The sequence below is a fragment of the Callorhinchus milii genome, unplaced genomic scaffold, assembly GCF_018977255.1.
Source record: "Callorhinchus milii isolate IMCB2004 unplaced genomic scaffold, IMCB_Cmil_1.0 Scaffold4, whole genome shotgun sequence".
Taxonomy (NCBI): domain Eukaryota; kingdom Metazoa; phylum Chordata; class Chondrichthyes; order Chimaeriformes; family Callorhinchidae; genus Callorhinchus; species Callorhinchus milii.
The window spans coordinates 50,864,558-51,008,736 of NW_024704745.1; the positions used below are offsets into that span (position 1 = coordinate 50,864,558).

General features: G+C 39.5%; 2 protein-coding genes, 1 long non-coding RNA gene and 1 other non-coding gene across 6 annotated transcripts; 2 read left to right on the forward strand and 2 right to left on the reverse strand.

The window, feature by feature from the left end:
* Positions 1-28,681: 28,681 nt before the first annotated feature.
* Positions 28,682-80,943, forward strand: sytl5 (synaptotagmin-like 5). Of its 2 annotated transcripts, XM_007901404.2 has the most exons (16): positions 28,682-28,888; positions 49,166-49,381; positions 51,708-51,823; positions 52,678-52,783; positions 56,112-56,246; positions 63,383-63,539; positions 64,661-64,778; positions 66,750-66,850; positions 67,399-67,497; positions 70,005-70,183; positions 70,984-71,086; positions 71,484-71,645; positions 73,843-73,951; positions 74,909-75,044; positions 76,589-76,797; positions 78,812-80,943. In XM_007901404.2, the coding sequence occupies exons 1-16, from the start codon at positions 28,770-28,772 to the stop codon at positions 78,952-78,954; spliced, it is 2,208 nt and encodes a 735-aa protein (XP_007899595.1). In that variant the 5' UTR covers positions 28,682-28,769; the 3' UTR covers positions 78,955-80,943. The 2 variants fall into 2 exon arrangements, with proteins under 2 accessions (XP_007899595.1, XP_042190567.1); XM_042334633.1 differs by lacking the exon at positions 28,682-28,888 and having other exon boundaries at positions 49,249-49,334.
* Positions 47,305-47,374, forward strand: trnal-cag. Its single transcript has one exon. It is a non-coding gene; the product is annotated as a tRNA-Leu (tRNA).
* A 7,638-nt stretch (positions 80,944-88,581) lies between the features above and the next one.
* srpx (sushi-repeat containing protein X-linked) lies at positions 88,582-118,078 on the reverse strand. Of its 2 annotated transcripts, XM_007901406.2 has the most exons (10): positions 117,817-118,078; positions 105,003-105,074; positions 101,239-101,430; positions 100,430-100,606; positions 99,385-99,511; positions 97,805-97,926; positions 97,479-97,658; positions 95,479-95,612; positions 92,761-92,882; positions 88,582-90,322 (listed from the first exon to the last, which is right to left on the reverse strand). In XM_007901406.2, the coding sequence occupies exons 1-10, from the start codon at positions 117,881-117,883 to the stop codon at positions 90,142-90,144; spliced, it is 1,374 nt and encodes a 457-aa protein (XP_007899597.2). In that variant the 5' UTR covers positions 117,884-118,078; the 3' UTR covers positions 88,582-90,141. The 2 variants fall into 2 exon arrangements, with proteins under 2 accessions (XP_007899597.2, XP_042190453.1); XM_042334519.1 differs by lacking the exon at positions 105,003-105,074.
* Positions 118,079-122,833: 4,755 nt separating this feature from the next.
* LOC121848887 lies at positions 122,834-132,367 on the reverse strand. The gene is made up of 4 exons (XR_006085017.1): positions 132,338-132,367; positions 130,656-130,704; positions 127,524-127,618; positions 122,834-123,913 (listed from the first exon to the last, which is right to left on the reverse strand). It is a non-coding gene; the product is annotated as an uncharacterized LOC121848887 (long non-coding RNA).
* Positions 132,368-144,179: the final 11,812 nt, after the last annotated feature.

Below are 144,179 nucleotides of genomic sequence, written 5' to 3' on the forward strand. Positions count from 1 at the left end.
TTCCTTGAATCCAAAATCAAGGGAATCCGCTCCGCGGTCACTTCCCCTCCAACATCCACCCCCCCCCCCCCCTCCCTCCCACACTCCGACTCCTACCCATCCTCCCCTACACACTTTCGTACCCGTTTCCCCACCCTCTGTCACCAAACTCATCCTATCCCTGAAACCCACCACCTGCTCCCTTGACCCCATCCCCACTCCACTCCTTATCTCCCAGCTCCACCTCCTTGCCCCACATATCACAGACATCGTCAACCTGTCCCTCTCCTCTGGCTCTGTTCCCATTCCCTTAAAAACTGCCACCATCACTCCCACCTTGAAAAAACCCTCCCTTGATGCGTCGCAGCTATCAAGCTACCGGCCCATCTCCAACCTCCCCTTCCTGTCCAAGGTCCTTGAACGAGTTGTCGCCTCCCAGCTGCGCTCTTTCCTCTCCACCCATTCATTATTCGAACCCCTTCAGTCGGGTTTCCGTGCTGCCCATAGCACAGAAACTGCCCTGGTCAAGGTCACCAATGACATCCTGACCATCTGTGACCAGGGCTCCCTCTGCCTCCTCGTCCTCCTCGACCTATCGGCAGCATTCGATACGGTCGACCACGCTATCCTCCTCCACCGCTTGTCCTCCCACCTCAACCTTCAAGGCCCTGTCCTTGAGTGGTTTAGGTCGTACCTCTCCCACCGTCTTCACTTTGTTTCCACGAACGGCTTTTCCTCCAGCCCCCGCACTGTCTCGTGCGGTGTCCCTCAGGGCTCTGTCCTCGGTCCCCTCCTCTTCACCCTCTATATGCTCCCCCTTGGTGACATCATCCGCAGACATGGGGTTAACTTCCACATGTATGCGGATGACACCCAACTCTACCTTTCCTCCTCTACCCTCAACTCCACGACCACCGATGTCCTGACAGCCTGCCTGTCCGACATCGAGTCCTGGACGAGAGACAACTTTCTTCAGCTCAACGTGCGTAAAACTGAGGCCCTCCTGATTGGCTCACGTCAGCGCCTCCACACCTCTGGCGCTGACAGCATCAGCATCCAAGGCTGCACTCTCCACCTCTCAAAGCCAGTCAGGAACCTCGGTGTTCTGTTCGACCCTGAGCTGTCCTTTCTCCCTCATATCCGCGCCACAACTGGCACCGCCTTCCATCACCTCTGAAATATCGCCAGACTACGGCACTACCTCACCCCTCACGCTGCTGAAACTCTGGTCCACGCCTTTATCACCTCAAGGCTGGACTATGGGAACTCTCTCCTCGCCGGCCTTCCCGGCACCTCCCTCCACAAGCTGCAGGTCATTCAGAACTCTGCAGCTCGTGTACTGTCCCGCACCAGGCTTCGGGACCACATCACTCCCACCCTCGCTCGCCTCCACTGGCTCCCCATCCCCCAGAGGATCGAATTCAAGATCCTCATCCTCACCTACAAGGCCATTCACGGCCTTGCTCCCTCCTACCTCTCTGACCTACTATCCCCCTACCTACCTGCCCGTACCCTCCGTTCCTCTGGCTCCGGTCTGCTCCACATCCCCCGCCCCAACCGCCCTACCATCGGTGGCCGGGCCTTCAGCCTCTCAGCCCCTAGGCTCTGGAACTCTATCCCCCAGTGCCTTCGCCGCCTCCTCCCTTTCCTCCTTCAAGGCCGGTCTCAAGACCTTTCTCTTTGACCGTGCCTTCAGCTCCCCTCTCGACTCTCTACCCCCTCCTCGCTCTCTCCCTTCCCTCCCCTCACCCTGACCATTTCCCCCGTGCTCGGGTCCTAACCCAACTGTACAGCGCCTTGGGACGTCCTCCCGACGTGAAAGGCATTCTATAAATGGAATCTTGTTGTTGTTGTTGGTCCTAAATGCTGGATTCACTGCCAATGGAGTGCTAGAACATTGACATTTGACTTGGTTCTACCATAAATTTGATTGACAAATATTTGAGTGGAGGAGTGGAGATTGACATTGGGAGCTCAAAATACCATGCAAGAGAAGTCAGTAGCATCAGGTTAGGAGTGCTGGACTTAGTAAAATGAATATTCCCAATGGAGGCAGCTCAAGGATTAAATCTCTTTTGGCATAAATAACAAAAATAACATTATTAAAAATACAATTGCAATAATTATTCTAAAAACTTTGAAATGCATTCTGTACACCAATACAATATGGGATATTGTTTATAGAACAGTACTAATAAAAGAGTGATTAGATTTCTGAAATATCAAATATACTGAGTGAAGATTCATCACATTCAATATTTAGAAATCTGATAATTCTTCAGCACATTCAACATTTAAGAAACTCTTAACTTTACATATTTCGTATGTAATGAAGTATGAAATATTTCAAACTAGACCTTTCTGTCTTAGTTTAATATTTCTTGGGAGATGCCAATTAGGTGTCAAATATATTCATAATATAATGATCATTACATTTTGGTGTCGCATCTTTCACATTAGGAAGACATCTTAAAGTGCTTCACGGGATTTACTGCAAAGTATAATGATTGTGTATTTTTTGGCAAACCCAGCAGCCAACCATGCACAGCAAAGCCCACAGACAGCTATGAAACAAATGACCAACTTTATTTGGAGATTGTTGGCCAGGACACTGAGAGAAATTTCCTTTTCTTTTCGAATAATGTACGGGATCTTTAGTGTCCACCTGAAGAGCCAGACAGAAGCTCAGTTTCATGTCTCGTCTGAAAGACGGCACCTTTAACAATGCAAAACACCCCCAGGATTGCATTGGAATGTCATCTTAGATTATGTGACGTGGGACTTGAGCTCACAACCTTCTGAAGTGAGCCAGACTAATCCCCTCTTAAAAGGGCAGGTTAGTAGATAAGATTAGTGTAGGGTGTAATACTAGGAATATTTCAATATCTCTTCTGGTACCAGAACTAGATGAATTGTCAGGATAATCCAGCATTACTAAAGGTCAGCAATTACATTTTTTTCTTGGATTTGAGTCATAGTTTATTGTGACCTTTCAGATTTTTAAAGCATGGTTGAGCTGAGCGGCCAGTTTCTGTGTTCTACATTCTTTATAAATCTTTGTAAATTGTTAGATGTGAACCAGCTGAAGGAGAGAAACGTGGGCAGAATGGGAAGGATGTTGTGGTTCGAATGAAGATGGCCCATTTAATCACATCATTCCAAGATACCCACCCTACAGTCCTCTTATTACATCCACAATTATTGTTCTGAGTTCACCTTCTGACTCCCATTTAAGATATTATATACCTCTGAAGACTGAATAGCCCTAGTTTGTTTGATCATTGGTCATTCCTCTAACACTGAGAATCATTATCATTGCTCTCTCCTGCACAGTCTCTAGGGCCTGAACTATAGGCATTACTCCAGATGTCGCTTGACTAGAGCATTATACAGCTTGAGCATTACTTCTGGGATCAAACTCAACTAATTTAGCAATATGACCCAGCATCCTGCTTGCTTATTTCTTTACTCACACTGTTTTGACTCGGTGAGCAATGAGTCCACTTATGTCTCTGTTTTTCTTGTAGTTTCCCCCCATTTCTAGTTCTATCCCATCCGTGGAGTATATATGCCTCTTATTTTACTTCCTGTATGCAGTACCTTGTATTTATATGTATTGAACTTCATTTCCCAGTCACTTGCTATGTGTTATCTAGGGAAAAGTGCCTGGGAACACCAAGTCAGGAATCTATCAGGCTTCATTGACAAGCTGGGTTGGTCATTTCCAGTTTATGTGGGTACGATTAATGTTCCCCATCAGTATCACCTTCTTTTTCTCACACTCACTCCCAGTATTATCATAAAGTGGCAAGTCATCGAACCTCACAAAACTGTCACACAAAGTGACATCATGGAACAGAGGGTGGGGGCAGAGAGGCTGAAGGCCTGACTGCCGATGGTGGGGCAGGAAGGGCAGGGGACATAGAGCGGCCGAAGCATACTGAGCGGAGGGAGTGGACAGGTTTGTAAGGGGTTAGCAGGTAGGAGAGGGCAAGGCCATGGAGGGCCTTGTAGGTGAGGGCGAAAATTTTGAACTCGATCCTCTGAGGGATAAGGCGCTGCATTCAAATACAAGGAATATTATTATATTATTGTCTTTCCTGTTCCTGAATACCTGTACTCCTTGTAACATCACTTCCATCATCCTTATTTTGTCATGTCTCTGTGATTCGTATTACATTGTAATTATTTTAGTATTAGTTAACACCATGGTCTCTGGTTCCACCATTTTATTTTGAATGTTTTTAACATTTATGTATATGCATCTAATTTATTCTCTATTCTTTTATCCTTTGTCTCGTTACTTGGTCTTATTTTATGAAATGTTTTTGTTCTTGATTAGATATTTCCCCTCTTGTTTTCTTTTCAACATTTTCCATCTCATCTTGATAATCAACTGTCCCGAGCACTTTCTATCACAGCATTCCCCCTTCAAATCTAGTTTAAATGAAACGGAATTGATTTTTTTTGTACTTTGTTCCAGCAGTTTAGTTTCTCATTTAGCTGTGTGTAAATCACGCTTACCATATATATTTCATCTACTTGAAAAAGTTCCCATGTTTTCTACCTACTCAATTTCCCCCTTGTGCATACAATTTTGCTTACTGCTTGCTTACTATTGCAATTAATTGTACAATTCATTCTTTCTACACACACAGAAGAAAATCATTATAGCAAGGAGGAATGGAATAGCTCCAGACAGAATGAAGACCAGTTCTGCAGGTTTTCTTTTGCAAAAGAAGATTGTCAGTAGAGCCTGAGGCAGTAATAAATTGTTTTAAAATATTGCAAAAGAAGCAGTAACATATTAGTATCGCCTGATGCTATTATGATGATGTCCACAATGGTTTGACTCGTATTGGTTTTCTCAAACAAATGCTTACTGGTGGAAGATATAGTGGTGAAACCTGCAGCGTTTCAAAACTCATTTCATTCATTATTTTGGGAAAGTGATTAAATATGTTTTGAAATGCTCCTGACTTCTGAACAATGGCCACCTTGCTGAGTCTAAGGATGTTCAAAAGGCCTTTGTTGCAGTTTACGAGTCAAAAAACTGGTTCTTCAGGATTATTCCACAAGATAGAAAACTCAGTCTCCAGTTAGGCTAGTTTTCCCTGAATAAACTCGTAAATACCATTTAACTTGGACTGTACCATAAATCAGAAGTCAAGTTGAAATTATTTCAAAAAATGCTTTATGCTGTTTCTTAAATGTATTGAGAATATAGATCTCATTGGCCTTGAAATTGCACTTAATCTTAGCCTAAAGCCCATTTTGCCTTTTGTACAAAATTATGCCAAACTTCAGTCTTAATTTGGAAATCTGTATTCTACAGTAATTAAAAAGCACCACCTTCAAATTACGGTTGAATTTTCCACAAATCTGCTCAACTTTAATTTATAAAATAAAATGTTCTTACAGGCTAATGACCAGGAGAAATTTGGAGTCAATTATACATTGGTATTTTAACAAGATATCTAATTTAAAGGTATATCAACTCTGGAACACTCTCCCTCAATCCCTCCGCCTTGCCCCTTCTCTCCCCTTATTCAAGTCCCGCCTGAGAAGCTTCCTCTTCAACCATGTTTACGGTCATCCTCCACCCCACAGCTCGTAGTCAGGCTCTACCACTGATAAGTGCTCTGAGACACTACCCTGTGTGGAGGGCGCTATATAAGAGCAAGTTTTTGTTGTTGCTATTCATCTAAGGTTTTATTGACAATGGGATCCAATGCGAAACCAGAAATGCAGATTAATGGGTGTATCAAGGTAAAACAATACATAATTGCTCTGTTTATATATTCAAGTAGTGGTATTAATATTGTATTTTTCTGTAGTATTGCACCATTCTGCGTGCTAATTGGAAACTTGTTGTTTAAAAGTGCTCCAGTATGCATAATTTATACTTTATGTTATTTGTCGATTGTTTTCCAAAGGGGCCCAATTAGTAGTCCTATTATAAACAAGATACCATACAAGTGGTGTATTGGAGTACATGTGTACACCAGTGTTCTATATCGTAGAATGATGTGATATAGTTCCCCCACATGGTGAAAGCTGTATTCCAAACCATTGTGTTACACTATGGGAGAGGGAAAGTTGTAATGCATGTTCAACACTTTCTGCAGGTCACTTTGGCCATGAGTATTGGTAGAGATTTTGAATAATGAATCCTTGGCAAAGTCTCTGCCAATGATAGTGAATGGGACAAAGTGACAGGAAAATGAACAGCCGATATGTGGTTCCACATAGGAAGTGCAGTTGGTAGACAGAGAAAAAAAACATAGCTTCCCAAGAGTAGTTTATCTGGATCCTTGTTACTCTGATTTTGCTTACTGATTTGAGCATTGTACAAATTGGACTTAAATTCAGGAAATACTTATTGTGAGCAGGGTTTGTAAACTCAATATGCCACAGGCCCAAAATTTTACCTAATCAACTTCGAAGACTATTTTGGCTTAAAATAGCACAGATTTGTGAAACATTCTTAAATTCAGTATTAATTTGGAAGCAGGTTAATTTCAACGACTGCAATAAATTAAGGCTGAATTATAAGAATTTAGCACAGTTACAAACAATCATAAGATAAATTGGTTTTACAGACTAACGTTAATGACATTTTGAGCCTTACATTTGTAAATCATGATAATCAAAAGAAAAAATTAAACTTTAGGAACAGCAAGTCCATGTGCTATGTCTAAATTCCCCCATCATGGACTTTAAAATTAAATTCATTTCCAGAATATAATCATGGAGAAAACTAATGTAGGAAGAGACCTATAATCTGATAAAATCTCCTTTTTCAAGCAAGGATAATTGTTGTTCCCCAAAGCAAAGATAGGATTATTAATTGTTGTTATTCAGGCCTTATATGCACGTGTTCCTTTTATTACTATTTGCAGTACTGTATCTTAGCGGTTAGAGCACTCACCTCGCAAGCAAGAGGATCTGGATTAGTTTCCCGGCAGAGCAAAACATTGGACAAATTTCCTTACTCAGGAACCTAGCTGTCGTGTTCGACCCTCAACTGTCTTCTCTCCCCCACATTCAAGCCATGACCCATTCTGCCTTCCCTCACCTCCGTAACATCGCCCGACTCCGCCACTACCTCACCCCTCAAGCCGCTGAAACTTTTGTTCATGCCTTCATCACCTCCAGGCTTGACTATTCAAACACCCTGCTTGTCAGCCTTCCCAACTCCTCCCTCCACAGGCCTCAGATAATCCAGAACTTTGCAGCCTGTGTCCTGTCCCGCACCAAACTCCGTGACCCAATCTCCCCCCAATCTCGCCCGACTCCACTCTCTCCCTATCCTTCAGAGGATCCAGTTCAAGATCCTGGTCCTCGCATTCAAAGCCCTCCATGGCCTCGTCCCACCCTACCTCTGCGACCTCCTAACCCCCTACCAACCCGTCCGTTCCCTCCGCTCATCCGGCTCCGGCCTGCTCCACATCCCCCACCCCACATGCTCCACCATTGGCAGGAGAGCCTTCAGCCACTCTGCCCCCAACCTCTGGAATTCCATCCCCCAATCACTCCGCCTCGCCCCTTCCTTAGCCTCCTTCAAGTCCCGCCTCAAGACCCTACTCTTTGACCATGCCATCAGCCAGCCCCCTTCCCCTCGCCTCCCTTCCCCCCCCAACCCCAGCTCGGGTCTGAAATGCTGTACTCTGTCCAGCGCCTTGGGACGTCTTCCCGACGTGAAAGGCGCTATCCAAATGTAACCTTGTTGTTGTTGTACTCCACAAGCCTCTGTTTACCTAGTGGTAAGCAGGAACCTGGTTGTTAATGGATTGACAGATCACTTTTCCGGGGGCAGTGATTCCTTTAAAATAAAAATACTTTGGTCACTCAATCCACGACTATTTGCAGGACACTGCTGTGTACAATTGGCTGCCACATTTTGCCCACAAAATATACAGTCACTTAATTTTACAGTATATTCTGTGAAGTGCTTTGATACATCTTGAAGATGTGATAAGGCGCTATATCAAATGCAAGGATTATTATTATTACTATTTATTTTGAAGCATCCTTTCCCCCCATGAATTGCAAGTTGTATAATTTTGGGGTTAGGAAGTTCTATAATACAAAACGTTTTTTATTATAATTAAATCTTATAAAAATTAAAAATCTTTTTATTCATTTGTTTTCAAAAGAAAGAAGATGATTCAAGACTAACATTTTGCAGATAATAGGGTGTTAGTGCAAAAGGGGAGGGTCTACTACTCAAGCCTTCTTAATCAGGACCTCATGTCATGGTTGGACCCCACACTAGGAGTTGGCAACCCTAACGTTGATATTGTAACATAAGGAAATGGCTTCAGTTGTTATCCACCAGCTATCTGCTTTAGAGAATATTAGCTCAAATTACAAACCATACTAAACAATGAAAAAGTACAGAAATGTAATTGCAATCTTCACATTCCTATATATGTACAAAGTTTATTGGCTCTGAAAGAAATCTTCAATCATTAAGTCATAAAAGTACTTATACAATAGGAAACATGACTTGTATGCTTTCAAGTTTATGCTGATCATCATTCTTTTAACAATCATTTTTGTCCCAATTATCTAACATCTCTGCACTGTCATTGCTGTGTCTTAATACCTACATTTGACCTTTAATTGTCCTGAATAGGTCCAGTGAGACAAAATTGTGAAGGATTTTTTTGTCACAATATGAAATACTGACAAGAGTGTTTAACATTTACTGTGTGACTATGGTGTAAAAAACAGTTTTTCCTCCATTTTTTTAATTCTGTAATTTATCAGCACCAGAGAACAGGAAGGTATTATGTTCCATGAGAGCTGTTTGTGAGCTGCTGCTATGAGGAAGAGATACAAAATGAGATACAAAATGCTGGTGTGCTATTACAGCAGATTCATGACTAAAATAGGAGCATGTGGAATTGTGGGCGAGATAGCAGAATGGATTACGGAATGGCTAGGAAACCAAAAGCAAAGGGTAAGATTTAAGGGCATCTTCTTAAGTTGGAATGAAATAGATAGTGCTGTTCTGCAGTGATCTATGTTACGACTGCTATTGTTCACCATCTACATAAATAATTTGGATTCAGGTATAGAAAGTATGGTATCAAAATTTGGCGATGGCACCAAACTGGGAGGGGGGTTGCAGAATAATGCAGGAAGATATAAATAGGCTAGCAGAATGGACAGATAGATGTCAAATGAAGTTCACTGTAGGAAAATATAAAGTAATTCACCTTTGGTAGGAAAAATAAAGAAGCAGTCTATAGTCTAGATGGTAATAATAATAATAATCCTTGCATTTGATATAGCGCTTTTCATGTCTTCTAGACGTCTCAAAGCGCTTCACAGAATATACTGTTAAGTGAATTGACTGTATACCTGTGGGGGAAACACGGCAACCAATTGCGCACAGCAGTGTCCTCACAAAGAGTCATGGATTGAAGAGACCAATTTTATTATTGTTTTTTTCTTGAGGGATTATTATCAGGCGTGTGGAGTAAGGAAACTTGCCCAAGGTTTCGCCCTACCAGGAATCAAACCCAGGTCTCTCGCTTGCGAGTGACTGCTCTAACCACTGAGCTACAGGACTCCTGTAGCTCAGTAGGAACTTCAGTAGGATGGTAGGAAGCTAAGAGGAGTGAAAGAGCAAAGAGATCTGGGGATTCAGATCCACAAAAATCTACAAGTAGCTACATAAGGCCATCAAAAAAGGCAGATAGGGTCCTTGGCTTTATATCCAGAGGGATAGAATATAAAAGTTAGGAGATGATGTTGAATTTATACACTACATTTGGAGTATTGTGCCCAATTCTGGTCTCCACACTATTGGAAAGATATGGAAGTGATTGAAGGAATACAGAAAGGTTCATGAGGATGATACCAGGGCTGGCAGGTTGTTGCCATCAAGATAGATTTGATAGGTTGGGACTTTTTTTTTACGAGAGAAGAGACGTTTAAGGGGAGACCTAATAGAAGTGTTTAACATTGTAAAAGGTTTGATAAAGTTAACATAAATAGGCAACTTCCACAACAGAAGATACAAATATAAGATAGCGACTCGGGGATCAACAAGAGAATTTAGGAGGAACTACTTGACATAGAGGGTAGTGAAATTGTGGAACTCACTACCTGAAGCGTTAAATCAGATAATGCAGATGCATTCAAGAGGAACACTATTTAAATAAAAGTTTCTTTCTGCTCTTGGAGATGTCCCAGCCAGATGTCCTGTACATATCATGGGCAAACAGTTTGCACAGGTTCAGCTGTTTTTTTTTCATAGCACCAGATTCAGTCGTGAAAACTGTGGACTCTGAAAACTGAATTGGTCCAAAACCCAGACCTAGGTATGGGTCAGTTCCTTTTGGAGTTTTTTGGTTTACAGTGTTTCTAAGCCCTGAAATCTCTCATGGTCTTCCTCATCAGGTATTTCTCATAGAATCATATTCAGAATTTTAGAAAATTCTCAAAATCAGTCTTAATTTGTGGGCTGTTTTTTCACAATTTATCTCCTTCAAATAACAAAACAAGGCACATTTGGGGAAGCTTCATCCATACTGGCTTTCAATGATATTATACATGGGCTGCAACAGTATATGCATTTGCAAGGATTAGCAAAGAGCTCATTATCCCACTGGGATGGCAATTCTCTTGTGCTCTATACTGTAGCTGACATGCAAAATTATCCTTATTTAGCTTTCTGCTTTGCTAGGCCTTTAAGGGTGGCCTGGATGCAAGCAGGATCATTATATCAGCAGCGCTTATAACTTGAGTGTATAATTCAGTGTCTAAAGTACACTTTAGTATCAATATGCAGTTACTCTAGCCATGTATAGCTAACAGGACTGAAAGCACCAGGTGTGGTACGAAAGCAGGTTTTCATCTTAAAGCAACAAATACTTGAATTATTTATCAGGTAGTTATTAAATAGAATGCACAACAAATGGCTCTGTCATTTATATGGAGACATTTCCACAGTTAGTAGCCTTGCTCCAATTATTTCCCCCATCAATCGAATTTCAAGGCCCATTTGTTGGTTTAATAATTTGCACTAATTGTACACATTGCAATTTTGGGATTGATTTTGTACTGAAAAAAAACCTGGGGCTCCCAATCAGTTGTGTGATACTTTGACATGTCCTCTCAAATGTAAAAGGCACTAGCTATATAATATAGGTATTATATTAACATATATATTAAATAATATATATAATGTATTGTATAAGTAGATTATATATTATATTGAAATATATACACCTTATATATATTAATAATAATCCTTGCATTTTGATATAGCGCTTTTCACGTCGGGAGGACGTCCCAAAGCGCTTCACAGAACATACTGTAAAGTGAATTGACTGTATATTAGTGGACGAACGCGGCAGCCAATTGCGCACAGCAATGTCCCACAAACAGCCGTAGATTGAAAATGACCAATTTATTATTGTTTTGGTTTGGGAGGGATTATTATTATAAGTAGATTATATATTATATTGAAATATACACATCTTATATATAGTGCAGGTTTCACTCACAAAATATACAGTCAATCCACTTTACAATATATTCTGAGATGCCATTTAAGATGTCTCAATGGTATGATAAGGCACTATATCAAATGCAAGAATTATTATTATTATGAATAAAATGCCCATTCCCTTTTTTTCAGCCTGCCGGGTATCTAACACATGTGGAAATCCATCACCATGTTTAAGAGTATCCAAACCAAACTGAGTTCCATGCATCCCAAAAGTACAAGGAAATTCCTGAGATATTTATTGGAATCCCATTATTTTATTTGTATCTAAGGGATAGATCCATTGGTTTATGTTGCTGACAAATTACATTTTCATGTAAATGTTTTCCCAGATTCATTGCACTAACACAAATTTTTACATCAAAACATTTCTACTTTCAGTAGCAGAATGGGTCATTTTATAATACAAACTGTTGTATTCCAGTAAATAATGCAGTTCAGCTCAGGCTCCTTGTTTCTTTGTAAAGTCCTTTGAGACAGTCTTCATAAGTGAAAGGCGCATTATCAGTGCAATTTGTTGTTGATTATGATTTACACCATCTTTAATCCTGTGTGAACATTATTACATATGAGCTTGATGGGGCACTGGCTGCCTATGTTGATCATGATACCTAGAAAATACTCGAAATGGAAAATAAATGAGTCAGAAACAATTAATTGCAATATAATGGATACAAAATAGTACTGGAGTATAATACTGTTGCATACTCTCCTTGTACATATCTTGTCGATACAGTTGTGCAAATACTCCAAAATCAGAAATGTAGACTGCTTACGTACTTTCCTTTATAATTTCATTTCATGTGCACACTGGAATTTTCTAAAATCCAAGATAGCACAATATTTATGATATTTAGGTGTAAAAATTACTGGTTTATTCATATATTGCTTCTCTCTAAACCTTGACCACTTGCTAGCAATTCATTATCAAACTGAATCTGTTATGAAATAACAGCTTTGTCACTTGCAGTTTTTTTTCTTTCTCGGTATTTTCTCTTTTTTTTAGTGATGAGCATGTCTCTTGTGCAGTCAAAGAGGTACATGAGGAACATATTAATGAAAAAAACATAATCCCCAAACATGAACAAGGTAAGAAAAAGGTTCATAGTAAGTTAGTTTATGCCATATCATAAATAATGATGCCACTTCTGTGAAATATAACTAAAATGTTAATCACTTGCCTAATAGTTGGTAAAAACAGGATATGTGGCAAAGAGCTGGCTTTAAGTGTCTGGTTTCACTATTTTCGCACCGTTAGTTTTTTGTTTTCTATCAGGTAGATGCCTCTTTCCTGATGAATATTCAGAGTCTTGTATTTTTTCTGGAATCTGCAGTATTTTGAACTCTAAGTGGTAATCTGCTTTAACGCAGAATTCCAGCTGTGCAATATTTCCTAATACTCTGAAGAAATTGTTGAGAACTTCATTGGATTTGTTATGTCGTTCTGAATGCGAGTCTGAGTATGTCACATCCCCTTAACTGCAACAGTTCTCTGGAGCACTCAAACCATCAAACACCGAGAACACCGACTGTATCCATCACATTGATAATCTGACAGCATTCATGCTCTTTCTTCCTCAGAACCTAGAGTTTGAATTAATTAAATTAGAATTAAATTAAACATGCTGGGACATTACCAATTTATTGCATTCATAAACTGTAACACACTTCCTGTAATGAAAGATGTATTAAGACATTCTCTTTAAGGTGGGATTCATTTTTTTAAAAATCTCCCTGGTTTGTGGAATGCATTGAGCTCTGTGCACCTCTAAATAGCAATAATTAATCCTTGCGTCGAAATACTTCACTAGATTTACTGAAGTGTAGTGGCTGTATTTTGTAAGCAAACAAAAATCACTGCAAGTAAATTTAAAAACCCAGTGTTTTTCATCTTAATTTCATAGATAGATGAAATCCATGACTGTTTGTGGAACACTGTTGTGCACAATTGGCTGCCGCTTTTCACCTACAAATATGCAGTCAATTCACTTTACAGTATATTCTGTGAAGCACTTTGAGACATCTAGAGGACATGAAAAGTTCTATATCAAATGCAATGATTATTATTATTTTTTTTTATAGAGCTACACCTTATAACAATGTAAGCATGCCCTTTTATTTGTTTTCTATCTCCCTGCTACAAAACCTTTGAGGTTTTTTTTTCTTGTAGGTAAGGTTCAAAGGGCATTGATTGCACCCCGGTACCTAATCCATAGTGGACAATCAATAGCCATTTTCCATTGGTGCTTCAATGCTAGTTAGCTATGGAGCATGGAGTCATGTAACTCAGTAGTTAGAGCACTTGCCTCACAAGCGAGAGACCTGGGTTCGATTCCCGGCAGGGTGAAGCATTGGGCAAGTTTCCTTACTTCACACGCCTGATAATAATCCCTCAAGAAAAAAACAATAATAATTTGGTCACTTCAATCCACGATTGTTTGGGGATACTGCTGCGTGCAATTGGCTGCTGCGTTTTGCCCACAAAAATGCAGTCAATTCACTTTACAGCATATTCTGTGAAGCGCCTAGAAGATGTGAAAAGCACTATATCAAATGCAAGGATTATTATTGATTCAATGATCCTGAGCTTATCTGCTATCCACACAAATACTTTGCAGCAGGGGGTAATAACTAACTAGCTAGCAATTGGGAGTGAGTACTGTAACAGACACCCTTCCCTGGATTGGAGGCAGTTGAAACCAACTGTAGCTTCCCAACTGCTGCCCCTACCTGAGCTCAGCTAACCCACAGACCGTGATTCGAACCTGCAATTTTCTGACAGTGCTTTCATCTAATTGGCCATTTGTGGAGTTGTTTCTGCTAAGTGGAGAAGCACATTTATGTCATCAAGATGAATTCAGGAAATCAAGAGCTGTTCATTTCACATGTTATGAGTGGGAAGACTAAGAGCTTCATTTTGCTCATAGAATGATGGGAAAATAATCTCTTGTATTAATAGTTCAGATGTGCTGTGGGATTTGTTCAAACCTGTCAACTTTAATTTTGTGTAATTTGTTTAATTTTGTGTAATTTTACAGTCCTGTAATTTGTTGAAAATTTTCACAGTGTTTGGAGTAATTTCTATAAAAACACTATGCATCAATCCTGAAAATCTGACAGTCATTAAGTACTTCAGTCTTGCTGTGTCCTGCCATTTCCTTGTCCAGAGTTTAATGATTGACAGCTACAGATTTGCTCTGGGAATGAAAATTATGTCAATCCCCATTGTCAATGGAAGTGCTCACAGAGAGTGTCTGTGACTGACATCTACTAAGACAGTCTCTAACCGACATGAAATATTTCGGTCCCCCAGGTTTCTGATAGTGCTGATAGCAAGATAATGTTTAAAAGTGATGCCAGAGGAGAAGTATTATTCTTTGATGTACTTCCTTGTGCAGCATCATTCCATTAACAACTAAAATGTCATGTCTGTGAGGAATTTCCCAAATTAACTGGATGTAAAATAGATGAATTCAGTACGACAGAAAAACTTTGAAGCGAATGTCACAGACTGAGTACTTGCAGTTGACATTAAATCAATTCCTTATTTATTATTACATTAAACTGACACTGCAGTAAGAGCTAGTCTGTTTTTGTCGAATGGGCTTTTATGATCAATCAAGTTTAAAATGTGCCAAACCTACTAAATGAAACATCATCATGTGTAAAAGTATAATTTGAGGGCACGTATGCATTGTTTGATTGCACTTTGAAAGAAGGGATAGTTAGAAAAAAAATCATTTTTAAAATTGAATAGCCTTAAATGATGTCTGGATGGAGCTGGTTCAAGGCATTTAAACTACAGGATTGTGGTTCTAAACCTTTTACAGTACTCAATAAAGTGAGACCCACTGTGTGGTCGAGGTCAAGTGTTTCACAGGGTTAAAAATGCTTGATGTTTGCTCCCAAAGCTTACAATTGTTGGAGCCCATTGGTTCAATTACTGTCAGTTGTCGCATCACCCGTACTGGCATTGCATTAAAAACGTTTGGCCCATTTTAAACTCAATTGACAATACAAGGCCATTCGATAAAAACAGACCAGTTCTTACAGTTCTTATTGAAGTGTCAGTCCAATGTAATAATAAATAAGGAATTGATTTAATACCAGCTGCAAGTCCTCAGTTTGTGATATTCGCTTCAAAGTTTAAAACTTCCTGTTGTACTGAATGCATCCATTTCACATCCAGTTAATTCAGAAAATTCCCCTCACACTTGACATTTTAGTTGTTAATGGAATGATACTGGACAAGGAAGTACGTTCAAAGAATAATAGGACAGAAGGAAGTATAATTCAAAGAATAATACTTCTCCTTTGACATCACATTTAAAACACTATATTGCTACCAGTATAACCAGAAACCTGGGGGACCAAAACATTTCATGTCAGGTAGAGACTATCCCTTAGCAGATGTCAGGCACAGACACTCTCTGGGGCAAAAGAACCAGAGGGGAGATGAGGAGAATTTGTTTCACTCTGAGTTGTTACAATCTGGAATGCACTCCCTGAAAGGGTGGCAGAAGCAGATTCAGTAATAACTTTCAAAAGGGAATTGTATATATACTTTAAATGGAAAACATTTGCAATGCTCTGGGTAAAGAGTGGGGGAAATGGGACTAATTGGATAGCTCTTTCAAAGAGGCACAGGCCCAATAGGCCGAATGTCCTGCATCTATGCTGTCAGATTCCATTAATTGAAACTATCTATTTTTATATATATATATTTTCTATATGTTTCTCAGAAAACTTTACATTTCTGTGTGTGAATCTTTTACGATTGTAACATATTACAATTTTACTCTGTGACTGGTTATTGAACTTGTAGCTGATGTCGAGATAAGAATGAAAAGGACGTTAGTTTGCACTAACAAAAACAGTAACATAACATAAGGAGGTCCAACTGTCTGCAGTTTAAAACCCAAAGCTGTTCCCTTTCTTTCCACACAGTTTGTTGACAACAGCAACAAATTGCATTTATATAGTGCCTTGGGATATCCTTCAATGTGAAATGTACTATATAAATGCAATTTGTTGTTGTTGTTCCGCCTTTTGTTCAGGACCTGGACTCATTGATGTGTCCTGTTCAAGGTGACAACCAAACAGAGAGGGGATGATAAACATCTTGCTTGAGGGCATTGCAGAGAAGTGACACACAACACACATTCCTCCTGTGAAATATTCTGAGAATGATATCCTATTGAATTGGCATCAAGCTAAGAATGCTCAGGCAAGAGAACAGGAAAGGAAACTGCAAGGCGCAGATGAATGCCTGACATCTAATCAAAGTTTGTTTATAATGTAATTTTTTGAATTCCTCGCAATATAATGCAAAGTGACTGACTAGCAGGATTCAAATTGATGTTAGTACTGTACTATTATTATTAAGAGGAGACTTGATAGAAGTTTTCAAAATTATGAGGGGATTCATAGGGTGAACGAGGAGAAATTATTTCCACTGGCGAGAGAGTCGGTAACCCAAGGACACCGATTTAATATAGTTGTTAAAAGAAACGGAGGGGAGGAGAAATGTTTTCACACAGCGAGTTGTTCAGATCTAGAATGCATTGCCTGAAAGGGTGGTGGAAGCCGATTCAATAATAACTTTTAAGAGAGAAGTAGATAATTATTTGGGGAGAACAAGTTTGCAGGGCTATGGGGAGAGCGCAGGATGAGTGGGATTGAATTGGATAACTCTTTTCAAAGAGCTCGCACAGACACGATGGGCTGAATGGCCTCCTTCTGTGCTACATGATTCTATATTAGTGAGGAGCTGACTAATCCCCGGGCAGTGCTTTTACCCCCCTAGGCCACCAGGGAATCCTTTATGGAAATCCTAAACACCATTATAACTAATTCCCCCTCCCACAAACACACACACACACACATGCCATTTGCCAAAGTAAATGGAAAATACTTGATTTAAAAAAAACACAGATCTTACAGTTTAAAAGCTTTGAAGTTAGTTTTTGGTAGCTCTTGAAAAATAAAATGACCAATTTACATGGAAGACTCCATTTTCTTTTTCTCACCTGAACAAGCAGATGGGACCTGACTTGAAGGACGGTGTACCTTCATCAATGCCACTCTCCTCATTACTGCACTGAAGTGTCAGCTTCAAACCCTGGAACTTTCTAACTCACAAACAAGAATGCTACCAATTCTTACCACTAATATTCCTCATCTTAATTTTGCACATGATTTCATGTTACAAAACAAAAACTTAACCCATTAACTCCACGCCCTTCACCTACTGTCTGTGCTTTGTGAGCAACCCAACCCACTCAATCTCCCGAGGGAGGTAATATTCTACAGAAAATTTCAAATCCAATTCAAATGTCATTCCAGGACATCAATCCAACTTTTGAACCTATACTGTTTAATCCTGACCAATATTCCCGGATTGATAATCCCACTGTAACAAGTGTTCCAGAACATATTCAATAGTTTTTTCTACTTCCTTATACCTGCAACTTTAAATCCTGTTTTTAAACAGGCACATATCTCTGACTGTTATTAAAGGAATTGATAAACATAGTGTTGACTGTTTTACTGCAATATATTCCACATACAGTATTCACATGCAAGTTTATTTCACTAATAATCTTTCAAATAAGCAGAAACTTTAACTATTATAGTTTTCAGATCTGGAAAGTGCTGCAGAAGTACTTAAAGGGTTAAGATCAACAGCTGAGTTCTGGCTGCAAGCAGTTGAAAATAGTTTGTGGAGTTTATTACAACAGCATGATCCCAGTGTGTGCTCCACAACATGATCCTAGCTCAGCATTTCAGAGTTACAGCACAGTTATCATTTTACTAGTTTTAAAAAAAATTAATGTAAGAACGTGTTGCTGCGAAGGGTTTATTTAAGCTGTAATAAAATAAGCTATATGCAATAGCTATCCTGAGGTTCAACATGCCAGTATTTGTTTTGGATTGCAGCCAAGGCCTGAATTGTTGTTTTATTGGAACTTGTGAGAAATACCATTAAATTACAGATTTGGAAGCTTTCTGGGCATTTTTATAAGTTAAAAAGCAACATTCCTTGGATGACTGCCTAATTGTTTTTAAGCTTACAATGACCTACCATACTTCAGGTATTAGTTACAACCAATGGTAATTGTGAAGCCGCAGTTTTGTATTTTGATTATTATTCTTATCTGTATCGTCAATATTCTTAGATTTAGAATGGTTTATTTCAATCCATTCACTTCAGCAATTAGGGGGGCAAAAATATAAGTTTCTTTATAAAAAAATGTAACTCAAAGGAAAACATATTTATCAAGAAACAAATAAAATTGCTTGCTGTTAAATTACTTTAGCATTAATTGCCAAAGTACAGTATCTCCATTTTTGGTAAATTGGGTTATTGCTTTTGATTTGCGTTGTGTGTGTCCTTCATTTCCATTTATCATCGTAGTTGGGCAGCTCAGAATACAGATGAGAAGATGGGTGTTGTGTGGTTAAAGTGGCCCCAGACATTCGTTGGTACACCCCATTAGTAGGAGTGTAGTCCTGTAGCTCAGTGGTTAGAGCACTCGCTTTGCAAGTGAGAGACCTGAGTTCAATTCCAGGCAGAGGGTGAAACCTTGGGCAAGTTTCCTTACTCCACACGCCTAATAATAATCCCTCCAAAACCAAAAACAATAATAAATTGGTCATTTTCAATCTACGACTGTTTGTGGGACATTGCTGTGCGCAATTGACTGCCGCGTTCGCCCACAAATATACAGTCAATTCACTTTACAGTGTGCTCTGTGAAGCGCTTTGGGACGTTCTCCCGACGTGAAAAGCGCTATATCAAATGCAAGGATTATTATTATAGTATCCCTATCATTCCTACAAGGTCTGGAACCAAAACAGGGCAAAAGACAACATTTACTCAGCTACTACTGTGAGCTGTGGTAGGAAAGTGAATTTATTAGTCAATTTGACCCCATTCCATGTGCTTCCAAGATCTTTTCTCCATGGATTATAATGTAAGGGGGTAGGTGTATGAAACTAAAGACAAACAGGGACAGAGAGTGGTATTACAATGCATCTGTAATATATTCTCTACAGCAATGGAAATGTTTAATACACAGAAGAGAGCTGGAACAGCTGAACATCATTGTTATTTTGTGACCTTTGCACACACACTTCAACAAAAGCATTTCTTTGTGAAAAAAATCTTTTAAATGGTTCACTGCCAGTGTTTCCCACACAAGAACAAATAATGCTTTATCACCAGTGTTCTGTTAATTTTTAAATTTTTTTAGATTTGCATTCACATATTTATCATAAAGGGTCTATCATAAGCTGATTACTAAAAGTAACAATGTTTTTGATGCATCTTTAGATAGAAAATCCACTGTGTTTGATGCACAAGGTAAATGGATGTAGATTGTGGATATCCTCTATGTGCGATCTTACACTTAGTCCACATGATTCAGCTTCATCTGTAAAGGAAAACAAAAGAAGAGATAATAGCAGTGTAAATATAGTGCCATGTATGTACACCCATTACCTCTTTCATATACCCACCTATCTATGCAATGGGATCTAACGCAGCAGTTTCTAACCAGGGTTGTTAGTATAGATTCTATGTCACAAATGACGAATCTTGCTGGTAACCAGAACTGCATCCTATGTGAACCCCAATCTGATGGATCCAGAAGTAGATTGCATTCTCATGGGTTGACACAATGTCTTCTAGTTATATGCAGCATGGAGGCAATTAACAACTTGCATTACAAATTGCTGTAAACTAGACGCCATTATAATGGAAGCAACATTATATCCAGATATATGCAATCTACTAACTGTGCCCGTTGCAGCTACGCTTGCAACTAAAGGATCCAATGCAGGATGTAGATTGACACACAGACAGACATTTCATCTTCAGCAAGTTCTATGCTGCCAACTTGCCCTCAGTCATCCCCTCAAAACTCAGCTTCAAACAGTTGTTCTACAGCCTCCACTCAGCTGGGAGGACTTCTGTGAGAGGACTCCTGTGGGAGGACTCGGCGCTTTAAAAATGTAATTTTGTTGTTGTTGCCGCGGTGTTCTTTATTTTGTTTCCGTCGCTTGGCTATGTGCGTGTTCTATAATGCAGGATGCCACAGCACCACAGTCAGCCGGCGTGGCCACCAGATGTAACTGCAGTGTGTGCGTACATGCATAGGTGATCTGTGACATGCGATGCCACAGCACCATTTTGACTTGGCAACCACCAGGTGTAACTGCAGTAAAAAACGTAAAACTGAAAATAACTCATGAATGATAGGACATACCCAAAAACCAATATGCCCATGTCACTCCAAGGTGCAAGACCTTTCCGATGAGGTACAAATCATGTCTCTACGTCAATCGGATATTGAGATCCTTCTTGAAGCGCAGACAGACATTGGCATTTTATTAGTATGGAAGAAGGTAGATAGAAGATAAAAGAAGATTAAGGAAAAGGACTGTTCTATGCTGTCACCTTGCCCTCAGTCATCCCCTCGAAACTCAGCTTCAAACAGTTGTTCTACAGCCTCCACTGCAAGTCTTCTCATCATGAATAAATTGATAGCTTTGAACTCTGCAGCTTGTGTTCTCTCCTGTACCAGGCTCTGGGAACCTATCACCTCCATTCTTGCCTGGTTTCACTGGCTCTCCATTCCTCAGAGAATAGAGTACAAAACCCTTGTTCTTACCTTCACGGCCCTCCACGGTCTTGCTCCCCCCTACTTCTCTGACTTCATAACCCCATATTAGCCTGTCCGTTGATGCCCAATTGTAAAATTAAGACGAGGTGTATCAACCTGAGTAAAATTGCCTCATGGGTTTTGGGATTGAGCAATTTCAGCTTCAACTTCTATGAAGCCAGATTGTGACCATCAGGAAATAAACATCTGAGTGGAGTTGCAGAGGGTTGGCCTGAGACCTATCTAGGTACCGGGGATTTGCCCTTTACTATTCAGTTTGGGATCCTTGTAAATTAGACCCCAGTAAGTATAATTGAATAGGAGCATTGTTACTCCAGCTTGCAGTTAAGAGTATTACGAGAGTTTTCACTGTACCAAGCCCGTATTGCTTTGGCACAATGAGAAAGTGCTATGAGCAGTGGTCTAGGACAGTGTTGAAAGGAAGTATTTATCCTCTAGCTGAGATTAGGAGTTCCCTATGTAGGACACTACTGCTGGTACTACTATTGAATCCTTACGATTTTTATGATCTGATTATATTTCCTATAAAAGAACCATTTTGTTTTCCTTTCAAGTGACGCTTTGCATATCAAGAAAATAACTGAGAGAATCCATCTCATTCCCTGTCAACACTCCACTCCATCTAATTTGCTTTGTTCACAGTTCAACAAATTTATCTTGAGACACTAAATATTCCTAATCATACTGTGCTTGCACAAAATCTTCCAAAGGGCAAACTTTAATTTCGCATTATTTTTTGTATCTGCTAAGATTTGGCAAACTAACAACACCCCAGCTGTAGCTTAAAGACATATGTGAGCAATAAATGCTGTTTTGTTCTTGTGCACATGCTCAGCAGCCTGAGGGGCTTGTGAAGCTTCATTAATGACTGCGATGAGTTGCAGGAACAACACCAACTCCCAACAACATGTTTGTGGAGATATGACTGTTCTCAGGTGGACTGTGACAAATTACACTGAAGAATCCAAACATCCCACCTGGGGGAGGGGATCAAATGCTTAAAAAATACTGTTAACCATGAAGTACAGAGCAATTTCAGGGAATTATCACAATAGAAAATGTTCTGCAACATTACTGTACAAAATAAATTATTTTTAAAACTCAAACTCAGACCTGAATTTAAATGTTAAATTTGCCATTACATTTTGTATCTGCTATAATTTGGCAATAAGTCACCTCCCGCCTTGACTACTTGAATGCCCTCCTCGCCAGTCTTCCCTGCTCCATTATCACAAAATTCAACTAATTCAAAACTCTGCTGTCCACATTCTCATCCGCACTAAACTCCGGCCCTCCATTACCCCAGTGCTTGTCAAACTCCATTGGCTCTTTGTCATTTTGAGATCCTCACTCTTGTATTTAAATCCCTTCACGCCCTGGCATCCCCCACCTGTCCAACCTGCTCTCTCCCTACACTACTATCCAATGCCTCTGGTCGACTGACTCTGGCCTCCTCCTTGTACTCCTGACCTTCCCCAGCATTGGCAGCTGTGCTTTCAGTCACTACACCCCAAAGCTGTAGAACTCTCTCCCTCAATTCCTTTGCCTTGCCCCCTCCCGAGATTCAGGTCGCGCTTGAAGACCTTCCTCTTCGACTGTGCCTATCGTCACCTTCCCCCTCCTCCTTAGCTCGGTATCGGGCTCCGCCACTGTTAAGCTCTCTAAGATGCCATCTGGCGTGAAGGGCACTATATAAATGGAAGTTATTTTTGTTGTAAGTTTGTAGGAGTAGTTATTTATCTTTTCAACATATTTATTTCCTTTCTTTAACTACGTTCTTTCCTGTAAATTCAACAGTTAATATTACCTAAGACCAAACAGGATATTTACTTCAGCACAACGTTGCCAAATTTATAAATGGTGATTTTGAGGTTCCAAGCAAAATTATCACAACTATCATCAGCTGAGAAAATTGAACCAAGGTTTATTCCTATAAGTCTCAGAATTCCTAGTTGTGGCTTGAAATAGAAAGATGTAAAGATGCCTTTGAACAGGTAACATTGACTCCAAATTGGTACTTATTCAATAGTTTGTTATTTTGTACATATACCTGAGTTTTATTCTGTGTGTCAATAAACTAGAGGGTATAGTGTGAGCTTTGAGTAAAATTAAATGCATTTGAGAAGTGGGTACATCAATTAAATGACATGAAGTGCTATGTATAAAACATGATACAGATGTTTCATTAGACCTAACAAAATAATAATAAACAAAATAATAGAAGCCAACTAGCTGACACGTTTTACCCACAAAATATACAGTCGATTTACTTTACAGTATATCCTGCAAAGCCCTTTGAGACATCTCGATGACATGATAAGGAGCTAAATCAAATTCAAAGATTAATAATTATTATTAAGCCAATGTCAAGGAGGTTATCTGATAGGTTTACAGGCAGTTTTACTTTACACTTAAACCCCTGGTACCATCAACTTAATTACATTTAGCCAGAAATTCTGGCTCACCAGACCAGATCTTTTTGAAAATTACCAGTAAATGTTGGTACCAGCATTGTAATTGTTTGAATCCCACGAGCAGAAGACAGTGAATAAACCATCTTCTGCTTAAACAATGGGAGTCAAAATCAATATCCCTGGTTGTTGTGAAGGTCGGCAAGGATGGTAAGGTTTCTGAATGAGATAGGAGAGATGGTTCAGCGGGAATCTACATGCACACAGGCCCATGGAAATTTTTTTAATATATATTTTGAGTGTCGGATTCAATCCGGTTTCTGGAATCCAGTAAGGCAGGTGTTTACTCGATAGACAAGAATGTTCTGGCACACTTTATATGGATCAGTGAGCTTTTCATAGCATTGGATTCATTATCTTTTGCATTGTCTCATAGCCACCATAAACCTACTCCAGAAAATGAAACCAGAAAATATTGCCAGAAAATAAACAAGAAAAACTGCACACAATCACACAATGTTGAATGTACAGCCTCATAAAGGCAAAATTTATTGAGTTGTTTAAAATGAAGATGGAGGGGGTGAGAGAGAGATAATTAGGAAGAAAGGGCACTGAGAATAAATAGAGTGCAAGCAGAGAAATAAGATTGAAATTGTAAAAGTCTACAATGATCTATTCATGATGACAGACACACATTCCTCTCCTATGATTGAATTACAAAAAGTTGTTTTTTAGTGAATAGGAGTAAAATGCTACACGTTTGACATAAAACAGGCTCTTGTACATAATACAGTGCATACCAACCAATATATAGAAACTTCACATTTCCTAAAACAATGTATGATGTACATCTATCATGTTTTTATTTTATTTTACAGCTCTCAAAATGATAGTTCACAGTTTAGGCAACAGAAACAGAATTATTGTTTTAATCTACAAAATGTGACAGTTCTCAAGCTTTGTCCATCCACTACAACAACAACAACAACCAAATCACATTTATAGAGTGCTGTAGGGATGACATCCTAAAGCGCTGAGCAGTCAGGTGTCGGGGCCCGAGCATGGGGGAGGGGTGGTGTCTTGAGACCAGCCTTGAAGGAGGCAAGGGAGGAAGCGAGGCGAAGGGACCGTGGGATGGAGTTCCAGAGTGTGGGGGTAGAGAGGCTGAAAGCCCGGCCACCGATGGTAGGGCGGGTCGGGTGGGAGACATGGAGCAGGCCAGAGCCCGATGAACGGAGGGTGTCGGCAGGTTGGTAGGGAGTCAGCAGGTCAGAGAGGTAGGAAGGGGCAAGGCCATGGATGGCCTTAAAGGTGAGGCCGAGGATCTTGAACTCAATCTTCTGGAGAATTGGGAGCCAGTGGAGTCGTGCGAGGGTGGGAGTGATGGGGTCATGGAGCCTGGTGCGTGAGAGTACACGAGCTGCTGAATTTTGGATGATCTGCAGCTTGTGAAGAGAATAGTTGGGAAGGTCGATGAGGAGGGACTTCCCGTAACCAAGCCTTGATGTGACGAATGCATGGGTGAGGGTTTCGGCAGCCTGAGGGGTGAGGCAGTGGCGGAGTCTGGCAATATTGCGGAGGTGGCAGTAGGCAGTGGCAGTCATGGCGCGGATGTGGGGGAGAAAGGACAGTTCAGGGTCAAACAAGATACCCAGGTTCCTGACTGGCTTAGTGAGGTTGAGTGTGCAGCCGTGGAGGCTGATGCTGCCAGTGCCTGAGGTGTGGAGGCGCTGACGCAAGCCAATCAGGAGGGCCTCGGTCTTGCTGACGTTGAGTTGGAGAAAATTGGCCCTCATCCAGGACTTGATGTCAGACAGGCAATCGGTCAGGACGCCAGTAGTCCTGGAGTTCAGGGTGGAGGCAGAGAGGTAGAGTTGTGTGTCAACCGCATAAATGTGGAAATTTACCCCATGTCTGCGGATGACATCACCAAGGGGGAGCATGTAGATGGTATTGATGCACGGTGTTGCATCAATACTAAGCATCAATACAATACCTCTATGATACATGGTGGTCCTCTGTTGGCCAAACAAACTTTGCATTAAGCACTTTGTTTAATAGCTTCTCTTTTTAATGTTACAATTACTAAGCAACTATGTTATAATTTTCTATAAGAAAATCACAAAATACCGAGAAAACAAATATACAGCAAAAGTGACTCTAAATTACAAGAAAATGGACTAATTAGTGTATCTGGTCACTGACCACTCTTGGTGACAACACGTTAACAGCTTGCACTTGTATAGTGCCTTTTACTTATGAATGTCGTGAAATGCTTTACAAAGATTATGTGATTCATGGGCAGTGAAGAAAGGAGGGGAGAATTTGAGGGCGTTGACCAAAAGCCATGATCAAAGAGATCTTCTTGCTAAGGTTTTGAAGGCTGGAAGCGATGGTGCAAAACTGGAGTACAACCAGAGTAGCAACAGTGAAGCTGGAACAACAGTATTCAGTGTTAGCAGGATAAAGACTTTTTATTGCTTGGTATCTCATCAAGTGACAATCAAAGCCTGCAATCTGTAAGTCAGCAGTCTTTCACTTCGAACAACTCTTGATGGACTTCACCATTGAGAATGCTGTGTGGGTGGTTGGGGAGTGGGGGGTCAGGGCCCACTTCTGGCCCATTCAATTTGATAAATATCACAAGGCCTATAAATGTAACTCTTATTTGTTATTTATCAGACTTCTATTCAAATGATCCACACTGAAATTGAAAAGTAAATAAGGTGCACCTATTTGCATGTGATAGGCAGCAGGTGGATAAGGATGAGTCATAGCCTTAAGCTGCAGTATTTAGTTAGACAAATAGCAAACATCCACAGTTCACCTTTCTGCCAAGTGAGAAGATTACCATTAGTTGAAAATCAAGCAATTGGAGAGAGGATTAGTAAAAAGTTTATTTCATCCATGGCTCGATTGTAAAGTTGGTGACTTACAGTAACTTTTCCTAAAGGGTCAAATGTTGCAGGTAATTTTTAGTCATAATATTTATCTATATGAAATTTATGTAAATTTAATGTTTAAGATTTTTTTTAATCAGTCAAATTGATTTTGATTCTTATTTTGTCAGATATTTATTTTTTGTGAAATATATTCAAAATAAAAACCTAACTTGATTTTCATTTAAATTTATTAAATGGTACAATGTTTGGTTTGATCTGTTAAATGCTGTGTAAGCAGCATTGCTACAATTCGTAACCTCTCCTACTGGATATGTCAGCATAGAAATGTTTGCATTTACTGTAGTGAAAATTGTCCTCTTACCTATTTTGGATAAACCATATACTGAAAGTAATGGAATATTAGATTATTTTGATAATAGCAAATCAGCAAAAAATATTTTTAGACAGATGAATAAGAATGGTTAGCTCTCTTTGTAATAATAATAGTTACATTTAATATAGCACGTTTTGTGTCAGGAGAATGTCACAAAACCCTTCACAAGCTTTCCTGTAATGTGTAGTGACTGCATATTTTGTAGACACAAAGCAGCAGACAATTTAATGCACTAAAAACCATGAATTCAATTACCAATTTTATTTAGAGAATTGTTGGCTTTGACACTGGAAGAAATTCCCTTCTCTTTGGAGTGTCATGGAATCTTTAATCCAGATGAACAGATTGAAGGTTCCTCGGTTTAATCCGAAGGACAGCACCTCTAACAAGGTAGCACACCCCCAACACTGCATTGAAGTGTCACCCTATGAAATGTCAGGTGGAAGTTCTTTTTGAGAAAGTCCTTGTTCAGGAAATTATGGCTAGAAAATTAACAATAATTCAGTTATGAAGGGATAAGATGCTTTGTTTATTTGAGATTCTCGACGTAGCATCCTTACAGGCATTCTTAGTCATGAATTCTAAACACTATTTAGAGCTACATTTGCTTCTGTGATTATCGGAAATTTGCTCAGGCGCTTACTGGAATAAGCCTTGAGGTAGATCAGTACCTTGTTAGAAGGCTATAATCAGTTAAGGTCAGATTGATCACAACTAAAAGTAATTGTGCTGAGTTTACCTATGTATATCTGAGTTAGTTTCAGAAGTTATTAACCTGCTGGTTGGGTAGAGTGTTGACTTGCATCAAAATATGACAGAGGTTTACAATAGGCATCGACACCAACCTAATGCACATATCTTGCTTCACAGCACGCGTAAGAAGGTGAGAATTCTTGCTCAGAGCTTACATGAAATAAGTAAATACTGCAATCGAACAATTTACACTTGGGAAATAGGCTGCACAACAGTAGATGAATCACAAAGGTTTGTGTGTGTGTGTTGAGAAGGAATTACGAAGCACATCAATAATAGTAAGAAATTACGATGGCATAGCTTTGCATTCTTACCATTCGTAACAACAAAATGTTAAGATCATTTTTAGCAATTTAGTTTGTTTTTCCCACTAATTGTTTTTACATTTACTTTACCCACTTCATTAACCTCTCCCCTCCCCACACAGCAAGTCCAGGTGTTGCAAGGATGTAGGTAGGTGATTTGTTTCCATGGCATTCTTAACTATTAAGTCTGCAAAAATGACTTACTATAGTATCACTCATTCTTTGTACTTTCACTCGGTCCCCTACAGTCCCTTTTCCTAGCACCTCTTTTGGATAGATTCAGAACTTACGGTAACTTGAATCATATGGAGGAGCCAAATGCTGAACTATTTCTTGGCTATACTTTAGTGTACATATGCACATGTATTAATGAGTTAGTGTACATATGAACTGTATTCATGAGAATTCTCTTTTTGGTGACTTTTTTTCTTTTTCTTTCAGTAACAAAGATGAAAGCAGCTACAAAGACATGAATATGTTGTTCAGTGACACAGAAGGATAAACGGGCAGTGACCAAGCTCATAGGAATGAGGAGAGACTGATTAGGTTGCAAAATCTCAACAGCAGTTTCATAAAATCTTTCTTCAAAGATAGAATAGCAAAATCCATACATGCTTGAAAAGTAGAAAGAAAACACATTTCCCAGAATTGTTCTTTGGACAAAATCATGCAATTAGTCATGTTCATTCTTGGAGGACCTCCAACTTGAGTCAATGTTCAGTATATTTGGTATGCTACCTGGATTGCTCAAGCTGTAGTTTTTTCTTGAAACAATTTTGTTTATCAGAGACACTAAATCTCAGGAGTGCAACAGGCGTCAGCATTGAAGAAAATGTCCAAAAGTACTGAGATCATCAATTTGTCGTATTTGTTGGACAATGAGAAGCAAACGATATTGGAAGTTTTAAACCGAGATGAAGCATTGAGAAAGACTGAAGAAAAAAGGATTAGGTGAGTGACGCATGAAAAACAGGCTGTTTTATGGAAATTATTGTGAGTGGCAGTAAATGTGAATGTTATCTCACTAGCACGATACAAAGATGGTATGATAATACATCACATCACTAAGTCCATTTATTGCAGTATGGCAGTCTTGTCAGAATTGGTGCTGATAACTTTAAAGGCCAATTTTGCCTTCAGTGACCTTTTGTATGTTATGAAATGACTGGTACAACCTTTGGAAATGTAGACATATTTGAAGTTTGTTTAATCGAACATTCAATATTGACTGATTACATATTCTTCAGTTTTCAATCTTATTTTAATATTACAGTTATTGTCGTAATTTTCTGTATGCAAATTGCTGTCGTCTTCACCTGCATTTACACTACACTTTACAGTGTATCTTTTGAAGGGTTTTGAGACATCTTTCCAACGAGAAAGATGCTATATCCCATGTAAGGATCATTATTAGAATCATAGGTTGCCTAGCATTCATTCCAGATGCATATTTGTAATTCTTTAGCAATTGGAGAAATCATGTGGTTTAAATTTGTCTGCAAAAGCTCACTTTCAGTTTGGAAGATCAATCCCCAATGACATGGCGTGACACTGATTTGGAAGTCCACATTTCTCCTACAATTCTTAGTGAGAATTCTTAGCATGTAGCTGAATCTGCGAACGTAGCTACCAATAATCATTACATTTTACAAAAACTTTACGGTGCTTTGAGACATTTGATTTTCCAGGTGCTATACTAAATGCAAGTATTATTATGGTGGATTTATGGCTTGAATTCTTCCTCCTATATGTTGTCCAGCATATCTGATGTCACCATATAAGTGAGCAGTCATGTTCCCTGCTCTATGTTGACATCAGAAAGGAATTAGCTGTAATTTGATTGATGGCAGATTATGTATTGTATTCATATCATATTTAGGATGTGTCAAAGTATATTTTTGCTTGAATGGTTTAAAATTTCTTCATTTAAAGAAATACTGCATCATCATAATTGAAAGGCCATTAAGTGAACTTGCAGTGGTGCCTATTTGGCATTTGCAACCTAGATTGAAATGCCACAAAAAGTAATATCAAAGAAATTGAACATGACGTTTAAAGAAGTTTGGACATGTTTGTACCTTGACATGTCTGAAAAATTGACACAATTTCTGCTGGAAAATACAACCATTAAATGCAGAACTAACTGAATCATATTTACAAAGATTTACAAAAATTTACAAAGAATGTGCAGCATGGAAACAGATCACTTGGCCCAACCAATCCATGACAGTGTTTATATTCCACACAAGGCTCCAACCAGTCCTTACTCCTTCCCATAGCCTCTATTCTCCTCTCCCTCATATGAAGGTCTAGCTTCCTCTTGAATGCAGCTATACCATCTGATTTAACAACAACAAGATTACATTTGTATAGCACCTTTCACATCGGGAGGACGTCCCAAGGTGCTGGACAGTATACAGCATTTCAAACCTAAGGTGGGGTCAGGTGGGGAGAAGGGGGGGTGACCGATGGCATGGTCGAAAAGGCAGGACTTGAAGGAGGCTAAGGAGTGAGCGAGGAGGAGTGATTGGGAGATGGAATTTCAGAGGTTGGGGGCAGAGTGGCTGAAGGCTCTCCCGGCAATGGTGGGGCGGGTGGGTCAGGGGACGTGGAGCAGGCCAGAGCCGGCTGAGCGGAGGGAGCAGGTGGGTTGGTAGGGGGTTAGGAGGTTGCAGAGGTAGGATGGGGCGAGGCCATGGAAGGCTTTGTAGGTGAGGATCTGGATCTTGAACTGGATCCTCTGAAGGATATGGAGCCAATGGAGTCCGGCGAGAATGGGGGAGATGGGGTCACGGAGTTTGGTGCGGGAGTGGACACAGGCTGCAGAGTTCTGGATTATCTGCAGCTTGTGGAGGAGTTGGGAAGGCCGACAAGCAGGGGTTTGCATAGTCGAGCCTGGAGGTGATGAAGACATTAACCAACGCTTCAAGCAGCGAGTTCCACAATCTCATTACTCTCTGCGTGACGAAGTTCTTCCTAAATTCTCTTGTTGATCCCCTAGTTGCTAACTTATATTTGTGTCCCTTGTTATGGACTCCCCAACCAGTGGAACCAGCCTGTTTATGTTAATCTTATTGAACCCTTTTAGAATTCTTTCTATTAGGCCCACCTTAAACATCTCTTCTCTAGGCCCATCTATTCCTGATACCAGTAACCTGCCAGCCTTGGTATCATCTTCGTAAACCTGCGCTGTACTCTTTCCACCGTTCCATATCCTTTCTCTAGTATTGAGACCAGAATCGACACAATAATCTAAATGAGGTTTAACCAAGGTTTTGTATAAATTCAACTTCATTGCCTCACTTCCATATTATATCTCTCTGAATGTGAAGCCCAAGACTCCATTGGCCTTTTTATAGCCTTATCTACTTGTGTAACTAGCAGTTTTCCTGCCAAAGTGAATTACTTTGCATTTTCCTACATTGTACTTCATTTGCCATCTGTATGCCCAATCTGCTAGCCTTCTTGTATCTTCCTGCATTCTTCTGGATTACCTAATGATCAACCATGTTTGCCCACAAGTGATCTGTATACTTGACAGCAATTATCTGTGAAGTGCTTTTGAAACATTTAAATATTGTAGGCACTATATACAGTACAATGCAAGAAATATATTATAAATAATCAATATAATTTTCCAGTCTTATTAGAACATGCTTATTTCATCTCCAGAATACACTGCTTTGGACCCTAAATTTGAATTTGGTCTGTCTCGCTTCACTTCAGTGGATGATAATCACATGAATAAATTAAATTTCCTAAATAAATTTAATTGCATTAATAACTTACTGCTTTGGTAGAGCATATTAAATGGTAACGCTCTTTGTAATTGATCACATCAAAGGATTTAATAGATATCAAAATAACTGTACCAAACATGAGGCCTCTTCATACATGTAATAGTTTAATTTGCATAGTAAATAATTTTGTCACTTATCAATGTTTGAATAAATTATTCCCATTAAAAAAAATTCCCAAATAAAACATTACAGGAGTCCTGTAGCTTAGTGCTTAGAGCACTTGCCTCACAAGCGAGAGACCTGGGTTTGATTCCCGGCAGGGCAAAACCTTGGACAAGTTTCCTTACTCCACACACCTGGTGATAATCACTCAAGAAAAAAATCAATAATAAATTGGTCACTTCAATCCATGACTGCTTGTTGTGCACAATTGGCTGCCGCGTTTTGCCTACAAATATACAGTCAATTCATTTTAAAGTATATTCTGTGAAGCGCTTTGAGAAGTTTAGAAGATGTGAAAAGCGTTATATCAAAAGCAAGGATTATTATAATCACAGAATATTACAGCACAGAAGAATGTCATTTGGCCCATTGTGCATCCACTGTATTATTCATGGATGACCAGCCTATCTGGCTCATAAATGCGACTTTTGAGATACAGGCATGTCTTGAAGTCTGTAGAGCCAAAGCCGTAAAAAGATGGGGTGGGGTTCTAGGTGGACAATGACCAAACTGTGAGGTTACAATCTTTAGATGATGACAATTTACTAAGATAGTAACATTTTGTACTTATTGTTAATCTTTGCAGTAAACTTGTAAATGCCCCTCAAAACTGAGAAAAGTAATTGACTTCAGCTGCAAAGTAACCAATGAAAGAAACATTCAATTGAAAACCAGAAATTGGATAGTAATGCAAACATGTGCAGTACAGCACTTGCACAGTGAATCCCTGAAGATTACTGTAACATTCTGAATATTAGGGTGAGGGGTACATTTAGTACCTGCTGTAAAAGTTCTAGCTCTTGTTTCAAGTGTGCATGTTGCCCTTTTGAGAACGTTGTTCTGTAATACTCATTGAATTCTCATTAAATTGTGTGCTTTTAAGTTGTATCACATTCACAGAATTCAGTACCATATAAAATGTTATTGATTGGACAGTAATTCAAGTAGAGTACAGGTTAATGCTATTCAGTGTAATTCAATCTTAACTACATGTAGCATATTGCAGCCTCTTGGGAATAACCTAAATCACATATAACAAGAGGAATGTAGCCAAAACTGTAAAGCTTGAAACCTGAGATTGCCCATAATACAATAACAGTGCAGTAACTTGCAGTAATCTGTGTTCCAATCTACTGTACCACTTAGTGGTAGCATACAGTTTTGGACCACTGTTCTGAAACGCCATTCTTCCAATCTCAGTAGGACTGTGAGGTGTAGATGTAATGTGGATTATCCTTTATATGATCAAAGCACAAGGTTTGCTATAAGCTAGCGAACACCATTATTGAGGTGAATAATTTCAGACCTAAGAGTTCATAAATAAAGTGGTAATAAAGTATATTAGCCATGATGACTCAGTGGTAGCACTCTTGCCTCTGAATCACAAGGTTGTGGGTTCAAGACCTACTTTGGGTCTTGGAATCACATAGTCTAAAGTGATTGCAAACCAATAATTGACAGAAAATGTGTGTAATTTAGATAAGAGTCATGTCCCAGCATTGGTGCCTGTCATGTCAAAGTAACCTGCCATTCACAGTCCGCTTAACACATCATGAATAGTTAACAGCTACAAAAGAGCTGCTGACACCCATAGAACATACCTCAGCAAGACTCACAACTGGAAGAGAGGAGGCAATGAAGGGATAACAGTTTGACAGGCAAAGTGCATTTCACATGGTTTCGAAACTGGAAGTCGTTATAGTGTTCAGGCACTCACTACATTTACTGACTTAAAAGACCTCAAAACTCTCTGTTCACTGTAGCGTGATTGATGGGCAGTCACACTAGTGAGGCTGCTGTTCTCTCCATTGCTGGGATGTGCATGTAAAATACTATAAATGGCAATTTAAAATTAATTGATGTTTCACATTATGTAGATCAGAATTGTCACTCCTCTGCACTGAAGTCCTGTAGCCTCAGTGGTTAGAGGACTCGCCTCGCAAGCGAGAGACACTAAGGAAATATCTATAATGGGATGAGTGTTAGGTTTGAAAAATGGAGAAGTTGGAATGGATGAATATTTTGGAAACAGAAACAGCACTAAATGCATTCTATTCAAGAGAAACATCAGAAATTGTTGTAAAGAGGCCAAAGGGCTATTTTCACAGTGGTTATTCTCATTATTTAAACACACTTTCTTCCACCTTCAACGCATTGCCCATCGCCGCCAATATCTCACCCCAAAAGCCGCCGAAACCCTGGTCTATGCCTTTGTCACCTCTCGGCTGGACTATTCAAATGGCCTCCTACTTGTCCCCCGAATCCTCCGCTCCACCATCAGCGGCCATGCCTTCAGCCACTACGCCCGAGGCTCTGGAACACCCTTCCTCACTCCCTTCACCTCGCCCCCTCTCTTCCTACTTTCAGGTCTCAGCTAAAGACCTTCCTTTTCGACTGCGCCTTTGGTCACCTTCTTCCCCCTCCCCCTGGCTCGGCCCCAGGATCCGTTACTGTGAAGAGCTCTGGGACGCCATCCGGCGTGGAGGGTGCTATATAAATCCAAGTTGTTGTTGTATATGTGATGGTGCAAAATGGTGAGTCAGTCACTTGAAATTCTTGTAAATTAAATAATGTAATATTCCTTGCATTTGATATAACGCCTTATCACATCTTCAAGACGTTGCAAAGTGCTTCACAGAATATATTGTAAAGTGAATTTTCCAGATTTAATTCAGTTCAGAGAACTTGCCTTCAAATTAATACAAAACGTGCTCATTATTATGTTCCCAATGCTTCACATCAAAATAAGCCTGACTGAACAACAACAAGATTCCATTTATAGAGCGCCTTTCACGTCGGGAGGACGTCCCAAGGCGCTGTACAGTTGGGTCAGGACCCGAGCAGGGGGGAAATGGTCAGGGTGAGGGGAGGGAAGGGAGGGAGCGAGGAGGGGGTAGATAGTCGAGAGGGGAGCTGAAGGCACGGTCAAAGAGAAAGGTCTTGAGACCGGCCTTGAAGGAGGAAAGGGAGGAGGCAAGGCGAAGGCACTGGGGGATAGAGTTCCAGAGCCTAGGGGCTGAAAACAACAAGATTGCATTTGTATAGCGCCTTTCACGTCGGGAGGACGTCCCAAGGTGCTGGACAGATAAAGTCACGGAAGGACTGCAAGATGGAGTTCCAGAGGGTGGGTGCAGAGTGGTGGAAGGCCTGCCCGCCGCTAATGGGATGTGAAGCAGGCTGGAGTCCGCTGAGCAGAGGGAGCGAACAGGGTGGTAGGGGTTTAGAGGTCGGAGAGGTAGGGGGGAGCAAGACCATGGAGGGTTTTGAAGGTGAGAACCAGGATCTTGAACTGCATCCTCTGTGTGATGGGAAGCCAGTGGAGTCGGGCGAGGATGGGATTGATAGGGTCGTGGAGCCTAGTGCGGGAGAGGACACGGGCTGCAGAGTTCGGGATGATCTGTAGCCTGTGGAGGAATGAGTTGGGGAGGCCAACAAGCAGTGAGTTTGCATAGTGAAGATTGCAAACTGTCAGATTGAAGTTGTGGCACAGCAAGCTAACATACATTAATACTAAACATCAAGGGCTTATTATTGTATACATAAAGTGCATATACAATAATACAAGCTTGAGGAATGTCAAATTCCAATAATAGAAACAATGATTTTTGCTGAATTGTTTCCCATTATTCACTCTCAGTTTTCCACTGTCAATGTTTTCAGAGTGATTATCAGTGAGAGAGAATGAGAGATAGCTGAGAAAGGAATCTGTGCAGAGGTGGTAGGGAAAGTATTCTGATAGCTAAGTAGCTGGAAAATTATATAGAAAAAACAAACTCAGAATAAAAAAATTTATATACAAAATTTTTTCAAACATAACCCTTCAATCTCCCTCAATCCTTTGAGATATTGTTGACCACAAACTTCTTTTCCTGTAGTTATGGTTTGAAAGACTTTGAATGTTTCACATTATGTACCTCACTTTCGCTTCGCCAAATCCATTTTTACAGTAAGCTTTCAAGGGTAAACCTGCTGGGCGCTGGATGAAACAAAATTTCCAGTTGTAATTTGTAAGCAGGGCTAATGTGCATTTTTGCTATTGGATTTAACAAAAGTATAAATGTTGAACATTCAGGATGCAATACAAACCTGACATGCAATTGTATTACAGTGGAAGCTGCTTAAGACGGGTGCCGATTAACCTTAGACACTAAGTAAGTCGGACAAAACTCCTGGGCCTGATGTGTCCGGCTCAAGCGGCTTCCACTGTAAGATGTTCAGACCTGCCTACCTTCAAAGGACAGAAAATTTAGTTTTAAAGAAAAGGTTTGAAATCTTGCAAGAAAGTTTAAAAACTTGTGCCAAATTCCTTACATTTTCTTGATATGGGTGATTGGCAAGTTCTTCACTTTTATCAAGACCCAAACTGTGATAGATAATTTTTTTAAAAAGGCATTGTTGGCGTTCCCGCTAAAGCTACTTTATTTTAGTCAACTTTCTAATATTGCTATCCAAACTCCAATCCTCATACGTTGTTGTAATTGTGTTTAGTCTTTATTTCTGTTTGAAAACAGCATTATTGTACATTCAATCTTATTACATAAATTAATCACCTTCAGGCTTCATTACTACAATGTCATGCTCACCAGATGCCCCAGGGCCTCCCTACATAAGCTGCAGCCCATCCAGAAGTATGTAGCCTGTGTCATCTCCCATAGTGAGCTCATGAACCTTATCCTTGCTCAGCCCCACAGGCTCCCCACCCCCTTGGATTCAATTCAAGATTCTCATCCTCAATTTCAAATGTTTGTGGGTTATTTTCTGCTAGCATGGTATTTCAATATGCATATATTCACATATTATGTCCACTTTGTCTCTATAAACAAATTGAATTTCTGCCTTCATTGCTATCTAGAAATTCTCTAAGGAAATATTGACTCAGCCTTTCTCAGCTTCTATCTGCACCATAACACACGTGTCAAGTAGAGATCAGCATTTAAATATTTCTTCTTATGCATTGTCAGTTTCTACGTGTTCATTTTTGTGTCCCAAGATTCTCCAAAATCTTTTTAAATTGCATGACAGATAATTGTTCCTTGCATTTGTTATAATGCAAAAGCAGCTAGTTAACACCATTATTTTACTTCAGAAATGATCATGCGTCATATATTCAAAAAAACTGCAGAGCCAGCTACTCAAACCATCCGCCAAACTCTACATGTGGATGATTCAAAGGGTTTTTGGATTCATGACCCACTTTGAAGAGAATTATGTAATGTTCTCTTTTGATGCAGTTTTGTTATATAAAAACAGCTAGAATGGAATTTCTGCAAGTCATAGAATTGCTAAGAACAAAGAACAAGTGTGTTACTCCTAGAAATGTCCTTCAATTTGCCAAGCTATTCTTCACCATCCCTATCTTCATACATGAACAATAAGAAAATTACATTTGTATAGTGCCTTTCACGTCGCGAGGACGTCCAAAGTAGTGGACAATGAGGGATTTCAACCCGGTGGGGTGTTGGGATCAGGGAGGGTGGAGGGCAGGGTGGGTAGGCTGGTGGCCGAAGGCATGGTCGAAGAGGAGGGTCTTGATACGTGCCTTCAAGGAGGCAAGGGAGGGAGCAAAATAAAGGGAATATGGGATGGAGTTCCAGAGGGTGGGGGCAGAGATGCCGAAGGACTGACCGCCGATGGTGAGGCAAGCTAGGCGGGGATGTGAAGTTGGTCAGAGCCTGCTGAGTAGAGGGAGCGGACAGGTTAATAAGGAGTTAGCAGGTTGGAAAGGTAGGAGGGGGCAAGGCCATGGAGGGCCTTGAAGGTGAGGACAAGGATTTTAAACTCTATCATCTCAGGGATGGGGAGCCAATGGAGCTGGGCGAGGATGGGGGTGATGGGGTCATGGAGCCTGGTGCGGGAGAGGACACGAGCTGCAGAGTTCTGGAGGATCTGCAGTTTATGGAGGGAAGAGTTGGGAAGGCCGACAAGCAGGGAGTCGGGTTAGTCGAACCTAGATGTGCTGAACTTGTGAATGAGGGTTTCAATGGCCTGAGGGGTGAGGCAGTAGCGAAGCTGGCCGATGTTGCGGAGGTGGGGGGAGACATAGCAGGTCGTGGCATGGATGTGGATGAGAAAGGACAGTTGAGGGTCTAACAAGACAGCTAGGTTCTGGACTAGCTCAGTGAGGTGGAGTGTCACCATCCATGGCTGTCAGTGCCTGAGGTGTGGAGGCGCTGGCAGGAGCCAATCAGGAGGACCACGGTCTTGTTGATGTTCAACTGGAGAAAGATAGCTCTCATCCAGGACTTGATGTCTGACAGACATTCTGTCAGGACAGCAGTGGTCCTGGCGTCGAGGGTGGAGACAGAGTGATATAGTTGGGTATCATCGCATACATGTGGAAGTTAACCCCATGTCTGCAGATGATGTCCCCAAGAAGGAGTGAGTACAAGTTGAATAGGAGAGGACCAAGGACAGACCCCTGAGGAACACCACACAAGACAGTGCGGAGGCTGGAGGAGAAGCTGTTTGTGGAGACAAAGTGGACATAATGATGTGAATTATATGCATATTGAAATAAGGCCCATGCTAGCAGAAAATAACTATCAAAAAAGATTCTAATACATATGATATAATGCCTTAACACATTGTTGAGACAAGATTTTACTGGAAAACTTTAGTGACTTTGTATATTTGTAGGCAAACGAGGCAGTCACTTTGTACACAGCAATATCTGACAAACAGCCATGATTAAATGACCAAGTTAATCTGGGGCATTGCTGGCCAGGACCCCAGAAGAAAATCTCTTCTCTTTTCGAATAGTACCATGGGATCTGTAAAGTCCACCTGATAAATAGGCAAGACATTGGTTTAATGTTACATCTGACAATGGAACGCCTAGATTGTGAGCTCAAAGTCCTGACATGGGGCTTCAATCCACAATATTCTGAGAGATGAAAGTGCTACCAACTGAGCCAATTGCTACCAACTAATTGTGATACTACTTCAAACTAAAATGCCTCCACCCAAGGATAATAATATAATACTAATACTTGCATCTGAATATGATATTTTATCGCATTGTCAAGACGTCTCAAAGTGCTTCACAGGATTTTACTGTGAAGTGTAGGGACTGCTATTTGTAGGTGGTTCAGCTGACATACAAATAAAAAATCAGGCTATATTGAATCCGTCAGAATTCTGAAAGTAAATATTCTCAGATCAATAACAAGTTGACTTCCATTCCCATGCTGAGAAGCTTATGCCCCAGTTATACCACAATCAAATGCAGCCAGGGAGAGAGCTCAATAGCTCCTGAGTGCTACCAACATTTTCAATGATAGAAAGGAATTCTTTTGAGTTCTTTTACTATTATAAATCTAAACATGTTACAATAATGCAACTTGGTTCTTTTTGAAGAGCATTATACAAAAGAATAATTTTACGAGCTATAAAACTCTTTGATTCTCCATCCAACTGGCATCTCCAAATGTGTCCCTATTTATTTACCACAGGCAAGACAGCATTACAAACCGAGCGGCAATGAGAGTTTAATAGTTTTGACTCCCACATACACCATCTGTGCAATGCTGTGTTAAATGTGCTGAAGCACTGAAGGCAAAGAAAGCAAAATGACAATAACCAATTTTCAGAAAGACTCAAAATGATGCTTTCTGGCAGTGTAATTACTATCACAGCAACCATATTTCTTGCAAGACACTAACAATTTTTACATTTGATATAGTGCCTTTGATGTTTGATGATAGGAGCACATCTCAAAGCACTTCACAGAAAAGTGCAGTGACTGTGTACTTTGTAGATGAAACGCGATAGCTAATTTGTGCACACAAATAGTATTGAAGTCAATTAGCAATTTTATTTTGGAGGTTGTTGACCAGGACACTGGCAAAAACTCTCTTTTCGAATAGTGCCATGGGATCTTTAACAACCACTTAAATAGGCAGACGGGACCTTGGGTTAATGTCTCATCCGAATTATAGCACCTCCAACAACACAGCAGGCCTCCCTGTACTAGAGTGAACCCAGACTATATAAGTTCAAGCCCCACATCTTGAGTTAATAAGGATACTGTGTGGGAATATTTTGTAATCAATTTTTAAAAATGTAATCAGGCCATAGATAATGGGGATTCTGTGCTTCTTCTCAGATGGTTTCCAAAAATAATTATAAAAGAAAAAGATGTTAATTTAGTGTTAGTGGTTGATTTCTATATTAAAGATTAGGATGGCTTCAATTCAGTTCTTAAAGGACTGGAGGGGAAAAAATCATTTTCCTAAAGTCAGTGGGAGAAGGGGCATCTCCAAACCTCCTATCAACAGGCCTTAAGGGCATGTTTTGAATCATGTTTTCTATACTGTTAATGCAGGTGAATAATAGAATGTGTGTTTAGAAATATCACAATTATGACCCCATAATGCGAAAATCAATGGAAATTTGACATTTGATCCTTTGATTGTGCCATTTAGTAGCAACACAAATTGTATAAAAAATGATCTGTGGAACATTTTGGGAATGGGGAGAGCAGCATTGTTGGGAGGGCTGACACAGCCAGGTCTATATGTGTTGTGTATGAGTTATGCTGCGGTTGAAAGTTTTGATCGATCGCCCACCATTCAGCCATTCTGTTCTCGCCCCGCACTCTCTGGAACTCCATCCTCTCCGGAACTCCATACTCTCTGGAGTCTCTTTGCCTTGCCCCTCTTTCACTATCTCTTTCCCTTTAAAACTTTACTTAAAACTAATCTTTTCCCCCATTCCCCACCTCCCAGCTGGGGCTCCCAATCAGCTGTGTAAAGAAATTTGACATGCCCTCTCAATGTCAAAGGCACGATATAAATGTTGATCCTCTCTTCTGTGACCAGGGCTCCCTCTGCCTCCTTGACCTCCTGGACCACTCCACTGCATTCGACACAGTTGATCATGCCATCCTCCTCCACCGCCTTTCCTCCGTCATCCACCTCAGTGGGACCACACTCGCCTGGTTTGAGTGCTACCTCACAAACCGCCAGCAGTACATCTGCACAAATGGGGTACACTTCCACATGTATGCAGATGACACCCAATTCTATTTTTCCACCTCCCTTTGCGACCTCCAGTCCCCTGATGTTCTGTCAGCCTGCCTGTCAGATCTCAGGGGCTGGATGAGCGCAAAGTTTCTTCATCTGAAAGTTGACAAGACGGAAGCCATACTCTTTGGCTCTCGTCAACGTCTAAAATCTCACGGATCTCAACTCCTCCACCTACCCAACCTCCTCCTAAAACTCTCCGAACCCGTATGCAATCTAGGCATCAGGTTCGACCACCAATTATCCTTCCTCCCCCACAACCGGTCCCTTACCAGCTCCGCTTTTTTCCACCTCTGACGCATTGCCTGTCTCCACCAATACCTCTCCCCAAAAGCTGCTGAAACCCTGGTCCATGTCTTTGTCACCTCTCGGCTGGACTACTCCAACGTCCTCCTTTCCTCCCCCTCTCCTGGCTTGCTCCCGGGATCCGTTACTGTGAAGCGCTCCGAGACGCCGTCCGGCGTGGAGGGCGCTATATAAATCCAAGTTGTTGTTGTTGATATCATCAGCAATAATCAACAACAACAATTTACATTTATATTATCACATCCCACAAACGTCCCACTTGATGTGATAATTATCATTGGTGAAAATCATCACATCAGTGAAACAGGGGTTAAACCATTCAATAATTGTTGATTGCTCCACATTTGAACACATTTCTTTCCCCCTCCCAACTTCGGGCAATGGTTTGGCTGAAAGCGTTCAGCAGTCACCAAAGCCGCCAGTGACTGCCCAGTTTAATGCCACTTCAGGGGATACCAGCTTAACACTGATCGTATCATCATCATTTTATTTTCTGTGAAGGCATGCTGTTCTCTTGGAAACATTAAACTCCAACATTTGTTTTGCTCTTTAAGCTTCTCTCAGTAGTCCCTGAGACATTTTCCTGTTGATGCAATGACACATGGAAGATAGTCTATGCTCAACATCAGTACATTTGCCGATAAGCAGATATTCTTTAGAAAGATTGTGATATGGTTGCTTGACAAGCTCACTGATACTGCTGACTACATGGTCAGAATAGCCAATCTGTTAAGTATGGTCAATTCCATTTCGGATGAATGGTCCACTGCATTTATTTATAGACCGTCAGCCACTCTGACATTCATTATGCTATATCTGTCATGTTCAGGTTTTTGAAAATCATCTAAGTTTATCACCAGTGATAGCTACAGATACAACAACTTGCACTTATATAGTGCCCTCTATGCAGGGTAGTGTCTCCGAGCGCTTAACAGTGGCGGAGCCTGGCTCCGAGCAGGTAGGGGGAGGTGGCCATAAGCACGCTCGAAGAGGAAGGTTTTCAGACGGGATTTGGAAAAGGGGAGAGAGGGAGCAAGGCGGAGGGATTGAGAGAGAGCGCTCCAGAGTTTTGGGGAGTAGTGCTTGAAAGCGCAACCACTAATGGTGGGGTGGAGGGTGCGAAGGGATGAGCAGGAGACCAGTGCCAGTCGAGGGGAGGCGCCTGGTGGTAGACTGAGGAGCGAGGAGGTCGGAGAGGTAGGAAGATGCCAGAGAGTGAAGGGATTTGAACACATGTGTGAGGATCTTGAAGTCGATCTGTGCAGTGATTGGGGAGCCAGTGGAGCCTGGCCAGAACTGGTGAGATGTGGGTACGGAGTTCGGTCCGGGTCAGTATGCAGGCGCCAGAATTCTGAATGGTACACTGACAAACATTTTGTATTCTTAGCAATTCCCTCTGTTCTAGTGAAGCAAATACTGTTCCTCTCAGGAAGTGGTTAAGACATTTTGAGTTCGATATTTCTGTTTGCTACTGTTAACAAAAATGTGTGCAAACAGATTGGAGAAATATTAGATTATTAAGGAATTGATTTGCGCTATCCTGAAACATCCCCAAAAAATTAGTCAAACTGGTTGATCTAAAAGAAAGGCTTTTAAAAAGCAGCCAAGTTTTGTCATTAGTGATGGCAACTCGCAAACATTCTGTATTTGTAGCTGTCTCTGCTCTCTGGCAGCCAGTACTTCAAGCTATGGATGATGTGCAGTGAAACGTGTGCAGAATGATCATTGATGAGAAGCAAGGCATTGATTTTTTTTTCACGTCACATGTGATGAAGACAGCATAACTCAGACACTGCAGGCCGGCCTCAGTAAAGGTTTTTTTTCACGCTCAAAATAAGTTATGTCACATTTCATTATCCTTTATTCCAACGTGTGTGAACTTTAAGGAACAACACACTCTCTTTCCTGTTGTAATTTTGACATTCGACAAAAGAATAAAACAGAACTTATTCTACCAGGCTGTGACACATCAATGGTATTCTGCAACTTCCTATCAAGAGAAATCAATATTTTCAGTCAGTATTGTACCTGAAAAACAAGTTACTATTATGAATAATAGAAGTATAATGAAATCGAAACCATTGTTGTTACACAACCTGTACATTTTTTACATTCAGCTATGAGAATGCTGAAATCATTGCTTGGTTGTGCATTTTAATTGCAAAGTAAATATGAACCATACAAGTTTTATAATTTAATCTGAAGCTCCAATGTGGCTATGCATGGTTCATCTTACATCATAAGGGCGGATGACATTTCATTATGTTCTAAATTCAAGCAGTATAGTCACAGCATCAATTTTCAGAAGAGCACCAGACAGATTGATATTAGCTGGCAAATACATTGTCCATTCACCTTAGATTTTTTTCTCAACTACAAAACAATTTGCATTTAAAAAGCTCTCTTCATGGTGTAGTGACTCAGAGCCCTTCAACTAACATCCATTAACATATCAGGCACAGTCAATCCATTATGTGATCACACACTATTTCAAATGCTGACAGTTTACATATCAACTTAAAATAGGCAAAACTAGACTTGCTTGTGTAGTATTTTGCACGGGTGGGTTGGAGTGGAAAACCAGCTATAGTTCTGATAAAGGTTGAGAGCTTGCTTACCAATCAGAGGTTTTCAAATAGTATAAGTCCTGCAGATGCCTCATAATAATACTGCCTCAATTGGGAGAACCGTTTCTTAAATAGAGTGAGATGGAAACTGGATACATAAAAAGAATATAACAATAACTCGCACTATTATCGCAACCTCCATGCAGCGTAGCGTCTCAGAGCGCTTAACAGTGGCAGTATCCCACAAACAGTCATGGATTAAGTGACTAAATTATTTTTGAGGAATTATAACCTCAATCCACCCAATCAACGAACAACTGGGTTCCTACTTACTTGCCTAAGATTTCGCCAGGCAGAGAATCGAACTCTCGTCCTCTCACTTGTGAGGCGAGTGCGCTAACTACAATGCAACTGACTCCGGATTGAAGACATATACACAGAGAAAACACTGTTTGGTTTCATAGAATATTATTTTACTTCAATTCAATTACTAAGACGTACAGNAAAAAATATATATATGCGTTCACAAGAAACCAATGTGCTAATTTATGGTTACTCCTTTCTCCTTTCTGGCTATCCTCCCATTCAAATCTTCATCTTTTAGAATAAGTGCTTTTGGAGAGAAATTTTACTTGGATGTTGATTTCATCTATTTTCTTAGCATTTCAGAGCACCCAGAATTTGGCAAATTAGTGATTCTATTTTTAATTTTTAAGCTATTTTCTGTAGTTCTTAAAAGAGCTCACATAAAATTGGTTTCGAAATTCTGACTGAATTTAAAAAATTGTGAAATGGGTCAGCCGCAATAGTGTAAGTAGACAGGTTATGGACCAGGAGTTTGAATTCCAGTTTGTACTGAGCTTGCTGTTCTCAGTGAGGGCTGCATGAGATGGTTAAATTGGTCGTGATCTTCCCAGGATTAGAGAGGGAAGGAACAGCCAGAGTTCCTGCCTGTAGTCCCTCTCCAGCACTCTCTACTGGTTGAGTATGTATGTACCAACTGAATGGAAAGAAGTCATAATTTGCTGTAATGGTCTCTACAGTCAAGTGGCAATCATTGCTCACTCCCAAGGCTCACACATGAACAATGTGATTATAATAACAATGATAATAATGACCATGAACAATTTCTCAGACATCCCAGTACATAAACATGCTGACTCAATCATACAGGGTTTGATTTTACCACCCAATGAATGGTGTATGTTGATGAAGTTGTAAATTTCATCTGACACTTTTTTCTCCTTTTGTTTTTCACCATCCTTGATGTCTGTAAATAGGTTTGGAATTCTTTCCTTAGTATCTGATCTAATCTTTCACAGCCTCACAAGCAGGCAAATTATATGACAATCACCAACACTATGTTTTTTTTAAGGTGTTTACTATGGGATTTTCCATTATAAACGTGTAACAGAAAGATCGCAAGTGTCATTGTTGTATGATCGTCCTCATTGAACTGTGCTTTGTGTCAGTCAAGGCCAGAACTAGTGCAGTGTTGGTAAAATATCTGTGTTGACATGTAATCTGCAAGGAGGGAAGCAAATGATTTTTTTTCTCAAAGAAACATTCTTCAACTAAAATCTCGGTAAATGTATCAATAAATTGAAGCCACGGATTTGTTGATTACCTTGGTCTGATCACTGGTAATGACCGAGATGCTGACTCCTTCAGAATAGAGGGATATAATGCCCCACAGTTTCTCTGCTAATGTCAGTGATATGCCAGGTTCAATCTCGTGAATTTCCAGACAAAATAAATTGTGCCTGGCAGTTTAATCAATCCCATTTTAGTAATTCATTTTGTCACTTGAGCTCTCCAGAGAAATGAAAACATTAATTTGACAACCATTAAATGTCAGTACCTTTATAGTTGTACAGTGGTTATTTCCACTGTTCTCTCATTCACAGTTTAACTGAAACCATTAATACTCAGTTTTAAAAGCTCCTGGAAAATTAATATTAATCTTAACATTAATTTACCATGAAGGTCACATTAGGGAGCAGTTTATCTCCTATGCAGTTAACTTTTCAATCTCAGAAATCGGGAACACTAGAGAAGTGTTGGTTGTATTTTGAACGTATTGCAGGTGAATTACATTTTCTCATCAATAAAGCAATAGTATATATTTTTCTTCTTTTGATAGGCTGGTCAATCCTCCAGCATTATATTTTGCAATCGACTTCCAGCAATGATAAATACTTTAGTGAGGAAAAAAATGACAGTATTTATGCATGATTAAGATTAGATGTAACATTTGCTTCTCTTACATTTGTGTTTTCATACAAAATGCAAGGATTACTATTATAATAATCTATTATGTAAAATTTCAATATTTATTTTCAGTTAGTTATCCCATTCTTTTATTGTTATTCATTTTAGGTCCCATCTGCCTTGTAATTCAGATGGAGATACATACCCTACCTTTGCTTTTTGAAATAAATATGCAGGTTTTCTTCCAGTTATTCTGGCGTTAATTTTGAACTCCTCAACCTTCCCGGGCTCTCCCTCAGACCCTCCGAACCCATTCATAACTTAGGAATTAGTTCGATCCCCAGCTTTCCTTTCGACGACACATCCGTTCCCTAACCAGGACCGTTTTTTTTCACCTCCGTCACATTGTCCGCCCCGTCTGTACCTCACAACCGATGCAGCTGAAACCCTCGTTCATGTCTTTGTCACTTCCCGACTGGAATATTCTAATGCCCTCCTCGCTGGTTTCCCCAGCTCCACCATACATAAAATCCAATTAATTCAAAACTCCGCCGCCTGGATACTCACTCGCACAAAACTCCGTAGCCCCATCACACGAGTCCTTGTTAGGCTCCACTGGCTCCCAATCACCAAACGGATCGATTTCAAGATCCTCTCATTTTTCATTCCCTTGCACCTCCCTACCTAGCGTACCCCCTACTCCACCACCTGCTGCCTCCGTTCGGCTGGCTTCAGCCTCCTGTTTATCCCTCGTGTCCTCCATTCCACCATCGGTGGCTATTTCTTCAGCCACTACACCTGAAACTCTGGAACTCTCTGCCTCAGACCCTCCGCTTTGCCCCGTCCCTCCCCACCTTCAAATCCTGTCTAAAGACCTTCCTTTTTGATCGTGCTTACCCCCGTCCCCCGCCCTCTCCCTCTGGCTCATTATCAGACTCTGCCACTGTAAAGTGCTCCTACCCCCTACCAACCCACCCAGCTCCCTCCGCTCAGCCGGCTCCAGCCTGCTCCATGTCCCCCATTGGCGGGAGAGCCTTCAGCCACTCTGCTCCCAACCTCTGGAATTCCATCCCCAATCACTCCGCCTCACCCCCTCCTTAGCCTCCTTCAAGTCCCGCCTCAAAACCCTCCTCTTCGACCATGCCATTGGTCACCTCTCTTCCCCTCCCCTCCCTTCTCCTTCCCTGACCCCAGCTCGAGTCTGAAATGCTATACGCCATCCAGCGCCTTGGGACGTCCTCCCGACGTGAAAGACGCTATACAAATGTAATCTTGCTGTTGTTATATGTTTTGTGTAGTCCTGTAGCTCAGTGGTTAGAGCACTCGCCTCAGAAGCGAGAGACCTGGGTTCAATTCCCGGCAGGGGAAACGTTGGGCAAGTTTTCTTACTCCACACGCCTCTGTTTACCTAACAGTAAGTAGGAACCCGGTTGTTAGTCGATTGGTGGATCACTTTTCTGGGGGTAATAATTTCTTCAAAAATTTATTTAAAAAAAAAAAAATTGGTCACTTCAATCCACGATTGTTTGTGGGACACTGCTGTCTGCAATTGTTTGCCGCATTTCGCCCATAAAGTATGCAGTAAATTCACTTTACTGTGAAGCTGCTTGAGACATCTCAAAGATGTGATAAAGGCGCTATATCAAATGCAAGCATTATTATTATGTTCATCTCATTGTTATTTGTGGGTCATTTCTTTGGCAGATGAATTTCCATGTTTTCATACATCTGTATACTACTTAATTTCTAATCTATTGAAATTTGAGACATTTTATTTTACATTAAAGGCACTATATAAATGCAATTATTCAGTACATTTACAATATGTAGTGTGTTTCATGTCAGCAGGATGTCTCAAGGCGTTTGATGCAATTATAATTATTAAAGGTAAAGGGTGATACCTTTAATTACCAGTGGAATGACAAATAGTAGGAACATGAAAAGCAGCTTTATATGACATAAGAAGGTATAGTAATATGTAATAGAAACATATTAATAATTCATGACTCATCCATAATTCTGTCATTGTTATCAGAGTTTCATTGCAGAAAGAAGTCTAGGTAACTGGAGTTACAAGAAACAAAAATACATTAGTATTTGCAGTGAAATATATGAATACAAATGCTAATGTTATAATTACAGACCTTCTGGTGAGTCATGATACAGTCACTATATTATAATAATAATAATAATAATAATCCTTGCATTTGATATAGCGCTTTTCACGTCGGGAGGACGTCCCAAAGCGCTTCACAGAACACACTGTAAAGTGAATTGACTGTATGTTTGTGGGCGAACGCGGCAGCCAATTGCGCACAGCAATGTCCCACAAACAGTCGTAGATTGAAAATGACCAATTTATTATTGTTTTGTTTTTTGGAGGGATTATTATTAGGCGTGTGGAGTAAGGAAACTTGCCCAAGGTTTCGCCCTGCCGGGAATTGAACTCAGGTCTCTCACTTGCAAAGCGAGTGCTCTAACCACTGAGCTACAGGACTCCATATTGGTACTTAAGAGTGAAAATGTCCCTCACCCGGCCTGCCCCACCATCAGCAGTTGGGCCTTTAGACTCACTGCCCCCACCCTTTGGAACTCCATCCCACATTCCCTTCGCCTTGCTCCCTTCCTTGCCTCCTTCAATAGAAACAGAGAAACAAGAGCAGGCTCTTAAGCCCCTCGAGTCTGTTCTGTGATTCTATAAGATCATGGCTGATCTGTACCTCAAGTCCAATTACCCACCCTTGCCCCGTATCCCTTAATATCCTGACTAAGGCTCTAGTTAGTTCAAGCATCATTTCCTCTCCTTTTATTCCAGTCCCCTTTAGATAAAGGCCAACATCTTTTTAATTACTTTTTTGTACCTGTGAGCTAATTTATTGTTGTTGATGTTCTATTGGAGTATATTTGGAAATGTTACCAAATTCTGTTATTAATGGGACAATCAGCCCTATGAGCATAGTTTTCATATATTGAGTCAATATCACTCTTACATCAGAGTGACTATAGTCTAGGTTAGACCGTGCTTACGGCCACCTCCCATATCCCCCGGATCAGAGTCAGGCTCCACCGCTCTGAGATGCTGCCCTGCGGGGAGGGCACTATATAAGTGCAAGTTGTTGTTGTATTAAATCATTGAGAGATTCTTCTGTTTTCTTACAGGAAATTAAAGAATGAGCTTATTAGGATCCGTGGTTCAGGGGTGAATCGAAGAAATCAGCAAATTAATGACAGAGCCTGTAAACGATGCCAAAAAACTCTAGGGCTTATCTTCTGCAGAGGGGATATGTGCCAGATATGCAATGAACGTGTGTGTACGGAGTGTCGCATTGTGAGTGAAGATGGGTCCTGGAAATGCAACATGTGTGCAAAAATGGCGTATGTATTTGAACTCGATGAAAAGATTAGAAACAACTCAAATATTAGTAAATGTATTTTTTGACTAAATATACTTTACCAAAATAAGTTCTGAAGAATTGGAGCTTTACGTCCTTGATCAAATTCCTATGGCCCTCGAACTCCAAATGACGTATGGAACAGGCTCACAGCTCTGTTCCTTACTGTATCAATTGAATTCCAAGGATACATTCCAATTGCTTTGAAGCCAAAGCAAGCAGATTTGCACTTGGCCACAGATTGAGCAAACTGTGATCAAGTGTTCAATTGTGTTACATGCAAAATCCTTCCCAAACTCCACTACCAATAATAACTAGAGTGATTATATACACAATCATTAAGCATAAGTATTCTAATATCTGAAGTTCATTGGATGGTTATAAACTTCAATGTGTTTGTTAATTGAATTCAATGTTATAAATTGTCATTATTATATAAAAAAAGAAACTAATTATAATACTGTGCCACAATCATTCCGAAACACATCTCAGTAGTCAGAAAATAAAACAGACGGCTTGCCCAATAGGTAAACCAAGAATCAAGTTGATCTGTATAAACCAAGAAGATCCTTAGTTCGATATCTTGTCAATGCTGAGTTCATCTGTCTCCCTGGGTTGGGTTGGTTAGAGGGGCACCATAGTTGCATTTATCATAATGTATGACAATAACTGTCAGTTTTCATGGCTTACCACTGTTCAGTAACTCCTAATTACAAAGTGCCATATATGGATATCAGAAAAAAACAGACAGGTTTCAGTTTTGTACAACAAAGATCGTCGAATATCTTTCCCTTAGGCTAAAACAGGAAAGTCATGGGTTTGGTACTGAAGGGCTGTTCGTGCTCATGGAACCATAACTTATCAGCGAGACAGCATTATTACTGTGCGTTCCCGATTTGAATAACTCAAGGCCTAGTCGCACAGTGCATTTGCCCACTGAGCCATCAGAGAAAGATTTTGCATATTTTTAAACTATTTGATGTTAATGATTAAGTGTTTCAACTTAAAATAGAATACATTGTTACATGGGAGGGGGGAAGAGATGCATAGAATAAACTATCAACAGACCTAATATCATAACACACTTGGAAATTCTTTCCTTGTGTATTATTTTTCTAATTTTCGCCCACAAAACACAACACAGTTGCTACACTTTATAGTATATTTACACCGGAGTCCTGTAGCATAGTGGTTAGAGCGCTCGCCTCGCAAGTGAATGAACCTGGGTTCAATTCCCGGGCAGGGCGAAACCTTAGGCAAGTTTCCTTACTCCACACACATGCCTCTGTTTACCTAGCAGTGAGTAGGAACCTGTTTGTTAGCCAGTCGCTTTCTAGGGGTAATGATCTCTTCAAAATAATAATAGTAATTTGTTCACTCTAACCACGATTGTTTGAGGGACACTGCTGTGCACAATTGACTGCTGCGTTTCGCCCACAAAACACATAGTCACTACGCTTTACAGTGTATCCTGTGAAACGCTTTGAGACGTCTCAAAATTGTGAAAAGGCACTATATCAAATGCAAGGATTATTATTATTATTTCTCCCCCATATCTCTTCTGTACATAGATTAAATATTATTATTATGTTATCTAATTTCAGACAGCACTATTGTATATTTACTGATTTAACATTGTTCTCATCCAAGAAGATCCTTTGTTCGCATCTCATGTCAGGACCCCAGGGTTCACATCCATCACTCCAGGCTAGATGCAGAGTAAAGTTCTCTCCACTCAATATGTATTGACCACATTCCCAATGAAACAGTAAGCTTTTGAGTCAGATTTGTGCTGAAATCTGAACAGTATTATGCCATGCGCATGTGCTAAATAGATTCTGGGTGCAGGCTATCTAAATTCATTTTAGTTTTGGGAGCTTAAAAAGACTTTGGAGTGAAAATAACAGTCAACCTCACAAAGCACACTGACATGTGACAACAATGGCAATGACTCTTGGCACAAAAAATGTGAAGCTTCAGATCCTAAGAGAATAGATATTAAAATGTATCTATAATGCCCCAGAGCATGTCAGAAATGGTATTATTTGAAAAGAAATCTCTTTGTAAATATTGTTGACAGGAACTACTATTTTTCTCCGAAACAATGCATTTACAATTTTGAGTCATGAGAATATTCCACTAATGGATGTTTTTAAACATTCCCAAGCCATTTAACTTAAACAGTTAAGTAGTTAGAGATTGTATGAAAAGACATTGAGAACATTCAAAATGTGGAGTGCATATTCTTGATTATTCCTTGCTTGGGCTTGCAGATGTTATTGTTCTAGCATTTCATTTTGTTTTAACAGAGAGTTGAGGGTAGTTACCGGTGAGTGGTTTTTTGAAGAAAGGTCAAAGCGATTTCAACCTGCAATGGTGATGGGAAGTGAAGTTATTAAACAGTCCATCAACAGGAAAACGATAGGTGGGTGCAACACATTTATGAATGGGGTGAGACACTATAGATTAACCTTTCTCTCTTTCTCTGTCACTGGGAGCAATTGTTATATATTGCAAAGGCTTTCTGTAACTCTTAAGTTAGTATGTGCTCCCAATTGAAATGTCATATGATCTAAAACTGCACCCTCTCTCAGCTGGCACAATCATGCAGTGGAGGTAGAACAATGAAAACACTGGGGAACAGAAGAATGTTTATCTCCCACCAATCCCCTCATTCTGAGTTGCTCTTATTTCAGTTTCACTGTTAAACAAACTGTAACTGGGACTCTGTGTGCATTTCATCACCCTTGTTTTTCTCACTCCCAAAATTGGTCAATCACACCAGAAGCAGTCCTGCCCCCAGGTATCAGGGTTGTTTCATTCACCCTGCCCAAATGCAATTTTTGCTTCAAGAATGCTTTTGCACCAGGTGAAGAGGTTTGTAGTGGTGAAGGAAGGGTATACTGAATTCCAGATTGGCCTCCCCAGTCATAAAAAGCATTGACTACCATTTCAACCTTGTAATAATTAGATATTTCTTGAGTTTTTCTTCATACCATGTGATGTTAATGAAATAGGAACCCCATGTGTAGGTGTACATGGACCTTCAAAACAATTCTAATGAGTGCTGTATTTGGCAGATCCGGGGGAAGAAGAGTTTTTTTTGGATAGTGTCTCAGTATAGTACTTCTGGCCTTCAATGCTACACACATATGCTAAGCACTGCTTCCATTTGTGACACTGCAACTAAGGTGAACAGTCTGGTAAATATAGAAAATAGGGTTGTAATTTTTATTTATTTAGAAAGTGGAATTAAATTTTATATTTTTTCCTGATCAGATGATAAAACACAGCACTCAAAACAATATCTAGAGGAAGTTTCAAAGACCCCCACACTAACAAAAAATGATAAGAAGATTGTACCAGATGCACTCAGACGGCTCAAGTAAGTAAAAAATTAATCTCCGGGATCTATTCATTGTTTTATGCTGAACCCCTTAATGTAGTCTTATCTCAAATTAAAAAGCTGCATTTTTTGATTTCATTGAAATAGCTGAATATGTCATTAGGTGATTACATACATAATTAAAGAACACATTGACAAAAAGGCTGCAAGATGGAGGGAAACATTTGTTTCTTTCTGGTAACTGTTCTCTTAATTTCGCCCCTTCCTTGCTCACTTCCTTTAGATTTCGCCCACAAAAAACAGTCAATCCATTTTAAATATATTCTATAATGCACTTTGAGATGTATCAATGACATGATAAGGCGCTATATCAAACTCAAGGATTATTGTTATAAGATGATATCCCACCTAAAGGGTGCTCTATAAGTGCAAGTTGTTGAAAGCATCTGACCCTTTTACCCCAATCTTGGAGCAGCTCCAATATTGTCGATCATCCTAGGCCACCAATGGTACTCAACAACAACAACAAGATTCCATTTATAAAGCGCCTTTCACGTCAGGAGGACGTCCCAAGGCGCTGCACAGTTGGGTCATGACCCGAGCAGGGGGGAAATGGTCAGGGTGAGGGGAGGGAAGGGAGGGAGCAAGGAGGGGGGAAATGGTCAGGGTGAGGGGAGGGAAGGGAGGGAGCGAGGAGGGGGAAGAGAGTCGAGAGGGGAGCTGAAGGCACGGTCAAAGAGAAAGGTTTTGAGACCGGCCTTGAAGGAGGAAAGGGAGGAAGCAAGGCAAAGGCACTGGGGGATGGAGTTCCAGAGCCTGGGGGCTGAGAGGCTGAAGGCCCGACCACTGATGGTAGGGCGGTTGGGGCGGGGGACGTGGAGCAGACCAGAGCCAGAGGAACGGAGGGTACGGGCAGGTAGGTAGGGGGATAGTAGGTTGGAGAGGTAGGAGGGAGCAAGGCCGTGAATGGCCTTGTAGGTGAGGATGAGGATCTTGAAATCAAAGTGGCCGTTATTAATTATTTTCAGTCACCGAATCTCACATATTCTTACACTGATAGTCTCTGCATCTCTTGAGGTCTAATTTTGATATTTTTGACAGTTTATCTTAATAAGGAATATGAGTCGTGCAAATGGCATTTTCCAGTAACCAGAAGTAGATCACAAGAACTTGTGGGAACTCCAACATAATTTACTTCTGGAGTGAGTTCCCTTGGAAAGATGAAAACTCTAACAGGATTCCTTAATAATGGATTATACTAAGAAATACTGCAAATGAATCCCCCAGATCTTTGATATTGCTCCGTAGCTGATATGACTGCCCACAGACATATTCTTGCTCCCTGCCCATAGAACCCTTGTGAGACGAACATTAGCATGAATAAATACAAACAAACAGAAACCATCAAAATCTTACAACAGTAGGTGGAAGTATCATAATTTAATTGTGGGGTCCTGTAGTTCAATGGTTGCAGAACTCGCCTCTCAAGCAAGTGACCTGGGTTAGATTCCCGGCAGGGCGAAATGTTGGGCAAGTTTCCTTACTCCACACACCTCTGTTTACCTAGCAGTAAGTAGGAACCCAGTTGTTAGTCGATTGGTGGATCGCTTTTCTGGGGAAAATAATCCCCCCCAAAAAAATAGTTTGGTTACTCAATCACAGTTTGTGGGACACTGCTATGCACAATTGGGTGCTGCGTTTCGTCCACAAATGTACAGTCAATTTACTTTACAGTATATTCTGTGAAGCGCTTTGAGACGTCTAGAAGACATGACAAGGTGCTATATCAAATGCAAGGATTATTATTAATCTTCGTTTGGAAGAAGTGCCAGAGTTTTTATAAAGGTGAAGATACCATTTACTCTCCCCCACCCCCCCCAACAGTTATTGTTACTGAATAAAATTTGAAAATGTGAAGCTTCCTAATGACTCTTTGGGAAAAATACTGCACTCAGCCTTTCTTATTCATATGTGAGTCTCGTCAATGATTGTCATATAAATTAGCTGGTGTTCCACTAACTAGCACTTGAAAGCCACGATCTGTGAGTCGGAAGTCCGACACTATGGGACTGGCTTTTATTTCACTGGTGAGAACATCAAAGGTTTGACTCACTCCCGCCCCTCAACCATCACCACCCTATTTAATTAATATTCAATGAACTGCAAATTTGAACTCAGGGTACATTGGAACCTTTCTCTATTATGTCCCAATAATTACCTTAACGCCAACATCACAAGAGAACACCTATTGTATCTGTGTCACATTTCTGCTTTCTACACTATTTATACTTGTGGCATTATAATGTGAACAAGATTTCTAATATTTTTAAATAATGCAGGCTAGATTCAAACCCTGGTGACAGATATGATATTATTATTATTATAGGAAAAAACAGTGTGAAAATCCTTTGTGCTACACCCAAAGTTTAGCAGCCCTTCTGTGCTAATGTAGCCCAATTTCACTTAATAATAATAATAATAATCCTTGCATTTGATATAGCGCTTTTCACGTCAGGAGGACGTCCCAAAGCGCTTCACAGAACACACTGTAAAGTGAATTGACTATATATTTGTGGGCGAACGCGGCAGCCAATTGCGCACAGCAATGTCCCACAAACAGTCGTAGATTGAAAATGACCAATTTTTATTATTGTTTTTGTTTTTGGAGGGATTATTATTAGGCGTGTGGAGTAAGCAAACTTGCCCAAGGTTTCGCCCTGCCTGGAATTGAACTCGGGTCTCTCGCTTGCAAAGCGAGTGCTCTAACCACTGAGCTACAGGAATCCACTTGTAGTTGTTGAGCCTTTCTGATATTGTGGTTGCCACTGTTGCAATCTCTGATCACTGTTAGCTCACCAGTAATTTTCGGATTTTTTTTTATCCTGTCACACTAGTTTGGGATTTTTTTTTCTCCTTGTGAGTATTAATTTCTTACTCTGCTGGAAAACAGCTTCTGGCAAAACCGCACAGCTTATTTTTTCATGCATGGGATCAAGTAACCTCACCCAAACATTGGTTCATTGGTATGCTGCTGTGCAATGAAAAAACATTGACAATAATAATAATTTTTCTAAAAGCCAAACTAATCTTAACTCTTTAAGAACAATTTCAATGTTTCTGCATGAAACATCAGCAATATTTGTAATGGTCACCAATCGCAGAAAAATTGGTAGAAGGGGTTTCCATCTTTTCTTTATGGGTTATTGTTTTTGCTTCTGAATCTCATGAGATTTTGCTCAGTTCCGGTAATAAGCAGGTTTAGGAAGGTATAAAAATGCATTTAAAAACTAACAAGGAAGAATTAAAAATCTGGTTGGTAATGGTCATTGTATTTTCTTCTGTTATATGGCATCTTCTTTCCTGAAAGAAAACATGGCAAATCCAAATTGAAATTACAGAACGAGAAAGGACTAGACACAAAGTCTGAGGATGGAAGAAACTCATCTTATGCAGGCTCAGACTTTGAAATGGACAGCATGCATTCTGTACCTTGGTCTGGCAGGTAATTCATTAGACACATACAAAATTAATGACAGATTGCTATTCTTAACAATTGAGATTTGATAGTATAATCGATCAAAGATCAAGTTGCTGTATTATAGTAAAGGAATCTTATGGTGGTCCATCTGTATTAGAGTGTTCATGTATAGAATATTATTCATACAAATTAATATATGTGGCCAATTGACTTTGTCATTAAATTAAGCTGAGAGGGCCATTGACATTGTCGTATTCTTTCAAGAATTAAATCACCCTGTGAGCTATTAAATTGTAACATTAAAACAGTGCTGTTCCATATCTTCTTTTGTTTCAAATGGAAGGAGAGTCTCCCTTCAGAGTGCTCCCCTAACTTCATTGGAAAACGATTTCTTGCCATTACAAAATCCTGATGTTATGCAGACAGCTGGCCAAGCCTCGCAGGTTCTCCTGTGGTGACTTGGAGCCATTTTATGCCCCAAGTATCTTTATTACCAAGGAGTCATTTGCTTTATAGCAGCCAGAAGCTGCTTAGGAAAACACAGATCTGGCTAGCAGTAACCAACTGGTTTTTGCAGTGTTGGACAGTTCCGGATCATTTTTCAGGACAGAATAAACTGGCTGCTCCCATGTGGGAATGAACTGGCTGCTCCCATGTGGGAGGAGATGGGTCCCAGTGATTATTGAATATAGCATTCAATGATTTTTAACAATATCCTTTTTGAATAAGATTAGGAGTTTGCTGCCTCTGTGCTTTCGCTTCCTGTTTAGATAAAGGAACTGATTTAGAAAGAAATAGAAAGCTTCTTTGCTGTACTAACATATATCAGAGGACAACTGATTAATGATTTGATGAAATGCAAACACCAACATTTTAGATTCCATCATACCAAAGAACTCAATTTGAGTTTTCTTCTTCCTTGCCATTGAGCTATGAAGTCAGTGAATATGCTATACAGTAGTTTGCTTCCCCAGAGCATTTCAAATGCAAGGATTATTATTATTATTATTGGCTAGAGCACTCACCTCACAAGTGAGAGAACCGAGTTCTATTCCCGAGCACAACAAAACATTTACCTCGCAGAAAATAGTTGTTAGTCAATTGGCGAATTTCTCTTCTGGGGGTAATAATCCCTTCAAAACATTTTTTTTTAATTGGGAGCTCAATCCACGACTGTTTGTGGGACACTTTAGTGCGCAATTGGCTGCTTATTGTTCCCGCGTGTCACCTACAGAATATACTTTATGATATATCCTGTGAAGTGCTTTGCGACATCTCAATGATGTGATTAGGCTGGAAGAGATTAAATGCTTTGCAAAAACAGGACACTAACAAACTGATGAGAAGGCTTGTGAAATATGTCATTAAAGGGAAGGAAAATTAAAGGCCAAATTATTTACAAAAACATTATCCCCCAGTAATCATGAAAAAAACTGATTACATTTTTTAGTTGGTAGAATAATGGTTAATAACATAGTTTGCCTGCCACAGAAGCCTATAATTTCTTTACTCCCATCCTGGGCCACTCTTATCATAGAATCATAGAATTATATAGCACAGAAGAAGGCCATTCAGCCTATCGTGTCTGTGCTGGCTCTTTGAAAAGAGCTATCCAATTCAATCCCACTCCCCCGCTCTCTCCCCATAGCCCTACAAACTTGTCCTCCCCCAATAATTATCTACTTCTCTCTTAAAAGTTGTTATCGAATCGGCTTCCACCACCCTTTCAGGCAATGGAGTCCAGATCCAAATAACTGGCTGTGTGAAAAAATTTATTCTCACCTCCCTTCTGCTTCTTTTAACAACTATTTTAAATCGGTGCCCTCGAGTTACCGACCCACCCTCCAGTGGAAATAATTTCTCCTTGTTCACCCTATCGAATCCCCTCACAATTTGAAAACTTCTGTTAAGTCTTCTCTTAACCTTCTCTGCTCCAAGGAGAATCATCTTAGCTTCTCCAGCCTCTCCTGATAAATGAAGTCCTCAATCCTGGTACCATCCTGGTAAATCTCCTTTGCACCCTCTCCAATGCCTTGACATCCTTCCTAAATTGTGGTGCCCAGAACTGAACACAGTACTGTAGCTGAGCCCTAACCAGTGTTTTATAAAGGTTCATCATAACTTCCTGACTTTTGTATTCTATGCCCCTATTTATAAAGCCTAGTATCCCGTATGCTTTTTTAGCATTTTTTATCTACCTGTCCTGCCACCTTCAAAGATTTACTTATATGAACCCCCAGGACTCTCTGTTCCTTCACCCCCTTTACGATTGTACCATCATCTTATATTGCCTCTCCTCATTCTTCCTTCCAAAATGCATCACTTCATATTTCTCCACATTAAATTTCATCTGCCACGTGTCTGCCCATGTTACCAGTCTGTCTATGCCCATGTGCAGTCTGCTACTATCATCCTCACTGTTTACTACTTTCCCCTAGCTTAGTATCATCTGCAAACTTGGAAATTGTGCTCCCTATATCCAAGTCCTGGTCATTTATATAGATCAAAAACAGCAGTGGTCCCAATACTGACCCCTGGGGGACACCACCTCACACTTCCCTCCCTTCAGAAAAACAACCATTCACCATCACTCTCTGCTTTGTGTCTCCCAGCCAGTTCTGTATTCATACTGCAACTGTCCCTTTAAATACCGTGAGCTTCTATTTTGCTTACAAGTCTCTAGTGATATATATTAATGGTGCCACACCCACAGCTCCATACATTTGTATGGAAGCCCATGCTATGGACCAGTATGGAGACCAGCATCAAAGTACCTATCTGGAAATGCTAGCACATATTATGATACCAGAATTTTGGAGGTGTGATTTAAACCAAGATTGATCTGCAGAAGGCACATGGTACAATCATTTATGAGCATAAGTAGGCATTGATTCGTGAGATACAATGTTACAGGGAACACTCTTTTAAGTGGCAATTTTTCATGTAGTCGCTTTGCAGTTCATGTTGGCAATCTACTTCATGGTAAGAATCATCACAGCCCAGCTAGACTAATTATATTATAACAATAATTATAATGATCTTGATTTGAGAGAGCACGAGTTCAAATTGTAATGTCTCTGATAAGTTATTAAATTGCATGAAGTAGCACATCACTGCAGGAGTATTCTGATGCAGAACTATAATAATTTTCCCATCCAGCTCAGAGGAAAGACTTGTTGCTTTTTAGCTGCAGATACTACAATTAGTCATTCCCGAATCAATCCTTTAAACACTTTTATTCAGTGAACAGTGCAAATTGTTTGCTCAGTCGAAATCTGAAACAAGACTTTTTTAAAAGCAATTTGGAAAAAAAAGGTAATTGTATTGCTGCAAATTAGAAATTGTAGCCTTGAGCTCGTCTTCTGTGACTTGTCAGACTGAGATTCATTTCAAAGAAAGAGAAAAGACTTGAGTGGGCTTAAAACTATCAGAGTAGTTACTATTTTGTGTTATGTATTAACTTATAATAAATAATATTATTAATATGTACTAATTTGGTCTCTGAATGAAGTATACCCTCAACTTGAGCTGTTAATGCAACAGAGTTTGAGGCTTGATCTCACCTTTCCAGGTTACCTAATAGATACAGCAGAGTGGGAGGCATTGTTATGATTGATTGTGGCTTGCATTCATTAATATTGTAAAGCTAACAATAGAAATAATACATTATGTCCCTAGGCTCAATTTGAATGCTTAGCCATTCCTGCCCCTTCAACTTACATTTCACATAATCTTTCCTTCCTCTGTATTGCTGAGTCTTGGCATCTCTGCCCACTACTCCCTCTATTTCTATCATCCACATTTTGGCCTTTGTGGAAAATTCACAGTTCTAATTTTATACAATCCAATTCAAATTATTGCACGCCAAAAAGCAAAAATCTCTTGAAAATCTTCTGCTGTCATTATACATGAAATAATCTTCTGAATCAAAATTCAGTGGAAAAAATGCTGACCAATTCAGTCTTCATAATTACAACCACCTCAGAATTAGACCAGAACTGTGAGTTCTCTGTCAGAAGGTACTCAGTCCTGTAGCATTAATAGTGTCCGCACAGGTGCCCGGGCTGAACTGATCCACACTCAGTTTGTGACATTCTCCTGCAAAATAAAGAAACAAAAACCATAGTTATAAGGAAATAAAGGTACATAAAATAATTAACAAAATAATAAAAAGTGAGACAGAAAGAAAAGTCATAAGCATAGAAAAGGTGAATTAATGAAGTAATAGGAAAAGAACAAAGGATAAATAAGAGGAAATAGCTAAAGAGACACAAGGCAGAAAGAAAGACAGATCAACAACAAAATTACATTTGCACAGTGCCTTTCACGTCGGGAGGATGTCCCAATGCGCTGGAGGAGAAGAAGAATAGACGAGGCACACAGCAAACGGGAGAGAGTTAGAATGAGTTTTCAAATAGGAAAGTGTTTTTTGTTACTTCAGATTAAATGGGATACAGAAAGAATAGCCTCACAATAGACCTCCATTGGAAGGAATTCAGTCACCCTGACGATATCCATTCAGCGATGTAGCACGACTCTGAACCCACTGGAGGCTGTTTTCCACAGCTAATTATAAACAGCAATTACGCATCAATGCACAACGGCTAAACTACCCTATAATGATGGTTATGGTTGAGCCCAACAAAAATAACATTTGCATTTTCAACGTTAGATCCAGATGCAATATAATTCAGAGTTGAAGTATGATTAAAGTATGATGCATATACTCTGGTCTATCAAACAGAAATCATTTAAAGCAGTTTCATAATGGAAATTTCATTATGAAAATACAATATGAAGATCACTATTTTAAACGATCAGGATATGTCAAACTCCAAAGACTCTTTTGGCACATTGATTCCTGTAAGGGGATTACTTTGGCAGCAGATGAAAGAGGACATAAAAAGAAGCAGCTGGAAAAAGCCTTTATTCTTTTTATGTTGTACCACTTTTGGCAACTAATTGATGCTCCATCAAATGGACAGTATAAATGGGGGCAGATACACGTCAAATCCTACTGGACCCTGGAGGAGTTGGTTAGCGCTGCCAGGTCTTTAATAATATTGGAAAACTAACAGCCTTATTTGATTTTCTGTTCACCCAATAAGGTACTCATGCAGAGAATGACAATATTCTATTTTGGTAATATTCAGTCCAGATTTCATGCAGTGTTGAGTGGGAAATATAAATTCAAGAGAAACTCTTTTTCATCAGTGTCAATTGATCTTTAATATCCACCTGAGGACAGGCAGGCAAGTCATCATCTTAATGTCTCATCTACCAATTCAGTATTCCCTAGTACTGCCCTGAAGCATCAACTTATACTCAAGCTCAAGTTGAATGTAATATTTTCCTTAGCAGTCTTCTAGACATCACTGAAGCTTTTACTAGAATGCGGGCAAGTTCTTTTATTGTGAGGGATTGAATTCAGCAGCTCAGCAACCTTGTTCTCTCAGGGCTTTATCATGTTTAGTTGTCTACTTCCTCAGCATATCCTCCATGAAAAGTTCAATCCCTTGCTTTGTGGAGGTCTGTTGCACACTCGCCTCGCAGGCAAGAGGACCCGGGTTCAGTTCCCGGGCGAGGTGAAACCTTAGGCAAGTTTCCTTACTCAACACGCCTCTGCTTACCTAGCAGTAAGTAGGAACCAAGTTGTCACTCAATTGGCAGATCGCTTTCCATGGGTAATAATCCCTTCNAAAAAAAGGAAATAATATTAAATTGGTCACTCAATCCACAACCGTTTGTGGGGCACTGCTGTGCGCAATTGGCTGCCATGTTCTGCCCACAATAATACACAATAAATTCACTTTACACTATCTTCCGTGAAGTGTTCTGAGGCATCTCAATGACGTGATAAGGCACTATATCAAATGCAAGGATTCTTAGTATTATAAATTAGGTCTTTTTGCATCTTTTAGGTAAAGTTTTTGTTTCCCTGGTACATTGTAGAAGTAGGATTTATATAGAAGGGCTCATTTTCATCTAAATGAATTGTTGAAAACAATTATTGAGAATGTGTTTTCATTTCATGATATAACCCAGCAGCTTTGTTATAATAAAAGCAGAAAATGGCCATTTTGCTTGGCCAGTGGCCCTGTGCATTTACTATATAGTTGTTGCCCAAATATCATTAATACCCACAGGAATTACAGTTGAGTGATAGTGCTAAACAAAAATCCTATTAGCATCATGATTCACTGTGAATCAGTAGCTGGAAGAGCTTTAAGCGTTTAACATCTTATGAAATTTTTAGGATGGTGAACACCCCCGCTAACCAAATGTAAAAAGTTGTATGACATAATAAATGGGACAGTAAACATATTTGGAAATAGACTTGAGTATTATAAATAATCCATAGAGATCAGTGTTGCATTGTTTTATTTCTGCATGTGACTGATCCAAAAACTGTTGAGCACGAAGGATTCATAAACCTTTTCCAGAGTTGATTTAAATTAGGCCCTCACACCTACTTTTTAAAAAGGAAAAGAAAACAATTTTGATGTGGATGATGCTAAACTTTAAGAAAAAAACTAAAAAGCGTATGTTCTAAAAAGAATAAAAATCTTAACTACCCAGATACTGCTGGAGCTATTTTATGTATCTTGTTTACAACACACACTATTGATTAACAGTGTTTTTTTGAAAGCCTGAGAAGTTTATTTTCAACAAAGACAACTCAAACAAGCTGCTCTGAGATGTAGAACTGAGAGCATAAATGGTAGTTTATGTGCTCGATGTGTACATCTTGAATATAACTTGTGGATTGTACAGTAATAATGATCAATTCCTTTTTATTATAATACTCTTTAAGATATAGATGTTGCAGCAAAGGTTAGATGAATAACTCCTATGTAATATGTTGGTGAATTGTTCAAAAGGTTGCCTATTTGGATATGCATGTCTGGATCCCGTTGTGATCCACTATATTACTCTAGTCTAAAAATGTGATAGTTTTGTCAATTTTTTTCTTTTATATAAAATATATCTCAACTTCCAACTCCAGCTCGGGTGTCAAGCCAAGATTGATAAGCACCTTGGGTCATCCTTGTGTCGTGAAATGCATTTTATAAAAGTAAATTTATATTGTATTGTATAACAAGTTTAAATTTGGGCCTGAGAAAATATTGAATTCAGACATGTAGTATTGAATAACACAGGGGAAATTCATTTGGAGTGGAGACCAATGCAACGCAAGTAACTCCTGATGGTCTCAGGTCCTCTTTACCATATATTAACCGGAGCAGGACTACTACCCCAGTTGCACAGACTTCACCCTCACTGAGCAAACGCAGCATTACATCAGATTATATGAAGGTAAGCTGCAATGTTCAAATGTACACAGCACCTTGGGATGTCATTCCTGACATGAAAGGCACTATATAAATGTAAATCGGTTTGTTTGTTTGTGATTATTTCGGAATGCAGTAAAATATCAGACAGATTAATTCTATGTTCTAATTTACATACACCTTATTGTGAATGAGTATTAAATGTTACTTTTACACATAATATGTTGTGATTTTCACCACCACTGTGTCTAATTGAGTGACACGTTCAGTACATGAATTGCAGGAAATGCAGTTGCTTCACAAGGATTAATCATAATAGTTTGTCTGTCTCAGGCTCCATTTGAAGTGAAAAAGGTTAGATTGCAAAATGTTTTTTGTTTTTTGTGATGCACGAGTCCATACACTCATCAGTACTTGTTTTCATTAAACAGTGGATTAAATCTAATTAATAAAAGCAAAAGTACAGGTGAGTAAAATCTAAGGACATAAGATGAGAAGGGTGAGCAACTTAAAGGAAAGGCTGAGGGCACCACTTTGTATGCCGAGTATTAGCTTGTCTCTTTTTTAAAAAAATCTATAGTGAATACATAATTAATACCTGCCGACAGATATTAAGGTCTTAAGTGCAATATTCATGATTGCTGCTCCTAATGGTATTTAGAAATATATCACACTGACTTGTGAAAATTTGATAACAGATCACATCAGGACAATACTCTTCAATAAGGAAGGTTATACATAACTCCTAATACTTTTCTTTAACAATTAATACTGTATTTTTTTAGCTCTTTTTAAAACAATTTTTTTTAGCTCTTATTAACTCTAGCTCTTTGTATTATTTAAATAATGAAATGTTTCTTTCGAGCACCAAAACTGAATGGTAAGCTCTTGCCAGGAGGAATCAGCATGGAATCAGCCTGTGTTTTTGAGAGTACATGTTCCAAACATCTCTCTATGTATTAAGAATCTCCTTTGATCTTCAGAAAATCCTTTGGTTTCAAGAATATCCTTGTTTAAAAGTGCACTGATACATATTTAAAAAAACAAATTAACAAAAGAAAACCAAATGAAGCAAGAACATTTCTTTAAATTTAAACAATTTCCTACAGTGTTTAAAATGTTGACATTTTGTGTTTATATTGGTAGGCAGCATCTTCAGACAGCATTGACACTCTGCAAATGAGTAATAGTGTATCTGAAGATCTGTCCAGAGGAAAACACAATACACCTACAATAGCCATTTCAAAATACTCAATTTCATCAGGTATGTACTTGCTTTTTTGCCCATGTCTCAAAATGTTCAGTGTTTTATTTTCCTGGTTCTTAGCTGAGTTATTGCACATTATTAAAATGGAAGTCTTCAAAGCTGAGTAAGTGGAGAGAAAGGAAGGGACAAACTATCCTGATATATAATAACAACAAATTACATTTGTATAGCGCCTTTCACACCAGGACGATGCACTGGACAGTCAGGGATTTGGACCTGAGCAGGAGGTTGGGATCAGGAGGGGGGGAGGGCAGAGAGGGTAGGAGTAGGAGGGTGACCAAAGGGCCAGTTGAAAAGGAAGGTCTTGAGTCAGGTCTTGAAGGAGGCAAGGGAGAGAGCGAGGTGAAGGGACTGTGAGATGGAGTTCCAAAGGATGGGGCCAGAGAGGCTGAATGCTCAACTGCCTATGGTGGGACGGTACGGGCGGGGAACATGGAGCAGACTCACTGAGCAGAGGAAGCGGACAGGTTGATATGGAGTTAGCAGGTCACAGATGTAGAGAGGAGCAAAGCTGTGGAGGGCTTTGAAGGTGATATATATTACATATATATATCGCCTTCAAAGCCTATATAGTCTCTCTCTCTCTCTCTCTATATATTATATATATTATATATATATATATAGACAGAATATAATTCTGACTGGTTTATGAAACTGCTGATATTCACCAGCCCAATTACTACTGATGATTAAATTGCCTCCTGCTGGTTGTCAAGGTGCCTTTTGACCCATTTTATCTCAGTCTTCAAGAATGCCTTTATTTCTTTTATAGCTAACCGCTTCCTGCTGTTAATTGTCTTTTGTGTAAAGAATTGCTTCTTGGTGCCAGGGCTAAAATGTTCTCTTCACAATCCTAAACATCTTTTTTTTGCTGGGTGGGAGGCAAAATTGACCCCGGCCTTTCCAGGTAGAGGGAGGGGAAACCAGCCAGGGTTTCTGCTTCCTGATGCTTTAGAGCACTCTCTACTGCTATGTGCATGTGTGGCAACTGGGTGGAGAGAGGTTAGGCCTGGCTGCCATTACAGTCAAGTGGCCTTTCATCACTCACTGCCAAAGCTCACACATAGAAAATGGCCACATGGGCAGCAGAGGAATCCGCATCCATAGAACCGCATCCCAGCAAGAAGAGGTCATATAGGAGCAGGGAGGCCAATGGTGAGAATAGAGAATATAAATGGAGACACTACATTTATATAAGAACAACATTATATAGTAATATTTTCATGTCATTAATTACATACATTAGGCTGTGTTTTCAATTTAAAATAAAATAGTAACTCAGTTATGCGTTTGCCACTAAAACTATTTGAGAAACTAATTCACGCTGATGGAGATAAAGCAGTCTATCAGGAGGCTATGGACGTGCTAATGTGTAGTGATAGATCACAATCATTTTGTGGCACAAGCTGTCGTTGGTTGTTTCAGGGTTATCCAATAAATTCTCCCTTCCTCATTTCCCTGGACATTAATGCCCCTTTAAATTTGTCTGACATCTACGCTAATCATTTGAAGTGGTAATCAAACACAATACATTCAGTAAAAAAAGAAGCCTTGAAACAGACAATATCAGTGTGATGTTGTCATGGTGATTTCATCAGTGTGTGATGCTTATTCAGAACAGTGGCAATGTGTAGCATAATATCATAACATTTCATTTTTGTTGCCAATTTTCTCCCCTCCTCCTATCTTGAAGGTACAGACTCTTGTTTCAGTTCAAAAAGCACAGTCAGAAGTGGAAGCACAAGCTGACTTTTTTCTCACTTGTAGGCAAGAGACACTCGAGCCCATTATAAAATCCTCAGTTGGATCTAATTTTTACTAACTGTATTTGAACCTGTGAGATTCTGGCCTGTATGGATTTGTGCTGCACCAGTCTGTGCTTTTAATCAGAACAGTTTAATTGACCTTAAGACTCTTCTATCCAATTAACCAGACCCACAATTAATCTTATTTTTTTCTACCCTGCAGATCGCAGTAGGTCTGAGTTAGACCTGAGTGGATCTGCTATACAAGGGGATGATGATTCCATAAGCCTCAGTTCTGTGCCCGGAGGCCTTAATGAAGCTAAGGTTGGTTGAAAACAACACTTGTTAATTTGTAAAGTATTTCAAAATTCTCTTGTGTGTCAGCCATAAGAAGGCACTTATTATAGAATGAATTAAATGACAGGGTCATATGTTGTTAACTAAAGCTCTTTAATAAGCAAACACAGCCAACAGAGAGTGGAGCTCTTATATATAGCGTTTATATATATATATAGCGCTTTTTTAGAACAAAATTTGCTTATTGCGTGTTTGGGGTTTGGACCCTGACATTTACTTATTTTGGCATCTGAAGACTGTACACTTTAGCCTACAGTCAGCCAGGTACAATTATTATCGGTGACAAAAGAAGTTCATGATAACTGCTATTGAAGTGTATCATTCAGTTAATCGGAGATAAGTACGTTGTCAGAGCAGAACCTTTATATCATTTACATTTAGGGGTAAAAATGCAGTGTTGATGTGATAATTAAATCACAGTACATGGTGAGTTAGTAAGTTATAATAAAAGGCTAAATCAAATGCAAGGATTTTAATTGTTATATAATATTAAACCAAATCATTTTATTGTGTAGGATTACATGGAGGAGGAGGAAGAGGAGGACATTGATGATTTGGTCTCTATATATCGACCAAACAGTATAATAAGCAGCATAACAACTGGATTATCAACTGTAAGTTTGTAAATGTTGTCTGGGATGAATAGTAATTAAGAATCTGTTTTACTGGGAATTTGTAGCACATAACATGCCTTTAAGACCATAATGGGCAATAATGATTCCGTGGTAGGTTTGATCTCGATTTTTCCCAATTGGTTGCTATCCAAGTAACAGCTGTGAGAGCCAGGAGCTGAATATCAGACAACTTTTCTCCCAGTCTTTTCCCCCTTTTGCTGTTTAGGTAGCAGCCAGTTGGGAAAATCAACCTCAAACTTCTTCTGCATGCTTGAAACTACTAATAATAGGAGTTTATAGCACACAAAATGCCTTTAGATCATGATGGGCAACAATGTTAATCTTTTAACATACTGATGGGTAGAAATTCCATCTGCATCTAGATTTACATTGTTAAAACAGCATTTCAGAGCGTACAGAATTTGGAACGACAGGCTTAATTTGAAAACAGTTTTCTGAAGATTTATTTTAAGAAACAAAAATGTACCTTGTCTTACAAAAGTGTCTCCAGCAAGATGTATAGTAGAATGTCCATACAGCAAATTCAGGAGTACCCAACATACCAAAGATTAGTATTAGCCTGGTTCATTGGCAAGTCTAGGAGGGCAGACCAGTCACTGGGGGCAGGAAATCATCCCACATAGCTCCTGTTAACTTGCAAGCCAAAGCCATAACAGTTAAGGTGATCCTAGCTGGACAAGCAGTGGTAAAGCTTACCAAACTGTGCTATCAATGGCAACTTTGCGGCTTTAGCTAGTTAGACCTCAGCAGTACCCTATTGACCAACCTGCGCCTAATGCTTTCCAGATTAAGATAAGCAGGATGCTTCCCTCCAGGAAGAGAGTACAGATTCCATTCTGCTAATCTATCTCTGGAATTTCCATGGATGCATGGAATTCTTAGTTTGCGTTGGATACTCTTAAGTATGGCGATGAGTTGCCACGTGTGTCAAACACCCGGCTGACCAAACAAAAATGACAATTGTTCCATATACACTAAAATCCTGGCTAGCCGGACCAGTTGAGAGGAGAGAGGGGAAAGATCCTGTCTGGTGAGCCGGAATTTCCAGCTAAATGCAATTACAATGCTGGTACCGGCATTTACTGGCTTTCCTGGCTCCGATTTTTTTCAGTGCCAAAAAATGCCAGTAAATCCCAGTAGTGGCATTGTAATTGTTTGAATACAGGAGGCAGAATATATCGAATGAGCTTTCTGTTCGTGGGATTGAAACTGAGTCTAAGTCGATCTCCCTGGTCACTGAAGACCAACAAGCACAGTGAGGTGGGCGGGCACACTTTTTAAAACATTTTTCTTTTGGGCCTATTCCGGCTAGGTACGAATTCTGGATTCCCAGAATCTGGTAAACCAGGAGTTTGCTGTATTCCAAAAAAAAGACTTTCATCAGAAACTGTCTCTTTATTCTCTGTACTATGTGGAAATTCTAGTTGACATATATGAATGTCACCTCTAACTTTCTTTGTAGTGGGTTTTTGAAGGCTTTTTAACAGTCTCAATTTGTAAAAGGATTCTACATTTGCAAATCTAAATCTTTGTTAAGTGCCTCTTTATTTATCTTTAAATTTCACCTAAAAACCTAGCGTCTCGACAGAACCTTTACTTTGGTCTCCTCCCCTTCTCCTCTTCCCTTGCTCAGCAACCAACCTAACCACTGGATAGCTTTCCAATATGTTATCCTACATGAATGGTGCTATATAAATGCAAGTTGTTGTATTATGGTATACTATTAGAAATTATCATATTTAAGACCTCAGCCTTAGATCTTCAATTTGTTGCTGCCTACATGGCTATGCTTTTTCACCTCTGTAATTCCTTGTACTGCAGCACTGTTCTCACTATCACTCTGCAATCTCTTCCTATTCTTCCTTGATTATTGCATGCCCTTTAAAGAACAACCAATCAAGGTCTGACAAGAAGGGGACATTCCTCAATGTACCTGATCATGATGCAGAAACCGTGAGTTTCCTTGCTTAGCAGTTTTACTAATCACAAGTGCATCTATTTCTTTTATCTCTTCATTTTCAAGTAGAGTGTATGATATTTTAAAAACTCAATAGATTTTTCTGTTAATGGATCTTCTCTCAATATAGCTGTTCTGAAAATAGAAGTCTATGATTCTATAGCCTTTATATGTTAATAAAATTAACAATGTCACTAGCAGTCTACATTTTGCAAGAATATTTCCCTGTTCATTTCAGCGGGAAAGTGAAAGCCCATGTCAAGTGTGACAACTGGTATTGTTTTTCATTTCAGTGAGTAATTGGTTCATGGTTCTTTGTCTTAACTCAGATAAATTAGCTTTTTTTTACAGCTGAATTTAGGGAATGCATTTCATAATACACAACAGAAATTGGAAGCATTGTCAATTTTTAGATGAATAATAATGCTGCTAGAGCATACTCTAACTTGATGTAAATGATCATTAGGTAATAAGATAGTCAGTATTAATATATTGTTACATATTAACATCTGCTTGTTTCTCTTTGCAGACCAGTTTAAATAGCATGCTGAGTGTGTACAGTGAAACAGGAGATTATGGCAATGTGAATATCAGTGGGGAAATTCTGTTTGTGGTCAACTATAACTACAAAAGTGGGGCACTAAACATTAATGTGAAAGAGTGCCGTAATCTAGCAATTGCAGATGAAAGGAAGCAGAGAACTGACCCGTAAGCATTTTTCCTTTTTATAGAGAATGTTTAGTCTTCCATATGAATTCTTCTATCCTCCTTGGGGGAAGGTAAGCTCGGATTCCTTGGAGCTGAACTGGCTCCAAAGTGGCATGCCTGGCAATGGAATGTCGTAATCAAACCAACCCTCTGTGGTGGTCTCGGTAGTCCAGTTCCTGAGCCAGGCATGTCCGCTCTATTCCAGGGCACTGCTGATGACAGCCCAGCCAGCCTGGCTCATTGACATGACTTGGAAGGGTAGACCAGTCAATGGGGGCAGAGATTCATCCCACTCAGCTCCTGTTAACTCTGCAAGCCAAAGCCCTAACATGGAGAGTGGTCCTAGCTGGACAAGGAGCGGGAAAGCTTGCTGGACAGCAATATCAATGGCAAGCTGTGCAGTTTTAGCTGGTTAGACTCCATCACTTTGGGGTCCATAAGCTTTGGCTCTTGCCAACCCACACTTAATAGTTTCTGGAATTAGGTAAACAGGATGGGTTCCTCCAAGGTGAGAGAGCACATTCCATTCCAACAATCTAGGATTTCAATGTGTAGGTAGGAAGCATGGGAATCTCAACTTGGTTCGGATACCCTTAAGCTTACATGTGTCAGACACCCAGCTGACCAAAAAACACATATGAAGGATGCAAATTTCAAATGGTTGTGTCAGAGGTTCAAGTCCTGGTGGTTATTTCTCTATGGACAGTAACTATTTTAGACATTCATAGTGCCTAATTGTACCATTACATGGGTGTTTTAGTATGTGTCAGAACTGATTGCGATTTTCATTTGACCTGCAGTTATGTGAAGGCATACCTCCTCCCAGACAAATCTCGTCAAAGTAAGCGCAAGACTAAGCTGAAATCGAACACAACAAATCCGATCTTCAATGAAACATTAAGGGTTTGTTAATCTGATGTTTATTTTGTGGTTAAACTATTTGATTAATTCCCATCAATATCTGCTCAAAGGTTCCTATTTGTTGCAAATAGAAATGTATATCTGAGGTACTTAAGAAGATAATGAAAGTAAACCCAGGATAATGCTTTCAGATAGACTAGAAATTGGTAGATAGAAGTGGGGCTTGACCCCACAACTCATAATGTTGATAGAAATAGTTTATAAAGCAACATTTTAGTAAAACGATGAGAGGAATCATTTTATGAGATGAACTATTTGTTTTATGCTGATTAATTTTATCTGCTATTAAATAATGGAAATTTCTCAGTGATGCAGTAGCTGATCAGACTGCCTCACCTGTTATCTGTACATTATACCAACTTCCCAACTGTTTTTGCAGTACACTATCAGTCACACACAACTTGAGACGAGAACTCTGCAGCTTTCAGTCTGGCACAATGATAGATTTGGACGGAACAGCTTCCTAGGTGAAGTGGAGATCCCATTTGATTCCTGGGATTTTGAAAATCAAGTTGAGGAATGGATTCCATTGCAGCCAAAGGTGAATTTAATGAATACATTGTTACAGAAATCCAGACCAACATTTGAAAAAATAACATATCCATACAATAAAACATAGATGATGATTGTGAAGTGTGTTTTCCTTGTCATATTGGAGAGACAAAAATGAACAAGTGACTTTGTGGAGTCCTAGAGCTCAGCGGTTAGAGCACTTGCCTCACAAGCGTGTGACCTGAGTTTGATTACCAGCAGGGCAAAACGTTGGACAAGTTTCCTTACTTCACACACACGCCTCTGTTTACCAAGCAGTAAGTAGGAACCCAGCTATTAGTCGATTTGCGGATCGCTTTTCCGGGGATAATAATTCCTTCAAAATAAATAAAGATAATTTGGTCACTCAGGGAGCCTTCAAGGAGGAGATAGTTCGGGGACAGAACAAATACATTCCCAGAAAGGGGAAAGGTAGGGCATCCAAACCTCCCTGGATGAATAAGGAAATTGGGATTAAAATAAAACAAAAAAAGGAGGTTTATGATAAATGTCAGGTCCAAAATTCAGAAGATAATCAAATAGAATATAGAAAGTACAGAGGAGAACTGAAAAAGCAAATAAGACCGGAAAAGAGATTGTATGGGAAAAGATTAGTGGGGAACATGAAAGGGAACCCTAAGGTGTTTTATAAGCATATAAAGAATAAAAGGTTAGTCAAAGGTGGGGTGGGTCCACTTAGGGACCAAAGAGGAAATCTTCTTGTGGATGCAGAGGGCATGGCTGATGGACTGAATGTGTACTTTGCATCTGTCTTTACAGAAGAAGAAGATGCAGCCAATGCCACAATATCGGAGAGGGTAGAGAAATTAGATAAGATAAGAATAAACCAAGAGGAGGTATTAGAAAGGTTGTTGGTGTTCAAGGTAGATAAGTCACCTGGTCCGGATGGGATGCATCCTAGGTTACTGAGGGAAGTAATTGATTGGAAATAACGAAGGCTCTGGCCACAATCTTTCAATCCTCCTTGGACACCAGGGTGGTGCCAGAGGACTGGAGGGTTGCAAATGTTACTCCCCTTTACAAAAATGGACAGAAGGATAAACCCAGGAACTACAGGCCAGTCAGTCTAATGTCAGTTGTGGGGAAACTTCTAGAGATTATAAACCGGGACAAAAAAAATTGTCACTTAGAAAAATATGGGTTAATAAAGGACAGCCAACTTGGATTAGTTAAAAGCAAATCATGTCTAACAAACCTGATAGTTTTTTGATGAAGTAATGGAGAGGGTCGATGAAGGTAGTGCAGTTGATGTAGTTTGGATTTTTAAAAGGCGTTGATAAAGTGCCACATAAGAGACTTATAATAATATAATAATAATCCTTGCATTTGATATAGTGCTTTTCACGTCTTCTCGACATCTCAAAGCGCTTCACAGAATAGACTGTAAAATGAATTGACCATGCATTTGTGGGCGAAACGCAGCAGCAAATTGTGCACAGCAGTGTCCTACAAACAGTCGTGGATTGAAAATGACCAATTTATTATTGTTTTGCAGGGATTATTATAACTTATAAGCAAAATAGAAGCCCACAGTATTAAAGGGACAGTGGCAGCATGGATACAGAACTGGCTGGGAGACACAAACCAGAGAGTGGCAGTGAACAATTGTTTTTCTGTTTTTCTGACTGGAGGGCAGTGTGCAGTGGTGTCCCCCAGGGTTCAGCATTGGGACCACTACTGTTTTTGATAAATGACCTGCACTTGGATATAGGGAGTACAATTTCCAAGTTTGCAAATGATACTAAGCTAGGAAAAGTAATAAGCAGTGAGCAGGATGGTAGCAGACTGCAAGAGGACATAGACAGACTGGTAAAATGGACAGACACTTGGCAGATGAAGTTTAATGTGGATAAATGCAAAGTAATGCATTTTGGGAGGAAGAATGAGGAGAGACAATATAAGCTGATGGTACAATCTTAAAGGGGGTAAAGGAACAGAGAGACCTGGGGCTTCATACAAGTAAATCTTTGAAGGTGGCAGGACAGGTGGTATAGCTGTTAAAAAAGCATACGGGACACTAGGCTTTATAAATAGGGGCATAGAATACAAAAGTCAGCGAGTTATGATGAGCCTTTATAAAATATTGGTTAGGCCTCAGCTATAGGCCTGTGATTCTATGATTCTAAATGAACATATTTAAGAAAATTGTAATCGTATTCTTACAGAAATATTTCCTTTGTTCTTAGTTCGAACCTATTGTTGATACTGTTCTACAATATAAAGGAGAACTGACAGTTTCTTTGTGTTATACTTCACCTGGCCAGCATCTGACTGCTGAAACAAATCATCCTAAATGTGAGTAAATTTACACATATTACAGTTTTCTAGGTGAAATATTAAAGAGTTGATTAAACTGAGAAGTGCTTTTGTAAACATGTAGCAATGTGACTAAGGACAGATTTAATGATGGAACCGGTAATCATCACAAATGAAGTTATTTCATAGGGAAGAATAAACAAATGAATAAAATGTTCTTTGTAGTCTCATTACTGTTCTGATAAATTCATAATTTAGCATTAACATACAATCTGAGAAATCAGTCTGAATTTTTAAATGGGAAGAATTCAGTGATGTGAGAACAACGTAGAACAGTGGAAATTATTACAAATCCATATTAAAAGATGTTTAAGCAAAGCATCTATTTTGCTAAATTTATAAATATGTACAATATTCATGTCTTCACCATTGACTTGGTGTTCAATGGTCTTATCTCTACAATGAGAATCTCACTTTGAATGCTCTGAAAGTCTATCTTTCATCGTGTGAGACACTGATCTTGATTTAATGGGCATGATGAGTTCCATCAAATGGTATTGGATTGATGTATGCAATGATCACCTACCATTTTCCCTCCCATATTTGTTACTCATAACAAAGTAACTGAATAATACTGGATACTGAATAATTATCAAATGAAGGAGTTAAATACTTGCACCGAAAAAAGCTTGGTAGTATATGGTGCTGAGGTGAATGAGTACTATCAGTACTAACAGTCAATCTTTCTTGAGGAAATGGTTTTCGGAACGTTAAAGAAACACAACTTGGCTTAATAAATGGAAGGAATTGGTACACGTGGAATTGTGGAGTCAGCACCTTCCGGAGAAGAGGAAAGTTGGAAAAAATCCAGACAAATATGCCGACCATAGCACAAATGTTTCATGATTGTGTTTTAAAAATAGATATTTTCCTTAGTTTCATATTAATTCTGTCACCTGTAATCTTAAAACATTGAAACTCTCCCATGTTGCACAGCTAAAAGGAATTTCAGTAGAGGAAGGAAAAGTTCTGCCCAGGTGGCTTCTGGTGGCCAACTTGAGGTACTCATTAAGGAAGCAAAGAATTTAACAGCAGTAAAAGCAGGAGGAACCTCAGATACATTTGTTAAAGGGTAAGTCATTCAATCTGTGTCAGTGTCTTATTAGCTAAGAAATGGACTTGAGAACATGGGTATCATGTACAGACATTTTTATTGACTTAAGACATGCATTATTTGGTTTTGGAGCTAAATTGCAAAATTATTGTACATTCTGTCTGTCTGTCTCATTCAGTCAGTCTCTGTGTGGCCAGTGGCCCTCCTAGCCCTCTCGCATGCTCATAAAAAAAACATTGTGTTTATTGTGTATTTTTTCCAAACTGAAGTGGTACTTCATCTTAAGGCTGTAAGAACACTTTATCTTAACATTTAAAATTGCATAGAATTGTAGACCATTCTTAAAATCAGGCTTAATTTAGAGCCAGTTCTTTTGAATAACTTTGGAAAATCAGCTTCCAAATTAAGGCTGAATTTAAGAATTTTCCACTAATTTGTGAAAAAAATTTCAGATGAATGGTTTTACAGGTATGATGGAATTTCAGGCCTCTGATTTGAGAAAGATTTACTATATACAACAAAACTGTTGCACTCAATAGGAAGAAAGGATTGCACGATGTTCATTAACAGGAGACAACAAAATTAACAAGCTTTTATAAGCAAGAGTGGGCTGATATAGATGTTTCTGAGAGTGCTACTTGGGAATACTATCTGTTGTTACATAGCAACAGTGTTGCTACAAAAGAGTCAATTCGAGAAGATTGCAGCCCACCATATTTTACATCTCTAATTATAATCTCAACCACAATTACAGGTCCAGGGAAGGTATCCATTTCACATTAAAAACTTCATGACTTTAGCATACAGTCCTGTCAAATATTACTGCATCATATAAATATATTGTCTAAAAGATAATACAAACAACAACAAATTATACATAGTATTATGTCAAGGAATGAAAACTTCATCATCATCAACTTTATTTCATGAAGTTTAATTCACATTGAAGTAGTATGAAGATAAATGCACTATAACAGATATCTGGGTGAAAATTGGGATTTGTAATGTTGATTTTTTCTGGAAATGTGGGTAATTGGTTTTAATATTCTCATCGAGTTCACATATTAGCAGTCGTGTCCTCTCAGTCTACCTAATAGCTTCCCCAGTTAAAGCCACATAGGTTTTCTCTGGTTCCTTGTGGTTTGGGTCACCACTGGCATAATGGTGAGAACTGGCTTCAAGTATGGTCAGATCCACAAAACATGTTAGAGATGTGGGGCTACCCTTTGGTCATATAAACATTTGTACATTTCTGAATTCTGAGAACCACTTAAGAAACCTTAATAATAACAATAATCCTTGCATTTGATATAGTGCCTTATCATGTCTTCGAGACGTCTCAAAGCGCGTCACAGAATATGCTGTAAAGTGTAGTGACTGTATATTTTGTGGGCGAAATGTGGCAGCCAATTGCGCCCAGCAACGTCCCACAAAGACCTCATCAAAACAGTGGAAGAATACCCAAATCCACATCTCTAATGGAAATCTGACATTATCGATGAAAAATGTCTCAACCCCAAGATTACTGCATGCTTACTACTTGTTACTTTTTTTTATTTCAGATATCTACTTCCTGATAATAGCAAAACATCAAAACACAAAACCCCTGTCATTAAGAAGAGTGTAAACCCTCATTGGAACCACACCTTTACCTACAGTGGATTATACCCCAATGATTTGCAGAATGTCTGTTTGGAGCTGACCGTTTGGGACAAAGAATCCCTCTCCAGCAATGTGTTCCTGGGTGGTATCAGGCTTGGCACTGGTGATGGTAATCTTTTCATAATTTTATTTTCATAATAATTACTTGTTGACAGAAAGGACAAAGAGCAATGTGAATTCCAGATCATAACATCTGTCTGGATATTTTAACTCCAGACAAGGAATCAGTGGCTAACATTTCCCTTTCCTAGACAAAGGAGTGCTGAGGCCAGTTCCCACTGCCTAGGTTGGGATCAATCATTCCAAGAATAAACTCTAGCAGCTTTCCAGTGTTTAGTACCATGCCAAGCAATGCAGGTATCCTTTGAAATAGGGTAGGGAGTGTATACCTTCAACCAAGCTCTTTTAACTGAAATTAAATGGAACTGAAGATAGTGTTCGTTTTTGCATGTTTAGCACAAAATCACTATTCGCCAACTCCGTCTCACTTTGTGAAGAACTGAAAACACCATTATAAACACTCTACAGATAAATTGTGCAAGAGACATGTGGACCGGGAGTGGCCTTGTAGGCATATATTTCCCCTCCAATTTGCAAAATAATGGAAGTGGTTTTGCAAACGGGAAGGGAATGTGTCAAATGTACACATGAGTAAGTTTTTCAGGTCTGAGCATTAGTGAAGAATTGTGTTGTGCTTTGCATTTGAATAGAAAGTTGATTAAGCAGAAACTACTTATAAACCCCTGCTACGTTCTCCTTTGTGGTCAATGGCTTTTAATGCTCTTATCTTCCCAATTGAATTAAAGGTTTACAATGGACACTTGTGGTACATCAAAGGTAATGTAACAAGCAATGAGGTCTGGTACATGTCAATCTCCACAAAGAGTAATCTTTTGCTACTTGCTGACAATGGGATTTCCAAATGTTAGTGATTCGACCGTGCTTACTGTCACTTCACCCTCCCACGGCACAGTGTCATACTCTGCCACTGCCATGCGCTCTGGGACGCTACCCTGCGTGAGGGGCATGATATAAATGCAAGTTGTTGTTGATTGGCATGTAGTAGATCCCATTATTCTTGGAAGGGGGCCATGGCTCTGCAGACACTGAATTCAGCAGTAAATAAATAGTACAGCAACAAAAGCAAAACCCAATCTTATTATTTTACTATACTATTAATATAATTTTAATAATAAAATTTATGTTTAATATAATATCTTTGAATTTGATATAGCGCCTTATTACTTCGTTTAGACGTCTCAAAGTGCTTCACAGAATATACTGTATTTTGTGAGCAAAACATGGGTGAATAATATAATAATGTACTTATATTATTATTAATCTACATTTAGCACCTCCAGGTTTGACTATGTTAACTCTGCTTGCCAGTCTTCCCAACTCTTCCCTACACAAGCTGTAGACTATTCAAAACTCTGCACTTGTGTCCTCTCCTGCACCAAGCTCTGTGAGCCTATTGCCCGCATCCTCTCCTGGCTGCACTAGCTGCCCATGCCCGAAAGGATCGTGTTTAAGATCCTTGTCCTCATTTTTAAGCCCTCCATGGCCTTGCTCCACCTTATTTCTGTGATCTTCTGAAACTTTACCATCCCGCCCTTACCCTCAGCTCTGAAGGCACCAGCCTGCTTCACAACCCCACCCTGCCCGTTCCCACCTACAGTGGTCTGCTTTTAGCCCTTCTGCCCCCATTCTCTGGAACTCCATCCCAGAGTCTCTTCACCTTGCCCTTTCCCTCACCTCCTTTAAGGTCTATCTGAAGATTTTCCTCTTAGACCACATCTTTGGTCATCTTCCCACCTCTACCCTCCTTGGCTTCCACCCCTCTTGAATCTAATCCTCAACTCAAGTGCAAACCCTCAACTGTCCAGGGTGTTTCCCATTGTGAAAAGCACTATATAAATGCAGATTGTTGTTGTTATAAAGAATCTGAAGCAGGACCAAATTAGACATTGATATTTACTATTTGTTAAAGCAATTTGTATTGTTCATCTCACAGATTAAGAAATGTATTATACAACTCAAAATATTCTTTGAATAGATGAATAGAAAAAAATTATCATCAAGGCACCTAAATGTTCATTTTTCAAATATTTGTTGTTCCACAGGGCGTAGCTATGGCAATGAAGTTGATTGGGCTGATTCCCAAGGGGAAGAGCAGCATATGTGGCTTCAAATGATAGCAAATCCAGATGTCTGTGTGGAGAGCACAATAATGCTGAGATCCAGCATGGGAAAGCAAAAATTTTGAATGTCGCAGGGTAGAAAATTCAACACAACACTGAATGCTGTTCCCCAAATTCTAATATCATTGAGACTGATATGACTGTGATTGTCTGTGATCGTATCTTATGTTTTATACAGCTACATTTTTATTCTTTTTCATTTCTAATATCCATTTCCTTGGGATTATGTTAAATAGCTCTTGCAGCAGATGTTGAAATTGCTGGTGCAATAGTTGAGAGGACAATTTCCTCAAGTATTTATGCATTCATGGCTCAGTTATCAGGAATTTTGAGCACCTCGGCTAATGGATGGAGAAATATATAGCCATGTTTCTAAGATCAAATACCATCAAAAATGAAATCATCTTTGATTCCTTATTTCTTGGTATAACTGAGGTAGTAGTTTTTTTATTTGTTTGTTTATTTGCACCAAAAGCTATAGGAGAACTTGTGGCTGCTGATGTGGCTCCACACTACTGCCAATTCTGCTTTAAACTAGCCACAAATTGGGTATCTGAGAGGGACTTGCCCTTTGATAATGGCTCCCACCCTATTAGGACATAGATGTGATCCTCTCTGCTATTATAAAGCTAGAATCAGAATCCCATTGTGAGAATAAATACATTTGTAGTTATATTAAACACAAGTCTGAATTAAGATTTAAATGTTGTTGTCTTTGAAAACTACATGTAGAATTCAATGTAATTTAATGCTTAAGCTCCTGCTATCATCGCAAAGATCTTTAGATTATCCAACCACAACCCCAATATTAAAAAATGTCATTTCCAATAATCTGCAGGCAGTGTTCTGGTTTCATTAAGTTTCAGAGCAGTACATGTCATATGGTTATCCTGGACCAAATCAATCTATCATATATCAGCACTCCAATGACTGTTGAATTCACCATCTACAATTATAGCCACAGAGCAGAAGAAGCTCTACTGTATAATGTCACCAAAGTATATGAACAATGTCCTGGGAAGTAATGTTGTTGGAGCAGAAAGTGAATTTGGTGGTAAATTTTACCATTGAAGATTCTTTGGAGATAACATTATCAGTAGGAGCATTTGAAAACTTGAGTCAAAAGTATGAATTCTGTCTTCATACGTTGTGTCTTCATCGCATATTCAAAGTGATAGTGCTTCAAAACAGAAACAGTAGGCACATAGAAATTATATTTTACAGAAAGGCATTTAGTGTTCATTGGAACTGCAGGCACTTCAACAGGCATGCAAAAGCCTCATGAGTGTAACTGCCATCTGTGGTGTCTGTAGTATCATTAGTAATCTAATGTACAAGTAAGTAATGTGGCATCTGTTAGTGTACATGAAATGATTCACTATGTACACCATGCGGGTAAATATCACAGTAAAAGCAGTGCAAATTACAAAAAGGAGACTTTCTAAAGCTTTGCATTGGTCTGAATATTTGTCCCAAGTGAAATTTTAGATGGGACTCCTGAAATTCTGAGCACAGCTCCTGGCAGTCTTATTCAAAGTTTGCAACACATTACAACTATGAAACAATCATTTGAATTTTAGTAACAACCACAATTTTATAATTATGGATTCTGAGTTATTAACTACTAATGGATAAAAAAAATCACTTAAGTATCATCTATGAGCACTCCTCCCGCAGAATTAGTTCACTAGATGTGCAATATGGACAGTGAAATTCTTCGATTAGAAAATAGAATAAAGAACTTTTATTTTTTAGTGCTTAGTGCATGGATAAGTACTGTCAAATATAGTGCTTGATTTTGTAGGCAATTACCTGACTATTAGCAAGCAATGACAAATTTAGTTTGAAATAAAGTCATTGAGTTATTATTAGCAGTAACTAAACATTATTAATTGTGGGCAACAACTCTAGAAAATGCATTGGACTTGGATGGAAAAAAATGCAAATTGATGTAATATTTTATCTATTCTGTACCAGGTTACCCTCTTCTGAAAAATGTTGCAAATTTAAACTGTTTACATTTCTGCACCTTTACAACAATAAACAAATTGTGCCACCATAAAATGTTCATTTATTCTAATACATTTGTGTACACCCCCCCCCCTCCCTCATCCATACCCTCTCCAACTCTCCCTCCTCCTCAAACTCCATGGTCTTTCACCCCACGATCCCAAATCCTCCCTCCCCACCAGCAAACCTATCTGCATTTCGCTCCAAAATGTCCACTCCTTCTCAAATAAATTCTTACTATCCATGACCTCATCCTGGATGAGCAGATCGATATTCTTGGGTTTATGGAAACCTAGTTCTCCCCCAGTGACCCTGTCCCCCTCATTGATGCCTCCCCTTCTGGCTATGCTTTTCACCAGACCCCCCTCCCCAACCAATGTGGCAATGGGGGTGGCCCTCATTTCCCAAGCTTCCCTTGGTGTATCCCCCTATTCCTCTGGCTGTTTCTCCTCCTTTGAGAACCTCACCCTCTACCATCCCTCCTCCCTCTCAAAATTCTCCTAGTTTACCCCCCCACCACCCCCCCAATCTCCTGGCTCCTTCCTCACTGATATCTCTTCTCTCCACTCATCCCTGTCTCTCTGCACTGAATACCTGCTCATAATGGGTGATTTCCACCTTAACTCCCCTTGCACCATCTCCTTGGATTTCACTGCTCTCCTCTTCTCCCTAAACCTCACTCTCCACATCAACTCACCAACCCACAACCATGGCCATTCCCTCGACCTTGTCATCACACATGGCCATGACATTTCCTATCTGTCTATCATGGACAAAGCTATCTCGGACCACTTCCTTATCTTTCTCTCCTCTCGCATCCCTTTCCCCGCTTCCAAGCCTTCCACCATCTTTTTCGATCTCTGTAAAAAGCTTCCCCAAGCCCCAAAACCTTAAAAATGCCCTCTCTTTCTAGGACCTCCGCTCCCTCTGTCCCTCCACCTGCAGTTATCTTGATGCAGCCATCAAGCTGCTGAATGACTGTCTTTCCACAACTTTTAATTCCCTGGCTCCCCTCAAATCTAGGGTTGTTTCCAAACCCACCCGCTCCCCCTGCTTACTTAAAACTCAAACCCGGGCACCGATGGCAGAATTTGGCCTTCCAATTCACCATCTGTGGCTCAAGCACCTCCGCACGTACCGCCTCTCCCTTTCACAGGCCAAAAGGTTTACTCCAAAGTCATCCTGGAGGCCAAAAACAACCTGAAGACACTGTTCTCCACCCTCCATGCATCCTCTCAAGCTCCCTCTATCCTTACATCAAACGCCAAGTTGAGGGGCCCAGACTTCTTTGCCTCAAAGATTGAAAACATCCACTTGGCTACATCGTCCTCTCCCACCCCCACCCCCCATGTCCCCTTCCACCCCACCCAGACCATCTAAACCACTTTCATCCTCTGCCACAGCTCTTGCCACTCCCCCCTCCTAACACTCCTCTGCCCCCATTTCTCCCACCTCCCTCTCACCCGCATGAAGTTCACCTGCTGCCTTGACCCCCTCCCCACCCAGCTTCTGGTCACTCAACTTCCCCGCTGCCCAACATGGTCAACCAGTCTCTCTCCTCAGGCTCTGTTCCACTCCCCCTTGAAACATCTGTCATCACACCCCTCCACAAAAACCCACCCTCAATCCCTCTAATCTCTCACACTACCATCCCATCTCCAAACTACCTTTCCTTGTCAATTTCCTGGAAAGCATTGTTGCAGGTCAACTTCAGTCACACCCCTCCCTCCACTCCTTCCTTGAGCCCCTGTAGTTTGGTTTTTGCCCTGCTCACAGCACAATGACAGCGCTTGTCAAAGTCACAAATGACATCCTCTCTATTCGTGACCAGGGCTCCCTCTGCCTCCTCATCCTCCTGGGTCTCTCTGCCGTGTCTGACACAATCGATCACACCATCCTTCTCCACTGCCTCTCCTCCCTCATCTACCTTAGTGGAACAGCACTCACATGGTTCAAATCCCACTTAAGCAACCCCCTCCATTTCACCTCAACAAATGATTTCTCCTCCCGCCCCAGTCTTGACACCTGCGGGGTACCCCAGGCCTCCATCCTTGGCCCCCTTCTTTTCTTCATCTATATGCTCCCACTTGGCAACGTCATCCACAGTCATGGGATAAACTTCCACATGTATGGGGAAGACACACAAATTTACATTGCCTCCTCCAGCTGTGACTCCAGGTCCGCTGATGTACTGTTAGCTTGTCTGGCAGACATCAGGGCCTGAATGAGTGTACACTTCCTGCAGCTGAATGTGATCAGGACAGAAGCCATACTCCTTGGCTCCCATCAACATCTTCACTCTTGCGGATCTGAACTCCTCAACTTCCCTGGGCTCTCCCTCAGACTCATTGAAACAGTGCGCAATCTAGGCATCCAGTTTGACCCCCAGATGTCCTTTCTTCCCCACATCCAGTTACTGATCAGGACCGCCTTCCTCCACCTCAGCCACGTTGCCCACCTCCGACCATACCTTACCACAAATGCAGCTGAAACCCTCATGCATGCATTTGTCACCTCCCACCTGGATTACTCAAACACACTCCTCGCCAGTCTCCCCAGCTCCACTATTCAAAAAGTCCAGCTCATTCAGAACTCTGCTGCCCTCATCCTTACCTGAACCAAACTCCATACCCACATCTCACCAGTTCTGACCAGGCTCCACCGGCTCCCCATCACTGAATGGATCGACTTTGAGATCCTCACACTCGTTTTCAAATCCCTTCACTCTCTGGCACCTCCCTACCTCTCCAACCTCCTCATTCTCCAATCCACCACCCGGCACCACCGTTCAACTGGCACCGGCCAACCAGCATGTCCCTCGCACTCTCCGCCCCACCATTGGAGGTCACACATTCAGCCACCACACCCCGAAACTCTGGAATGCTCTCCCTCAATCCCTCCGCCTTGTACCCTCTCTCCCCTTTTTCAAGTCTTGCCTGAAAACCTTCCTTTTCAACCATGCTTACGGCCACCTCCCCCCTCCCCCCAGCTCGGAGTCAGGCTTCGCCACCGTTAAACTCTCTGAGATGCTACCCTGCGTGGAGGGCGCTATATAAGTGCAAGTTGTTGCTTTATAAATGTTTAAGGTGATGATTATAAAATAACCATGTACAATATCTCACAATTATACAAGTTTTACTTTTCTCTATCACTCTGTATCTCCAATGATGCAGCAAATACAACAACAACAACACCATTATATTTATAGAACGCCTTTTACATCGGGATGATGTCCCAAAGCGCTGAACAGTCAGGTGTTGGAGCCTGAGCATGGGGGAGGGGTGGTGTAGGGGTGAGGGAAGGCAAAGAGGTGGGAGGGAGACCAAAGGCACAGTTGAAGTAAAGGAGACCTGCCTTGAAGGAGGCAAGGGAGGAAGCGAGGTGAAGGGACAGTGGGATGGAGTTCCAGAGTTTGGGGGCAGAGAGGCTGAAAGCCCGCCACCGATGGTAGGGCGGGTCGGGCGGGAGACATGGAGCAGACCGGAGCCTGATGAACGGAGGGAGCGGGCAGGTTGGTAGGCAGTCAGCAGGTCAGAGACTTTATATATTTTCACTATAAGCTTACTCTTTTTTAAATAGCTTGCAAATAAACCCCCATAAACAGGCTGTAGTATACTTGGTAATGCACAATACTAGCATGAACATTAAAATCAGTAGCTATAAATGAAACTGCATATCCCAACTTGGAGCAAGCTTTCTCACCCAACATGAAATGTTCACAAAGAATTTCCTGTCCAACCAACAGTAAAATCTTGTGTGCAATTACTTCATATGAAGATTTTGTGTACAAAAAGCCAGTGTGTGCCAACATTACATATTGAACAAATTATCATGAAAGGAATATCCCAGGATGGCGCCATACTATGATGACAGCTTGAGAATTCATTTGAACTACATTCCTCTTTCAGTATCTAATTAAAAATAAGGTTTCTACAGTTAATCTCTAAGGTAGCTAGTTTTCTGATCAAAGCACGTCAAAGCCTGGGGTGTTTGATATATTTGACAAGCATTTATCACCAAATGTTTGTGTACTTTTTCTGAAATATGGAAAGAGGGATTTTTTTACTGAAAAATAAAAATATTGTTATCAAGGAATTATACAGCACAGACAGAAGCCATTTGGCCTGGTGTGTCTGTGCCGGCTCTTTGAAGAGAACTACTCAAATCAATCCCACTTCCCGCTCTCTCCCCATAGCCCTGCAAACTTGTACTCCCCAAATAATTATCTACTTCTCTCTTAAAAGTTGTTATTGAAGGATAATTCTTTCTATTATTTCCCAGGTTCTTGTTACCATTGTACAATTGGTCATAAGCACCCTTTTGTTCAGGAAATAAATTCTCATGATTATTATTGATAATTATAAACGGTTGGGCTATCATAATCATTATAGCAATTGTGCATCCTGATATAATGTGTACCATGTCACTGGAGTTTGGATTACCTATTTCAGACCAATAGCATCACAATAGCAGATTGGCTACCAAATGACCAGAGCTAAGTGACCTTTTAGCTCATGTTCAATTCCAATTAAATTTCTTTGTGCAGACTGTGAAAGGACAAAAGGAAATAGAAAATGATTGGTCTGTGTTGTCCTTGAATCTAGATTTATGATCTGAAACCTATAATATATGGGATAACATTATCTTGCACAGCCATATTATTATATAAACTAGGATCAGTAAATTAGGTTTTCTGTGTTCCTTTCATACATTTTGAATATAATATTTTTATTTTGATTCTTTAGTACATTATCTGCAAAGGAAATTGCGCAGAATCACCCCATTTAAACACAATACTAACAATGAATATAATGAAACTGTGTAAAAGCAAAATATATCTACCATTACTTCTTGATTAAAACAATACTGGAGTTGTACAGAATAACAATAATAGATTTTTTGTTTGATAGGCTAGACATATGTTAAATTGTTTCAATATTAAAAAGATGAAATCAAACAGAAATATTTCCAAAATTCATTTGTTTTTCCCAAAGAATGAACATTTTATATTTGTACCTATTGCAATTACTGTATAATTGCATTTTGATTACAAAGAGAAATAATATATGCATCAATTTAGAATGGATTTGATATCACAGTATATCAGCATGGAAACTATTATAAAAAAGCACAATCTCGGTAACAAGATGAAAGGTGTTTAATATTAAGGTAAAGAAAGCTCACAGCCAAAAAACACTGCTGAAAGATCCAGAACTACATCACCTCATAGATGGATTCAACACCATCCCAAGGTTTACAAAGCTGTGAGGAACATAGTACAAGGTATAAACATTTTTGAATTATGAATATGTAGTTTACGTTCCAATAAGACATCTTGAATAAAAGACTTCATCAGTTAAACATGTTATTAAACTGACATGAATAATTAACAAGCACATGATCCAGTGTTTATTGTCTGGGATAAAGAAATCTTGAGCTAAATGTTTACTACCTCTTGGCAATATCAACTTCAGAAGATGCTTATAATAATAATCCTTGCATTTATATATGACTGAAATATGCTAATGGCTCCCTCCATTGCAACATCATCAACAACAGCAACTTGCATTTATATAGCTCTCGTCATGCAGGGTAGTGGACCACTTAACAAACCCAAAAGGTTGAAGGGACTGAAACTAGCAATATTCCATGGTTTGGCAAGAATTGCTATATATTATATCTAGCGATGTCTCAAGACAGTTAAATCTGCATTTTCAGCTATTCAAAAAAAAGTTTTTTTATGGGATTCCAGAACATAAAGGGCCACTAAAAGAGTTTGTTTTGGCAACAATTATTATTATTATTATAAAAGGAATCCCTCATAAGCTTGAGAATGTTATCACCTAAACTATTTTGTAGCCAAAGCCCACAAGGTATATACAAATAATAAGATACTACAATTAAAAAAGCAGTTGCATTTTTCACCTGGTTAGAGCACTCGCTTTGCAAGTGAGAGACCTGAGTTCAATTCCAGGCAGGGCGAAACCTTGGGCAAGTTTCCTTACTCCACACGCCTAATAATAATCCCTCCAAAAACCCCAAACAATAATAAATTGGTCATTTTCAATCTACGACTGTTTGTGGGACATTGCTGTGCGCAATTGGCTGCCGCGTTCGCCCACAAATATACAGTCAATTCACTTTACAGTGTGTGTTCTGTGAAGCGCTTTGGGACGTCCTCCTGACGTGAAAAGCGCTATATCAAATGCAAGGATTATTATTAAGGATTATTATTTGTGGTTGTTATTGTTCAGTATAATTACTGGTTTTATAGGCAAACATGGCAACAATCTCCTACTAACAGCTGTGCTGAGAATGCCCATACTATATTCTGTAGAACTGGAGCATATCGGAAGCCCAGTTTTACATGTCATCTAAAAGTACAGCTCCTTTGACAATACAGCACTGTCCATCTACTGCATTGGAACTATCAACCAAGACCATGAACTCAAATCATACACCAAGGGCTTTTATTTACAACCTTGGATCTAACAATGAAATTGCACCTAACTGGCCAAACTGACATTAAGTACTAAAGATTTACACATTTGGAATCATTTACATACTTGATATTGTCATTTGCGGTGCTTATCCTGCAAGGAATTTTTACAAATATTCAGAATAAAAAACAAGTGAAGAGCAATATTCTGTTGAAAGTCTATAAATCTTTAGTAACTTTTTAAAGCACTGACATTACTAAAATCCAAAAATTCCTTGTAGGAAACTTTAATCCAACTTGCCTGTCAGTTCTGGTTGCAAGGAATGACATTGCAGGCCAGCTGGTTATACTCCTTTCAACCAGTAACAAATAGTCACTTTTTGATAAAAATGGAAAGTGGTGAGATTCAAACCATAACCTGCAGTTTCTAACCCCAAATTATGTCTTTAAACACCACTCCCACCCAGTGGCTTAAAGAAGAACTGTAAAATATTCTCAATTGTGGCAGGCAGATTAGAGCGACTTGAGTGCCAACCTTCCTCTTCTCAAGAGCCAAACGCTCAGTCATTTGTCCTACCGTGGCATGTATAGTTTCAACTTTAAGAAAATAAAGTGTATTTGAAATCAAGTGTGATTTGAAGATTAACAAAAGATCCAATGGTCATTTGGACTGTGAAATGTACTAATTTGATCACTTTGCTGAACAAGGTTCTGATCTAGAATGCTTAACAATTCATTACATTTATTTGAATAGATTTTGTTTGATTATCTTTGGGATTCTGGGAGTAACCATCCACAATATTTCTCAGGGGTTTGAGTTTGCTTGGTCAGTGGAAAGAGTTGGCATGATGGGCTTTTCTCATTCTGTATATTTCTATTTTTGCAAGTCCTTTTGCAAATGCTTTGCGGGTGGGATGAAACTAAGCTTTGTTTTTATTTATTCATTTCAGTGGGATCTGCTTATTATGCTGAAGCTAAGAGATGAACACCATTCTTGAAGATTGATTTATCTTCAACTATTAAGTGCCGTATCCATTCTGTCAAGCAATGTCTTTGAGCTAAATCTAAGAAATATTATTTGACAATAGCTTGCATTTGTATAATGCCCTTCATTTGCTGTCAACAGAGTGGACTTAATTGTTGAGCATGTCAATTATAAATGTAAAAATATGTTTTTAAAGCACTGACATGCTTTTTTTAAGATTGTAAGGTATTTGGGTACTTTAGACAGTTATGCAGTAGATACACTATATTCTGACTTAAAAGTAGAGAGTAAAAGCCCAACTGAAAGCAGTTGAAAGTTATGCTCATGCAATTATGCAGATTTACTACTTGAATGAGCATGAACAATGTACATGCCTTATAACAATGAATGTGTTAGTGTACAACTGTGGTAATGAAGAGCAGAAAATGACAACCAAAGTAAATGTGACAGGTGTTTCTGAAGCTGATTATTTTTATATATTAGTTAAACCTTTCATCAAATTCATTGACCCAAAAGCTTCATATCAAATCACAGCACATCAGACATCCTGGAGCTGAAATTCCACAAAGTGCACAACAATGCCCTGAACCACCAAATGACCTCCAATGAGTGCCAGAAATGAAAATTAATAAAATAAGCAGTATTTTTTAGCACAGATTATGGTAACATATATTGATGAATGATATTTATATTGTATTACATATGCATTTTTCTAGTATTTAACAAATTCCTGTGATATAGTAAACAATGCACAGAAAAAACATATTTTTAAAATGTGTTTGCTTTTTATTTAATAATGCTATGCAAGAGTGCAGTGAGGGAGACTACACACTTGCCTAAAAGTATACACTAGAATCAAAAATTATACCTGTGGTGTTTTTCATCACATTAAAGAAACAAATGTCAGAAATATTTTTTGTGGAGTACGGCCTTTATTTTTATGTTCTCACAACCGGTGTCTTGGCTCATTTCAGTTGCAACAGATAAACTATTTCCCCCTTTAATTGTTGCACTTCCTTCTAATTCCAAATGGTCTTCTCAGAATAATGTAAGGCAATATTACCTGAATGATATTTCTTTGCATGGGTCAGCAGAAGTAAATCTCACTTTGTTTGATTTATAGTGCTCCATGGTGTTTCACAACTCAAACACATGGCTGATTGGATCAGTTTCTTCTCCCCCTCAACCTCAATAATTAAATTCAGCTGTATAAAACATTTCCTGTTATATTATTAAATGTGCATTTCAATGTGTGAACCATAATTAATACCACCTAAAGTGGCCTCATTTTCTTCAGTGTAAAAGTTATCATCGCCCACAGTTACAATATGTACTCAGGCTGCAGGATGCCTTTTTTTATTTTTCACTGATTTGAAAGGGCAGCTGCTGAACCATTATGGGTGAAGGAAGAGAAGCTGAAACTTTCTGGTTATAAGAATTGATAAAAAAATGCTCATTATAGCACTAAAGTCCAAAACCTGTACTTCTTGAACTGCAGAAAAATAGTAAAAATGAATATTTCTGGAACATTTGCAAACCTAGTCAGCCTATTACAGTATTTTCAAATCTTTATCACATGATATAGTGTAGCTTTAATTGGAAGTAGGATGTAGATGAAAATATGCACAATAATTTATACGCATAATATTAAACAGCACGCTGCATTTTAGCAAAATACAACAAAGAGCTCCAGAGAATCAGTAACTATTACTTTTATAATGTTGGAATAATAGAACTTTCCAATTTGCGCTTACAACTTGCAAAATACATCCACCAAACTGCTGTTGGCCACTGAAGATTGAAACTGATTTGTGGAAATCAATTGCAAGATTGGCCATTTGCAGCTTGCAATTTCATTTCTTCTTTTCGCAAGGGAAATGTATCAATCAAAGTGAAGAGCTCTGCAGGAGTGACTGGGAAAGGGTAACGCTCTTTGTCCATGCCATTTTTGTCAAAAAGGACCATGTTGAAATTCCGCTGTGAAATCTGATGCAATAGCCTGTCAACGAATAATGAAATGCATTCATGAAAGATTTAAAGATTGAGAAAAAGGAAACATATATACAGCAACAACTTGCATTCATATAATACACTTCACGAGGGGTAATGTCTCGCTATACAGTATATTAGGGATATGGAGACATACCTTTAAAATTAAAATACCTTTAATACTAAGTTTTATCTGTATGTCCAACATCTCTAACATTTTAAATAATAATCCTTGCATTTGATATAGCACCTTTTCAGGTCTTCGAGACGTCTCAAAGTGCTTCATATAATATACTGTAAAGTGAATTGACTGTATATTTTGTGGGCGAAATGCACAGTCAATTGCACACAGCAGTGTCCTAGAAACAGTTGTCGATTGAAGTAACAAATTTATTATTATTCTTTTTAGAATCAATTATTAACCCCGGAAAAGCGATCCGTCAATCGATTAAAAATCGGGTTCCTTCTTACTGCTAGGTAAACAGAGGAGTGTGGAGTAAGGAAGCTTGCCCAACATTTTGCCCTGCCAGGAATTGAGCCCAGATCTCTCGCTTGTGAGGCGAGTGTTCTCACCACTGAGCTACAGGAATCCATAAATAGGTTCTACCTTCAAATTGTGTCAACAATAGCTGCTGAATTCTTTTCAATCTTTATACTCATTCAGCCACAATTTCTACATTATGGTTGCTACTTCTTCCTATGTACCCCTCATCACAGAATATCCTGTGAAGGCTTTGATACGTCACAACGAAGTGATTAGGCATAGTGTCAAATATAAGGATTATTATTATCTATTATTATCTTAAAACAGGAGGTCAAGATAATCTATAGTTGAGATTCATTCACAGGCTCAGGGGAGATTTCTTGTGAATGTTCAATGGTTAGGATGGTACCAGGAATAAGGGACTTCAGTTATGAGGAGAGGCTAGAGAAGCTAGGATTATTCTCCTTGGAGCAGAGGAGGTTAAGAGGAGACTGAATAGAAGTTTTCAAAATTTGAGGGGATTCGATAGGGTGAACAAGGAGAAATTATTTCCACTGGCGGGTGGGTCGGTAACCCGAGGACACAGATTTAAAATAGTTGTTAAAAGAAACAGAAGGGAGGTGAGGAGAAAGTTTTTCACACAGAGTTGTTCGGATCTGGAATGCATTGCCTGAAAGGGTGGTGGAAGCTGATTCGATAACAACTTTTAAGAGTGAAGGTGATAATTATTTGGGGAGGACAAGTTTGCAGAGCTATGAGGAGAGAGTGGGGGAGTGGGATTGAATTGGATAGCTCTTTTCAAAGCTATCTATAGGGAAAGTGAGTTGAAGGGAATTAGGAACAAAGGCTCAGAGAGGACATCAGAGAAAAACCCACTTTACTCTTCAATTCCTCACAGAGGCTCAAGAGTAGCAGTGGCAGATGCTTCATAGTTGCATACTACGTTTCCTTCTTATAATTAAAGATTTAAAGAGTGGAAAAATAACAAGAAAATAACGCATCATTTTGCTTTTTGGTTCCTGTGGTGCAACAGGGACAAGTGCAGAATTCTACCTCTCTTTATTGTAGCATATTAATAAAGTGCACTGAGCAAGAGACAGGTTCCATGACCAGCCCCTTGAGAGAAATAAAATTATGTTTACTTTAACATAAACCCACAAACCAGTGAAAACAAGAGTTTTGATTATTTTNAAAAATCCTTTTGGAAGGATTTAGGCTTGTTGATTCCCATTTGATACAGAGCCTTATCATGTCATTGAAACTAAATTAAAGTGAATAATAATAATGCTAGTATTTGATACAGTGCCTTATCACATCACGGAGACATCTCAAAGCACTTCACGGGATTCACTGTAAAGTGTAGTGACTATGTATTTTGTGGGCGAATACGATATTAATATATTAAACAGCAATTAAAACAAGTACTGCAACATTTAAAATAACCTCATGGACGTTGGCAGCATAATGCCTTTACACTTTGGAGCACTAAAGAAAGGCACATGGAGTACATAAGTGCAATTGTAGTCACATTGCTTTGGTGGGAGTTGAAATGACGAGGCAGTTGCCAATAAGTTCTCTTGTATGCATCGTGGCAGTCAGTGAAAAATAGCACTGATGGAGGTCTGGCAATAACATGCATGAACTAATGTTCTCTTGAGTTATAAATGGAATCTTGTTGTTGTTGTTGAGTTTTTGCTTAACTGGGTCCTTTTGAGCCAGTTCAGCAAAACGTGAGGAAAAATGATGCCCTCTAAAGAGATTCAGAAGGCTCATTTTATTTTCATTAGAAAAAAATGCTACAACTATTTAAAACTGCGAGGTGCTGCGAGATATAGATCAAGCAAGTAATTTGGTGCATGAGAATACCACAAGATATGTATTTTATGTTTGAAGGGCTCTTCAAATTGGACATTCATTTCGTTTCAAAACTGCAGAAGCAACTTTACCATTATGTTGTATCTTACCTCAGTTGCAAAACAAGTGATGGTGATAAAAATTGTTCACTCATTCTCCCTATTTGCACGGGGTAAACACCAACTAGTTCGATGACAGTGACATGTCTCAAGTCTAGGCCACATGAAACGTGCTAAAAGAAATTGGAAGAAATATCTTTAATATAAAATTCACATTTAAATATCTTTACTTTCAACAGATCAGTTTTGGTATAAAAGGTCCACGACACATTGAAATGTTATACATTTTATATAAAAAAAATTAATCACGTATTTGTAATAAAAGGTTGTATGTACACCATGGCATTGTCATGATAGTTGTATAAGCTTTTTTTAAAAAAAAGCAGATCTTAAGAGAAATTTGGATAAAGTGCCCCTTCAAACCACTGTATCTCTTCCTTCCAAAATAATAATAATCTTTGTATTTGATAGGGCCCCTTATCACGTTGTTGAAACGTCTCAAAGCATTTCAGAGTATTTTACTGTTGACAATGACACTGGAGAACTGCATTCTCTTTTTAAATAATGTCATTGAAACTTTACCACCACCTGAACAGATAAGACTATTTTATCTCATCTGGAACCTCTAACAATATAGCATTCTTCTAGCATTGCACTGGTATGTCAGCATAGACATGGGACTTGAACACCTAATACTAAACTTGCCTTAGCGGTGAGAGTGGTACCAACTGAACCAGCATACATAGAAGATAGAACCTATCCTAGATACCAATCTTGCCATTTTTCCTTTACAATAACAAGCTGTTTCTTAAATGAGCCCAGGCCTCAACCACCCAGCCTCGTAACTCATTCCAGCTGTTGTCTACACACTGTGCAAAGAAATACTTATTTATGACTGTCCTTCACAACTTTTTGATTCTGTGATGTCTTGTCCTGCTGCTTTGGCATATCTATAACTATAGCTCCTTGTCAGAACAGACTGTAATATCTTGCTCTGCATTTCTTTGCCCCTCCAATAATTGCCCATTCCCATTTTGGTTTGTGTCCCCCAACTGATAATCAATAGCTGATCCTGAACCATGTCTCTCACTCAAGATTTTCTGTTTTTCTCCCTGATTTGGGTAGTCAGTTTAAGAAGGCAAGAGTTGCCCACTGGCGAGGCTGGGAATCACATTTGATTATCGACCTCCTCAGGCTGCGATCATTGGGTATCATTTCCTGCTAATCTGTATTGTTAACCAACCATCACACTGCCACAAGTTGATTACCAGTACTGATCAACTCTTTCTACACCGCACACTGTTTATCACTCTGTATTAGATCTGCTATAGACTATTATCAGTTCCAATCATGTCAAACAGCCAAACTGCACATGAGTAACCGTTTAACACTCCAGGTTAATGGTATGAGCCTCAAACACATTAGCGAAGATTTGTGGGGCATTGCTGTGCCGTGCGCAAATTGGCTCCCACAAAAGCACAGTCATTCCGCTTTACAATCTATCCTGTGAAGCACTTTGGGACATCCTCCTGATGTGAAAGGCATTATATCAAATGCATGGATTATTATTACTATTACATTGGCATAGCATCAACGTAGTTGGCAAGATGGGAAATACAGCGGCTGTAAGGCCAATAGATTTATTTCAGAGTAGGATCACTGAACTAGGACTACATTAGGAGGAAAACATGATTTGACCTCAAAATGTCAAAAATCATTAAATGTTCCAACAGATTTGTTAATGATTTTGGACCTATCTGTACACCCTCAACATCATGTCCATGTATGTCATTCAATATTACAGCATGAAAAGTTCATTCTCCTATTGCTGAACTCTAATCTTCCTCACTGTGTTTGTGGGAGACGAAAATACACTAACGTGTTTGAGGCACTGTTTAAAAGGGTTTAACTGAAGCATATCGATATCACAGAACATAAAAGCCATCAATCAATTATCTGTAGAGGCTTGCTAAACAAGGTGGGAATGTCTATTTGAAAAGGACCACCGTAGATTTAAAAGCACCACATCATATTAAATCCCCACCTCCACCCACCGACCCCCACACACACACTTATCCATGTAGGAGAGCCTCACAGACTGTCACAGGTCACGTGATAATGTTTTATTTTCCAGCTAAAGTATATCACATAGAGATTTTTACCTACACCTTTCATAAAAACTAAAACTGTAGGTTGTGTATATCTCTATATCCAATATTCAGCACAACAATTACAATACTAACTAGAATTCGCCCAGTACACCGCAGTAACCAAAGTATTACTCATTTCTATATATACGGTATTAAAAAGGATAAATCATTCCATCATGAGGATTACAGTAAACAAGAGCCCTAATTGACAGTAATTCCTGGTAAGATTATGCAAATGACTCATTCATCTGCCTGTGAAAAAGAATCACTGCACTTAACAGTAATTAACTATGAAACATTTTGCAATGTTTTGGCATGGTAAGAGTACAAAGTGCTATAAAAATACATGTATTTTGTAGAATGTAATTATAAAATGTCTATTTTTAAATATTTTCTCCTTCCTCTGTAGTCTCCCAAACTCAAATATAAATAGTGATCAACTATAAGTACATCCATAGCCAATACCAAAGAAGGCTTGCAATTATGCAGCGATAGGTGACTTCTCTTGATTTTGACAACGATTTTGATAACAACAACAACAATTTACACGGATAATCACAGTCGTAGCATATTGATACTACAGTAGTTAATGGATTGCAGTACTAGAAGATAGCCTTACCTGGAGCAATCCTAACTGGAACCTGTAATAATAATCTGCGCCAGAAGGAGTGGATATAACCAGTAATCGACGTTTCTCGTAGAATTGATCCAAAAGGGCTGTTGCTGTAGCAACGCGCACATTAAAGCGCATGACTGAAATTTAGAAAGATTCAGAGGTATTAACTTAAGTTAATAGCTATTTGTTAAAGATCAGTTTATAATTAATTTACTGTTTCCTAAAAATAGTGATAGACAATTGTCAGTATCTAACCAGTACAGCATCATAGATATTAGTTGTAAGACTAAACCAGCTCTGGTTCAGTAATCATTGGAAATGAAATGCTTAGATAAAGTGTTCTCTAGGATTTGTGAAGGGTACATCATGTCTAATTAATCTAATTTAATTTTTTGAGGAGGTCATTAACATGGTCGATAAGAGAGTAGCGATGGATGTCGTCTGCATGAACTTTCAGAAGGTTCCGCACAAGATGTTACTAGCAAAAATAAAAACAAATGGAATTGGAGGTAACCTTGCAACGTGGCTTGGTAATTGGTTGGGAGGCAGGAGACAGAGATATATATATTACTTGGATGGAAGAATTGAGAGTTTTACATCAAACTTTGCAGATGACAAAGTTAGGAGGCACAGTAAATTGTGTGGATGGGAGCAGGAAGTTATCAAGGGACGTAGACAGATTAAATGAATGGGCAAAACTGTGGCAGATAGAATTCAATGTGGGGAAGTGTGAGGTCATCCAATATGGGTCCAAAATAACAACAGAATATTTTTCAAATGGTGAGAAATTAAGAACTGTGTAAGAGGAAAGGGATTTGGGTGTCCATGTACACAAATTACTAAAAACAAGCTCACAGGTCCAAAAAGTTACCAAAAAGGCTAGTGGGATGGGGATTTTATCTCAAGGGGGCTGGAATATAAAGGAGAGAAAATGATGCTTCAACTAAAGCACATTATGTTCAGTTTTGGGCACTGCACCTCAGGAAGGATATATTGGCTCTGGAGGCAGTGCAATTCAGATTCATCAGAATTATACCAGGGCTTAAAGGGTTAAATTGTGAGGACAGGTTGCATAAACTTGGTCTCTATTCCCTTGAGTTTAGAAGTTTGAGGGGTGATCTGATTGAGGTTTTTAAAATAATAAAGGAATTCAATAAGGTAGATGCAGAGAAATTATTTCCTCTAGTCGGGGAATTCAGAACAAGGGGGCATAATCTTAATATTAGAGCTAGGCCATTTAGGATTTAAATTAGCAGGCAGCTTTTCACTCAAACGGTAGTGGAAATCTGGAATGCTCTCCCCGAAAAGGTTCCATTCACACATTCAAGACTGAGGTAGATAGCTATTTGTTAGGTCAGGGTATCAAGGGACACGGGGCGAGGGCAGGTAATTGAAGTTGAGATACAGATCAGCCATGATCTTATAAAATAGTGAAACAGGCTCGAGGGGCTGAATGGCTTACTTCTGTTTCTATGTTTTATTATAACATTATTTGAAACATTAGAAGAAAATGATGTGTTTTTCGAGGCAATTCACATCATTGTTCATATCCAAATGTGTTGCAACAAATAAACAATGTTCTGCCTTACTTTTCATTTTGATGAAAAAAATGTTGCTGATGATGAAAGCTGGTGGATACAAAACCAGTTTATCACTGATTATGAATCTCCCTGCAACTCCCTTTACAACATCAAGCTATCTAAAATGATTTATCAGCAGGCCAATATTCATAGTGGATCCAGACTGTCTGTTAGGTATAAAATAGTTTTAGGAATAGAATCAAAGACTTTCATTCCAAAGCTCAGTTGAGCTTGATTTTTAATTTTTCAACGGGTCTAGCAACTAATGGCTCTAAATCCTCTGAGGTGCTGTACAAAAAGACTTCAATCAAACTACTTCAACATTATTTTTTTCATTAAGTATTTAACCATATTTTTATGAAGCTCATTACAGCTTTGATTCAAACTGAAATAGTGTAAACTGCAGCTCTAAAATGCACTCACGTGTACAGACTGGCACAGGTCCTGACCAGCTGTAACTGTACTGACACACGGTAGCTTTGCTTCCTTGTAGATCAAATCCACTCATACAGAAAAATTCACAGGTTGCACCATAGTTATCCCCGTCACTGGAGCACTTCATATAACTATTTTCAGGTGGAGTAAGCTTCCCACAACGCCTAACTAATAACAGAAGTCATTTAAAATAGTCAGTAAATATTTAAAAATGTTATTATTTGACTGCTTTTTGAATCTGTGAAACAAAAACTATTAATTCAATATAAGCTGTGTGGTTTTCATTGTTCAATTTTCAATAAATAAGCACTTACCACGAACTTTAACTGTAAACTTGCATGAGGCCTTATTTCCAGCCCCATCAAAAACTGTGTATTGAATTCTGTGTTCACCCTCAGGAAATTCTGATCCAGAAGGGGGGCCTTTTAAAATAACGCTGTAAAGTTATGTTAATACTGAACCTTGTTGAATTGTATGGAGCATACTCAAACAAAATAAGTCTAGGATTTTCAAAACTATCCAGATAATTACACTCTTTATTTGCATATTGTCCATTTGTGCATTTAAATATTATTTTTTCTAAATATTTAGTTGAAAACAGGATACTTCATTTGTCAATGTTGAAAGTTTGATTATTGTAAGCTTTTCTGGACATGAGCAAATGTTTCAATTAAAAAAGCAAAAGTATAATTTAAGGACAAGATTGTCAGTATTTATAAAATTCTTCTAATCTTCCTTCAGTTTAAAAATCTAAAGATGTAAGTAAAATTTCTGGATTCAAATACCATAATTTTGCTGAAAATGACATTAGTGTCATTTTAACATTCAGAAGATCATTTCAAATGAAAGGTAAGCTTCCAGGTACCATGGCCATTATTGTCAATGCTGACAATGAGCACAAACACAAACCAAACATTGCGATTGCTATTTGCAACCAGAGCTGCAGTGTTGCAAGTGCAAAACTAAAATATTAAAAAAGCTCTATATGGGGCTTATTGTTTTTTCCAAAGATTACATCTGCACTATAGAGTTTAAAACACTTGTGGTGCTTAAGTAAATTACTTGTCACTATTTTATTAGTTATGTTTTTTAATGTCATGTCCCCGTTAATTTAAGCAGCTGCACAGCTTCTCCTATCCAATACAGAGTACATTGTTTACAATTACCAATTGAAAAAAATTAAATTGAACAGCTCACAATCTATAATATAATAATCCTTGCATCTGATATAGCGCCTTACCACGTCATTGAGATATCTCAAAGCACTTTACAGAATACTGTATTTTGTAAAGTGGATTGACTGTGTATTTTGTGGGCCAAAACACTCCAGCTCACATTATGAAACACAGAGTTGTTACAATTTACAGTATGTCCTGTGAAGCGTTTTGCAATGTCCTTCCAATGTAAAAGGAGCTCAATGAAATGTAAAAATTATTATTTTATTTTGCCCCATCATATACCCGGTCTAGCACCAAATTATTTTAAAATACATTCTCTTCCTGTAACAACAGTGATGACCAAACTACGGACCGTGGGTTGAAATGAGTGAAATTTGCTGAATGACTACTATTGCATGATTCATTGCTAAGTGCAAGTTAGGGCCCCCAAACAGTTGCACTAGCCTAGGTCCGTGTTTGATCGGTAGTGCGTTTCCAGATTTTTCTCGATAGAATATTTTTGATTTACGGCATAAATCAAGAAATAATCAATCAAGAACATTTATTTTGTTATGATTGATGTTAGTTTTTACAATGAGTCAGAAGCTCGGTCATAAATATCAAGCTTGCCTCACAATACAATTTACACGAGGAATTGTATTTCTTTTCCCATTAATACAATGGTATTTAATCAGTGCTTCTACCCGTTGCTCCCATCACCTCTAAATAACAATTACTTTGTCAAAATGCCATCTGCGGTGTCTGTTCCCTCAGGAGTGTCCCAGGTCACTCGAACTGTCAACTTCTCTGGTTCAGCTGTCTTCTCTTTGAAATGGGGACATTTTATTTTCGGTGGTTCCAAATCTATAAAAGAAAAGTTCAGAAACAAGATTCCCTAGAGTGTCGCGATCATATTAACATTATATTGGGTTCTAATTTATGACCTTTTTTTAAAATGAAATTTCTGATTATCATATTTCTAATAATTTGTGAAATTTCTTGATAAGTTTAACAGGAATTGTGTAATAATAGAATTTCTAAACTATAAAATGTGTTTCAGCATATTCTATGTTTTAGAAATGTGATAATTATGCATTTCAGACCATCTGAAATATATTAAGTAATTTCACAAATTGGACCTTATTTGTCAAATTAGAAGCATTCAAGGCAATTTGTGAAATGAGTTTTACATTCATAAATTAAATGCTTTAAAATTATACATGAATCTTCATGAATTAAGCAGGAGCCTGTTTCTGTAGACAGCAGTACCTCTTTATTTATGTTACACCACTGCCTACCACTGTAGGCAGCTCAGCAATGTAAATGTTACATTTGTCCCTAGTTTTTTTTTCACCTCCAGCGATCCCATATTACTTGCAGCTGTGTTGCCTTATTTTAAATTGAGGACCTAGGTGAAGGTCTATAGCATAAGAAAAAAATTAAGTAAGGTGAGATTTCTTAATGGCCGGAGCAAATTGAATTTAAGGCAGACAGTGCAGTAAGTTATGATTTCAACACAGTTGAATAGGCCAAGGAGATAGAGAATGTTAAACTAAATCATATTCAGAGCTTAAGAGGAACAAGAATGGGATGTTTAAAGTGAAATTACTATATTAGCATTGACAAAATACAGAAATACATAAAAGGTTATGATGGAAAGAACATCCATGTGTGAAAAAAAATTTAAATTCTAGTCATTTAATTGTCATTTGGCTTTGTGTCACACTAGTCACTAGTTTAACATCTGATAATCTTACCTAAAAATACCACATCAAAGCTTACCAAGACAGGATGGTTCTCTTCCATTCCACACTTTGTTGTACATGCACGTCACAGTTTTCTGTCCCTTAACTTGGTATCCAGGTGTACAGTAAAACTCACATCTGGAGTTAAAAAATGTTCCATCTGAACACTTCACACCTCCATGGAGTGGCAAAGAAAATTTAGGGCATCTTATTTCTAGAAAAGATAAATAATAATTCTACAAAAATGTAAACTTTTGATTTCTTTAATAAAGCTTTCTTTATTTCTTTAATTTTCTCCACTTTACCACACCTGCATCAGTTTGCTCTAATGACTCAGGACAACCCTTTTATAGCATGATTGTTTTGCTCCAGTGTCTCAAGCCCGCTATATAAAGAGGCATGATAAAATGGCCAACTTCCAGATTATCTAATGACCTCAATTCGTGCTAGTTGCGTGCATGTACGTTTTGTGCAGCGAGCAATGCTTATGTCACTTCCTATGTGCAGTCACAAAGCACCAATGATGTTACATCCTTTGCAAAGTGCAGTGCGCAGGAAATGACACTGGCACCGACCTCGCTGACAACCAAGGAATCAGCCTTTTTTCACAATTACAGATTTGAATGGTCTGATTTCAGTTTTCAAGGAAGAAAATGTCAGCGTACATAACCCAATCTCATTACAAAACAACCCACATTATAACAAGGCATGTTTTAACAGGGTCTGTATAACAATAACAATCAAACTTTATTGTATTACTCCTCTCAGTAAACCAACTTTTTAGGTACTGTTGGAGTGCAACCCACACTCTCCAAACATTATTTTTTTTTTTTTTAAATTACCCACCTCTGCAGAACACGTTTCCTGACCAGCGTTTAGTCGATAAACATGTCACACGGGTGATTCCGTGGACTTCATATCCTTTCCGACAAGAAATATCACAGGTTGTTCCTTGTGCATTTCTGTAATATTCACCTCGTGGGGTTCTGCAATTGGCAAAACCATTTTTGACTTTTAAAGGAGAGCACGAGGGAGTATCTGTAAGCGTCAACCACAGAATGAATACACAGTTATTATTTTGCAATATCCACACCTATAATAGACTCTCACTGTTTTAGGCTGTGTATAGGCATCATTCATTCAGCATTGCACATTGGGACCTAGTTTACTATTCCAGGACAGTACTGGGAGAGCACTGCTTTGTTGCAGATGCCATGCTCTATATTATGGATGATGTCACACCAAGCCTATCTACTGAGCACTTCAAATTCTAAAAAGCATGATCCAGTTCATTAGATTCAGTTGCCCAGATACAAAATATGGTGAAACAGAAAATGTCATTTGTATTAAAAGAACATGAAAATAACTTTTCAGGAACATGTTAAATCTGCCTAAATCTAAATCAATGAATAAAGTTAAATGTGTTTTATTTGCTAAACTAAGTGATCAAAACATAACACTGCTGATAGTTAGTACCCAACATTTTGATTCAACAATTGATACTGGGGCAACTCTGAACTCTGTTTTACGTACCGTGGTTATTCTAATAAATCACAAACTCAAATGACAGTCTACTTCTGACACAACTCCTGAATTTTATTATGCATTTGTGTATAATTTGACATATTCAATAATCTTGTCAATGCTAATAAAACATTTTTGTTAAACTCTATGACTGATATAACTGGCTTGGCAATTGCTGGCTCTAATAAGATTAGTCCATGGCTTCCAATCTGTGGAGCCTCAATTGCTGAGAATTATAAACGGATCCAGTCTTTGCCCAATATTAAAGCACATGTACTTTCCAACAGAAGTTACCGAGTTGCTAACAGGAGCAGAGTCCTTGGTTATATTTTTACTGTTCTGACCCGGGGATATTAAGGCCAACTAGAACGCTCCATTGTGCACTTACTATGCACAGACCCAGAAATGATCCTATCATCTAGTTTTACAGTGTCACACTGCATCAGATGTTGATTCACCCAGCAGACCATCAGGGAGACATTACATTTTAATTGCCCCCAAATATTACTTTGTTTTGCAACGGTAAAGCCTACAATTGGCTAAAAACTGTTTTTTCAGGAAATAGCCGTGCAGGAGTCACTACTAAAAAGACTCCATAAAAAGTGACTTCTACATTTAACACTAGATCAGTCCTACAATTAGTAATGACAACAATGTGTTCCTGATATTTTAATTATTTCCCTTCAGCTTTGTACACTTACAGAAATCAACACTAGCAGTTAATTTTGCATTACACCTGGAGGTAGGCTTAATGTACAAGTCATTTATATCATTACATGGCTATTAATCCAAATCTCACTGAAATAGACTTACCTGCTCACTGAAAGAGACTATTTATTAGAGAAGAACCATTATATTCTCAATTCATTTGCTGATTGTTCCAATTGCTTGATGCATGCCAACACTTCACAATAAAATCACATTCACTGATAATAACACAGTAATCTATAAATAATTTTGTGAATCACAAATTTTTAATCTTTGGAACAATTCCAAGGAACACACTTGAGATTTGAAGTTGCATTTACACAAATGTATGCAGAATTTATATAGCCTGGAGCAAAGCTACTTCACTTTTCAAAGTATAGTTACACAGAGCTTGAAGTCTGATTTCACTTGACACTGTATTTTAAGGTTGTTTTAAAAGAAAACAATTTTGGTGTACTTGGTGTATGTGCAGAACTCCAAGGTTAAGTGTTAGCTGTGTAATGTTATCAGAAGCTGGCTGATCAGCTATCACTAACTGACATTTGATGACATTAAGAAAGTTAAATTTGATTTAGAGGAATATCGATAAACTCCCTAACCCAAAGAGTCTGAATCTTGTTCATCGAGGATCCCCGTTGAATGCTCTCTCGTATCTTCACCTACTTGAGGTCATTCCCCCTCCCACCCTCTGCTTATACAATGCATCTTGGGATCTGGTCTCTTTGTCACAGAACATATAGGATTCTGGAAATCTCCTTACACTTATGTCCAGCTGTTTTGCTCAGTACACCTCTTAGGAAGCTATCTGTTTATCAAGAGCTCAAACACACTCTTGTCAGCTATCTAAATACCAATTTGTGGACACTTTCATCACTTTGAAGACTATATCGTTTCCTGGATAATAAATAAACAAACAGATTATTGCATTTTTTTCATATGTAAAACACATTGCAAACAGTTCAGTATGCACATATAAAATTAAACGCAAGGATACTAAATAACTTCCAATGCAACCAAGGAAGTCTGATTTCAGTACTTGCACTAACACAACCAGGGTTAATTTAGTACTTGAAGATGATACTTAATTTTTGTGGAATTGTTTATATTAATGTGTTAGCAACATTATAAACGTGATCACACAATGGAGTTCTTTTATTAAATCCAATATTATTACTTACCTTTTAAATCTACCTTTTTTCTCTGGCTGGCTTTGGTTGAGCCTGTTAATGTTGGACTACATTTCAAATACATTTTTAATTGCATTTTATTATTTTAATATTGTCATGGTTTTACACAGTAAGTTGCCAAACAAACTACTGTCTACTATTGATATTATAGGCAATAAATGTTAATATCATCCGGCTTTTTTTGCAAAAACAGTTTTTAAAGCAACAATCCTGCTAAATGTTGCACAAATTAATCAATCTACATTACAATCAATACAAGTGGCAGCCCCAAGTCTAATTTAACATGTGTTATTTTCTGCTGTAATATTTTCACTCACCTTGTATACCCACAGCAGTCCAGCCCTCAAATCTTACATTACAAAGCAGATAACAGCAGATCTGGCATCAATGTAAGATCTGAAAGACCCAAGGTATACCTCAGTGAGCTCACTCGATGCTGTTTATAATTGCAGGTTGGAGCATTGTATAGGTGCCAGGGTGTTCAGAGGGGTAGTAAGAGATTGAGACCTTTCCAGTCATCTGATGTCTTAATGCTCTGTTGGCTTACATTTCAAAACATAATCCAAAGCTTTGATTGGTGATTTAAGTAAGAATGGAAACTATTTCATGGGACGTTCTGAGCTGATGACTGACTGAAGGGTGGAAGAACGCTGTCCTTGAAGTGTGGAGGCTTGGGTTGAATAACGGTGGAATGCAAGTGCAAAAAATATCCTGCTATTTTTGTCTTAGAGATTAATCTATTGTTCAATGCTATCTTTTGATCTGATCTCAAGTCCAAACATTGTAATTGAGATCAGAGAGTGTGGTTCACATAATTTTCACACCACAAAGAGATATTATGTGGGCCATATAATTGCTGGATTTTTCCAAGATGAGCATGACCTGAACCAGTGGTCCCAAGACATGGTAAGTGTGTTGAAACATCACAACACATTGGGCTCAGAAGTTGATAAAAGAGGCTATCCAAGAAGCCATCTAAATTACAGAAGACAGTCAGCTAGACCAGACATAATTTTTGCCTAGACAAAAATGGAGTGGAATTCAATTAGTCTTTTCATTAATAACATAAGGGAAACTTTGCTGCTCTGATAAGTCAGTCATTACAAACTAGAACCAGAATGTTGCCTGTGGATTGGAAAGCTCTCAGCCACTTTGAGTAGTTATTCATTAATATGCAAGTAAAGCAATCACCTTTATATCTAGCGTAACGTGCTTCATTTGCATAAACATCTTCATCATCTTCTAGTGGTGAATATCCAGATCCTACAACACAAAATGAACACTAATCCTGGGCAAAATAATCTTGCAAATGTTAGCAACTGCATGCATCACTATGAAGGTAAGTGAAGCTGAGGTAAGCATATCTGTATCACCTATTGTTATTATAATAATAATAATCCTTGCATTTGATATAGCGCTTTTCACGTCGGGAGGACGTCCCAAAGCGCTTCACAGAACACACTGTAAAGTGAATTGACCGTATATTTGTGGGCGAACGCGGCAGCCAATTGCGCACAGCAATGTCCCACAAACAGTCATGGATTCAAAATGACCAATTTATTATTGTTTTGTTTTTTTGGAGGGATTATTATTGGGCGTATGGAGTAAGGAAACTTGCCCAAGGTTTCGCCCTGCCGGGAATCGAACCCAGATCTCTCACTTGCAAAGCGAGTGCTCTAACCACTGAGCTACAGGACTCCACATATACACAAAGAGCAGCATATAACATTTTAGTTAACATATTCTCATGTGTATAAGTGCAACAATATATAATGTGCTGTCACCAAAGTAATTATTCTGCTTATTTATGTACCTCAAAGCTACTGTCAACAATAATTACATTGAAATGCAGCAATTGATAATTTATGTATTTTAGACAACAGAATTATGTTCAAAATTCAACTCAATAAAAAAATATTCTACTATATCTACATGAAGAGCTTAAAATAGAACCTCAAAATATACTCAAGAACTTTCAAAGTCAAAGTATACATGTTTTTTATTATTATTATTAAAGTATACATGTTTTTTGTTAAACCTCAGTTTAAATACAATAAGCAACAACTGCTTTACATACATTTTATTATTTTAGAAAAGATTTCACTTTTTTAAAAGTTTTAGATCTTACTAAATTTTGTTAGTAATTGTAATAAGTTAGTAAATTCATTGATCCTACTCAATTCAACAGCAGTCAACATTCCCGAGAGGTCATATGTTAAAATTGTTGTTGTTTACAGAATCCACGTGGGAGAACAAATATTATTTTTCTTCCCTGAATTTCCATTTTACCAAGTCTCTGAGTTGGCATCTCAACAATAAAGCAACATTAGATGGGCTAGAGCAAAAGCTTCTTTTACAAAGAGTTCTGTAAGAAAGTATTGTAGATGAGATTTGTAATGATGGAGTTATTTTAATGAGCTTCAACTCCACCTGTAGTACAAAAGTAATACATAACAGACAAGTTGTAACAGAGCAATTGATAAATGGAATAAAAAGTGATAATAATAATAATCCTTGCATTTGGTGTAGCTCCTTATCAAGACTTCGAGCTGTCTCAAAGCGTTTCACAGAATATACTGTAAAGAGAATTGACTGTGTATTTTGTGGGCAAAACTCAGCAGCCAATTGTGTACAGCAATGTCCAACAAACAGTCGTGAATTGAATGACCAATTTATCATTTTTTTTTAAGTGATTATTACCCCCGGACAAGCGATCCGCCAATTGACTGACAAACGGGTTCCTATTTACTGCTAGGTAAACAAAGGTGTATGGAGTAAGGAAACTTGCCCAACGTTTCGCCCTGCCCGGGAACTGAACCCAGGTCCTCTTGCTTGCAAGGCGAATGCTCTAAACAATACGCAACATCACTACAGATTCTAGCATTATATACTTAAAAACACTAGTCTAGTTAAAAAAAATTAGAAAATATATCATTAAAAACATAACCAGATATTTATTTATAATGCAAATATAAAATAGACTGCATCGTAGAAAAATAATAAATACAATACTGCATTAATAACTAAAGTATTGAGGCAGAGTTTCCACATCCCGTCAAATATATTCATCAGAACCCAATAGCTGATGTTAAGAACTCTCGAAAACCAGTGTATCCAAAACTAATTCAACCAAATCTTTAAAACTAGTGGCTTTGTCTAGACAAGTGATTGCATTGCCTTTTTCGTTTATATACTTTTACATTTGAGATCTTTAGATTGTGTATTAGAAGCTTTGCATTATCTATCTTCTGATGTTTTTACAATCTTGAAAGGAGTCGTCTTACAAGCAATCTTAAAGAGGTATATACATTTTAAATAGGATATTTCTTGACGCACCAAGACAATACAACAAGACGTTTAGACAGACAGGACAGACATCTGGAANTTTTTTTTTACCCAGAGGACAATTAACCCAGAGTCCTGTAGCTCAGTGATTAGAGTACTCGCCTCCCAAGCGAGAGACCTGGGTTCGATTTCCAACCAGGGCGAAACCGTAGGCAAGTTTCCTTACTCCACACGTGTCTGTTTACCTAGCAGCAAAGTAGGAACCAAGTTGTTAGTCGATTGGTGAATCGCTTTTCCGGGTAATAATTTCTTCCAAAAAAAGACTAAAGTGGGACACTGCTGTGCACAATTGGATGTCACATTTCACCCACAAAATATACAGTCAAATCAGTTTACAGTATATTCTGTGAAGTGCTTTGAGATGTTTCGAAGATGTGATAATTCGCTATATCAAATGCAAGGATGATTATTATTAAGACCCTCACCTGAATAATCAAATGTGAATTCTACTCTCACCTGACATAACTTCCACCTGGCAGTCTCAACCCATTAAACTGCCCAAGAGTACTCCTTATACACTTAAGTACAATTCCCATTAGATCAACCAAGTAATTGAATAATTAGTTGAATAATAAGTAGTTGAATAATAAGATGACTTACTTAAATGTTCCAGTATTGTAAGCAATATTGGCCAATAGATATGTCAGTCAAGCCTGTTTTAAAGGCTTTAAACTGAGGTTTACACAGCCATTCCAAAGAATATTACCCAGCCATCACCTATGATGGGTAAGGTTATCTTTCCATTGCTAACTTTCTATTTCCCCTTCCAAATAACCTAGCTGACACTGCTATTTTAAGTTACATCTCTGTTACTAGTGACTCAAATTTCCCATTTCAATTTAAAAAACAAAAAATCTGTATATATTGCAAATTCAAGTTAGTTTGGATTTATTATGTGAAATTTTTTCTCCATAGTGCCGGTTTATTACATTTTCTAATAGGAAATAAATGTTACTTTCCCTGAATGTCTCATGTGCAAATTCAGAAGATGAGATTCAGCGGGTGAATATTAAAAATCCATAATGTGTTTAAAGTAAAAAAAATTTGAAAGAAACAAGATGTAACTGACATTAGAAAACATGTCAATAAAATGAAATGAAGCTGTCAAATGTATTTGATTTGGATCCAGAGAGAATTACAGTATTCTCAAAAATACCATGAAACACAGATCAGACAAGCCTACAATGTGTCTTCAGGGTATCCCTCTTCCTGGCAATAGAAAAAGCATCACATTTCCAGCCTGCCCATTCTCTGTAACTAAGTGGTGTACAAATGTAGTTCCTAAGTTCTAATGTCCTTTTAAAGTTTATATGCTGCCAACAAATGACAATTATGCTTTGCATAAAAAATTATTCTTATGTTGACATCCTATCGACTATGAATGAATTTAGCAAATACTTCAATCGTATTGTCACGACATTTCAAAGTGCTTCGCAGGATATGCTGTAAAGTGGATTGACTGTGTATTTTGTGGGTGAAACGTGGCAGCCAGGTTTGCAGATAGCAACATCCCACAAAAGGCCATGGATTGAGTGATCAATGTTATTTGAAGGATTGTTGGCCAATTTTACATTAGTTTTTCCTATTAAACCAGGACCAAACAGGTGAGTGAAACTCACACAATAAATTACTTTCATTATTTCGATGCAATGTGAAAGTCACTTTCAATCAAGTTATGAAGAATTTCAAAAACATGCATTTCAACAAGTGAACCAATCTTATACTGTGCTTATTTTGTAACAAATGTGTTTTAACTTCTCACTGAAAAAAATGTTTTTCCAATAGCTGGGGCACAAGTAGAAGCATGTTTCCGTACCTTTCCTCATCATCTTCTTATGGTCTTTCCAGTTCTGCCCAAACTCTGTGGTTTGATACTTGAACCACCTTCATTAATCATCCTTTATATAAGATCAATAGCTTCTCGCATTTCTGTATGGAAGTAATGTCCTATTGCTTTAAATTTTTTAAAGCTTTTTATTTAGCAACAAACATGTTTGTATAATAAAGACCTTGTGTTTATTAGTAAAATCAATCTTTTGAGTCACAGCAATAACTCTCACAAATTTTCTTGACAGTAAATGTGGACTCTGTTGCAGCACTTCTTGTAGAAAATGTGTCGTGTGGTTGTTAAAAGTGGCTAATGTGTTGAGAACACAGTGAATGTGTTCCCTTATATTGATCTCCGTATTCTTGACAAATACTGAATTTCTTTGTAATGACTGGTATGAATTAATTTTCTCTCTGTGGATTGCATTAGCAATGAGCTAAAACTTTAATCTAGGTTGCTTATGTTTTACTTATTCAATAAGTAGGATCACTGCATATGCAGCATAATGAATGGTCTGTGAGATATTTATAGCAGTGTATGAGGCCGTGAGCTAGTCTAGAGGTATTGGCTACTTTAATGTGTACAAACAGTGTAGTCACAAGTGCACCTGCAAGCACTGAGCAATGAAGACTTCATAACCCAACTTGAAAATATGCATTATTTTCTGTAGGTCTATTTTTCTTTCTTTGCACAGGTAACAATATCAAATTGAACAGGTGAACAAATCATTGCTAGGATTATCAAGATGCAGAATTAAAGGGCTTAATCGCTGGAGGTGCAAACATTGGAAAGTAAAGCACAATTTCAACATCATAATATGTTATCTGTAAACTTATATTATTTATAAAATACACCTACACAGTATTCTGCATGAGTACATTAAACAACATGTCTAGCTTAGAATATCAGGAATAAATAGTTGGATTTATTCAAATATGTATTTACAGATAGGTATTATGAATTTAACCTGTCCGTCGGATGTTAAACCGAGGTCCTGTCTGCCTGTTCAGGTGGATGTTTAAAGGTCCCACAGCACTATTCAAAAAGAGAAGGGAGTTTCTCCCGGTGTCCTGGCCAACAATCCACCAAAATAACGTTGGTCACTTACCCCATGGCTGTTTGTGGGACACTGCTGTGCGCAACTGGCTGCCGCATTCCATCCACAAGATGCAGTCAAAAAAACAATTTACAGTCTCAACAGCGTGATAAGGCAGTATATCAAATGCAAGCAATATTATTTTCAGTAGTATACTTATAAAACATTATCTTTTTCATTACCTTTAAGCCAACATCTGGGAAAGAAAAGCAAATTTACTGCGAGCCAATTGAAGAACTTTCCAAACCGCTCTCATACCTTTCTCAAATTTAAGCCCAGACAATCAGCAAAGTATTCACTGCCACGCTTGATCCTGTCCTCACCTAACATCATCACACACATTTCAACAAGGATCAATGAATAATGATGTGAAAACCCTGATTTACTCCTCCCGAGACCAGAGGCACGAAGCATTGATCCAATGGTCTCTCTCTCCAATTACCTCCAATGATGTCTTTACTGACCTCTTTAGCTCCATTCTCCATAGAATTCTGCAGTTCTTTGGCCCAAATCTCAATCATGCACCCATTACCCTCACCAAGCTCTATTGATTGCCTGACCCTCAGTAAGTCCTAATACTAGTCTTCAAATCCCTACACAGTCTTAGTCCACCCTACATAAGAAATCATCAGCTTCTTTCATCCCACCATTAGAGACTGAGCCTTCAACCACAATACATCTGGAACTCTTCCAAAACCCATTCACTTGTTACTTCTTTCCTGACCTTCAAAAGCCTCTTGAAAATATCCTTTAAAATATGTCTTGACTCTCTCATTCCCCTGTTCAGTGTGCACTACCACATTTATCAATTGCATCGAGATGTTCTGTTACATGAAAAGTGTTGTATAAATCTAAATTGTTGCTGAAATTAGTTAGAATATATCTACTGCCACCCCAACAGGGATAATAATAAAATAATCCTTGCATTTGATATTGTACCTTATCTCATTTTCGAAACGTTTCAAAGCGTTTCACAGAACATAATGTATAGTGAACTGACTGCATATTTTGTGGGCGAAATGCAGCAGTCAATTTCGCACAGCAGTGTTCCACAAACAGTCGTGGATTGAGTGACCAAATTATTAAAATAATAATCCTTGCATTTGATATAGCGCCTTATCACATCTTTGAGTTGTCTCAAAGCGTCTCACAGAATATACTGTAAAGTGAATTGACTGAATATTTTGTGGGTGAAACGCGGCAGCCAATTCCGCACAGCAGTGTCCCACAAACAGTCGTGGATTAAGTGACCAATTTATCATTATTATTTTGTTTGGAAGGAATTATTACCCCCAGAAAAGCAATCCGCCAATCGACTAACAACCAGGTTCCTATTTACTGCTAGGTAAACAGAGATGTGTGGAGTAAGAAAACATGCCCAACATTTCGCCCTGCTGGAAATCAAACCCAGGTCGCTCACTTGCAAAGCGAGTGCTCTAACCATTGAGCTGCAGGACTCCATTTTAGTTTATTAAGGGATTATTACCATTCTTGATCCACCAATCGACTAGCAACCACGTTCCTACTTACTGCTAGGTAAACAGAGGCATGTGGACTAAGGCAACTTGCCCAACGTTTCACCCTACCCGGGAATCAAACCCAATTCCTTTAATTTGCGAGCCGAGTGCTCTAACCACTAAGCTACAGGACTCCACTCTGTTACCCGAACACAGAGATCGAACCTGCAATCTTCCAGGCATTTTTAAGAGTCCAATATATAATTGTAGATGCAGTTCTGATCCCGAAAAAAGTGTCTTAACTACCCCTTTACTTTTTTTTAAAGTTTCCATATATCTGAAATACTCTCTCTACAGAGATATATTTCCAAGGCAAACTGGATTGTGTGACCAAATGCTCCAGCATCCAAAAGTACAGAGTCAGGGTCAAGTAACTTGGACTGTTGGATTACAACCAATTTTCTCTCTAGTAGTAGCAGATCATCAGTTAGATTGTGCAGCAACCATTACCCTAGGAATTTCAAGTCTTTCCTGGGTGAGCGCCAATTATTTCAGAAGCTCTTGGAGATTTTCAACCATGTGGGAGTGTTGATCTACAAGCCAGCATATTCCTGGAAATAGGGTGTATTTTCAAGGATTATTACATTGGTAATTTTGAAGATTGTTATATAAAGCCCTCAACAGAAAAAAAAAGTTGGATTGGAGTCCATCACAAAGCTGTAATAAATTCAAGCCATACTATTTGCTGCATGGTACAGTGAAACAAAACAAATCACTTCAGTCCAAACCATAATAATAATCCTTGGTTTAATGTGATTGGATCAAAGAAACTTGCCACATGTCACCATCTCCCATGGTGTCCAGTAACAGCAAAGAAAAAATCTAATCTATACTAATAAAGACAGAATGTCTGTCTGTCGGCTGAAATCACAATAACTGATTGACTCAGAGAAGAGACATGATTTATACCAAATCGGAAAGGTCTTGCATTGGGGAGTGTCATGGCCTATTTATTTTCAGGGATCTCCTATTTTTGATGAACTATATTGAAAAATGCTTCAATTAAGCCCCAAAATATGAGGTATGCATAGAATTCTGCAACAAAGTAGCGACTGAGGAAATCACACATCCTTCTAAAGAGATATATCAGAAGAGAGACAGAGAGAGGGAAGGAGGGAAGATAGTGGTGAAAAAAAATTCAATGCTACATTTTGAAAATTAAATCTCTCACACCACCTACAAAAATATGCTGAGTCCCATAATCTCTCAAGAGTAAGAGTGAGGAGGTGAGAGAGGATGTTTGGGTGGAGGGAGGGAGGGAGGGAGGAAAGTTTATATGAGTGCGTGTGCATCTGTGGGAGGGAGGGAGGGAGGGAGGGAGGGAGGAGAGAGGGTTAAAGTGAAGTCTGAGGCCTGCTCAGACTGACTAAGCACCAGAAGTCGATAGAGCGTGAAACATCCCAGCACAGCTCACACACCATATGTGCGTCCGTCCTCCAATAACACAATAACCGATTGATGTTATATACCTCATTGATTTATACCTCATCGGAAAGGTCTAGCATGTGGGAGTGTCATGGGCATATTTTGCAGGGGGAATCTCATATGTATGGCATATGACCATGATGAATTATGACCTAAACAAGCTCATCACATATGTATGGCAGTTTTGCTTAACATGTACGCACAGTGTTAAATGGTTTGCGAGTGGTATCATTGAAATCTACATTCCATATTGGATCCTTTGGTTGCGAGCGTAGCTGCAATAATACAGCAGAAAATAAACAAAAACACCTGCAGATGTTACATACAATAAATTATTGTTTGAAACTGTGATGAAACACACTCCAACCTATGCAATTTGTTGTAACTAGGAACCTGGTTGTTAGTCAATTGGTGGATCACTCAATCTGCAACTATTTGTGGGACCCTGCTGCGCGAGATTGCCTGCCTTATTTCACCCACAAAACGTCCAGTCGATTCACTCTACAGTATGTTCCGTGAAGTGCTTTTAGAGACAAGAACTCTCAGTCCCAAAGACGTGATAAGGCGCTATATCAAATGCAAGGATTAGTATTATTATAACCAAATCATAAATTAGAATTGTATAACTATGACAGATACTTCAAGTCTTATTCATTTCCAGGAAAAATATGTGAAAGAATATAACCCCAGCTTTTCCTCTTCAATCCATTTGCAGCTTCTCTGACTCACACTGTTCTAATAAGGAATGCTATTTTAATAGAGATCTGCATTGTCCTTTCCAACCAGTGGTGTTGATTGGAAAGGAGCCCGACCCCCCACAGCGAGAGCACCCTGTCTATTTGGCAGCCCAGCTGAGCCCCGCACAACCCAGCCCAGCGCTGACCAGCCCAGCCTAGTGCAGAGCAGCCCAGACCAATGTAGCCCAGCACAGCAGGGACCAGCTGAGCCCAGCGCAGACCAGCCACGTGCTGAACAGCTCAGTACAGCAAAGCCCAGCTCAGTCCGAATTTTTCTTTGTGGTGGACGAACAATGTCAGTTGGCTATTGCCGCCGCTTGTTACGCAAGCCTGAGATGCTAAGGGCAGCCCCCAATGGACTTTGTGGCTTTTACTCTCTCCCTCACCCTTACCCCACCCCTCCCCCAATCTCGGGTCCTGACTCCTGACTGTCCAGCGCCTTGGGATGTCCTCCCAACGTGAAAGGCGCCCTATAAATGTAATTTTGTTGCTGCTGTTGTTATAGTAGTACAGCGAGACGGCACTACAGTGCAAACGTTATACTCTCCAAACACCAATCGAAGGCTTGTGTCATTTGTTACCAGCAATTCAAAAAGATACTTCCGCGTTTCACCCACAAAATGTACAGTCGATTCACTGTACAGTATGTTCTGTGAAGTGCTTTTACAGCCAAAATCTCTCAGCCTTAAATGCAAATGCAAGGATTAGTATTATTATAACCAAATCATAAAGGCATTTTCACTTCCATGGAGTCCTGTAGCTCAGTGGTTAGATCACTAGCCTTGCGAGCGAGAGTCCTGGGTTCAAATCCAGGTAGGGCTAAACCTTGGGAAGGTTTCCTTACTCCACATGCCTGATAATAATCCCTCAAGAAAAAGAACAATAATAAATTGATCATTTTCAATCCACGACTGTTTGTGGGACACTGCTGTGCGCAATTGGCTGCTGGTTTCGCCCACAAATATACAGTTAAATCACTTTACAGCATATTCTGTGAAGCACTTTGAGACGTCTAGAAAAAATGAAAAGCGCTACATCAAATGCAAGGATTATTATTATTGTTATTACAAACTGCCTTTCAGAATTGTATAACTATTACGGATACTTCAAGTCTTATCAATTTCCAGGAAAAATGAATGTGAAAGAATACAACCCCAGCTTTTCCTCTTCAATCCATTTGCAGCTTCTCTGTCTCACACTGTTTTAACAAGGAATGCTATTTTAATAGAGATCTTCATTGTCCTTTCCAACTAGTTGTGTTGGTTGGAAAGGAGCCCGACCCCCCACAGCGAGAGCATCCTTCCCATTTGGCAGCTGAGCCGAGCCCCGCACAGCCCAGCCCAGACTAGCCCAGTCTAGTGCAGACCAGCCCAGACCAATGCAGTCCAGGCTGACCAGACCAGCGCAGACCAGCCCAGCGCAAAACAGAGCAATGCAGCCCACCCCAACCCAGTGCAGCCCTGACCAACCCAGCCCACTGCAGCCCAGACCAGCCTTGACCAACCCAGGCCAGTGCAGCCCAGCCTTGACCAGCCTGAATCGTTCTTTGTGGTGGAGGAGCAACGCTAGTTGGCTGTCACCACCGCTAGTTATGCAAACCTAGTGCAGACCAGCCCAGCCTAGTGCAGACCAGCCCAGCCTAGTGCAGACCAGCCCAGCCTAGTGCAGACCAGCCCAGCCTAGTACAGACCAGCCCAGCACAATCCAGCCCAGTCCAGCACTGACCAATCCAGCCTAGTGCAGACCAGCCCAGCCCAGTGCAGACCAGCCCAGCCTAGTACAGACCAGCCCAGCACAATCCAGCCCAGTCCAGCACTGACCAGTCCAGCCTAGTGCAGACCAGCCCAGCCCAGTGCAGACCAGCCCAGTCCAGCACGGACCAGCCCAGCCTAGTGCAGACCAGCCCAGTGCAGACCAGCCCAGCCCAGTGCAGACCAGCCCAGCACAATCCAGCCCAGTCCAGCACTGACCAGCCCAGCCGAGCCCAGCCTAGTGCAGACCACCCCTTGACCAGCCCGGTGCAGCCCAGCCCAGACCTGCCTGAATCGTCCTTTGTGGTGGAGGAGCAATGCCATTTGCCAGTTACGCAAACCTGAGGTGCTCGGGGCAGCCCCCAGTGGACTTTGTGGCTTTCACTCTGTGCTGCAGCGCAAACTTTATACTCTCCCAACGCCAAACCCAAGGCTCGTGTCATCTGTTCCCAGCAATTCAAAAAGACACTTCTATAGCCTTAAGCTTTCCCTGTGCACCAATGACCGCCACGCGAGTAAACGTACAAATACTGTGTTAACATCAAACCATAAACCTCTCGCCCCAGTCTGTCGCCCCCTATGCCCCGCGCTGAATAAAAAGGCTATTTATTAAAACAATAACGTCAGTATATTTGTCTGAAACAGCCGAGGGTTTCAGGTTTCCTCTTCGAATGTCAAAGCAACTCAAACGGATCTGCCTTTCGCTCTGAGAAAGCCGTCCCCGCGGACCGCGTCTCTGCGGGAGGGCAGTTTGCACAGTTCGCAGTGCAGACTGAGCGCTTGTGCTGATAGAGCTGAAAACAACACCGAACCACAAGCGCACAAGTCTCGCAAAGCCACACACACACACCACCACACACACACCCCACACACTCACACACCACCACACCCCCTCACACACTCACACACACCCACACACACACCCCACACACCCCTCACACACTCACACACCCCCACACACACCCACACACACACCCCTCACACACACACACACCCCACACCACACCACCCCCACACACACACCCCCACACACACCACCCCACCCCCCCCACACACACACACTCACACACACCACCCCACCCCCCCCACACACACACCCCCCCCCACACACACACCCACACCACACCAACCCCCCCACCCCCCCACACACACACACCCCACACACACACCACACACCCCCCCACACACACACACACACACACACACCCCCCACACCCCCCCCACACACACACACCCCACACACACCCCCCCCCCCACACACACCCACACCCCCCCCCACACACACACACCCACACACACACCCCCACACACACACCCCCACACACCCCCCCACACACACACACACACCCCACACACACCCCCACACACACTCCACACACACACCCGCACACACCACCACCCCCCCACACACACACACACCCCACACACACACCCACACCACACACACACACACCCCCCACACACACAAACCACCCCCCCACACACAAACCACCCCCCCCACACACACCACCCCCCCCACACACACCACCCCCACCCACACACCACCCCCCACACACACACACCTCACACACCACCCCCCCCCACACACACACACCCCACACCACCCCCCCACACACACACACCCCCCAAACACACTCACACACACACACCACCACACACACACCACCCCCACACACACTCACACCCCCACACACACACCACACCACCCCCCCCCCACACACACACACACACTCACACACACACACCCACACCACCACCCCCACACACACACCACCACACACACTCAGACCCCCCCCCCACCCACACCACACCACCATCCCCCCCACACACACCACCACACCCCCCCCACACATACACCCACACCAACCCCCCCCTCCACACACACACACACACTCACATACACCCACACACCACCCCCCCCCCCCCACCCACACACACACACTCACACACACCCCCCCCCCCCCACACACACACACCCCCCCCCCCACACACACACACACCCCCCACACACACACACACCCCACACACACACACACCACCCCCCTCACACACACACAACCCCCCCCCCCCCCACACACACACACAACCCCCCCACACAGTCACACACACCACCCCCCCCCCACACACACACCCCACACACACACCACCACCCCCCCACACACACACCACCACCCCCCCCCCTCACACACACACAACCCCCCACACACAGTCACACACACCACCCACCCCCACACATGAGACACCCCCCCCCCCACACACACACAGCAACGTCGCTCCCTGTCCCTCCCTGTCCCTCTCGCCCATACCTTGGTACCCATTGGCTGCGAAGACTTGCAGAACGAATAGGAAAATGCATTTGACGGAAAGGTCCATCGCTGAGCGCTGCGGCGGCTTCTCCCTCCCGCGCACATCAGAGCAACTTACACATCAAACTACCAGCAGCAAACGCCGCCTTTACCGGAAACTGCTGCCCAGAAGCAGTGAGTTGTCGGTCTAAAGCCACTGAATTACACCAGAAAAATCCTACACTCCCGCACTCCCCAACCACTCAAACTTCCGCAACGCGAAACACACGGGATGTGTCGGTCCGGTGTCGGTCACAATAACAGCGATGTCAGATCCTGTCTAAAGTTAAGCTGTATTTTCAAGGCTAAGTCTCTCACAAGTTGGAGAATTTAAGGTAATCGGTTTTATTCCAGAAAATATCTGCTCCTGGGAGAGTATTTTTCTTTCAAAGCAAACATAGCCCCGATCTTCCAAGTTTATATCAAATCCAAATACATGACTTGTGTTTCTGAATCCATCTGAGACATGTTGCATGACAGCGAGTGTGACAAATGGCACGGTTCGGAAAGCTAACTTGTCATCTTATCTTGGTCGGAGTCCTGCGGCGCAGTGGTTAGAGCACTCGCTTTGCAAGCGAGAGACCTGAGTTCAATTCCAGGCAGAGGGCGAAACCTTGGGCAAGTTTCCTTACTCCACACAGAGCCTAATAATAATCCCTCCAAAACCAAAAACAATAATAAATTGGTCATTTTCAATCCACGACTGTTTGTGGGACATTGCTGTGCACAATTGGCTGCTGCGTTCGCCCACAAATATACAGTCAATTCACTTTACAGTGTGTTCCGTAAAGCGCTTTGGGACGTCCTCCCGACGTGAAAAGCATTATATCAAATGCAAGGATTATTATTATTATTAACAAATTAGCCCACAAAATACAGTCACTTTACAGTATATTCTGTGAAGCACTTTGAAATGTCCTTCCAAGGTGAAAGGACCTGTATTAAAGGTAAGGCTTACTGTATTATTATACTGACAACTGTTTTTTAAATGTTTTTTCTGGACCTCCTACAAGTAGTTACTTGTGTACCAGGTGAGTTAGGGAAATAAGAGATGTTACACCAAGAATGTTGTTCCCAAGACACTGGTGTAAAAATGTTAAGTGGCACAGTAACAGTCTAGCTACCATATGAAAACACTAAAGGCTCAATAATGTAGTAGCAACCTTCTTGCAAACGTAACTTTTTGAATTAGAACAATCCAATGGTAAGATCCAATATGTCACATCAACTTTCTCCTAACTTGGCCAATATAGGAAAACCCAAATCTTCTTTACCCCTACCCTCTGGATCTCCATCCCACAGTCACACCGCCTTGCTCCCTCCCTTGCCTCCTTAAAGACCCGTCTCTTCAACCCTGCCTTCAGTTTCCCTCCTACCCTTCCTGCCACCCCCTACCCTCCCAGATCCTGACCCACAGCTCAGATCCAAATCCCAAACTGTCCAGCACCTTGGGACATCCTCCCGACATGAAAGGCACTTTACAAATGTAGTTTTGTATTGTATTGTATGAGTTGGAGATCGTTAGCTGGAGGAGAACAGAGGAGCAACAGGATAAGAGTTTTTTTTGAAGAAACCTGAACATGGGAGAATGGAGAAGCAGCGCCTCCTGGGAAGTAGACAAACTAGTACATACATGCAACTGAAATAAACTGCTGCAAGTGCAATTAGACAAAATCTTGTAGGGGCTACACAAAGAAGCAAAGGATAGACTGGTGGAACAGCACATAACAAAATAATGTTGTAAAAAAGGTTTAAGATAGAACTGTGTGGGCAGTTTAAAGACAAAGTAATAACACAAGGCTTGTACCAACATTACACTAACCTTACAGAAATGCTCAGAATACCATCGAGAAATTGCTAGTTATGGTCATTCACTTCATCATTGTTGTAGGACTTTGCTGCATGCACATTCACTGCTGAGTTTGCATACAAAATACATTTATTTCACTCTGCAGCAAATCCTGTAAAGTGCTTTAAAGTCACGATAAGGTTCTTTATCAAATGCAGGCAGTGTATTATTATGATGGAGGCAATAGCATCAGATGAAGCAAGGTAAAATGTTGCCTCAGGAATCAAATTCTGGCAGCAAGTAAGCTGAACTTTGAGCTCCCTATAAGCTAACAATTTTGGTTTTATATCACTGGTTTGCATAGGGCTTTAATGAATATTACAGAAGATTTCAGCATTAAAATAATACAATTTTGTGAGAGTTGTGCAAAGTGTGGACATTTTAAAAATGTTTTCCAAATTAAGACTGAATTTGAGAATTTTCCATAATCTGTGCCATTTTAAATTTAATATAAAATGGATCAATCAATAATGAAATTGTCTCTGTCTCGTTTACACTCATTTCAGTTTAACTCTGCAGTGAAACACTAACCATTATTCATAGTAAATGCAAATATGTTCAACTACGTTTAATGCCTAAAATCAATGTGGCATAAATTCAACAGCCTTGATGGCAGTTAGATATGCTGAAATGATTCACATTGAGAATTGAGGCATTATAACCTCATAATCCTTGTCTTTGTTATATATTCAGATACTATTTTTTCATCAAGCTTGTTCAACCAACTTTATATGTTTTTGTGAGTATCTGCTGGCAACTGGTGATATTCCAAGCTACATGTCTAGACTGGTTCCAGGTTTTACAGTAATGTTGTAAAACATAACGAGAGGTAAGGGAATAACTGTTCATGGGAAAAACACACATGGGTTTTCCTGAAGACTCAGAAGCATCACAAGAAATAGGAGCGTCAATTTTTATTTTCATTTTTTCATGCAAAACGTTTTGTTATATCATTATTAAAATAAATGTTGAATTTATTTCTGATGGCATGTAATTATATTAGTTTTTCTTTAACAAAAAGCAGTTATTTGAAGTATCTGAGCTTGGCAATAATACAGGTATCTATCATCCAATCACAGTGATTATTTTGAATGGCTTTAAATCTAATAGTGTGTCACCTCTCCAAACCTCTGTGGTTGTTTCCAAAGTTAGGCAATCTCTGCTGCCAATATATTTTGGATTCTGCTGGGTGCTGCAGAATGTAGTTTTACAAAGCTACCACTGTGTTTCTTAGATCCTGTGCTATTTTTACTCTATAGATCTATATACCAATTTATTTTTGTTTAAATACAGCACCAAGCAGCGCAAGGATAGCAGAAGAACATTTTAAAGATCTCAAGTGCCGGATATCATATAAAAAGTTAGTGAGGCATTGGAGTTCATTTTGCACAACATTTTGCACTTTTGAATTAAGCCACAATTAAACTTAAAACAAATGCATAGTTTTCTGCTGAGTTTCAAACATTGAGATAATATACATTCAATTTAATCTTCTTTTGTACCATGTGGAATATTTCAGATTACTGCTCTAGTATAGGAATTTTCCTTCTAGTTGTTATGATAAGTTTATTTAAGGTGTATTTGCTGGATTCTGTGACATCTGGTAAATGGAAGGAATCTCCATTTGTGCCTTGGATTCCTTATTTGAAAAAAAATGTGTTAAGCAATTAGACCCCATTGTTTCTCTTTAAATATGTATAAAAATGTGTCACTATCACTCAGCTGGTAACACTCTCACCACTGGGCCAGAAAGTTGTAAATTCAAGGCCACATTGGAATGTGAGCTTATAGTCCAGGTTTATACTGTAGTACTGGGGGAGCGCTGCTTAAAACCGAGGTCCTTACTGCTTCTTCAGTTGGAGGTTAAAGACAATATTCAAACAGATAAAGCCTAAGGACTGGCGTGTGGAGTCATGGGCATGAGAGGTTTTTTTGGGGTGGGGGGTTGGGGGGAGGTGCGGGCAGCAGAATTTGGAATTAGCTGGAATTTTTGGATGGTCAATCTAGGGAGACCGTTCGGAAGTGCATTTGAGAAGTTCAGTAATGAAATAACAAAGGAACATTCAGTTTACAATCACATCGTCCCTCTTGAAAAGATATTTTAGAGCAGAAAAGAACCATTTTACAGCTACAATTCACCTCAGTTCCCCCAGGCTGTTGAAAAGAATAAATGGGTGAAGGGAAACAATATTGTCAACACAGAGACTGTGATATTTGTACACTTTATTCAAGGTTTGTTTTTAAAATCCCAGGATAGTCATCAAAAATCTGTTTAAAGGCACTTTTTAATTAAAAAAACTTCACATTTAATAATTTACCACTAATTTAAAACAGCTTTTGTTAAACAAGCATGTATAAAATTGGTGTGTGTTTGTATGGAGACACAGAACTTTAACCATTTATGCCCATCCTACTAACATGAAATTTAAATGTGTACATTTTCTTTTGTATTGACATCAGGGGGAAAAATTATATTGCAGTCCATCTGTGGCAAGATAGACTACAATATAATTTGCAGTCCATCATAGCGAGATACAGTACTTTCAATTCAATAAATAAAACCTGGGCTCCCTTGGCAGCTTAGTGGATAAAAGCTACTGCCTTGTTTGATAACAAGCTATAAAGAACAAGAAGCTTCTGGGTGCCTGATCTATGTGGTTAGTTGAACTCAGCCAGGCAAGCAGAAGAGGCACTACAATTTGCCTCAGTTTCCCTAGGCTGTTGAAAGCAAATCAGACGAAGTTCCTGATTCTACTCTGAATCACAGAATTGTGGAGTCTTGTAACTTAGTGGTTAGAGCACTTGCCTCGCAAACGAGAGGACCTACGTTCAGTTCTCAGTCAGGAGGAAATGTTGGGCAAGTTTCCTTACTCCTCTCGCCTCTGTTTATCTAGCAGTAAGTAAGAACCTGTTTGTTAGTCGACTGGGTGATCGCTTTTCCAGGGGTATTAATCCCTTCAAAGAAATCAAAAAATATAATAATTTGGTCACTCAATCCATGAATGTATGTGGGACACTGTTGTGCGCAATTAGCTGCCACGTTCCGCCCACAAAATATACAGTCAATTCACTTTACATTATATTCTGTGAAGCGCTTTGAGACATCTCGAAGATGTGATAAGGCGCTATATCAAATGCAAGGATTATTATTATTGGCTAGAAAAAATATTCATCTTGGGTTTAACATAAAGAACAGGGCAAGATACTGGAGTGTGACTTTGGCTATGGAATGTTACCTTCAAAGAGATCCAGTGCCATCAACAAAAACAATTAGAATCTGACTCTTAACACAATCGAATGTTAAAAAAAGATTAGCAAAGAAATTCATATTTTTAAACATTTTACAGGCATTTACATTGTCCACAAAATAAAGCGTAATTTACATAGAAAAACAATTTCAGGATAAATAATGTAAGTTTCATATTTATGTATAAAATTATAACACCACCATGGGAGTTCCATTATATTGGAACATTCAAAGCTTATGTTCGTATAAAGTATACCCATTTATATTAATATGATCAAACTAGTTGTTGAAATACAGTAAACTGATAATTCGTCACTCCAAGGGGAAAGGGATCAGTGACAACTTATCCGAAGTGGCAAGTATAAATACCTAAATAAATGTGGCTGGGATATTGACAGCATGATAAATTAAGTGGTAATTTCAAATTAAGCTAGGGTCGAGTTATCGGGAGTTTACTGAATTATCACCATGACTGCTATGGAAACATTGAAAAATAAAAACAATCTGTTTAGCAGTGTGTGTTACATAATAGGTCTTCATAGTCTCCGGTTCTAATAACACTGATCTCCAGAAAGCCTCAACTTCACTGATAAATGAAAAGCAACTACATTGAAGGACAACTGATGATGACTGATCATAATGGTATACATAAAGTGCAATGTGTGCTTCTGAGCTGCTTGGACTAAGATTGTTTCCTTCTGTCCCCCTTTGTTTTATACTAACACACAAGTTGCTGAATTTGACTTTTTTTCATGATTGCTCGGTCCTATTTTTTCAGTTTCAGCCCCTGGAGTGGTCCCTGAGATATTGTTTCCTGAGTTCTGATTTACGCCGTTTCCTTCAGTGCTGGTTGGATTTTCCCTTTCCTGTTTGTTTTCCTTGATGTTATCATTTGTTTTTGTTTCTTCTTTATTCTCTACTTTTTTCTTAATATCTTTGGTGAATTTTTTAAGCAGTGACATCTGAAATTATAGAACAGAACACCATTTACATTGGGGCAATGAAAAATGTGAGATTTAAACAATCATTTTAAAATATCAATTTTCTGACTATAAGTTCAATCAAAGCAAGTATATGAACTTGATATACCTATTCATATATTATTTTATAGATTCATTTAAATTTAACAATCAATATTGCTTTTGACAGTAAACTTCACTGCTGAAGATAAGTTCAAAACTCACAAATGATAAACAGGAAGAACTTGATATGGAGGAAATGTACTCATGTATTTCACAATTATCCATTGTTTACATGACTGTTTTTAAAGGCAACTTACTGAATACTGTATCAATTCTCTGGCTACATCCATTTCTTTAAAATGTTTTCATTATAGTCACAAGAAATATACGGAAGACTTTTTTAACTGATAGAAAAGTTGTTAGATTTTCACATTTTAATTAGTAAATCTTGGAAGAACCAAAATTTATATCTCGCCACAGATCAACTTTAATATACTCAGTCACAGTCTCAACTGCCTTGACGTGATTAGTTCTGGCTTGAATACACTCATTCCTTGGCTCAATAGTCAATCCCATCCTGACTATACTCATTCACTGCCTCAGCACAAATCAATCCCTGTCTAAATAGACTCACTCACTGTCTCAACACGAACATTCTCAGATTCACCATAATATGTTCAATCCCACACTAGAAGCAACACACTTCTAGGTTTGCCCTTTACAACAACAACAACAAAATTACATTTATAAAGCGCCTTTCACGTTGGGAGGATGTCCCAAGGCGCTGGACAGTCATAGGTCAGGACCCGAGCATGGAGGAGGGGTGGGGTAGAGGTGAGGGAAGGCAGAGAGGTGGGAGGGTGACTGAAGGCACGATCAAAGAGGAGGGTCTTGAGACCGGCCTTGAAGGAGGCAAGGGAAGAAGCGAGGCAAAGGGACTGTGGGATGGAGTTCCAGAGTGTGGGGGCAGAGAGGCTGAAAGCTCAGCCACCGATGGTAGGGCGGGTCGGGAGGGAGACATGGAGCAGACCGGAGCCTGCTGAACGGAGGGAGCAGGCAAGTTGATAGGGGGTCAGAGAGGTAAGAGGGGGCAAGGCCATGGATGGCCTTGAAAGTGAGGACGAGGATCTTGAATTTGATCCTCTGGGGGAAGGGGAGCCAGTGGAGTCGAGTGTGGGTGGGAGTGATGGAGTCACGGAGCCTGGTGCGTGAAAGTACATGAGCTGCAGAATTTTGGATGATCTGCAGCTTGTGAAGGGAAGAGTTGGGAAGGCCGATGAGGAGGGAATTCCCATAATCAAGCCTTGATGAGATGAATGTGTCGGTGAGGGTTTCGGCAGCCTGAGGGCTGAGGCAGTGGCGGAGTCTGGCAATGTTGCGGAGGTGCTGGTAGGCAGTGCCGGTTATGGCGCGGATGTGGGGGAGAAAGGACAGTTCAGGGTCAAACAAAACATCAAGGTTCTTGACTGGCTTAGTGAGGTTGAGTGTGTAACCGTGGAAGCTGATGCTGCCAGCGCCCGAGGTGTAGAGGCGCTGGCGCGAGCCAATCAGGAGAGTCTCGGTCTTGCTGACGCTCAGCTGGAGAAGGTAGTCCCTCGTCCAAGACTTCATGTCGGACAGGCAGTCGGTCAGGACCCCAGTAGTCCAGGAGTTGAGGGTGGAGGCAGAGAGGTAGAGTTGGGTGTCATCCGCATACATGTGGAAATTTACCCCATGTCTGCAGATGATGTCACCAAGGAGGAGCATGTAGAGGGTGAAGACGAGGGGACCGAGGACAAAGCCCTGAGGAACACCGCACGAGACCGTGCGAGGGCTGGAGGAGAAGCCGTTTGCAGAGACGAAGTGGAGGCGGTGTGAAAGGTAGGACCCGAGCCAGTCGAGGACAGAGCCTTGGAGATTGAGGTGGGAGGAGAAGCGGTGGAGGAGGATTGAGTGGTCCACAGCATCAAAGGCAGCGGAGAGGTCGAAGAGGATAAGGAGGCAGAGGGAGCTCTGGTCGCACATCGTCAGGATGTCATTTATGACCTTGACCAGAGCAGTTTCCGTGCTGTGGGCAGCACGGAAACCCGATTGGAGGGGCTCATGGAGGGAGTGGGAGGAGAGGAAAGAACGAAGCTGGGAGGCAACGGCTCTCTCAAGGACCTTGGACCGAATAGGGTGGTTGGAGATGGGCCGGTAGCTGGATAGCTGTGTTGGGTCAAGGGAAGGTTTCTTATGTTTATAGTGTAAAAACTGAAATCTATCTCCAGCTTTGAGATACATTGTAAAAATACTTAAAAGGAAGCACTAAACTACAGTTTGAATGTGCCAGGACTGGCCTTGGTGTATTATGAGTTAGTTAAAATTAACTTAGCATCCCATAGCTTCAAAGGGAGAAAACAGATCAAGTTCTCCACTCCTAAATGCTATCCAGCTACATCTCTTGGAAATTCAAATGTGTGGCCATTGCATCAAGACTGGGCTGGATTCAGCTTTGATGGCTGACACATACTTGGAAAGGGTATTGCAGGCCTGATGGCAACCATAACATTATATAGTAATAAGAGTTAATGTCATCAGTAACGTGGTAAGGAGAGAAAATGGAGAAAAAACGCTTAAAACACATTTTAAGTGGAACAGTACTTTGAAGTTTAAAGGTGATGGAAGGGAGAACAGTGCCTGACATTACCTCATAGTTAGTATTAAAGCTCATGCCATGCGTGAGTTTCTTATTTATAATTTGTGAGCCGTGAAGTTACTCAAGCATGAGATACTGTAGATATTTCACACATATCCATTACATATCCACTATTTGTAAATCAAGTATTGGTGTCACTAGTTCAGACTTGCTGAAATTATGTTTCAAAATATTTAGACGAGTACATTTTTGTATAGTAAGATAAGAGGGAGAGTTTTCATATTGTTACTAGGGTTATTCACTTAACATCTTTAAGGTGTTTAAGTACTGATAGATCTCTCACAGCAGACCTTTAACTTAACTTTAACAGTATTAACCCTTGATTACATCATCCTGGATAGTAGTACCTTGTTGAAAGCAGTTTTTTCTTGGAAACTGCAGTTCATTCTGAGCATCAGCTTAATATTCTTTAGCATATTGCATGTTTTTTTTGCCAATTTTCCATGTCCTTTTATTGCAAAAAACAGTCCCAGCCAGCTTTCCCTTTTCTACCTGAGTAAAACATTGCTTCCCTTTCAATTTAAAATGATCTCCCACTCCACTACCGACTCATCACATGGGCCCTACTCACCAATTGGGCTCCATTCCCCAATTCACCATGTGCTTTGCTCCCTGACTTACTGTATGGCTCTGCTCCCTAGATCAACATATGTACATGCTGCACTCTGACTCACCAAGTGGATTATTGTGGATTCTGCTGCACTCCCCTCCTCACCATATAAACTTTACTTACCTGCAATTGACTTACCATAACAACTATCATTCATATGAGCTCTGTTCTGCTCCACCATCCATTTAATTAGAGATGAGAAACTTCTATTACTTTAAGGTCATTTTTATAATTTTAGGTTGAGGGTGTGTTGTGAAGTTGGAGGATGAGTAAGATAAGAAAATTACAAGCAAACAAGAAAGAGATGCTACAAATCGTCTTACATTTTTTGTTCTGCTGAGGAAACTATTTGATTTTGTTAATTCGCTCTTAACTTTGGTTTCTCTTGAATTGTCTGTGTCTTCATTCTTCTGAAGATCTTCAAAAAGAAAAGCAGAAGGGATATGGCTATTTTTTACTAATTCAGTTGTCAATTTAAAAAGTCAACATTAGGTGATTAACTATAATAATAATATACTAATAATCCTTGCATTGGTTATAATTAAGATTTAAAAAAACTTTTATTTGGCCAGCAAGAGGAACAAGGTATAACTCACCAAGTCTCATGGGATGGGAGTAGGAAGTTACAAAGGGATTTAGACAGATTAAGTGAGTGGGCAAAGTTGTGGCAGATGGAGTTCAATGTGGGGAAGTGTGAAGTCATCCACTATGGATCAAAAAAAGATAAAGCAGAATATTTTCTTAATAGGGAGAAATTAAGAACTGTGGAGGAGCAAAGAGATTTGGGTGTCCACACCCACAAATCACTAAAAACTAGTTCTCGGGTGCAAAAAGTAATCAAAAAGGCGAATGGAATATTGGCCTTTATCTCAAAAGGCCTGGAATACAAAGGAGAAGAAATGATGCTTCAGCTGTATAGAGTTAGTCAAACCCCATCTGGAGTACTGCATTCAGTTTGGGGCACTGCACCTCAGGGAAGATATATTGGCCCTGGAGGGATGCAGTGCAGGTTCACCAGAATGTTACCAGGCCTAAAAGGGTTAAGTTATGAGGAAAGGCTGAATAAACTTGGATTGTATTCCCTTGAGTTTAGGAGGTTGAGGGGTGATTTGATTGAGGTATTTAAGATGATAAAGGGATTTGATAGGGTAGATACAGAGAAGCTATTTCCTCTGGTGGGGGAAATTCAAAACAAGAGGGCATAGTCTTAAAATTAGAACCAGGACATTTAAGAGTGAAATCAGGAAGCATTTTTTCACTCAAAGTATGGTAGAAATCTGGAATTCTCTTCCCCAAAAGGCCGTGGATGCTGGATCCATCCACACCTTCAATAGTGAGATTGACAGATTTTTGATAGGTCAGGGTATTAAGGGATATGGGCAGAAAGCGCGAAATTGGAATTGAAAGGATTAGTTGAGGTACAGATCAGCCATGATCTAATTAAATGGTGGAACAGGCTCGAAAGGCTGAAAGGCCTCCTCCTGTTCCTATGTTCTTATGTAACGGTAATATAAAAACATATTCCTGAGAAAAAAGTATGCTTTAGTTTTTAAATTTAGTGAACTAGGTAAATATAATTTTTAATGGATAGTTTGCAAATTCCAGTCTTAAATAACATGGAATTTAAAACTGGAAAAATATTTTGTTGTCTTTAGTACAACTGTATTGTAATTTTTTTCTTTACCAAATTCAGTTCACATTTTTGTTTTGCAAACAAGTTCATGAACGGAAAGAAAATGGAAGAGCCTCTGCCAAAACTTTCAAAGGTGATGTTTGAATGTTTGTACACTGTAAAGTCTGCACAAAATGATAGCTTTAGATTTAACTTTTCATATATAAATATAAGTTCATCTGTGCATTAGCAATGTTCTTGGAAGCAGTTTGGTTGTACCCAACACAAAGCTAATTAAAATTCCTTTATCTATTGATTTACAAATTAGACAGGAGTTAACAGGATGTAATTTGTGGTATTTCTTACTGGGATTATTTAATCCAGTCAAAACGCATGACAACCTACAGTAACTCCAATCTGTAAATAGATTATGCCAGAGCAGAATTTCTAGAGGTCCACATGATGATCTATCAAATGAGCCCTCATTTATGTGACTGATTGCTTATCAAGGAATCCCATTAAATAATATTGCAAATTTGATCCCAATAACTGCTTATTTAATCCCAATAACTGTTCATATCAAGTGAAAAAGACTGCAACTGATATTAAATAAACATAAATGAATGAAAATCAGTCTGAGCAACCCAGCCCTCGTTAAGAACATAAATTGATTGAAAGCATCACTAAATTGAGCGGTAGCCTCTCATATTCAGTATAACTGACTGACATATTAATTAAAATACCACAGAAAGAATTGATGGTGCCCAAAATTATAAAGCCGGTCAATTGAAAAAATAAATATTAATATAGAATTAACCATCTGCCAAGACAGGGCGCTGGCACAATTAGTAAATCATTTATGATATAACATTTATAAAATATCATATATCATATTTATCATATTCTTAGATCATAAAACATATAATATTATCACCACACCAACTTTTTCTCCATTTCGCTACACTGAATTCAGCACTGGATTCCAAAAAAATTGTATTTAATTTCTAAAAAGATTGCTATTTCAGATTCTTACTTTTATTTGTGATTGGAAGACAGCTCTTATCCAGAGAAAACATATTAAAGCATTAAAAATGGTGAAGCACTGCCTGGCATAGAAGATTGTGGGGCACAACTGCAGACACCCGACATGAAAAACACTGTACCAGTCATTTTGGGTCTAAATATGATATAAATTGTTTTGCTTCATTGAAATTTACAATATATTCTGCATAAGTCTGGATAATTTGTATTTTTTAATTTCCAGCTAGAGATAAATTGATAATACTGCACAGGGAAACTACTTTGAAAAGGCAAACTAGTTTCCATTCAGTTTAGAATCTGTGTTTCACTGTAAACTAATCAGATACTCCAGTTTTCCAGCAGATCCAGCTTCTCCAACTAATAGCAAACAAATGGAAACAAGTCAGTAATTTATAACACATTTTGGCATGAAAGAATGATAGCTAAGATTTAAAAAGGAAATAGTGTACCAAATTTATTTTAAAACAGTAACAGATGCTATCATTGTACTGTATTAAAATACCACAAGAGAGGTTCAGATGAAGACTCTCCAGACAATTAAACCCACTTAAAAAAACTACCCACCCGTTTCCCATTACAGAATCAAGCTGTTTTCCATTATAGCAGGATTGATTATCTCAGTGTGTAAAGAAATGCTTATTGGTACCTATTCTAAAATTGCCATTTACCAGCCTGAGGCTTATTCCTCTTGCCCTGCTGCCTCATCTTAACTGAAAGTAAGGTAAAATAAAACATTAAAATATAGGTAACCACTTGAGAACTAATTTACAATAAATCATGGTGCAGCATGTTAGCTTCATACCTTGTCCTTCTTTCTCAAGCTCTGTGTCTTCTTTCTTAACTGCTGTTTCCTTATGAAAAATAAAAACAAATCAAGTGTAAACAATAATTGATTTCCATTCAATTCGGATCTTACAAATCATTTCTAAATGAAATAATAAAGTTACACATTATAGGAGATAATTTACATTGCATTGACTAATGAATTTTTTTAAAAATGTTGTTTGAATTGTTGAATTGTTATCCCCCAGTGCCTTCGCCTTGCTTCCTCCCTTTCCTCCTTCAAGGCCGGTCTCAAAACCTTTCTCTTTGACCGAGCCTTCAGCTCCCCTCTCGACTCTCTTCCCCCTTCTCGCTCCCTCCCATCCCTCCCCTCACCCTGACCATTTCCCCCCTCCTCGCTCCCTCCCTCCCCTCACCCTAACCATTTCCCCCCTCCTCGCTCCCTCCCTTCCCTCCCCTCACCCTGACCATTTCCCCCCTGCTCGGGTCATGACCCAACTGTGCAGCGCCTTGGGACGTCCTCCTGACGTGAAAGGCGCTTTATAAATGGAATCTTGTTGTTGTTGTTGTTATGTATGACTCCCCGATGTATAAATTGGTAAATGTAGAGTGTGTTTCAGACCAGGAAAGTCCCAGGTTTGACTGTTAGCATGTACTCTTTAACTGAATTCAGGCAGAGGAGTAGTGGGGGTCTACAATTTGCCTCAATGTCTTTGGGATTGTGGGGTGGAGAAGGAAATCAAGCAGTTTCTAATTGTTATTCAAGGATCCGGGGTTACTTATCCAAAGTACTGTTGAACTCTACATTAGCATGATTGAAAAGGTTTGACACTGGAAACTGACATTTGCATTGTATATCCAACCACACCAATCTCTGAGGCATTATTCACATCGAGACCAGGAAGTTGGAAACCACAAAGGAGTAAAGTTGGCAGCACCCTATACACAGCTGTTGTGCAAGGAGAAGTTAACACTTCACCACTAAAAACAATAGAAGCATATTTTAAATTCTCTTTGATGAGTCCATTTTTAATCGCTGTATTTTTTTATATCAGTCTGTATATAAATTTATGAAAAGCTGCAGTGGATCATTCGTGAAATGCAAAAGTGTCAGCATCAAGGTCCACAGAAATACTGGAGTCATGTTGTAAGTTAATGCCCCCAGAATGGCAAATCTGGCACGTATTCCCAATTTAGAAAATTGAAGGGTATTTTGCTTATGTGTTTTTGTGTACTACAGTGGCTCTGATTTTACATCGCTACACTATATGTAGAAATAATAATCCTTGCATTTGACACAGCAATGTATCACGTCGGAAGGATGTCTCAAAGTGCTTCACAGGATTTACTGTGCAAAATGGAGTGACTTCATTTGTAAGAAAACCCAGCAGCCCAATTGCACACAGCGATGTCCTACAAACAACCATGAAACAAGTAACCAATTTTATTTGAGGGATTGTTGGCCAGGACTCCAGGAGAAACTCCCTTCTCTTTTCGAATAGTGCCACAGGATGTTTAACGTTCACCTGAACAGACAGACGAGACCTCAGTTTAACATCTCATCTGAAGGACTGCATTTCTGACAATGCAATGCACCCCAAGCACTGCATTGGAGTGACAGCTTAGAACATGTGAGTTAAGTCCCAACAATAGTGATTTAAATTAAATTATTTAAATATTTTGATTTAAAAAAAATTAAACCTGTTGCTTTGTGCCACTCTCTCTTTCCTTAATGGTTTGGAGTTCTTGTTTTAATTTTTCTTCTTCTTCATTCTCATCGTCCTCTTCACTCTCATCTTCCTCTTCACTCTCATCCTCCTCTTCAATCTCACCTTTCTCTTCGTTCTCATCTTCCTCTCGAATCTCACCCTCATCTTTAATCTTATTTTCCTCTTCACTCTTTTCACTTTCATCCTCCTCTTTATTCTCATCCTCGTTCATATTCCCTTTCAGATTTTTTCTCTGCAACAATGAGAAACATTTGTCAGATTTTTTCCAATAGGAAAACTGGGATCTATTTTGTATGATTTCTTATTGGGATTCCTCAATATGGAAACTGGATACCACAATTGGGAACTCCTTCCAGTACCCGAACTAGCTACGGGAACTCAGCTCCGACATAATCTACTTCCTTCTTGGAATTCCCATGGATTGACAGGTATTCTCACAAGATTTCGTTAAGAATAAGGCAAAATTAGACCCTATTTTAAGAAAAAATAATGAAAGCACACATTGGAGTGAAATAACTTTGACCATGAAATAGCTATTGTAATAAACCAAAAAGAGATATAAGAAATGTCATGCTATTTTGACTGTTATTACTATTTGACTGTTATTAAATCATTACTGCTATTTGTCTAAAAATAAAGCACTCGAAAGTTTTAAGATGAACCTAGTGCCTTAAACAAAATCAATCTCAGAAAGAACATGAGAAGTTCACAAAGTACACAGACCACTGAAGGATTCCTACAGTAAGATGAAAGACATAGTGAGGAGAGTGGAGCAGGTTGTTGTTTTAAAAAGGCTCTGAAGAGTTAAGACCAGTTAAAATAGTTTGAATTATTATCGTTAATATTTCAAAATATCTGAGGTTTAATAGTAGGAAGAAACTGGAAGCTAAAATTAAGCCCATCAAGCAAGTTAAAAGGAGCTGTAATTATGTCAATTGCACATGTATAGATAATTTCACACCTTTTTTCAAATAAACTCACAACCCTTCATTGATTTATGCATATTTTTCATTGTTGTTTCAGTCACTGGGCATGGAAGTTACTGAACAATATTTTCATTAGCAACAGTAAACATGAACATTACACTTTTCTGATTTTTTCACTCAGAAGCAATCACAAATCAGGATCGATACATGTGTTTCATTAAAACATTTTAAGGGATATAATTACATCCAAATGCTGCTGCCCAAAAGTCTAATGTAAAATCTTACTTTAGACAATATTTGACACTTTTCTATTATTATCTTTATGTCTCCCAGTGAAGATGTTATTTTTAACTGAACTCATTTAAAACAATTTAAGCTTACCTCTAATTCCATTTTTCTAATTGTGCAATTGGGAGTATATTCTGCAATACCCCATTTGAATATTTTTATATCTGAATATTTGAAATTCAAGCAGTAAATTGTGAATAAATAAAATCAAGGAGTGGGGATGTCTAAGCTATGTGAGATGAGGAATCAGTCATATTCTAGTTGCAAACTAACTGTTAACATTTCTGCACCTCTAAGACTTCAAAAAAGCACCAAATGTCAGGCAAGTCTTTGATTCCAAAATAAGCAGTTTTCAATTTTAAATGTATAGTTTATGGTAAGGCGTACAACTTTCAGTCAGGAAAGCAAACGTATCAAATGTCATGGACCTAAAAGATCTCTTCACTCTGTTTCTTATACATTTAGCTACCAACAACAACAACTTCCATTTGCATTTATATAGCGCCCCTCACATAGGGTAGCATAAATATTCTGTCACAAGCAACTAATTCTGCATGCAATTTCAACCTTACAATGGTTTCTCAGTGGTAAGTTTGGCTTCTTTCCATCAAATTCCAATGGTTGATGATGACCTGTTTCTTTAATGATTTATGTAGATAGATTGCCAAAATTTAACAGATTATCAATTTGCTCTAATTTTTCTATGAAGGTAACATAATCCTTTGTTCAAAATACCAATTTGTATATCTGTTGACATTAATTTTAACCAGTAATGATCACGACCAAGCTAATTTTGTAAACATTCACTACTTAGTTGTTTTAAGATTTCTGAACTGGTCTGTGATTATATTTGGCGGATACATAAAACTCATATTTATTTACTGTGAAACAGACATGTAATTTTAAAAATATATAATCTCACTATACCTGGTCAACCTGCAATAAAAATGTTTCATCAATATCTATGCACAATCACAATATCTTTGATATGTAGCACCCACTCAGAGTGATCCACTTCTTTTTACTAACTTCATATTCACAACGATTTGCATTTATATTGCATCCTTCAGGTAGTTTAGAGTCTCAGAGTGCTTAAGGAGGGCCCTTGCAAACAATTTTACTCTTTAGTGCATACAATTACCCTTTAAAGTAAAATCAGCATATATTGTGTATGAAAAAACATATTATTGAAAACACCAGTGCTGTATCATTAAAAAGCTTAGGAACATTTCTTTCTAAATGTTCAATTTTGCATTCATTCAAGAACGTTCATCCAGCTCCCTTTGAGACCCAGTGTCATTTTCATGCATTGTTAGGTCAGCCATGAGAGTTTGAAAGAGCGTTAAACCAAAGAAGTGGGTTATTATAGTGTCGATATTGTTTCCAACAGCATGCAGAAACCATCACCAAGCTTAACAGTATCCAAACCTGAGGGAAGAGATCGTGGTGGAGGTGGGCAATGTTGTGGAGGTTGGGGAAGGCAGAATGGATTATGGCACTGATGTGGAGTTAAAAGACAGTTGAGGGTCAAACAAGATACCAAGGTTCCCTACTGGCTCGGTGAGGCGGACAGTGCATCAATGAATAATGATGCTATTAGCGCCTGAGGTGAGGAGGCGTTGACGGGAGCCGAGCAGGAAGTCTTATCGACATTCAACTGGAGAAAATTGGCTCTCATCCAGGACTTGATGTCTCCGTCAGGAGAACAATGGTCATGGAATTGAGGATGGAAGCAGAAAGATAGAGTGGGTATCATCCACATACATGTGGAAGTTAATCCCATGCCTATGGATTATTTCCCCAAGCGGACACATGTAAATATTAAAAAGAAGAGGACCAAAGACAGAACCCTGGGGAACACCACACCTAATGGTGCGAGGGCTGGAGGAGAAAGTGTTGGTAAATACAAAGTAGAGACGAAGAGAAAGGTAAGAACGAAACCAAGCAAGTACAGAACATGAAAGTGAAGCTGAGTGGAGAGGCTGTGGAGAAGAATAGAGTGGTCGACAGCGAGATCTAGAAAGACAAGTAGACAGAGAGCCCTGGTCACAAATGGACAGATTGTCATTTGTAACTTCAACGAAGGCTGTCTCTGTGCTACGGGCAGAACAGAAACCAGATTGGAGAGGTTGATGCAGAGAGTGTCAGGAGAGGAAAGAGCGAAGCTGGGAAGCAAAGACTTGTTCCAGGAACCCTGGAAAGAAAGGGAAGGTTGGAAGTGGGACCGTAGATTAAGAATAGAGATGTTATTTTGAGGGATGGGGTAATGACGACTGTTATTAATGGTGAGGGAACAGTACCAGTAGACAGCGAGGGGTTCACGTTGTCTGTTAATAGTGGGGTAGGAATGGGGTCCAGGGAGCCAGTGGTGGGCTTCATTTGGAAGATGATGGAGGTGAGAGACGACAGGGAAACTGGGTCAAAAGTGTGGATGGAGGGTTGACCGGAGAGGGAATGGGAGGTGGGGAAGGGGTGGCAGTAGAAAGGGCAGAGACAGCAGAGCGGATCCCCTCAATTTTGGACCCAAAGTCCAACATCTCCTCACATTTGAAGTTGGAGAAGAGGATGGAAAAGACATGGGAATGTGGACGGAGAAGCTGGATGTTAAGATTGTGCTAATCACAGTTCCACTGTCATTAGTTCACTAAATTTCACAAACAGTAGGCATTTTACAGCAGCTCAGATAAAAGGGTTTTCATATATTATTTTCCTTGCAAGAACAACGCCTAATTGCCATTACTTATAAAATCACCTGCATTGAGTTTTAACTCTAACCTCAGAAACCTTGTTATATTGGTATCAACGTTTCCATTTCCTGCCTCTGCCATCCTTGTTACCCTCTATTAATCAAATTGTCAGTTTTAATACTGTATAAAGGACTGTATTCACATGGAATTGTGCTCAGACAGCCTATACTACATCCATATAGAGACTCCTATTTCAAACATGGAAAAGTGATTTAAGAAGCATAAAGAGATAGGACTGTGCATTCTTCTTGACCTGTCCTGGATTTAACTCAAATTCTAGAAGTGAAAGACAGTGTGCTAATCTACTGCACTAATCGACTGTACTGCTATGTTGCATGGATTTATGAGAACATTCAGGAATTTTATTAAATATTTTAAAATACAATTCCTATTGATTTTATAGTTCCCAACATCATAAACATATGGGTAACAAAACAACAACAAGATTTCATTTATAGAGCGCCTTTCATGTCGGGAGGACGTCCCAAGGCGCTGGACAGTTATATTTCACATTGGGTCAGGACCCGAGCAGGGGGTCAGGACCCGAGCAGGGGGGAAATGGTCAGGGTGAGGGAAGGGAGGGAGCGAGGAGGGGGTAGAGAGTCAAGAGGGGAGCTGAAGGCACAGTCAAAGAGAAAGGTCTTGAAAGCAGCCTTGAAGGAGGAAAGGGAGGAGGCGGCGAAGGCACTGGGGGATGGAATTCCAGAGCCTAGGGGCTGAGAAGCTGAAGGCCCGGCCACCAATGGTAGGGCGGTTGGGGTGGGGGATGTGGAGCAGACCGGAGCCACAGGAACGGAGGGTACGGGCAGGTAAGTAGGGGGATAGTAGGTCGGAGAGGTAGGAGGAAGCAAGGCCATGAATGGCCTTGTAGGTGAGGATGAGGATCTTGAATTCGATCCTCTGGGGGATGGGATGCCAGTGGAGGCGAGCGAGGGTGGGGGTGATGTGGTCACGAAGCCTGGTGCGGGACAGTACACGAGCTGCAGAGTTCTGAAACATAGCCACTACTCTTTATAGTATATCCTGTGAAGCACTTTGGGATATCCTCCCAACATGAAATGTCTATGCCAAATGTAAGATTATTATAAGTCTATTATTACAATAATGTAATAATATATTACAATATATTATTAGAATATATTATAAATATTATTATTATGAATGAACCATTAATTTAACCAATACCTTACTAAAATTTAGATTAACTTTGATTTACTTGAAAGTTATATTTCACATTGCCCCAGTTACATAGTCTTTATAAGTGACCCTAAATACTTCATCTTAAGAAGTAAGCCAGGAATATCATTAAGTGCAGAACAAAATGGTCTATTCACATTGAATTCCTAATGGATTAGCCTGCTGGCAGCTCTAACTCCTGGAAATATAGCTAGTCTGTTTTGTCCATCGTTATTTATGATAGTTTTTTTTCCCTCTGTTATTCAAGCATCTGAAAAATTGGAATGAACTAGTAATTTTCTGTAAAATTCATTATGGTAGTATACAATCAATTACTGGTATTCTTGTCTTGAATCAGATATTCACAAGAACTGTAAAGGGCAAAAAACACATGACCAATTTAACACTTTCTTCTTAACATTTGCAATTTCAAAAGCTTTTATCTTATTCTTGTAACTAATAGTAATGATCCTTGCATTTGATATAGCGCCTTATCACTTCTTCAAGACATCTCACAGCGCTTGACTGTAAAGTGAATTGACTGTATCTTTTGTGGATGAATAATAATAATAATAATCCTTGCATTTGATCAGGTGCTTTTCACATCCTCTAGACATCTCAAAACACTTCACAGAATATGCTGTAAAGTGAATTGACTGTATATTTGTGGGCGAAACGCGGCAGCCAATTGCGCACAGCAGTGTCCCACAAACGGCCGTGGATTGAAAATGACCAATTTATTGTTGTTTTGTTTTGGAGAGATCATTATATCCAACTAACTATTGCATTCCTGGTGAAAAAGCATTTATCTGTAACATCAGAACTATATGGACATCAGAAATTTATGGACTCATATCTGGAAAAATATCTGGCCTTAATAAAAATTAAACTCCTGGATCTCTTGGAACACTTTGATGCAACGCATTGACGCACACTCAGAGAAACCTCTATGGAAATACCATCAGAGTTTCCAAAAATTAATAGCGCTCTCAAAATGCTGACTGTGGCATAAGTTCTTATTGAAAATAAAATGTTTTGAATATCTTTGGAGTAAAAGCAATAGGATTGAAATCTGAGGCACATTATTACACTTGATTGCTTACTGTGTGCACCAAACTACTTCTTGCCAATTTGCTGGTTCAAAAATGGAATGTTTATTCATGAAAAATAAGATTTAAACAGAGACCAGGAAAACTGGAGCTTTGACCACATGATGGAAAATGTAAACTCAAAGTTGTTGATACACTGAACAAATCACTTGCATGTTGTTGAAAGAATGTGTGGAAAATCTCATATCCATTGCATCAATTGGCTGCCTCGTTTCGCCCACAAAATGAACCATCAATTCACTTTACAGTATCTCCTGTGAAGCTCTTTGAGACATCTCGAAGACGTGATAAGGCTCTATATCAAATGCAAGGATTATTATCATTATCATCTACACTGTTGTTAACACAAATAGGTAACTGTTTCTAGTTATGATTGATTTGTTTTGCTTTCCAGAACTTAACAAGGAAAACAACAACAAAATTACATTTATAGAGCGCCTTTCACGTTGGGAGGACGTCCCAAAGCGCTGAACAGTCAGGTGTCGGGGCCCGAACATGGGGGAGAGATGGTGTAGGGTTGAGGGAAGGCAGAGAGGTGGGAGGGCCACCAAAGGCACGGTCGAAGAGAAGGGTCTTGAGACCAGCCTTGAAGGAAGCAAGGAAGGAAGCAAGGCGAAGGGACTGTGGGATGGAGTTCCAGAGTGTGAGGGCAGAGAGGCTGACAGCCTGGCCACCAAAGGTAGAGCGGGTTGGGCAGGAGACATGGAGCAGGCCGGAGCCCGCTGAATGGAGGGAGCGGGAAGGTTGGTAGGGAGCCAGCAGGTGAGAGAGGTAGGAGGGGGTGAGGTGAGGACGAGGATCTTGAACTCGATCCTCTGGGGGATGGGGAGCCAGTGGAGTCGGGCGAGGGTGGGAGTGATGGGGTCATGGAGCTTGGTGCATGAGAATACAATTCAACACTGTGACATATACAAGTGTGAGTCACTAGCAAGAATCCTTCTAGTAATCTACCCTAGTCAGGATGATTGTATTTGCTCACCTATAAAATCAAGCTTACCAATGTGTACATGGAACAGCAGAGCTCCAACAACAGTACCCTGAAGCACCCTGCTTAATATCTCCCCTAATTATGACCTACCTCCTCTAACAATCTACCCTCTGCTTCCTTCCCTTCAGCCAATTTTAATCCAAGTCTTGTCTTTGATACTCAGTGTCATGAGTTTGAGAAAGAGTCTTTCATGTGGTATGTTGTCAAATGCCTTTTGGAATTCTAGGATTCCCAATCAATATGGGATGTCATCTCCTCAAAAAAGCCTCTGAAGTCGGTTGGAGAATATCTACCCCTTCTGAATCCATGCTGGCTGTTATTGATTAGATTATTGTTGTTAGATAGAATTCCATTTATACCTATTTTATCTTAATAGTAAGTCAAATCTAACTTTTAAAAATAATGATCAAGTGAAAGATAATGAAAAACAAATAACTGCAAAATAATGTGTGTTTGATTGTATTTGAAATGATTAATAGTGTTTTGTTCATGGTTCAAAAATTCTGAACTATTAGCTTCTTACCCTAAAGCCAAAATATATTGATTGAAGTTTATGTTTGAAATGGAAAAAAAATAGAAAGACAATTTTAATGAAGTTTGGTTTGGGGAGAAAGTCAAGAAATAAAGGAAATAAGCTCCAGTAATAAGAATTAACATTTAAGAGAGGAGTTTATTCCAGGTTTTCAACACAAACAAATAGCTGCCTCTAAGTTTTCTTCCAAACTGTATGATGGGACAGTTCAAGCTTTGTTCCTTGTGCTACAGGAATGGTCATTGCCGGAGTGGGCAGCTATTCGCTGTTTAGGTTATAGTTTGGATCCTCCACAGAAAGGAAATACTTCAATTTAGTTTAGGAATCTCCTGAGAACACACTGGAAAAGGGCTGGCTCTCGGAACCAGAAACTGAGATGTTTAAAGGCATGCAGAATTCAGTCTAATGATAGAGCCTGAAATAACTTGCTTAAGAGAGGTTTCTCTCTGGAATTTGATTTACTTTATTGAAAATGTATACTCTGCGGAGGTATCTGATGGATACACTACCATTTTGGTGAAGTTTTCAAAATATTCTTTCTGTGAAAATGATCCATTTAACTCAAATTCTGTAAACAAATCTGTTCGCAATTTTGGCATGGAGTGCAGTACAGTATATACCATGCATGAAGTGGTAAAAATGCAAGCTGTTGTAGTAATTACCCACATTGTTTCTTTAACCACAATGGGGGCAGGTCCAATTTGTGTGGATAACTATAATAATAATAATAATAATCCTTGCATTTGATATAGCGCTTTTCACGTCAGGAGGACGTCCCAAAGCGCTTCACAGAACACACTGTAAAGTGAATTGACTGTATATTTGTGGGCGAACGCGGCAGCCAATTGCGCACAGCAATGTCCCACAAACAGTCGTAGATTGAAAATAACCAATTTATTATTGTTTTTGGAGGGATTATTATTAGGTGTGTGGAGTAAGGAAACTTGCCCAAGGTTTCGCCCTCTGCCTGGAATTGAACTCAGGTCTCTCACTTGCAAAGCGAGTGCTCTAACCACTGAGCTACAGGACTCCACAACTAGCTCCTTACTGTATAAGCACAGTATTATTGACCTACTTTATAAATAAGAAAACTCATTCCAGCTTAAATATTTAAAAATTTATATTAAATTTAGTCATTAATAACTAAAACCAGATACCAATGTGGAGGGGTTGGATGCAATTTAAAACAAAACATGATTTTGTAAAAGTTTGTTCAAAATCAAGAGCCTTGTGGAATACATGGCTGGAGAAATGGTGCAGAAAGGAGGGCTTCAGATTCCTGGATCATTGGGACCAGTTCTGGGGTAGATGGGACCTGTACAAGGTGGATGAGTTACACTTGAACAGGGTTGGGACTAATGTCCTCACAGGGAGGTTGTGACTAGTCCTCACTAGTGCTGTGGGGAAGGGTTTAAACTAATTTTGAGGGGGAAAGGGAATCAGGATGTAGCATTAGAAGGACAAACAAGTTACATAGAGGATTGGGAGAGATGAATAGTAATGTAATCCAGAAAAAGGAAAGATTAGACAGGGGAAAAATGCAGAACACATTAAGTCAGTCTTGGAATGCATGTGTGTAAATGCACAGAGTGTGACAAACAAAATAAGAGCTGTAGGCTCAAATTGGCACATGGAGTTATGATGTAGTGGCAATAATGGAGACCTGGCTCAAACAAGGGCAGGAATGTGAGCTGAATATTCCTGGCTACAATGTATTCAGTAGAGTTAGGGAAGGAAAAAAAGGAGGTGGGGGTGGCAACATTGATTAAAGATGTGGCCCTGGAAAGGGACGATGTGCTAGAAGGTCCAAAAACAGAATCTATTTGGTTAGAGTTAAGAAGCACAAAAGGAACTGTTACTCTGTTAGGTGTATACTATAGAATACCAAATAGCGGGCATTTCAGAAAGATGCAAAACCAACAGGCATAATAATGGCAGCTTCAATTATCCCAACGTAGACTGGCAAAATAACAGTACGTTTCCAGCCCAATGAGGAAGGAAGCAGTGCTGGACAATCTAGTTCTGGAGAATCAAGTGGAGCAAGTGGAGCAGGTTTCAGTAGAAGAGCATCTGGACAACAGTGATCACAACATCATTAAGTTAAGAGTACTTATGGAAAGGTACAAGGAGCAATCAAAGGTGAAGATATTCAACTGGAAGAGGGGTAATTTCAGTGAGTTAAAAAGGGACCTAGCCAAGGTGGACTGGAAAGAAAGATTGGCAGGTAAAACAGCTAACAAGCAATGGGAAGCCTTCAAGGAAATAGTTCAGGGACAGAACAAATACATTCCCACAAAGGGGAAAAATAGGGCATCCAAACCTCCCTGGATGGATGAGGAAATTGGGATTAAAATAAAACAGAAAAAGGAGCTTATGATGAATGTCAGGTCCAAAATACCAAAAATAATCAAATAGAATACAGAAAGTAGAGGAGAACTGAAAAAGGAAATAAGAGGGGCAAAGAGATTGTATGAGAAAAGATTAGCAGGCAACATGAAAGGGAACCCTAAAGTATTTTACAAGCATATAAAGAATAAAAGGTTAGTCAAAGGTAGGATGGGTCCAATTATGGCCCAAAGAGGAAATCTTCTTGTGGAAGCACAGGGCATGGCTGATGTACTGAATGAGTACTTTGCATCTATCTTCACAAAAGAAGAGGATGCAGCCAATGCCGCAGTATGGGAGGAGAGGGTAAAGATAAGAATAAACCGAGAGGAGGTACCAAAAAGGTTGTCTGTGCTCAAGGTAGATAAGTCACCTGGTCTGGACGGGATGCATTCTCGGTTTCTGAGGGAAAGGTGGAAATAACGGACACTCTGACCATAATCTTTCAATCCTCCTTGGACACCAGGGTGGTGCCAGAGAACTGGAGGATTGCAAATGTTACTCCCCTGTACAAAAAGGGGCAGAAGGGTAAACTCAGGAACTACAGGCCAGTCAGCCTAACGTTAGTAATGGGAAAACTTCTAGAGACTGTAATCCGGGACAAAATACATTTTCACTTAGAAAAAAATGGTTTAATAAAGTACAGCCAACATGGGTTTGTTAAAGGCAAATCATGTCGAACAAACCTGATAGTTTTTTGATGAAGTAACGGAGAGGGTGGATGGAGATAGTGCAGTTGATGTTGTTTATATGGATTTTCAAAAGGCATTTGATAAAGTGCCACATAAGAGATTCGTAAGCAAAATAGAAGCCCACGGTATTAAAGGGACAGTGGCAGCATGAATACAGAACTGGCTGGGAGACAGAAAGCGGAGAGTGGTGGTGAATGGTTATTTTTCTAACTGGAGGGAAGTGTTCAGTGGTGTCCGCCAGGGATCAGTATTGGGATCACTACTGTTTTCGATCTATATAAATGACCTGGACTTGGTGTATAGGGAGTACAATTTCTAAGTTTCCAGAGTCCTGTAGCTCAGTGGTTAGAGCACTCGCCTTGCAAGCGAGACACCTGGGTTCAATTCCAGGCAGGGCAAAACCATGGGCAAGTTTTCTTACTCCACATGCCTAATAATAATCCCTCCAAAACAAAAAACAATAATAAAATTGGTCATTTTCAATCCACGACTGTTTGTGGGACACTGCTGTGCGCAATCGGCTGCCGCTTTTCGCCCACGAATATATGGTCAATTAACTTTACAGCATATTCTGTGAAGTGCTTTGAGATGTCGAGAAGACGTGAAAAGCGCTATATCAAATCCAAGGATTATTATTATTATTAAAAGTCAGGACGTAATGACGAACCTTTTATAAAACACTAGCCTTAGCTAGAATATTGTGTTCAGTTCTGGGCACCACACTTTAGGAAGGATGTCAAGGCATTGGAGAGGGTGCAAAGGAGATTTACCAGGATGGTACCAGGAATGAGGGGCTTCGGTTATCAAGAGGGGCTAGAGAAGCTAGGATTATTCTCCTTAGAGCAGAGAAGGTTAAGAGGAGACTTCATAGAAGTTTTCAAAATTATGAGGGGATTCGTTAGGATGAACAAGGAGAAACTATTTCCACCGGTGGGTGGGTCGGTAACCCGAAGATGCCAATCTAAGATAG

Excerpts from the sequence above, each read along its gene's own strand:
- srpx (XM_007901406.2), bottom strand. The coding sequence starts at position 117,883 with ATGGACCTTTCCGTCAAATGCATTTTCCTATTCGTTCTGCAAGTCTTC. Across the intron at positions 97,927-99,384 it reads GCAGATGGCATTTTGACAAA|CGTTATTTTAAAAGGCCCCC; the intron begins GTAATTGTTATT and ends ATAACTTTACAG. Across the intron at positions 92,883-95,478 it reads TCCAGTTAGGATTGCTCCAG|CACGTTTCATGTGGCCTAGA; the intron begins GTAAGGCTATCT and ends AATTTCTTTTAG.
- sytl5 (XM_007901404.2), top strand. The coding sequence starts at position 28,770 with ATGTCCAAAAGTACTGAGATCATCAATTTGTCGTATTTGTTGGACAAT. Across the intron at positions 71,646-73,842 it reads GGATTCCATTGCAGCCAAAG|TTCGAACCTATTGTTGATAC; the intron begins GTGAATTTAATG and ends CTTTGTTCTTAG. Across the intron at positions 75,045-76,588 it reads TCAGATACATTTGTTAAAGG|ATATCTACTTCCTGATAATA; the intron begins GTAAGTCATTCA and ends TTTTTATTTCAG.